Raw genomic sequence first — 144,179 nt, 5'->3', positions numbered from 1 at the left:
AAGACTAAAAGACTTATTAGTTGGAGTTCCTCTGGAGAACCATTGTTGCCATGGTTACAAATTACAGATGGTCATGATAAAAACAGCAACAAAAAGTTTAGATTGAAAATAACTTCTTTCTCCCCGTGTTCGTCAAAAGTTTTACTGACTTTCGCAGACTTTGTGGCCCTATAAGAACTTAACTTGTCTTTCTCCTTTACTCTTGATTACTTATAATTACTCCAGTTAATGGAGGGCCTTTTCACGTGAGCAGAATTTTTTTTTATTGCATTTTCTTTAATTGACTGCTACATTATTTAGGTACCATTTAACTGTGAAATCCAACTGTGGATTGTGATAAGTTGCTTACAAATCAAAAGGGGGATTTTTTTTACGAGACCATATATTATTGTGTATTATTAACTTGTAAATGTATTCACTTTGTGTATGCAGTCCTGCACATTTCTCTGCACATGTGAGTGGCTGTTTATACAATATCACTGAGATGGTACAACTGAGGGAAACAAAAAGGCTGCAAGTGGTTGCATGGTTTAGGAAAATAAACTTATGGATTTGAATTGGTAATAATGCACATATGGTACAAGTTTTGAGTCTGTCAGTGGAAACATTTTCACTGATATACATACCATATAACAGAACTATTTTTATTCTCCAATTTGAATGTTGCGTGATTACATCAAGATGTGCGCATTGGATAGAAATAATCCATTTAATCAGTCCATTGTTCATGTTTTGAACAGTTTGTGTGGACCCCTGTATGAAACTTTTTAAACTACTTTTTTTCACATCCCTTGACATTATATATATTATATTGACATACATTCAGTATACTCTGCATCAGTTTGTTCAAATGCTTCATTGATGCTATATGACATGTAGAGCACTCAAGGCTGAATAAAATATTTGAAGATTTTTCATACTGCTGCATCATTACATCAATCAGAAATATTTTATCTGTCTTTTCTACACAATTTCCTAAAACTCACTATAACATGTTTGGTGCATTATGGCATTTCTGAACTTCACAAGAAAAGGACATCAAAACTCATTTTTTTCAGACTAACTCTAAAATATACCACAGAAAGCAAAAACATTATTTTCATTTGTCATGGTTACGGAGGTGAAGTCCTGTCCTAGTACTACAGACAAAATGGGGATCTTCAAACTAAAAGGAGAAGCTTGTGTCAAGCAGAAAAACTGGAGATGATGTATAAACTCAACCGTGTGTCCTTGTTTCAAACCACTATGATACGATGACCCAAATTAAACCCACAAGCTTTTGCATTTGCACTGTGATTTATTCATTTCGTCAGCAATGTCATGGAGAGGCAATGAATAGGGGAGAATAGTTATCAAGCAAGCGACTGAGAGAAAACTGGTAAGATGTGAGAGGCGTGCTGCTGCTTTCCAACTTTCCTGGAAACTGGGGCATTTTCTTTCTCGTGAGGTACTCAATTTATTTCCTTGCCTTGTGAAAACACAGTAACTTTAAAAGCTCTCAAAGGTGCAGTCTGCTGGAGCGCAGTCCATTATTAGCTGCCCTACACCTTTCCTAAAAGGGATTGAGACAGACATGGGGGTTGAGGGAATTATACATACATGTTTTCACTTTTAGCCTCTAATGTAACTGAAAAGGTGTAATTTTCCTTCCAAAGAAATACATAGTTTATTTTCTTGCTGTATAAAATCCCTCATATTGGACTCCAGAGCTCCAAGGATTGCACTTTGTGTTATCATCATTGTATCACTAGTGCAATATATGAACTATAAACAGTATGTACCCCCTTTTTTTTCTTTTTGTTTCTTGGCACTGCTCTAAACTGATAGACACCATGTGAGAAAACAGGAAGTTAGCCAGCTGAGTGGTTTTTTTCTTTTGTCTGCACTGCACTTTAACCCATAGACGGAAATAGAGCTATGGAAAGTGTGACTTCTGCCACAGAAAAACAAAATGTTCAGAGCAAGTAAAAATAGAAAAAGTAAAAAAAAAAAAAAAACTGAACTGAACTTCTCTATGGGCAACTTTACTTTAACACTAATATATTGTTTGCTTATACCGGCTGGGGGGTTAAAAGAAATAAACTGCTCGTCATCTCTGAGCACAGGGATGAAATTTTGCCCGGTCCTGCTGGAGGAGAGATGAAGCGAAACTGCTGTCTCCCACTATCAGTATGACTCCATGCTGTTGTGCAACAGTCATACTCTCTATTTTCTTGTATTTCTTCTGCCAGCTTGTTGTTTTACACTTTCAACATCCTGCACGCGGGCGACCACAGGAGGCTGACACTGCTGTTTAGCTACTGCTTCGTTTACACTGTAAACCTTAGCTTATGACAGAAAACCCATGAGCAGAGGAAGTAAAACATGCCTTAAAATCATTTTTATTAAAAGTGACACTTTAAGCTTTTTTCTGTGACTATTGAACACAGTGACTGCACTTTGATGACTGAGTAGAAGATTAATATAAAACTGCTGAAAACATGCAAATGCACTGATTATAGAACTTAGATCATAAATGAGAGTGAGGGTCGAAAGAAAAGGTCATGGTTTTCCATAAACAAGGTTATTCAACCATAAACAAATCACTGTATCTGATAGAGTGAAAGATCTTACCTCAGGTGACATGATAGCTCAGGTTGTTTTATGTTTCCCTTTACAAGCAAGCATCAAATCACCTGTTATCTTCCATTATCTGGAGCCTAGACTGTGCCTACAAACAGCTTTATCTATTTCTATTTATTTGTTTTAGTCTACTACAATATTTATCCTTTTTTAAATCTGTTTTCCTAAACTGTCTTAAAGTTGGCCCAAGAAAACTTCCTTTTAAACTAAAAGAGTTGCAGAGCTTCCTGTGCAGCTTTCTGAAACATGTATGTGCTGAAGCCACAGTGACAAAATTGGCATCTTACAACAGCATGGCAATATCCTGTGTAGCAGAGCCACATCAAGTGTGTTGTGTCATGATTCGACCTGCTGGTGTGATTAATAAATTGGTTTCTCTGCTTGATTTGATATAAGTGCTTTGTTTGGGGTAGAAGTGCAGATTTGGACTGATGCAAGTTTGGTTGTTAACTGTGAACAAAGCAGCAAAGCTCTTAGTTGTGGTCATGGTGTATGTTTGCTGTTTGTTTTGTTCTGCTTGACTTGGTGGGCTCCTGGGTATGAGACGGGGGTGGAGAGGACATGGGGTTGGGAGGTCACACTGAAAAGCAACACCCATAAAATGAGTAACAATCCCCTCTTTGATTGGGAGGAAATGCACTGCAATGCAGAAAAAGGAGAGCAAACAAATCTATGATTCTCTCTCGAGGGTCACTTCAGAAATTTCTACAAGTGGAATGTAGAAATTCCACTCAAATGAAAAGCACCCACACACCAAAAAAGAGCAAAAGAACTGAATAAAGTCTTTTCTGATCTTTTCTATGCGTTGTGAACAGAATGAGGACGAATCACTTCTGAACCACGCTTAAGCCCCCAGGTGTTAAATATTGACTTTTTAGCATCAGTTTTCTAAGTGCTTTATGAACAATTATAAAAATTAGGATTTTTGCATAATTATGCAAAGTGATGGCTTAATGCTACAAAGCAGTGAGTTTTAAAAGAAATATTTCGTGCTCTTTTGTCACAAATTGACTGGGGTCCTCGTGAAATAGCTGTGGGACATGTTTTTGTGAAAATAACAGAAAAACAAGACAACAGCTCTCTTTTCCACTTTGAATTTACACCTCTGTTCACATCAACCAGTCATAGCGTGTGGAGTGACCCTCTCTACCAAACCCCACCCCTCCACAGGGTCTTTCTCTTGAGATCAGTAGTTCTAAACCAGTCTTAAAACACATTATTAGTATGATCAAACATAGAGTAAATTGCTTGAGCATCCATATTAGCACAAACATAAAATCCAGCTCAGACCAGCACACACTAAAGGGATTGTTTTGTGACTTCACAGGAGGATTTATTCTCAAATACTTATTTCTTTTATCTGCAGTTTGGCCACAGATAGTTGATACTGATCCCTCTTGTAGGCACAATCTTGTCATATGAACTGGTTCGAGCTGTTAAAATAGGAACCAATGCCAACGTATATATCTATGAGGTTTAGTGAGTCCAATTTGTTCTTTTAACATATAAATCTGTCCTGTTTTTTGACTATTGAACCTTGACGTTGCTTTTATCTAGAATAGATTCTTACCTCTTTACCTCTGTCAGGATCTTATTTGTTTCACAAAAGAAATATAGTCCCCTCTTTGTTTAGGGCATACTGCAGATGTTACCTTATAACATCTGTAACTCCCCTTTTAACGTTTATACAAATATTACCTGTCCCTCTGCTTTACCGTCTTTGTGCCATTAAAATCCTCTCTCATTCCTCTCTTTCAGTCTCGTTATTCCTGTCGCTGTGAGTTTCAAGTGCTTTTCATGTCCTTCCTATATTGCCTTCCTCAGTGAGCTGCTTCTCCACAATCTCCTCAAGGTAGAAAATGTGCACTGATTTGGTCAGTGTTAGAGTTTCCTGCATACCTGCTACTTCTTTCAGTCCAGTTGTTGATATGTGTTGTTACAGAGACATCATGGCTCTAACAACAGCAGATGTAAGATGTCGAAAGATTTTTAGAGAATGTAACAGATGCAATCAACTGTATAACAAGAGGCCTATTGCAAATGCACTTTTTTGAGAAGGTGGCGCAGGAGGGTGGTCAAAATATATGCCATACTTCCCAAAATGATACTCACTTTTCACCTAACGTGCAGATAAGACTTGCTAAAATATGCCTCAGAAGAATTACAGTGCATTTATGTCTCAGAGAGCAGACAAATCTCAACTTGCTGCTCTCTTGCTTTGCAACCATAATAAAATATGACATTTTGTGTCATATTACAACTATTACAAGAAATCCCTTTTGGAAACTATCTCTTTTTCTGTATTAATGTTGTATAGTCTTGGCTGGATGTGCTTGACACACTGAACCCATTATTTTGACCTCACAGGAGGGGGAACATAGAGTGCATGTCGATAATCTCACAGAAGACTGCAGGTGTGTCCAAGCTTTCACGGTTAACCCTGTGACTTGTGAGTGAAGAAGATGTTTCCCTGTATGAACTTTTTAAGCCACAAAACATTGTCACACACAATAGGTTTATACATTGTCTTTTGACTTTGAAAAATGAATAGTTTCATGTCACCTACCCCCAGGAATCTGTTCATCCTTTATTTGCATTTCAGTGGATTTTAAGCTCAAAGCCAGAGTTTGTTCTCTTTAATTTTTGATAATCATTATTATATTTATTATCCATAAATAGAAAGGTAAAAAGAGGAAAACAAACTCTTAGACCCCACCCCTGAGGTGGAGAATTATGCAGTAAACAATGAAGATACAATCACAATGCTTCTCGCTCATTTTCCTTTGGGCAGCAGGCCAGGGCATGCTTGGCCTGCATCCCGCAATGCAAGATGAGTGGGACGACACCAACGCTGATGTGAACTTGCCGCATGTTTTTGTATCATGCAACAACCTCGTATATCAACTGCAAGAACTTTGAGGACTGTTATCTAAAAATCCCACTCAGCTCTAGTTAGCGCCTGTTATGTGTGAGGCATACACATATCATCAGACGCCTTGGGAATGTGAATCAGAGCATTGACTGTCCAAAAGTCTTGAGGATGTTGTTGTTTTTGTTTCTGCTGCTGCTGCTACTGGTGTTAGAGTTAAAAAAGAACGGAGTTTATTCCAAGAAATTCCCAATGCTGACACTTAACTTTTGCCCCCAAAGCATACAGAATAGCACTTGCGAGCAGTAAAGCATGCTCACAAAAGAGCATGTTTCCAGCATGCCTTCTTTTTCTTTTCTTTTTTCACACAGCCTGCTTTTTGAATGAGGTGTAGATGGGAATTTAAGGGCGCCTGTTTACCGAACAGACGTAAAAAAAAAAAAACCCTGTTGGATCTCTTGCATCGCCAGAGCAAAAAAGTTGCAAATACACTTCAAAGACCACATCCAACTGCTAGCTAGAACATTTCTACAAATGCACATGAGGGAATAATTCTCCAGCACAGAAGGGGTTGGTTTTAAACAAGAGAAACTGGTCGACCATGTGATAAATGAAAAAAAGTTCAAATTAATTTAGTGTTTTATCCCACCAGAAGTTGTGTGTAGTTCAGGGACATGTGTCTTTGGTACTTATGACAATGAAATTGACAAAACTTGACCTGTTGGCTGTGGAAGGACATAGGAACGGCCAGTCAGAATGATCTCTCTCTTCCATAAATAACATTGACAAGTTCTGAAGACACGGTATTAAACACTGAAAAGATAAAAGAGATGTTCTATTATTGGCTTGGTTAAAAAGGTCCTTGAAGCACCTTGCATTCAACTGCAAGTTCGACTCCGGTCTTCTTTTACCTTTGTTATCAAAACAAAGTTTTCTTTTGTCACGTGAATGGCCCAAAGCCACCTCGTCAGGTGTTGAAGTTTAAATACCTGGTCATGGTGATGGGTAAAAATTGTCTGGATTGGTGTTAAATACAGTAGTTACATAACCTGCATGTTGTTCGCAAACCTCCTGGTGTGAGGAACTGGTCTCCTTAGGCTAATACAAGTGATACGTAATAGTGGTTCCCAGAAACATAAAATGGCTACATAATTCCCAAGACACTGGGCTGCTTGTTCAACACTCCAGGGGTTACAATTATTATAGAGGCAATCTGCAAAAGAAAAGGATATGTCATTGGTTGTAGCACTTGTACAACAGAGCTAAAACGGCTTTGGTTGTAACAGTACCTACATAATCTGTAATATGAAGATATAAATTCAATCACACTGAGTATTTTGCAGAATTTTGAACATAAGTGGTAGATGTGTAATCATCAGCATCATTCATTGTGGTAGCTGTAATAGTAGTGAATAAGTTGAATGATTTTTATAAGAAGTAACAGAAATATTCGCCGCTTGTTTTAGCATAGCTGTGTCACTCAAAACGAACTGTAGCTCGACTAAAAAGTTGATGACATAAGCCTTCCTACCATGGAACAATAAGTCTGTGGTAGATATGGGTTGGTATAGAAATATATATATATATATATATATATATATATATATATATATATATATATATGTATGCATAGTTTTTAATTCTGTCTTTGTTATTATGCAGAATTGCACATTTTAACTGTGTTGCAAAGCTTTAGCTAGACTTTGAGATACGTCAAAATTACATAACCAGAACAGGCTTGAAATCTGCTCAGATAACATCGCATGTGAATGGTTGTTTTCACAGCATGAGTCTCATGCTATGGACAGGCTAGCTTCACAAGAAGGTAATAAATGGAGTTTCCTCCCTGAAATCCTGTCAGCACCAACTTGAGAGGATGACAACCTCTGATAAGGTTAGACAAACACCATGGCCTATCCACTTCAAGCCACAAATACTGAAACTCACATAAAGGCAACATACACCGTGTCAACTCTTTCCCGAACCACCATATGCAACTGTCTGCAACAGGTCATTTGAACTTCTGCTTTCTAGGAACTGCATACACACTAATATGTATCTGTGTTTAGATCTGCAAGTGCCTTATAAATTGTATATATAATATATCAAACCAGCTGGAAGCTAATACATGGCTGCAAGTAACCACACGGAAAGCAAGTGAGTCGGCTTGTGTGTTTATTGGGGAGAAAAACGATTGTTTGGATCCATGTTTCATGATGAAAACATTTTTTTGTTACTTGAAATTATGCTCATTTCAGTAGGTTTTTATATAAAATGTTAAAGTTTAAAGTTTATACAAATTGAGGTCAAAATAAATGGTTTTGACTTGAAATGTACGATTTCTGATGGTTAACACATTTTAATTCATGGATTCTCATAACACGACACTGAAGCTGGCCTATTCACGTGGTCATCTCACAGATTATATCCATGAAGTTCGACACTGCTACTTTTTCTAAATGTGGACAAATGTTCTTAAAACATGTGAGACTGGGTGGGTACAGTACATCGTTCTTATGGTATTTTAGTTTTCACACAACAGTGGTGGACCAGCCTACGTAGATTTATTTTGGTTAGGAGTTTACTTTTTTCTTCTGTGTACAGTCAGAGCAAATTCATACTCATTTAATTTGTGGTGCTTTAAAAGGCTTTGGCAAGCTGGTGCAAATTATATCCAGTGTACATATTGGTAGCAGCTAGCATGAAAATGTGAAGGAACTTTTGGCAGCGGATAGCTGCCAGTCTCACCTCCTCAGCATGCTGCCACCTCATAAACCATCACACCCTGCTGAGAATGATTCTAATCTTGCAATGAGAAACATATAAAGGGTTAGAGAGAAAGGAGGGGAAAGAGAGAGAGGGGAGAAACTTGCAGAAGCTCAGCCACAAAGCCTGGAGCTGCGACTCAGAGAAAGGACTATCTTCACAGAATCCCTAGAACAAGGAGGGATTTTATCTCTCAGTCCTCTGGGATTGAAAAGGGCAATATGATGGTGGTTCCTAAGAAAGAAAGATGCAGTTTGGGAAATAATCTGAAGGGACGTAACAACAAGCAACAAGCAACAAAAACACAAACACACGCCATTGTGATAACCCTTTGTCCAACCTTTAACACTCCAATTTCCACAACAAAAACATCTACACTGCAACTGTGATGCCGCTGGGTAATATCCAGATATACACAGACCAAGCATCGTTGAAAGAAGTACAGAAGTACAGCCTCCTTTGTGCACTTTTTACCTTGGTCAAAGTCACAGAGAACAAACAGCTATCAAAGGGGAGTGGAGAAGCAAAGGCATAATTCAGGGATTCAACTGGAAAGCTGGAGAGAAAAATCCCTCAAAGGGAACTACTTGTACAGTGTATGCAGGGAACCAGCACTGGATCTGAGTCAGGCTGGGGCTTTTCTCCCTCGACCCCATCATATACATCGGTAGCATCAACAGCTAGTGTCCAAATCCTGAGTGTGACAAATTATATAATACCTTTAAGAATTCAACTGGGACAAAAATGACCTCATCTCAGAGTAAACCTGACCTAAGCATGATTCTTTAAAAACGCTTTTTGTAAAGTTAAGCTGCATCTTTTTTTACCACATCCACTTATGCATTATGTCTGTGTGAGATGCACAAGTCTGAAGGGTCAGCTGGGTCCCTGCGTGCAAACCAACAATAGATACACCTTGATAAATCTCCTGTTAAAAACAATATGAAAAAAAGAAAAAAAGCAGTGAAGACCGAGTCAAAGAAAAACACGGAAGGTTGTTTTGAAGAGAAATTCTGCAAGAAACTGTCCTTTATCCTTTTTTTGTCCTTCCTATTCTGATTTAGCTGATTGGTCGTGCTGTACACAAGGATTTTCTCAAGCTGTGACCAACACATAGATTCCCTTAATTAAGAAAGTAGGGGAGTATAAAGAAATCCGGGCAGCCTGATTTGAAGTGGAAAATGACAACTGAACCTAATTTGTTCTCACCTGAGAATGCAAAAAAAAGCTTGTGCTTTTCACCTAGACATCCAGCCTGCCTTACATCCCCTGCTCATGTCCCCCTGAAAATTAATTGAGTACAAGCGTGTGGGACTTATTGTGTGAAAAGTCAGCTGCCCTAATTATTATTTGGTCTATGCAAACCACATAGACTTGCCAAATTCTTCATAGACAAAGTCCAAAATATTAGACAAGCAGTTGGTACATCAGCAGCAGGTTCAGCATATGTACTGTGTCCACCGAAAACCGGTTTAAACACCATGACACTATTTCAACCCATTAACAGTAAAGACCTGGAGGACATCTTACGTCACCTGAAGTCCTCCTCTTGCTGTTTAGACATCCTACCAACAGGTTTTTTCAAAGGGGTCTCAAAGACTTTGGAGTCAGACCTGTTACTGATTGTGAACTTGTCCTTAACGTCAGGTGTGTTTCCAGAGCCACTAAAAACAGCTGTAATTAAACCTCTGCTGAAAAAGGACAATCTTGACAAGACGCAAATGAACAACTACAGGCCCATCTCAAATCTCCCATTTTTAAGTAAGATCATTGAAAAAGCGGTTTTTCAACAGCTTAATTACTTTTTAACACAAAATAACTGCTATGATACCTTCCAGTCAGGCTTTAGACAGCACCACAGCACGGAGACTGCTCTGACCAAAGTGTTTAATGACATATGTTTGAAAACAGACAGTGGAAAAATGTCAGTCTTAGTTTTACTGGATCTCAGTGCTGCCTTTGATACAGTTGACCACAATATATTACTCAAACGACTGGAGAACTGGGCTGGTCTTTCCGGAACTGTACTAAACTGGTTTAAAACATACTTAGAGAACAGGAAGTACTTTGTGTCAATAGGTAACTTTACATCTGAGCAGACAAGAATCACATGTGGAGTTCCCCAAGGTTCCATCCTGGGACCTCTTCTGTTTAACATCTACATGTTCCCACTGGCACAGATTATAAAAAACAACCAAATAAACTACCATAGCTATGCAGATGACACACAGATGTATATAACAATGTCACCAGGAGACCGAGGGCCTGTACAGGCCCTTGGAAAATGTATTGAGGAGATTAATAACTGGATGTGCCACAACTTCCTCCAGCTAAACAAAAACAAAACTGAGGTAATTGTCTTTGGAGCCAAAGATAAACGATTGAAAGTCACCACAGAGCTTCAATCTATAAATCTAAAAACTACCAACCAGGCCAGAAATCTGGGTGTAGTGATGGACTCAGACCTAAATTTGGACAAACACATTAAGGCAATAACAAAGTCAGCCTACTATCACCTTAAGAATATATCAAAGCTAAAAGATCTGATGTCTCAGCAGGACCTGGAAAAACTAGTCCATGCATTCATCTTTAGTAGGCTTGATTACTGTAACAGCATCTTTACAGGTCTGCCTAAAAAGTCAGTTAGACAACTGCAGCTCATCCAGAACTCAGCTGCTCGAGTCCTCACTAAGACCAAAAAAGTGGAGCACATCAGTCCAGTTCTGAAGTCTTTACACTGGCTGCCTGTCCATCAGAGGATATACTTTAAAGTTCTGATGCTGGTCTATAAAGCTCTGAATGGTCAAGGACCAAAATACATCAGTGACCTCCTGACCCACTATGAACCTTCCAGACCCCTCAGGTCATCTGGATCCGGTTTTTTATCAGTTCCCAGAGTCAGAAGCAGACATGGAGAAGCTGCATTCAGCTTCTATGCTCCACATGTCTGGAACAAACTCCCAGAAAGCCTCAGATCAGCTGAAACACTCAGTGTATTTAAGTCCAGGTTGAAGACACACCTATTTTCAGCTGCATTTGAATAAGCTTGAGTTTCAAAACGGAATCATGTTTTAACTATTGATTTTATCTTTCATATATATAATTTTTTCTGATTTTATCTATTGTTCTTATTTCCTTCTTTTGTTTAAATTTTAAATCATGCTTTTTATTTCTTCTGTTTTAATGTCTCTGTAAAGCACTTTGAATCACCTTGTTGTTGCATTGTGCTATACAAATAAACTTGCCTTGCCTTGCAAAATAAACTGCCACACATCTCAGAGCTAAAAGCAAGGTTTGGGTAACAGCAGCATCACATTATTAGCTGATAACTTTGTCAGCCTGAATGCTTATACTGTTGGAGCTCAGTGGGTAGAGTCCTTGTCCTATAACATATTTGCAGTTCAAGTACCAGCCTCCCTCCCTGTGTTGCAGTGTCCTTGAGCAAGATACTGAATCCCTCTTTTCCCCTAATATGTTCATCAGTGTGTGATAAAAATGCATTGCATGCTGAAAATAGATGATGGCATCAAACAGACAATGACAGAAAAAAATCATTTAAGCCATGTTCATTGTTCCCTCATCCATTCTTTTGCCAGGCCTTTGCGACGTGAATGTAATCTTTTAACCTCGTTAATCTACTCTAATCCTAACAAACAACTGTCCAGTCTTTCCACCTACCCCATGTTTCCCTTTGGCTTTCGCAGTTTTGCATTGATCCAAAACACATTCTTATTCCTGTCTTGTCACATACTGACGCTCAGTCGAGAGTTATTTTCCTTCCTACCTCACAGGGAACTCCTCTCAGCTACAGTATATATCAGGCCTACCTGATATCCTTCTGCAGCCATTACCAATAAACTAGCTGCATCATAGTAAACGGTGACAGGAAAAACTCACTCTACAACAACTACAAGTAGTAACATGGACTCTGTAAGGAGGAGGTGAGGAGAGGGACAGATACCCAACTCCTATTCATGGAACTTGTGTTAAGGTCCAACCTAGTTGGTACTTTTTTTATTTTGTTTTTTGGTCTAAACCTTGACATTCTTCGCTTTCTTACCGTACTACTTTGTATAGCATTAAAAGCATTTGCTTTATGTACAGAAAACATCACATTAGAAGTAAAAATATATACAATAAATACATTTTTCATCAATCAAATGCCAGTATGTGACAAGTTGATGGTGATAATGGGTTCATTAGATATGTAGTAACATTTAAGCTAGCAGCGTAGCCTAGAATTATAGCTGTGGGAATCGTTTTATACGTTATTAACAGTGGACTTAACTTTGAGGCATGAATAAGCTCTTTTTTTTAATTTACAATATCTGTTAAATACCCAAAAACTTGAGACTGCCTTTTATAAACCAGTTTTAGCATCAGAGGTTAACTGATTGTCTTTTGCATTGCTGTAGAGAGAGTCGTTATTTTTTGTTGGAAAAAAGATTTACACACAATTAGGGAACTTGACAAAAAAATATCTAACTTAAAGTTAAAGTGACAGTGTTTCATGTTTGTATAATATCCCTGCTGATTGTATAAAATCACTGCTGTTTTTATACAAATTATGGTAGAATCTATAGCAGTGTGGGTATATGTGAATGTATACGAGGAATCCTCTATCTGCTTCATAACAGCTGCTTTCCCCCTGAGAAATGCCTCCCCTTGCCATCTTGAAGTGAGGGTGACTTTGAGCTGGAGATTTACTATTGCTGCCAGTGGCGATACAGCAGATGACAGGGCACTGTCTTCTCTCCTCATTCATCTGAAAGAAAAATGGACGAGAGCAGTTGGGTGCAGACAGGACATCCATCTCAGCAGTAATTATGCACGAAACGGTTGACATGCCTTGTTGTCATACTCCTTACTGTGTTGAGACCAGGACTGGGAAGATGGACGGAGTTATGATCATCTCTTTTCAAACACAACATGAATGATTCCCTCTTTGCATAACTAATAGACCTTTAGTTCATGAATAGAGGTAGAAAAGTGAAGGGGACTGATATATCTTGGACTGAATTTTCTACAGTCTCGTAGTCATTAAAGAAGTAATTTAATTGTTTCTCTTCAGTATGTAACAATTACAATAGAAATTTGGTAATTTTGCATTTACTTTGTAAATAATTTGGAAAACCAGTTCAAACATATAATTTGTATGTATGCTGTACTGTATGCGAGGGGAAGTTTCATGGACTCCTGGACGAGGAGTTTTTACAGGATCGTTCTGCTTTGTGAGCCCTCCAACTCCACACACACACTGCTGTGTCTGTGCCCCCTTCATTGGTTCAGGCTTACCGGCCATTCATATGTCTCCTGTCATGCTTTAGAGGAATTTTCCATATGTTTGACCTGTGATTTCAGTGTTGTCAGCTTGCAGAAAAATGGTTAGAAAGGTTCTTTCTGCAGAGCTGCTCTGTTTCAGTCAAAGTCAATCTATAGGATGTTTCAGTCCAACAATGTGCAGATGTAGACGAAGGCTCAAGTCACATTGAAAAGGAATTGAAATAAAACAATCCCATGAGGTTAATTTTCTCTTCACCCTGATTCTCAAGCATAATCTTTTGAATGGGAAAATGGGTTAAAATTCTGTCATGTGGTTCTGCTCTAGATCCTGCTGTGGAAAACATGATTAATTTTGTCCAGAAATACTTGTGCATACCTCATTATTCCTTGGCATTGTGGCTAAGCTTATCTATTTTTTTCAAATGTTCTTTCAAACCATTGAAATAGAAACCTTGTGTAAAAAACAAAATACAACAGCTTTTTTCTTTCTTCTGTTTTTTATTAGAGTAGTATTGAAATAGGTAAGTATAAAGTCATAGATATAGCGTGTAACTTTGAGTGAATAATGTACTCTTGGAGCAAATGGGTGGAGGTGGAGAGGTCAAGGCAACCGCAGGCTTTGAAAGCTCTGTATCATCCGTTTGCAGAAAATACATATACAAAGTAGTCATTCCAACCAATCATCTGTGAATTATGTGATAAGTATAGCAAAATGCCACAAACTGAATGCTGTACAAATATTTTCCGGCAAATATGAGCAGATTAGCAATTACTGAGCCAACAATGAACAACACAAGAAAATAGGGATGAATTATGCAAGTAGCAAAGAGGACTACAAATGAAAACAAAAGAATAAGTCTGATGTGTCCACAGCAGGAAAACACAAGAGAAACTGCAGCAAGCTGTGGCCTCCCTGACTGCATGCACAAGGCATGGTCTGACACTTTTTTTTTCATCTTATAAGATTAAATATTCTCTCTCATCTTTGGTGTGGGGCTATAAGCGCTTCAGGTTGGGAGTGGGGAGAACAGGAGGGGGAAAAAAACATGCTTTTTTTCCAATTCTCCCTCTTTAGGAAACTAGATATATTTAGAAATAGGCACATTAAAGAATGAAATCCCCAACACTAAAGACACAAAGGACCAAAATCCACCCACTGATAAATCGCATTATGAGAAACAGTAGGACGAAAAAAAACCAGGGAGGGCTATTCATTCGCAGATGGAACAGTTAGTCGAGTGCTGCTGAAATATTCACCACAAAGTCTCTGCAGATGGTTCAATTATAACTTGTGATTCTTTTTCCCTTCTTACCTAAAAGGACTGCAGACGTTTTAAGATATGTATTTGCCCTGTGCCTATAGAAAATTGAAAAGCATGAAAGGGTCAATAAAAACAATCATCTTGCCTTGATCTTGGTATGAGGATTAAGCAGTTTTGGATTAACTTGCATCTTAGGGTGAAAATTCATATTTAAAGTGGCGTTTTTTTGAGCAAAAAGTCATTAGTATTGTTTGGTCACATAACAGCTGTAAATAGACACCAAAGGCTGTCATCGTTGCTTTTTCATGCATCGTTTTTTAATATAAAATAGGACAAAGATGATTTTTCCATTTTGATTTCATGAAAAGAAAGAGAATTTTTTTTTATTTATTTATTTTTTTTAAATGAAGGCTCCCTGATCAAGAAGAGTTTTGTTAAAGAAAAGCACACATTTATTTTGACTTGCACAGTTGCACCGCTATGGACTCTTATTTGCCTACTATAAAACCTCCTGCATCTAATGTGTTGGGAATGACCTATCGCATTACATAATTCATGCATGGCGCTTGTGAATAATGAATGTTGCTGCTCCAGTTGACGTGATATTAGAGGTGGAGCAGGACTGCTCTGTGTCTAGCTCTGCATCTCCGTAAACTTTTTGCTTCTTTTTTTTTTTCCTCCTGCACGCCCTGCTCAGACACACTTAATCATAAGACATCAGCATGGTAGTATGGTCTTTTTCATTCATCTCTTATTAATTTTTTATGTTTTCTTTCCATGTAAAGATTTTTTTCCCTCTGTACTGAGAGGAAGATGAGATGTACCACGTTAAAACTCAGTCATCTTTTAATCTGTGTTGCCGTTCCCATCTGACCAACTGTCCGTGTTAATGTTTGATCAGCCCTTTTGGGCCCATTCATTACCCTCCTTTGTGCGGATGCCAATGAGGCATCAGGCCATGGGAACCCAGTGTTCCTGAGGTGCCAGCAGCTACTTGCTGCTGGTGACTGTATGAACCTCAGTTTTATTAATAAAAGAAAGCTGATGTGTTTGTGACTGAGAATCTACAAGTGATTAGTGCCTCATTAAAAATTTGCCAAGGCAGGGGTTTGGGAGTCACAGCCACAGTTAGTATCATTAGCAGTGGAGCAATGGATCCCAAACCAGCCTGGGGCTACTCATCAGTACTTGTCACAAAGATAGCTTCATTACTCACTGTCCAGATGACAGGGGCACTTGTAAAGGATATCTCACCCCCTGTGGAGAGCCAAGTGTCCTCGCAAATAGGTTGCTGACCTCCACAGTGTCTCTGGTCCTGAATAGGAGGAATGGGGGGAAGCAGAAGATAAGGACAGGCCGGCAGTGAGGTGAGGGTGCGCACACCGCAGGGCATAGCTGGGACAGGGCCTCTCCTCTCTGGACAATTCTGGGAGCTGACCTGCCCCTGACCCCATTTGTACAATGAATTTAACAGACTGATGACTTCTGCGTGCTCTGATGAAGTGGCAAACTCCCAATAAGAGGAGAGAAAATGAGAGCGTGGTAAAAAAAAAAAAAACCTGGGGCCTCTCTGAAGAAGAATGGGATACCCACCAGTGAAATCTGTTTGGTTGATGATTAGGAGCTGGAAATGGGCAGAATGGAGAGGTTAGAGAGGCAGAAATGAAATCATGTGAAAATAAATTCTGGGCTTGCTTTTGATTCTTTCTCTCGGCTGTGCTTAGAAATGACAGCAGTGCTGTCAGAGTGGAGGTATCTGTCCAACAACAAGTGGACATGTGATGGGTGATCACACTTTGATGTTGAGCTTGTGTCTGGATCTTTAGTGAGATGCAACACAAGTACTTTTTTATTTTTATTTAATACATTTTTACAGGGGAATAACATAGTATAGAATACATGTATATAATCCTGAAGGCAAGGTTTAACGTGATGTAATTAAAGACCAAATATATCATTCATTTGATTAAATCAAACTATTTGTGTTGCCATACAATGTAACCCAGGCCTAATACTAAACACTTATTATAGGTCAAATTACTTTGAGGAAAAGGTAAGTGTAATTAAGGACACAATAAGTTCAATTCTAGAAGTATTCTGAGATAGGTGGTTTGATATTCACAGTGATCATAAAGAGTGAGATGAGCAGACAGCAGACACTGACGTCAGACACAGTCAAAGTGATACAGTATAGACAATTAATACCACATGTTTACTGCATTCTATTAGATAGACATGTCAACACTGCAGATTGCACTCTATTGAACTTAACCAGCTCATTAATCGCCTTCTTTATTTCACCCTTATATGATAAATTTCTCTCCAAAAAAATTAGTTAGTATAGTTAGTTAGCATTTGTATGATTCAAAGAAACTTAAACAGATGAACTGATCTGCAATATTCAGTTTTAATAGTTAACTCCCCAGTAGTCGTATCTTTGTTTGAAACTGAGAGAGATTGTGGTGTTCGGACAGTTGTGACAGATGTGAACACAGAAAGCGATCTCATCCAGCTAGCATCAGCTAATATGATAATGGCTAATACTATGCGTAATGCAATTACTTTTGTAAATATGAATGTAGCCTGAAACATACTGTTCTAAGCCCTATGTATGACATGAATTGCGAATCATGCGACTAACATTGTTGAACATGGATTTGGATAAGCCTTAAAGTTATAAGGTATACTGTAGCCATCTTTAGATATTCAAGTGACTGAACTGGCTTGTCTGGAATGGAGAAGAGATTTTTGCATTTTGGATATAGTCTTGAGATTTTCAGTAAATGTTTACTGCTTGCATCCCTGGATAGAACAACTTGTTTTTTTTTTTTTAGTTAAGGATAGATGTGCATCTATGGGTATCAAAAAAGGATTTAGAAGAAGTGACCTTCCCAAAGAGCACATGTTAAAGACCATGTCCCTTTCTATTAAAATAAATAATGGTTTTCCTCCAAATAGGTGTGTTGCTATTGCATGATTAACACTGGAAAATGTTAATTTTCAACCCGAACCACGGCTCAGCCTCACATCCCCATGTGTTTACACACATCAAGTCGGCACTGCAGAATCAGCTGAGTGACAAGAGCAACGTTGGTCAGAGTGGCAAGTTCAACAAAGCCTGCTTGACACGTGTAAGCACACGCATAGCTGACCTCTTTTGCCTCTGTTACTATCTCTTTTGTTGGCTCAGAGGCACATCAGTGGCAGATTAACTTCAAACCCCAGTTCCGCAATGAAGGCACATCTTTCCTGGCTTCAAAGGACAAACGTGAAAGGAACTTAAGTCAGACTTAAACCCCATTTTCCTCAGTGATAGTGCTGTGTTAAACCAATTCATCCAATTAAACATCCTTCCAACAATGCAGTCAAAATTTAAATTACCCCACAAGGTTTCCTAAAGTCTTTCTGAAAGAAACTTTTTTTTGTGCTACGTAAATTAAATATGAGAAGTGGATAAAAAACAGACAATGAACTGTAAAAGATCTGTAAACTACATATTATCAAAGTCCAAACTAAAAGGTCCAGCCAACAAGGTAGTTATAAATTACATGTTTAAAGATTTTATAACTTCAGATACTCTAAGGGGGCTCCAGGCAGTTCCACTGGCTCGATCCATAAAATTTAAAAGCTAGCTTAACAAAACAGATATGTAGATAAAAGGAAAAAAATCTGTATTAATTCTACTTGAGTCCACCTCTCAAAATGGCTGTGAAGTGGGACCCTTGATAAAATTTTGCATGACAGACACCTGGTGGAGTTTAACTAACAGGGGCAGCTTTCAGAAAGCTACCTGGCATATGGTGCTTGTTAAAAAGTGTATTGCAATTTTCACCGGATACTTTCTTTTGTATCAAAACCACATCTGGTTAAGGAAAATTAAACAAAGGGCCTAATGAGCCAGTTGTCATTGCATAGTGCTGTGCCTTTGAAACAAAATGTTTTAGCCTTAGGAGAATAACTTAAAGTCCTTAAAGACTTTTTTTTAAAAGTCCAGCCTTAAAGTCCTCCTGATTGTTTGCACTTTAACTCCAAACTCTCTGACATTCATGTGCTCTTTTGTGTTTGCCACAAACAGTGAGCACAATTGCATTATTATTTAAGAGGAAATCCGTCATATTAAGCCTTTGCCCTGTCACTTGCACTACAATCTCAGCTGTGTGCTGCCAAGCAAGGATGCCAGGACATAAGATGCATGTTAAAATAAGATTTGCATAAACAGCTGCTCTATTAATTTTTTATTCTCTCCCTTCAGCTGAGAAAATAAAGACGCCTGCTGCTTGCTGTAGGTATATCAAACAGGTGCTATCACTGCGGTAGGGATGTCATTGATGGCATTCTTGTAATGATGACATAATGACCTCATCATGCTTTCAGATGATGATGAAAAGGGATAGGTATTTAGTGGATAAAAGAGAAAAGTGGATGGAGATTCATTCATGGGTCTTTCTAGTATCTAGTATCTTTAGCTAATGGGTTCATGAAATCAGTATTTTTGAAATAGTAAAGGAAACAGCATGTCTGATGCCCACAACACACCTAACCAAGACCTATTTAAAAAGACCTTATATAAACCAGCCCAGTAGTGGTAAAATAAAATAATTCTAAAATATACAACTATAAACATGGTTGTTTGTTTTCAGTTTTTGCATTCCATTGGTATCTTTTTAGAACAAATCCTTGAAATATCTGGAAGTGCTTTGTTCCTTTTGAACTGCAGGGAAACCACCAGAAGCACTCACTCGTTTCTCTTTCATACTTGACAAGCATGTATAATATAGCCACTTGGTATGCTGTTTTTACTCACGTTTTTCTTCTGTTTTTGCAGTTATTATTATTAGATTGCATACAATTTCTCATAAGATGTTAATGTTTTACTTATTTGATAAAAATTCTGAAAATACAAAAGCAAAAGGAACCAGCAGTGACACAGTTACAAGTATTTGACTGAAGGTTCAAAGCAGATATGTGATACCCACACAGCCTATCTTAACGGCTGGGAATAGGCTCATTAGCTTTATATTTGCAAAAATGAAAGAAGATGTAATCATTTTGGCATGTTTATGCTGTTTATGAGACTCCACAATGCAAGAAATTTATTGTTCAGATGTTTATTTTTTAGACCATAGTCATAGTTTGTAGTATTTTGAATGCATTTTTGCATGTTTCTGCACTTCTTCTTTGCTTACATTAGGCTATAGACCTGTGTATACAGTCTGCTGTATATAGTTCTTCACTGTCTAGTTGTACATACAGGATTTCCTATGTTGAAGCAGGCTGCAGATGTGTATTAATCTACTTCTGTATGTTGGACATGTTTGAAACTGTATCTTTTTATATGTACAATACATAGTACAATATACAACCAGCAGCTGTAACATATGGCCTCCACATGCTGGACAAAGAACATCTGACAGTGTCCTGGAGTATCTGCTAGGACATTAGAAGTAGATAGTTTGAGCCCTGTAGGTTGTGGGGTGGGGTATTTGTGGATTGTACTTGCTTCCCACAGATACCATCAGATCCTATCAGGTTGGTATTTGAGGAGTTTGGAAGCCAGACGTATACATCAGACTCTTTTTCGTGTTCTTGCTCTTTGTCATGCCCTTCCTTTGTTTTTGCAGAGCCCACTGCTTTCCTGCAAGGGGAGACTGCTACTGTAGGGAAGTGTTTTTGCAATATAGGAGGATGTGGCTGATCTGCAAAAGGGTTTAAGTGGGTGGTAAGTGTTAAAGTCCATATGAATGCTAGGACACAGCTGCTCCCAGCAGAATAGACCGAACTAAAAATCAAGAGACTAGGTAATAAGACAACTGCCGAAACATTGTGTTCATGTAAAGCACTCTGAATTGACCTAACTTGACAGAATAGTCCAGGGAGCTATTCTACTAAGTGACTTGGTGAATGCTAGCAAGCCCTCTTCTGATTTCTAAAATGTGACATGCCTTTGTTTTGCAATATGTAAATCTGTCACACGTGTGATAACGTGCAAATATGACTGTTACAATGAGAAAATAGTTTGAGTCCAATCCAATGTTGTCCACAAACTCTTCACTTTTTTACTTTGCTTTCAGTCAAGGTTGGTTCATAAGATAAATTGATTCACTTCTGGTCAAGTTGACAGCATAAAAAAAGAAAAAAAAAGAAATGGCAGAAGGTGGGAAATGTAAGTAGTTTACCAAACAGCAGCATGTCAATTTTCTCATCTTTACATTTTTAAAAAGAAGGACCAGAGGGTGTGTTCCATCTACAAGGGGGTCACACTTCTCAGCCTCCCTGGGAAAGTATATCCCAGGGTGCTGAAAGGAAGGGTGCAGCAGAAATTAACCGCAAATCTTGGAGGAGCAATGCAGTTTTCGTCCTGGTTGTGGAACACTGGACCAGCTTTTACCCTCACAAGGATTTTGGAGGGTGCATGGGAGTTTGCCCAATTAGTCTTCATGTGTTTTTGTAGACTTGGAGAAGGCTTATGAGCGCATCCCTTGTGATATCCTGTGGGAGGTGTTAGGTGTTAGTATGGATTATCAGGCCTCTTGTTACCAGTCATTCGATCTTTGTTTGCATTGCCACTGAGAAGCGCATCCAGATAATGAGGTTTGGGATCAAAACATTCATGCATGTATATGTTCAACTAAACTGGGCATAGGCACTACACATATGCTTCAAATTTCCATCTTTTTGTTAAATCAGCAGTGTAAGTGTATATCAGTAGAGCTAAATTCCCAATAAAGCTGCTCTCATTGACGTATTTTTCTGTTTCTTTTGCAAGAAGACTACACACATCAAAAAGTTTGAATGAAAGTCAGTCTATGACTACATGTCAACTGCAGCATCATCTGGCAAAACAGATTCCTCCATGTGCATGCATAGTGACACAAAGATGGAGGTCCAGTTAAAATGGCTCTCTCGAGAAGTAACCGTAGTTTATTTTTATGGTTTTATGGTTTAATATCTTGCCTGCTCCAGTTCAAAGAAGAGCAAGAGAACCTAGATTAGCACAATTTTCTGCAGCATTTAAACTAAGAACGCTCAGCTCCTAGATATCACTTCACAAACAACAGTAAATGTAATGAGGTGAAAAATAAGGTGAATGTGAATTTCTTCCAGTGATATGAATAACTTTGATGAACAGATTTTGTGCAACTACAAGAACAGGTTACATATATCTCAATTATGACAGCAAAACTGCTTCATTTTGGACATGTGCAGGAATGTACCAAGCACCTGTTGTTTTCTTGTGAGACTGATGTGATTGCATGGTTTGACAAAGACAAACAATACAGTCAAAAAGTTAAGTGTACTGATTAAACTTAATGTATCAAATAATTTACCAGCCACCCAGCCATAGCAGTTGGAAATATTTGGCACATTATTAAAAGTCAATGCATTTTTCTACATCAGTCCAGAAAATTGACACACATAGCATGATTTGCCATGTGAATTTTTGCAAGTGTTGCATCAGTGTCATCAACTGGAACCCAATATGAGAAGCCTGACTGACAGTGAGTAGATCAAGCATCTGTGAGCCTTCTTTCATGAATAATTAGCATGCACGTGAGTGTGTCCACATTGGGATGAGAGTATTTAGCCATATCTGTCTGTCTGTGTTTGTGTGTGTGTGTGTGTGTGTGTGTGTGTGTGTGTGTGTGTGTGTGTGTGTGTGTGCGTGTGTGTGTGTGTGTGTGTGTGTGTGTGTGTGTGTGTGTGTGTGTGCGTGTGTGTATGTGTAAGTAGGCAGTTGGATAGATTGTCAGCTTGCATGTGTGACTATGTGTCTTAAGTTTGTGTGTCTGCCCTCTGGGCAGGGGCTTTAGCTGACGGCTTATGTCATAGTGTGCTGCCCCAGTTCACCGGAGGACCCGTTCTCTGTTGACAGCACACCCTCCTCCCCTTTTCATCTTAAATTTCAGAGATGTTTTCAGGCAGCTCAATGACAACACATCTCTATTCCTGCTTTAAAACCCTCCAAGCACAAAGAGAACCTCCTTACAAATTGACATGCGGGACTATCGCTTCACTCATCTTGAAGGAGCCTTTTGTGGTTTCAAAGCTTTTGAAAACTTTTCTTTTATTTTTACATTGTCATTGGTAGAGGAGAGACACTTTCAAAAAGAGAGAGAAAAGTATTAGCTTTTGTAGTTGGCATATTGTTTGGGAGGAATACTTTAACTGTTTGAAAGAGCTGTTTACTTTTACACTATTCTTCTCTTGCATTTGTGCTTATATGTCAGATAAGTTAAAAACTACTCTGCAGTCCATCAGATCAGTTTTATCAGCATTTCATTTTGTTTTCTGTTCAGTTTTTCAACAACCAAAAGCCAAAGTCTACATTATATTTTGTTAAGCTATTTCCTGTGTAGGGGAGGAATGGGAAATCTAGACGCATCCATGCCTCAGAGGTGTGAAGGAGGCCCTGCTTTTCCCTGCAGCAGGGCCTCTTGTTGTGGGATAGAGAATGAAGGTTGGTGACTGTGTTCAGGGGGTTGTGGACAGAGAGGAAGAGGCTTAATCATGTTTGCAACTGGACAGGCTTCCCCTTGAAGTGGGAGACAGTGGTAGGAAGCTTCCAGATTTATGGTGCTTTGTAGCTGTTCGTAGTAGCCGCTTTCGCCGCAGCAGTTGACCGGCAGACAGAAGGGGAGAGTGTGAGAGAAGCTGTAAATCATGGTGAGAGTGTGGCTCAGACACACAAATACACAAACACAGCCAGCACTGTGCTCACAGTTCTCAGGCAGATAATGTGTGAAGGAAGGGCGGCTCTCTGGTAGTCTGCTGACAAGATAAAGCTGTTCTCGGATGAAAGGTTTTGAAATATGTTTGTTTCTTTATTTCTTATTTGACCCATGGAACAATAAAATTCCTCAAATCTGCACTGCATTCAGTAAATTTTAAATGTTATTGGTAGATCATTTATGTGTGTGTGTGTGTGTTGCACAAGAAAAAAGAATAACGCGCAAAATTAGCCACTTTGTGAGAGCCATGGTCCTTGGCCTACAGATACCAGCATGGAAATCCTCCAAACTCAAAGACCTGGCAACTATCCTAGAAGAGGAGTGGTCCAAAATCCAAGTTGGGACATGTTATTTCATATTTATAAGGGCAAGAAAAGGTTTTGCCACAAATACAAATGAAGATAATTAAGAATTTGGGGTTTGGATTTAGTGGTTTAGTGGTTTAAAAACAACAACAAAAAAACCCATAAATATAACATGGGCATGAATCACTTTGACTGGATGTGCATATCTCCTCAGAATGTGTTTTGAAGTCTACACTGCTTTTAAGGTCTGTGGCTGATGACAGACCAGACGTGTTTGCCATCAAACAGCATGCTTTATCAAACAACAGCTATATTCACATTTTATCCTACACCACCATATTTTGTTGGCCATCCTTTAGCTTAGATAACAGGGTGTATTTGCCTTAGATTATGCAATTAATTTCCACCAAGGGCTGCATTACTTCATTGACAAGATCTTGTACTGAGAGAGTGGGGCTGCTGTGCAAAGTCTTCCCCAGCACATCCCAAAGATTCCAGTGGGGTTAAGGTCTGGTCTTTGTGGTGGCCACTCCATGTCTGAAAATTATGTCCTGAACCGCTTTTTCACACTTTGAGCCCAATGAATCCTAGCATAGTTGTCTTGGAATATGTCCCTGCCATCTCAGGGAAGAAAAGAAGTATTTAATGCAAAAATCTGGTCATTCAGTACATAACTGATCTTGTTCTTTTTGGACTGATCTTGTTCTTTTTAATGTTGCTGAACCTAGATCTGACCAGGTGAACAACCCCAGATCACAACTTTTCCCCCAAAGGCTTGTACAGTAGGCAACAGGCCCCGTGGGTGCAGCACTCTATCCACCACTGTTGTTATCCCATCCCTCCGGAACAGGGTAATTCTGACAACATCAGACCACATGACCATTTTCTGTCCTTAATTGAGTCCAACTTCTAAGCTCACTGATAGATTCAAGCCTTTCGTATGATTAGCCTCACTAACAGATGGTTTTCTTGAAGCTAAACAGCTGGTTTGTCCCAATACCTTGAGTTTCCTTCACACAGTGTGGGTGGAAAAATTCTTATCTTCACTGTCAAAAAGTTTTGTGTGTGGTATTGTTGACTGTTTTACTTTTCTGTGATTTTTGTGAAAATATTCAAGGGATTTCTGATCACAATCATTCAAGACTTTTCTTCCTTCCACATTTGCTCCTCAAACAGTGGTTCACCACTATCCACCTCTGTTTTAATGATGCGATGAACAGTTCTCAATCCAAGTTTAGAAGTTTCAGCAATCTCTTTTGTTGCTTTGCTTGCTTGATGCAGAGCAGCAATTCAAACCTCCCTAAACAGAGTAACATATTTTTCATGACCACAGGGTTTGTTTTCCAACATGTTTTTTTAAGGAATGAGAAGCAACTCACATTTTATGTCTATACTCCAAATCTGGTCTTGAAGGCAGTGTCACAAGTATTGCACTGATGCCTAAAAATCCTATAAAAGTGCATGTGATGACACAGTGTGGAGTGAAAGCTCATCTATTTTTCATTTTCTGAAAGACTAATGTTCCTCCAAATTTCATGGCAAAGTATTGTTTCATATTTGCCCAAATAGAGTCGAAAAACAAGTCTGAATACAATTTTTAAAAATAATTCAATAGTAGGTGTCATGTGTTGCAAAATGAGCTTCTATGAGGAGCTTAATTCAGAAAAATAGCATTGTTGTTACCCTCTGCATCCCCTAGGCTTACTGAGACTTGCACACACACTAATGGTAGCCCTGATATCTCCACAGGCCTCCTTTCAAACTGAGGAAAAATCACTTTGATTTTGGCAAATGAAAATTTAGCATCTCTATCACATCCGCATTGTCTGCCTCACAGAGGTTTATTATTAGCTGTGGTCTAGAGCTTGTGTGCGAGCAACTGTCAGCGCTACTCTGTTGGTGAGAAAGCAGGAAGCCACAGAAGAGGTGTCCCGTTACTCCACTCTAATGTTCTTTTTTAGTAAAATGACTCTATGTCTCTTTCAAGCTCCAGACTCTTCAGTTCCTTCTCAGACAGACTGAAAATCACTTAACATGCTTATGTGCAGTCGAGCAACCAACAGTTGTGGAACCACAGCATCCACAACCAAACCCTAGCTGGTATTTCTTCTTCTGAGCTTAAAAGTTTCAGCAGAAGGGGTGGTCTCTTGTCACATTATGACTGCTGTGCCCACATGGACTCTGGCCTGGTTAGACCATCCATCTTCGCGGCGGCTGTGAGGCCCCATTCGATGAGCGTGTGCTGTGCCCTGTGTGTACACAAGATCTCTGGCCTCAGCAGGAAGTGTTTACCCAGCTGAAGTCCAACAGTGTCGCACTCCCTCCCAGCTGTACTGTAACAACTGGAGAGGAAGTCAATAAGGACACATCTAGTGACCAATATGTCAGCTTTCTTTGAGGTTTGTAGTTGTATTAAAACCCTCGTGTCATTTTAGTTTTAAGATCAGCTTTAATTGCAGCTCAACTTACCTTTATGCTATTTTAGTGTCTGGAGATTTCTAGATGAGGAAAGTTTCCAAATATTTGCACTGCAGATAACTTGCCTGCAAACATTCACAGGTGAAGATTGCTACAGCATATAACTGTCATGGAAGATGAAAAACTAAATTATGTAATCATGTATTCCTCCCCTCAATCTTTCAAAGTATGGGACTGAGCAAGACTTGAGTTTTGTTGCAGGATGTGGTTTGATTGCTAGTCACTACGCTGCAAAGCAGGATTAGAAAGCAGGATCAGTGGCAATGCACCATGACAGCCGAGCTTTGCAAGGCAAAATGCAAGATAAAAAAAAATGTTTAAAAAGGAGGCGCCTCTAAAATCTAGTCTGTATGTCAATATCTTGGCTTATGGTTTGCATTACACTTGTGGCATAGTAGTCTTGCAGAGAAAAATGCCACATGGAGCACACAACCAAGAAAAAAGAAGAAGCGGCAGTTCTCCTGAAATTTCATGTTAGACTGAGACTGTTGTGAGACAGGAGTTGTTAGTTTAATAATAAAGTGGTGTTGGGCACCCACATTCTGAACCCTGGAGACAGGCTGGCTAAAATAACTAAAGATTGAATGGATTACAGATAGATGTGGGGTATCCTATAGGTGACACAGTAGGCTTATTTTTGTACTTTTCTATTTACAGAGAGCAATTGTTTTATAGTCCAACACTATTTTTTTAACCAAATCAAAGAAAATGAAATCTAATCAACTTGTCTCACAAAAATGCCTGCAAAAAGGACTGTTTGACAACACCTTCAACCCGTTGCAGAGCAATAATTCACCCTCTCAATCTGTCAGCCCCAGCAGCAGTAGCTCCATCATCATGCAATAACGCTGGACCCAATAGTAAGTAAGAGGCTGATGCTCTTCAGGGAGGGTGATTCACCCTGCTATGATGAAAGCAGCCTCTGCCAAAAGTTGACAAGACTGATCGTTGTGTCTATTTAAATGTAACCAATTTCACTTTAATATGACATTAAAGAATGATGCATGCCTGAGCTGCAGATATTCCCATGGTAGAAGTGTCATCATTCAGGAAGCAGCATTCAAAAACCAACATGGCGCATCAGAGATACAGTTGATGGAATGTACAGTATTGATAACTGCCCTCAGCAGAATGGGCTCCAATCAATTGGGGAAATACTGTAGACCTTTTTTGTTTTGTTTTTTGTGCTTGACCCTGTTTGTGGCTCATCACGTCCATTGGTTTGATTTGATGGGCAGATATAAAAGCTTATATCAACCCCCATGAAATGAACTGTGAAAATAAAGCGGAGGGAACTGTACACGTAGGAAGAAATGTCCTTTATAAGAGTACCACAGGAGCACCAAGCAGGAATTGCTTGTGGAGCCCATGTTTTCTTTGGTTTGATCTGCATATTCACTGTTGCTTTATAGAAAAGAGTAAAAGAGACGATGAAGAAAGATGTTATCTAGTAAACATAGTCGCTCATTTTTTTCATGTTGTGTTTCAGTTAACACATCCATTACTTTCCATTCATGTCAGTTCCTCAGGGTTTGTGGAATCTTTTAGTCTGCAACAGCTCTTACTCCAATTTTCAGACTATTTTCAACAACTGAATCCACATCATTCACATTTGTTACTTTTTAATGTTCTAACCAGCTGCAGCACACTGTAGATACAGTTTGTGCCCAAAGTCAGGTAAACTTGATGTTAAAATGAGCAGGACTTCTTAGTATCACTTGAGATGGTGCCAACAGAGATATGAGTATCATCTCTGAACCCAAGGGAATCATTTTCAGATCCCATATGCTACTGAAATGATCCTTCAAGTAAATACTGTGGACATTAGTCTAATTTCAAAGGCACAAAATAATAACTAACAGCTCAGTAGATAGGTGTAGATTGCACATTGGTGTGATGGTTTGCACTGTCACCTTGAAACAAGAGGATTTGTTGTACAAATCTCAGATTTTGACTTTAATTGTGGATTTTTAGGTGACATGAGATTATCCAAACCTAAAAAACTGTACTCTAGTTAAAAATCTTGCTATTTTACTTCTCCACCACATTCCCCTCCTGCCTTTGCCATTTGACTTTTTTTCTTGAGTCTGTATACTTCCTCAAAGTGAGGCCGTTGCTGTTCCCACAGTGACCTGACATTTTGTGTGTCCACAACAACAAAGTCACTGATTGACTTTCTGCTGGCACTAGTTTTGTGTCCCCAGTATGTAACTTCAACAAACACAGTGTGAGGTTTGTGATGTTGTGCTCATGTTATGCATTTGTGTGGTATCGGGTTGTCACAGAGCGTACAGTATATTCTCGGCAGTGATAATGTAAATATATTGAATTACACGCACGCATGCACAGACCGTGATATGATACTTTTGAATCTGTCCCAAGAGTTTGCCCTTTTTTTTAGGCATGTACTTGCTTCTATTTGTGCTATGGTCCTCCTTCCTGCCTCTATGTTCATCTCCAGCATTCACTGCGTCAGCTCATGTTGATTTCCGCAGGGGAAGTTGCCTCAGTGCTATCCTCAGACAAAGCCCTGACCCCAGGGGTTAAGGAATGTGAACCCAGGGCTGTGACGATTGGGACCTTCCTTCAGGGCAGACAATGCTGGACACCTCCGCAAATGGCCTAATGATCTTAAAATGCTTTCGGGCTCCTCATATCCTAACGTATTCCTCTGTTTTCAATCAACTGGGTCACATTTAAGTGGAATCAGATACAAAGAGGAGCAACGCTACAAAGTCAACTTTGAGTTTGACGTGTTGTGTTACACTGTCTTCTGCTTTTTCCTTTTTTGTTAAGTGGCTTCACGTAGTTAAAAAAAAAATCTAAAATTGATCATGACCTTCTGAAACTGACAGTGAAGCATTTTTCTGTAGTATTTATCATCCGGCATTTTTGTTGACCCAACAATTTATTGAAAAAACTTATCTGTATTTATCTGTACATTCCTCAGAACAGGAAACCATTGTCAATGCCACTGAATTAGGCCATAATAACTGTTACGAATTAGCTTGTTGTGAATAGTCAAAGTACAAAGGAGACCAAAGGGCCCTTGTCTCATTTATCACCCAGTTTAAGAGAGGGAGAAAGAGGAGTAGGAGAGCTGTCAAAGCAACCATAGCAAAACGGAGCCCAGCAGTGGTGGTCTCTCATTCCCCTGAGGCCACAACAGATTGCATAAAGTTGAGAGACACAAACGGTAAGAAAGAAGAGACATAACTGAGCCAATAGATATCGCAATTTAGAGGTAAGTGTAGACTCAAGGCCTCTGAAGGCCGAGGTGCGAGGCATTGATGAGAGCAAAAACAGCCTCGGGAGAACTTATATGGATGGAGGTGAAGGGTCAGACTGCTATTAATCATGGCCCAAGCCGAGGATTAAATAGCCCGATCCAGTGGGAAGATGAGACAACCCGACCAGATCGAGGTGTTTAAAACGTCCCTGTTATGTCTATCTTATATTACAGAGTGAGAGCCAAAGGCTCTCACTCTGTAATATAAAAGTGTCTTTTGAACTAAGCACAAATACAGATATACATATACACTTCCTCCACCCCTCTCTGATAAGCATTTACTTAACCAAATAACCTATTGTACAGCATCCTCATATACTGTAGAGGATAGATGAGGGAAATAATCACACTTAAGGACAATCAGCCATTTTAAGAGCTTGTTTTTCTCTCTTCGCACGTCTGCATGCCGACACAGAATTCACGCACAATTCCCACTCACACACGTGCAAAAACACACCTTCAATCAATGCCCACTCATACTTGGTTTTACTCTTTTTTTTTTCTTTTCCATACAATTGCCTTTGATCTCTCATGTGCCACGCACTGCATTAATTATGTATCACACCTCAGTGCAAACGCGGTGAACGCTTTCGAGTGCTGAATAAAATCAGGCTCATCACAGGGGCCTGGAGGATGGCTGCAGGAGGCAGATTCTCATGCCGCATCGCTGCATTCGATGTGCTCTCCTTCAGTCTGGACCAAAGACATTTGTCACTCTCCTAGGTAGGTGAACACAAGGCAGCTGTGACTGGAATTAGCCATAAACCGTTGTGTCTAAAGCATAAGCAGTAGCAAATCAGGAATGATCTAGATTGCACATTGATTTTATGCAGTGCAAGTTATGTAAATGAGTGTGCTGCTGCTTACTATAAAGCTAGCCCAGAGGGTCTTATGAGAATCTGCTGCAAACTTTTTATCCAACTGCATTAAATTAATTGATTTCTTTTCTGTTAATGCCATGTTAGCAAGTATTAGAATGGATCTCATTGGCTGATGTAGCATGCAGGTGAATAACATTCCCATCTTGACATATTTCTTGGTGATCGACTTTTTTATTGTTGTCGCTTTATGAAGTCTAAACATCCTCCATTTCACTGAGTCACATCTCTACAACTGAAACTGAGCAAACCGGCTCTATAGATTAGAGACGCTTGCAAGAATTTCAAAATACACCAGACAAGAGTGAGATATCGAAAACTAATGACTGCAATCTAACTATTTCGAGGTGCAGGTATTCTGAAATGATTGCAACAGAAATAAACCCCATTAAATGCTGAATCTGTTTTTGTCACAGCTTTAAAATGTACCAAGCTTGGAATCCATTAAAGCATGGCGATGGCATTTTTCTAAAAGGGGATTCTGAAGGAGATGAGGCTCAAGACAATGTCACATTGTAACTGGGCAATGGTAATGCTCAGATTTTATATTTAGAATTGGCTCCAATATCTGAATTTGTTAGGCTTTGAGGGTTCACGTGCTTCTTAAATTATTCTAGAGTACTCTGCAAAAGTCTTGAACCACTACCCATTTCTTTTCATTTTTTTAGGTAAAGAAATACACATTTTTTAAAGTGGTTTTGAGCAACAAATCTCCAAGTTTTCTGAAGGTCTTTCAAAGTTTTTCTTTGAGCATTGGTTGCTTTTTCACTTCTTTCCAGTTCAGTTCTTTCGCCTGATGTGATTTTCAAAGGAATGCGTTTGTTTTATATGTTTGTTCAGCCGCTTAACTGGTCAAAAAGGTGCCTAAAATCAGGAAAAAGGTTCCTAATTCAAAGTATGAGACAGACAACTTGGCAAATAATCTATTTTAAATTGTAGCTTTAGGCACAATTTGACAGACATAAAATAGTATTTTTGCACCAACAAAGTGATTCCCATTTAGCCACAATCTTTGAAACTGGACTAAAGAAGGGGTGACTGTCAAGAAGCCATTCTGACGGAATGGAAACAGGAGGAAAAGCCTGAGCAATGCCAAATGACACAAGAATTAGACTGATTGTCAATGGCAACAGGTCTTATGGATGTATGAATCCTCCAAAGTTCCCAGATCTCAACATTATTGAAGCAGTGTGGGATCATCTTGCCGGAGAGCAGAACAAAGAACTGTCAGCATCCAGAGAAGAGCTTTGGAATGTCCTACAAGAAGCCTGGAGAACATTTCCTGGAGACTACTTAAATGATAAGAAAGCTTGTCAAAGAGGGTTCAGGCTGTGTTGCTGAAAACTTCTGGAGAACTGTCCTTCTTTGTTGTACAAGACATCCCTTGCTTTGCAGTGTTTGTCATTTTATTCAGTACACACAAAACATGAAAAACATTCAGAAAAATCTTAAGGTTCAGTCTCTGAAGTCACCAGACAGTCCTGTAAAAGCTAAATCCAAAGGTCAGATTCATTAGCAGATTGAGATCAGATTCATATAGATTAGATTGCCATTAATCCTCAATCCGGCTGTGCAGCTAAGCGTCTTTCTTTTGTCATGTTCTGTGAGCTTCCAGGGAAATGTGGGCTAACTTCAGCAGCGAGGAAAGGCAGTAGAAAATCTGTCTACTGAGCCAACAGTCCTGGTTTAACACATGTGACCAGGTTAAAATAACAGGAGATAAGCACCCAAAAGAGTAAGTAGCTGCCGCTCAGCTGAAAGGGGTCTGTGTGCCTAAGAAAACCTCCACCTGGTGGAAAACCATGCCCCCCCCAGCAATGATCTGAGGTGTGCTTCATTGCTGTCATTTCTAATATTTGGAGTTGCCAATTGCAAAGTTCAAGCCTCACATTTATCTCTGCCGTGTCGCTGCTGTCTGGGCTACGTTGGTGGGAGTACCCCCTGCACAGGTCCCTTTTGCTGTGCTGTTCCAGTAGTTGGAGTTGTTGTACAACCGAGCACGAGAGGGAGAGGAGAGGAGTGAGAGCGCAGCAGCTGAGTGAGCAAACAGAGGTGGAGACATTAGGTTATCTTCAGATACCATCAGACATCGACCTGTCACTTTTACCGCTCAGAGCCAAGTCTCGTCTTCTTCGAGAAGTCCACAAGCAGCAGCGGCGGCGGCGGCAGCAGCGCCCTGGTCTGGTTTGCTGTGTTCGAGCAGCCGCCTGTGAAGAAACTCCTGAACGCGATCGTCTCAGCTGGCATGAGCTAACCTACGAGTCAGACATGGAAACCAAACCGTTCCTGTCATTGGGTAAGTTTGTTTGTTTAATGACAAAGCCTTGCCGTGTAATGAGCGAGGTGTTTTTGATAGCGCTTCTACCGGTCGGCCAGTGTGAGAGGTGTCCTCGCGCTGCGTTATTTCGTTTGCACCTTTTCTCTTTTGACAGCGCGTGGAGCGAGTTGCCAAATGCACGTTTGGAGCCGTTGACGCGCTGGAGCGGCCGCCAGTCTTAACTTTAACTTTTGCAATGTGTTCCCAAAATCAAATATCTTCGCCACGTTGAATGCCAAATGTTGCCATATGAGCTGGTGACATTTCACTTTTTAACGGAGTTGACATCGCTCGGGGTTTGCTGAGCGCAGACATCGCGCGCGCTGCATTGAAACGTACTCGTTCTAACTTTTCCGTTTTAACTTCTATCATTTACGCCAACCGCTGTTATAGTTGACCTGTTCAGCAAGTACAATGTGGATCAAGATAAAGCTTCGTATCCACGCGCCCGTAGACGAGTGGCACAGAACAAATTTCCACACGGACGCAGAAAACAAAGAAGTTGTAACTCACGCTTCTTTTGTTCAGTTGTGTTATGCCTTGTGAATATTTTCAAATCAAGGCATCTAATTGTAAAACATGGGGGAAACTTTTACGTGACTTAACTTGTGCTACATTCGCTCCTTTAATAAGTGGTTTGCAAATGTTGCATAAAGTGTGTTAATTCAACTTGAGGCAGACCTCAAACCGAGCTGCTTGACTCATGAAGCGAAGTCTGTGCTCGGCTTCAGAAAAGCGACGACCTCCCATCAGTATACAGGTGGTCTCTGTACGTTGCCCAAGAGTTTAGTTTCAGGCTATTTCAATTTTTATTCTACTATTTCGCATGGGAGTTGTCCAGGTAGATTTTTTACTTTGGTATTTTCTTTATTCTAGAGGGAGAGTGGCAGATATTAGTTTTTTATTTTTATTTTTATTTATTTGCTTAATTTATCCAGAAAAAGAGAATTAAAAGAAAATTTCAGGAGCGACATAGCACATCTGAGAAATTATTTCTCTCTCTCTCTCTCTCTCTCCCATGTAAAGTAATTTTGTTTGTGGATGATTGTGGCGTTTAAGGTCCAATCTGTTCTGTTTTTTTTTTTTTTTTTACTTATTGGTCTTTTGAATTTCCAGCTTAAACACACCCAGTTAAAAATAATTAATGCTGAATGCTACTGTCAGTCCCCTTGAGCAGAGACGAGCTGTCGGTGAGCCCCGGTATTGTGTCTGCTGCTCTTTCATGAAGGCTTCATGTTACACTTTGACACATATCATCAGCTGCCTTTATGCACTGAGGAGATTCATGGGAACCTCTAAGACACCGGGCGGCTTTCTTCAGTTACAGGCCCTGCTCACTGGCGCTGGCGCCCACAACAACCCTTCATGTGGCTTCCCAGAAATACGCTAAACCGCCACTGTTGCACACACTGACAGGCTGTTATTACAGGTGCAGTGTATTGTGAGTCCATGCTGAAAATGACTCAACAACGCCTGAACGTGCATCAGAATTTCCCATAACAGCATAAGCAGAGAGAAAGTCTTATCCTACAGCCTTAGTGGTCAGGGTAAGGCTCAACTCTTTTCCGCTGTGTTGGATCGCCTCTTTTTCTTCACGCCACTGCTGTCTCAGCAGCTTTTCCCCCCATCGCCACTTGTTCTCTTTTCTCTGTCTTTAAATCACCATTTGTATTCAAACTTGTGCTTGAGCACCAGTTGTTAATTGGCCCCCCTTCAAGGACGCCACCATCTGCAGAGACCTTGAATTTATCGATTTTCAGCTTACTCAGTGTAATTATCTAATGTCGTTCTGCCTTAGAAATCCTCACATGCATCTGTTTGAAATGACAGTGAGCACATTTTACAATTATAGATTGGCTGTTGGCTGTGATGACGGCACCCCCCCTTCCTTTTGGCACTGTGTGCTTACTACTGTGTGCCAATGCGCTGCCTGAACCCACCATCAACTGCCCCCTTTCATATCTGACATTAAGCAATGAAGACTGGAGGGATGACATTGAAAGGAGAATGTGTCCTTCAGTCGAGTATAATGGGGTTGATCCTGACAGTCTGTCAGTGGTGTAAACAGTGTGAAAGTAAAAGAGAGTTGTCAAACAAATCTGAGCTCAAAAGCTTTTTCTTATTATTTTTTTTAAGTGGTCTGTAGATATTTTTTTTTCTTTTGTTACAAGTGCACATTTTAACAGTGGCTTGTTACTCGTGTCTACTCTTTACCTGTTTTATTGATTATATATTTCTTCTGCAACCGGTTTTTGAGGAGAGTGTTTGCTGTACAATATGTTTCAGACTGTAAAGTCTTGAACCAAACAAAATAACCTTGACTGAAAACTGGCAGAGGCGACCACATAAAATGTAGAGCCGTGATTGTGTGCATCTGATTTTTAGAGGTCTTCCTGTCCGGCTGTTTTGTTCCAAAATGGAGCAAGAGAAACTAAAAACCAACTAAACTAAACAAGTTAATGTTTTAATGAGAAAACTTAAGAACAAACATTAGACTCGTTGCATCTGGACATATCTATATTATTTGAAATGATATATGCTAAGTAATGTAACGTTGGTCAAAATCATGAATATGTTTTTGTGAACAGGTAAGTGAAGATGAACACACCAAAAAATGCATAGATTTAAAGATTAAACACTCTTGTCCAAATCTGAAGCTAGATTAGTGTTCAGTGGGGGGGGGGACTTTGCTTCAGCGACCAGCAGCTTCTGGGCAGTTGCCTAGCACCCTTAATGCCACAAAGCCACAGAAGGATACATGAGGAAAGAGTTTTTAGGTAGGAAAAGTGGCGAACAGTAATGCAAGTCGAGTTGAGATTCAGAGTGCTACAAGAACTTTTCTTTTAAGTGTAAAAGAGCCGCTGGAGGATTGAAGTGCTGTTTCATGGTTGTACTGTGCAGCCACACTTGCGCATATATGACTTCCTTTTGAGTCATCGGAACACAACATTTCCTTCATTCTCATTACATTATAAAATTCTGCATCAATTTAAATGGTAAAAATGTTTTGGCTGCAATGACCAAAAGTATGTTTGAATGAAGAGGGCGAAGGATTTCATTAAAAGCTCTCCTCTTCAGTCGTTCCACTCGGGAACAGGTGAATCATGCTTAGTCTCACGTTGTTGCAAGAATGTATTCATAGAGTACCACAAAATCCACTGGAGACTACCAAAAGAGGTTGAAGATAAAGGTTTTGGCATGACCATTACAGGCCTTTTGACCAAAATACAATTTAAGTAAAAAATACAGCAATCCCCATTGCCCAAATCGTGGCTGCCAGAAGCACATTTTATTTGTTCTTTTTTTTGTTTTTGTTGTTTTCATTGCCTTTGGAACTCAGGTTGTCTTTTACCCGGGTGGCCAATGGCATTAACAGAAAATTTGAACAGGGGTGCCCAGACTTGCATTCGATTTTAACATCCTTTTGTTTTATAAAATTCAATTTATAAAACGTTCAGAAACGTGCCGAATTGCTGACTGAGGCCGGTTTTGTTACCTGCAAAGGAGGTGTGTTAAACCTTTCCTGAGTCTAATGGAAGTCAGTGCTTTTGTGCTTTCCATTTGTGGGAACGTGAGATTCTCCAGTCGCACAAACTCAGACACTCACTTTTAAAATCACTGAAGTTCATGGTCTTTGATGAGAAAGTGAGATTCATGGTGGTGTGTGTGTGTCTGGGGTTGGGTGGGAGGGCCGAGGGCTACATTCCTGTTCTGGCTGTAACTCAGGAACAAAGGTAATACTGGGGAGAGGTTGTGTCTGCTGGGAGGTGTGTATGGTGGTGGGAGTGGGCTGGTGGAATTACGCTGCCAAAAGCATTTGGCCAAGTTTGTCTTTTACGGCCGTCCAGTTTTGTGTTCCTGATGTGATGCTTTTGCTCCCCTTTTGAGAAAAAGGGCCTGCAGCTGTCATTTTTATTGGAGGAGTTTTATAGCGAGACTTAATGGCTTAAAGTGACAGCTCCCTTTTTTTTTTTTTTCCTCTCCTTTTTTTCTCTCTCTCTGTCTCAATCTCACCCATGAGACCTTTAACTGAAGCAAATCAAAGAAAATTTGCTCGCCTTCCATGTGCCCACCCTCCGCTTTCCCACCCCTCACCCATGCCATCATCCGACCCAAACTAAAAGGGAGAAAAATGCAGTTGTGCTCAGTTATGAACATTGAAAAGGAGCAGTGTGGACCAGTGTTTGCTTTCCTCCTGGAATATCTTTGCTGATCAGTGTGAGGCATTAATTATACTTCACGACTTAGAAGAAGCCTCTTTGGCTTCAGATGAAACGGTGCATATTTTAGCCTGTCATAGTCTCTCTTCTCTCCTTGGCAGCCCACACTTGTTTATGTTCTAAACATAGTGTGAATCAGAAAGTGCTTAAAGGTTTTCTGATGCACAAATCCTGGAGTGACTCGTTAATAGTTTGTGCACAAAGCTCGTTCACAGGAGGTCTTTATTGATAACGGCCGTACTGAACTTTGCACTTCAAACCTTGCCCCCCCCTTTTTGCTTGATCATTTCAGGAATTTGCCTTTGGCGTTCAGTCTGTCTATACCATTTGAAGACAGTAGCATTTAGTTATTTTTCTTTCTGCTCTTCATTATTATTTTGTTTTGTTTCTATCACTTGACATGCATTTTTCCTCTTAGATTTCATGGACTTTGAACAGAAGGGACTGATGTGTCTAAGTTTAGTCTAAAGCAGTGAAAAATAGCCTTCACAAGTGCTCAGCTTTAAAGGTGACGTCTCTCTGTGCTACTCGAGAAGCATGGACCTCTCGTGCTTTGCATCCTCAAAGCAAAGCATGCCTGGCTTGTTTTTATCAACACCTGCATTAAGTGATTATTTTAAACATTTACATTCACAGTTTTTGTTGAACAGAAGCTTAGTTTCTGCTGTGAGCACTTTCCCCTCGGTTTTGGAGACTTCTAAGCACCGCTGGTTTAAGGGTTTATTGCAGGTCCTCTGAGTGTCTGAATAGCTTTTTTTGTGGGCTGGCATTATTCAGGATGCGTACAGCCATTCTTTTGAAGTGGAAACACAGCCTCTGTGGGGATTTGACCAGATCACACTCATAATTTGTATTGAGAGGAAGGTCGGTTTGCCCTACACTAGCCTGGCTGAGAAAGTCTACGCACACTGAGAGAGAAAGAAACTAGGAAGGGCACCTGGAGTGTGAATCCTTAGATCGCAGATTAAGAGTCCACACCAGAATTTCATGAGCTCTTGCCCATGTTCCATTTGTGCACCGAGCCTTGTGAAATTCTGCGTTGTAGTTTTTGATCCATCGTGCTGACAGATAAATGTACGAACAGACAAATGGCAGTGAGCACATACAATATAAATAATAAAGACAGAGAAGGAAAGAAAACTTTTTTTTTTTTTTTTGGTGAAATTAAATTGCTGCCAAAATCATGGAGACTAACAACCCTCCTCCCCTTCGCAGCCTTCAAGCTGGCATGTTTTCAAAAAGCAAAATAAGTGTATCCTGGCTTTTTGGCAGTTATGATGTATTTATTAGTTATATTATGAGCAAGCTGGCTTTGACGGGGATTTGCTTGGCAGGGATGCTAAATTACGTGAATCATACATAATATATAATGCCTCTTTATTCAGTATTTCTCCACATTAACTGTAATTATCCCATTTGAAAACTTTTATTGTTTATTTTTGTGCATTGATTTATTTCAGTACAGCTAAAAGGGACAATGTTTGACAGGTAAGATTGGACATGTTGGAATGATATGTGTGCATTTCACACACGTAACAGGATCAAAAGCTAAAATGATATGTTTTGATGTTTCTGTACTCCTCAAAGAAAGGAAACATATCAAATTATGGACTCCAACAGTGAGGTTGGGAGGTTGTGTAAACAGTGGTCTACCTGTCTTTTTCACACACACACGCTCGCACAGTGTGTGTATGTACATGTAAGCAGCTAAATGAGAGCAAGGTAATTAAGACTCTGCTCAATGCTGCTCCGTTGGTCTTTTTTTTTTAGGTCGCAAACAGTTAGAGGAGGGCTCCCAGAGTGCCCCACACCCTCCTATCTGCCCACCAACACCACCACCGCTGTCACGATTGTCTGTCACCTTGCCAGATGCTTGGGGGGGGGGTTGTTGGGCTTTCACGCACTGCTGGGCACAGGGCCACGGAAATCCCACAGCATGCAAAACACCTCTGTTATGTTCCGTGAACGCATGTGTGACTGTGTAGAAATGGCTGTGTGTTTGGGTGTAAGCAGACGGCAGCAGTTCTGAGAGTGTGACAGTCATTTATGCACGCATGCATATCTGACTACTGTGTTAAACTTAAGTGTCTGTTTATATTGAAGGCCTGCTGCTGTAACCCTGTTTTCAACAAAAGTTTTTTTCAGACTCGTATTCAGTTCAGAAAGTCCTTTATTTTCGGCATGTAACAAACCAAATGTTTTCACTTGGTAGAAAACATTTGGTTTTCGTCGGCGAGCAGGCTAGTTTGGATTTAAAACTCCTCCGCTCCAAAGCCATTCTGTTGTAATACGAGCAAAATGTAGCTCGACTTTGTCTTGCTGAAATAAGCAGAGTCCTGTGTAAAAACCACATTGTCTGGATGGCAGCATATCTTGCTCCAGAACCTGGAGCATTCAACATTAATGGTGCTTTAACAGATATTACTCAGGTTTGTCTGTTCCATGCAGTATTTTACGAAAGCAAAGCATTTCCATATTCTTGTGGTAGCACGATCACCTCTCTCTTTCATGATGCCATCTTTATTGTTTCAATACTCAAGCTTGCTGTTGACTTTCAAGTTCACATGTCAGGGTGTTTCCAAATGTTAATCCGTCTAAACATTGTATGAAATTAAACTTCTCAAAGTCCAATTAAAACACCCAGATAACGCACTTCAGGGCAGAATTACGTGCACATGTTTACTGTCAACTTGAGTCACATGGGCCCAGGTGCTCCAAACATCTTCAAAAAAAGTTTTTTTGGTAAAAACGGTAAATGTAAGGATCTATCAATACAGTCAAATTTCTATTAAAGCTGTTCTCATTCACTTTCTTTTTTTTGACAGACAACTAAAACCCGTTCAAGGCTTTTAGTATAGTTTCTTTGAAGGTTTGTCATATGAATGAAAGACAACTTAAAAGTATCTGCCAAGAAAAACAACAAAGAGCAAAACAGCTGTCTGTACCTTCTACTTTGCAGTACCCTGTTCAGGTAAAATGTTTACTGGCAGGGAAACATAACATGATCCCAGTAGGGGAAGACTTGCTCTCAAGTTTGAGACCAATCCCAGTTAAGAGTTGAAATCCTGTTATTTCTTCCTCCTGAGAGAAAAGAGTTATGCTTGCTTTGAACACACAGAGAAGATGTCATACATGGAGAATTCACTTCCATGGGAATGTCCAGTGTATGTCCACATTTTCAGGTAGCAAATTTGTAGACGTTTCACTTAGTGTTAAACCGTCATCAACAAGGGTTTGGGAATAGGTATGGAGTGATTTTCGATCAGATCGTCTATCGGCATTCGAAGGGAGCATCGTGATTTTTTTTTCAAATGGCGATCTTTAAGGCGATCTTGAATTAATTTAATGCCATAAGATGTTATAAGAAAACATCTCTAGAACCTGCGCTTTACTGTGTACTTAACAATGTTTCGAAAGGAGCAACATGTCTGCATTCAGAGCCCTTTGATCTGTGCAACTAAGGAGTGAATATTAAACTCTTAATCACTCTCCTTCGCCAGACATCTTGCAACAGCTGTTTTGCACTGGGCCCATCTTTCACTGCCTTGCTTGTATTTGGTTGATTTTTGCAAAAGCTGCCGATATTGTGGGCTGCCGAGATGCATTTGTCCTTAATCCGGCCACAGCACCTGATCTCGCAGCGGTGGTTGGGGGTATTTTTGTGGCCTCGGAGGGGTGATGAACTCCTATGTACCCAATTAAATTTGTCTGTTTATTCTTTACAGACACACGTTTTTTGCATATTGTGCAAATAGGTTGCATTAGGTCTTTAGGCTCACCGTTGACATCCGGGAAAAACCTGAACTATGCCCAAATAGCCGATTTAGCTTTCCTCTTTGGCACTAAAGTGCTGTCGGCCATGTCAGCGCCAGGCGAGGGATTTTCTTTTTTCTTTTAGCTGACGTAACTGCGCCACCCTGATGATCTGAAAACGGGGTCGATTTCACATCCCTATTTGGGAACGACATTTTTGTTCGTATGTTAGGAATTCTGGGTGCTCTGTTGTTTTACACTCAGCTGTATCAGAACGAAAGGGTCCGTAAACCTGAGAATAACTTTTTATGATGTCCTCGACATTCACAAAAAAAAAAAACGTAATTGCAGTAAATTATTACTCTGCTAATAACTCTTGCACAGTAACCATCTGCTGTATTGTTCTTGTTTCTATAGGGACTGAGCTCAGTATACATTTAAACATGTTTGAGGCCCCATGTTGTCGCTCTCATTGGGTTATACATTTGTGTCAGCTTCCGCCCCGATGCTCAGGATAACAGAATATCAGATTGCAGCGGTAGTCTTACAGGATAGAAGCAGTTTTTCTCTTCTTTTATCTTGCTTACTGCCAGCACGTATCCTTGTTTTTTCCATCTCCCTTTTCTCTTAAAATCTGACCTGCTGGGATTTAGGACAGTCAAAGCTGTCATCCATTGGGAGTAATTCCAGATCCTTTAAGGAAAAACACTCATTACGTCATGCCTTAGACAGATTTCTGCGACTTCAGGATCCTCAAAACAAAACAACTGGGTTCAGTTTCAAGTTTCATCAGGCCCTTTGAACCAGTCTGTGATGGTAAAGGCTGTGAATGCAATTATGATAAACACAAGATCCATTACAGGAACTATGGAACACTCTGGATTACTCGTGCGATGGAGGATAAAGATTGATATTAGCAGACGTAACAGCACCGACACAGGTCAACTCAGACTTAGATGCACAGCCTTCATTTATTTGTGTCTAACAAGTTGTTGCTTTTGCCGTATTTTCACAAATTACCAAGCAGGAGAGACATGAGAGAAAAGGATCGCATGTGAGATAACAGAGTTCCTCTGTGGGTTGTTGCTCCGCCTGTAGTAGTGAAAGAGTGATTAACTGTTTGTTGACACCTACAGGTCTAGCATGTTCATACATCCGCCCAGACTGGCACACCACACGCGCACACACACACACACACACACACACACACACCTGTAAGTTAGTGAACACTCAGACAGGCATATACACATTTACTGGAGTCTGGAGGGTTTTTGTCACCTATGGTTAAACACCTTGCTATGACCGTCTGGTTTCAGGAAATTTCTCAACGCCAGAAAGGTGAAAGGTGTTAAAGAGAGAGAGGAGGGGAGGCTGGGTTATCTGCCTATCTGGAAAAACAACTCAACATCAACACTCTACACTTGAAGTTTGTCATCTGCTCCTGTTGAAGCGCCTTACATTACATTATAAGACCTAAAACACGTGTAATCTCTACTTGTGCCATTTGTAACCAAGGGGCATTTCAGCAGGGTCATATTCCCTCCCTTCCTTTCGATTCATTTAAATTAATTTATTATAATCTATTTTAACTTTTTATTGCCCCACGAGGGAAATGAACGTTTCTGACAAGGCTTGCAGTAAAACAGCAGAGTAGAGCCATTTAATACAAGACAACAAAGCCACATAATATGAAAAGGCCAGAGTAAATTGCACCAATATAAACTCTATGCACTTTCCCTTTTTTTAAACAAATGAATGTTGTGTTTGATACTCTTTTTATATTGACTCTAGGAGTACTTAACATGTAAGTTAGAGTGAGAAAACCTTCATATTGTGCTGCCAGGGATAAAAGTCTTAGCCAGGTAAAATGGATTATATGCAGGGCTCTGTGTTATAGCCCCAAGTTTTTCTGTTGGGGAGATATATATATATATATATGTATGTATTGTTCATGCTATTCAGGAGAAGAAAGTTGAACGACCAGGTTTACTAGACAGACAGAGACAGGCAGGCGTGCAGGTGCTGGTCATGTCTTTGTCATCAGTGTTCTGCATACCAAAGTGCTGACAGCATGTACAAACGGCTCCGACAAGTTCAAGTGTCACATTAGGATGCTTTCTTCTGTTAGCCCTGGACGAGGAAACAGGGAGACGGTCTCTGGTTACAGAGGACAGATCTTCAACCGCTGCTGTAGTTTTTCGAAAAATCAGTTCATCACATTGTTCTCTTTTAAGTTGGTGTCCTCAGATCGACTGCTTCTTGTTATATTCAGATTTTATATGCAGCATTTGCTGTATTTTTTGGCAATCGATATGTTTGACTTCTCATCAGCAGATTTTATTTTTGAGTATCAGAAAGAGTTTGTTGTACCTGAGTATGTATGTGTCCTCCTGTGCAAAGGGCTCTTCAGTAGCTCTTCAGTTTTTCATTGAAATGCAGTCGCTCATTATGTGGTAACTGCAGATTGAATTGCCAACCCACTCCAGCACCTGAGCCGAAATGACTTCCCGTCAGCCCCCAACACACCGATTTTATGACCCAATGTATGTGGAGCCATGTATGGTGGAGCAGTAGAGCATCGCTGTGCTGTCTGGGAGAGTTAAGGTCAGAGGTTGTGACTGGGTCACCCTCTGTGGGAGAAGAGCGGCCTCGGCCTCGATGTTTGTCTGGAGGTGAGGAGAGGGGACGAGGCATGGAAATGGGAGGACAAAAACAAACCGGATCAGTGTGGAGTTGGGGAAAAGGAAGCAGGACAGATGTTGTTTTTATTTAGGTCTTACTTCATTCAGTGCATGGCTTTTTTCTGTTGTTATTAACAGAGTTAATTGGTAATTGATCCAAAGAGTGATAAAACCAGGCATCTAGTCTTCCTTCCTCTGACACACATTTACACTCACACACACATATGGGCTGCAGAAAATGAGAGTGGATGTTTATTACAGGATCCTAATGGATGCTAAAGCGCCCTAGGGCCTAGTTAAGCCTTCACTTTAAAAAGGCCCTATCATGGAACAGTGAGATGGTGCTTGAAGGGGTTGCACATAGAGAAGAAAGGGGAGGAAGGAGAAGTCCATGGAATAGCGAGGAGAAGGAGGGAATAAAGTAAGTGAGCACATCTGGATTGCTTCAGTAGAATATTTGTGCAACATCTGGAAAAATTCCCTGGAATTTAAGGGTCCCCTCCTTTCATTTCAGTTTTTTTTTTTCTCCTTTTCTTTTCTTTGCCGTCCTGTTTTCTGCATCTTCAAAGTCGCTTACCTTGCTGCAGCAGGCACGTAAATACTCCTGAAGAAATGCAGACTTTATAGCGGGCCAAATTGGGCCCATGTGACCGACTCCTCTTTGTGCAGGATCGAGCTAATTAAGTGGCACAGGAATGAGAGGGCGGTCCTCATAAAAAAAAAAACCTGTAAACTTTAACTCTCAGCACAAAGAAAAGCCTCTTTGTTTCTGTTTTCAGCTAAGCTTCCACCTTTTTCACATATAGACAGAAGAAAGCCTCATTAGTTGATGTAAACACAAACATGCCACCTTTGCGTGATTCATAAACATATTTACGTTCTTCATGTGGCGGTTTGAACCAGTCAGACTCCCCGCCGCTGCGTTCACCTACTTTACAGTACATTAGAGATGCACAGCGAGGCTTTTGTCTGTCTCTGCAGCAAGATCACAAGAGGGCTTCTCCTCTCATCACTGATGAAGCAAGCCTGTGTTCATGAGTGATTAAGATTCAGGGGGGATCTGTGTGCCTTCTGTCTTACCTGGGCAACGCTCCTCGTGGATTCCTGACAGGCAGGTAGCTTACAGAGAGCGGGGGGGGGCGCAGAAGTGTACATGCTAATGTGGCAACTGTGCTGATCAAAAGAGATGCAACATAGTCTCCCTCTGATGGGCTCATGATGCTGAGGGCCCCCCCTGAGAGTAATGGAGTGCACCGGCAGGAGCATGGCAGCGATCAGAGGGAGAAAGAAAGGAGTGAGTGAGGGAAAGAATGGGACGAATGAGAGGAAGAGAGAAAGATGGAAGGAGGCTCTACAGATTTGATAAGAACATGAAAGAGCTTTTCAATTATTTGTCAGGTTAAGAGTTACAAAGCATCTTGCAGAGCCTGTTTAATGTGAATCTTGTTTCCTTCATTATCTGGTTATATCTGCATGAGGCATCGGACACGCCGCCGGTCATCTCTGCCTCTGTGAGGATGCTGAGCTGTTTTTTGTTTTTCTCCCATGTTACTCTGCATTTGGCCTACATCTTTCTGCCTGGCTGAGCTGACAAGTTGCTCTCTCCTTTCTAGGAATGCTGATGTCGATGATACAGTTGGCTTCATGTGTTTGTGTGGGATGTTGGACTGTGTAAACCCCAACAGGCGTTTTCCTCCTAAGTAAGAGGATTGACGGTATGCACTGCAATGTCATTTTAAGAAGAAAGAAGGGAAAATCCAATTAAACTCATGAATCCACTAATGTTTCAACTCTAGTGAATACACATCCAGACTAAAGAACGCAGACATTTCTTGATGATATGATCTCATGACATGCATGCAGGACTTTCTCCTGAAGTCGGATTTTGACAGTGTGGGTCATGCTTCTTTTAAAATCTGAATCTGTCAGCACTAGGGTCATGAAATGTACTAAACCTCTACTTCAACCTACATTTGGAAACATTTTTCCCCATGCCTTCAGGTTATTGTGTATGCAGACGTCTCTGTGTGCCCCTGCAGGGTGACCTTGCTTTTGTTCGTCCACTTGCCCATCCTTTGATCCAAATTAACCGTGCTGCTTTGGACCCCACTTTTTGAAAGGGGGCACCTCTGCTCAGCCCTAAACTAATCTGACTGACTGTCTCTCTTGGTCAGTAAACAATATTTGAGACAAGAGGTTTTTTTTTTACCCCAGAAGGCAGATTTATTATTTTTGAAGCAGCCATATGCTTCACTGGCAAATTAGATCTTTCAGCGTCTGCAAGTAGACGTGCAGTAATGTCATCCGTGGCATTTCAGTAGCCCTCGAAAGGTGCCTGGCCTTTTGACCTGAAACTCTATACAGTATCCAAATAAACCTCTCTTATTGCTGTAGCGTTTGTTTTTAATGCGCCCGGGGGCCAGTGTTCTGACCCCAGATATCCATAGTGAGACCTCAAATGAACCTCTTAAGGTTATGCGTGGTTCTTTCATCATGAGTGCCACTGATAAAATCCAACTTGTTTGATAAAAGTGGTCATGAACCTTAAAGACAGGCACTTTGCAGTGCCGTGCAAACACAAGCGCTGTCAAAAATAAAAACATTGCTAAGTTATGATCCATTTCGTAGATATGCTGGGGAAAAAAGATCAGTTCTCCTTCTTTATTAGAGTTACAACTATAGAAACAAGTCAGTTTGGAAAGTAATGCAAGTAGACATGTAGTAAAAAAAAAATTAAAAAATTGCGTTCGAACGCCAGGAGCGTTCCAATTCAAACTTTGTGTTTGAAGTGTCGGCACATTATTTCCGCAGGACGGCCATTTATCCGAAGATGGACTAGATGTGACGTTATACTTGTTTAAAAGTAGAGATGTCGGGTCGAGAGTCAGAATTACACTTATCGTTTAGGATATGTATCACCATTAAATGGTGCACGAATAAAGAATTTGTGTTGTAATGGCTGTGGATGACAAGGACGTTGTGTTTTTTTTAACTAGGTGCATTTTTTATTTAGAATATTAGTGCCAGTTGTTTAACCTTCTGTGCCAATTTGTTTGCTCTACAGAACCATGTGGAATGTGCCATGTAAAAACAGTTTAATCAGGAATGTACCGACTGATCTGCCACTTATCGGAATTGGACAATTTTCAGCCTGATCGGCTCCAATTAGATTGGTTTGTTTTGTTGTTGTTTTTTTTTCTGATCACCAAATCAACCCTCTGGATGGCACTGAGAGATTTTCTTTTATTGTCTGTCCAGGAAATGCATGGATGCATGACTGTTCAATTAAAACAATAATGACAAGAATGTCAATGTTGATGAAAATATCTCTTGGAATGAAAATTAGAATCAGACCTTTAAAAAGAAAAAGGGGGGAAAAAATGGAAATTGTTATCAGCCAGGAAAAATTGAATTGGTTATCAAACTTAAACCCATCATATCAAAGTCTTTATTGAACAAGGGGCATCAATGATGACTGCGAACACGCTGAACACCTGCCCAAAGCTGATTGGTCTAAGCTTTCATGTTTTGACCACAAATGATTTGATGAATTCTCTCATGTTTGTGATCTTGGAAACTGCTCTGTAAATCTGCTTTCTCAGAAGTTAACCTTTCGTCGGTCTGTGGATAACTTAAACAAAACTACTGCTAAGAATTACAAAGTCTAAAAGCAAACAGAGGTGGAGCAGAATTTCAACTTGGGCTTGTAGCATGCTGTGATAGTATCACAAATTTAACAGAGACATTCCTATGACATGGGGTGTTTTGTCAGATAGGGTTACCCAGTTGCATTATTTCCTGAGTGTTGCAGAGGAGCCGCTCTTCACCTCAGCAGCAGCCTGGTTTGTGCGGCCTCTAAAACACAGTGACAGAAGTGCACTTTGCAGAGCCTGTGACCCTGAAAGTCAAAACGATTGGAGAAAAGAGCCACGTGTTGGTCCTGATCATCAGTGGCATTACATCACATTGATTGGCTCAATTCCAGTGGGGAATATCCCGTTAAGAGTTCACTTTTCAAAATAAAGAGTTTAAGGACAGAACTGAGTCGAGTGACCAACTTTATCTCTCAGTCTCACACATATACACGCGTGCACGTGTAAAACTCATCTCTGACCACAGCTGTGAATGAATGATTGGTATTTGCTATCCTGTGCTTCAGGGGATTGACTGAGTTTATGACCAGCTTAGCCTGCGGTCCTGGGCTTGATTGGCAGTTGTAGTTTCCCCTTTGGATGCAGCAGGGTGGACGTGGAGGGGAGGACTGACAGGGCAGCAGTGGCATTTGGCATCCCGTGACCTTGCGTTATAGTGTATGTTTGTCCCACTCTCTCACATTTGATCTTCCACACGGACAAGCTCTGAGTCTCAATAAGAGTGCTTCAGTCAGCCTCACCATCAGTTGGCCTCATGTGAGTTTTTTTCCTTTGAGTGTTTCATCTTCTCTTCTGTGCAGTATTAGCCTTTAATCATTCATGTTGTAGTTTGCACATTTATGGGGCTTCCATGCTTTTTTGCATAGACATAAGCAACAGCACGACGATACTTTCACACACCCAAAGGTCAGGATATCAAGGCACACTTTAGCTGTCACTTTGTAAGGAGCTGGAATTTGTGACATCTTTTTTTAACATTTCACTGTCCTATGCATCTCGCGAGGATAATGGGCAGTGTATGTTACAGCCATTAGCCACAGTCACAGTGGAGCTGTCTTAATGCTGGAACAGTGTCCCGTCCTGTTATGATAATTTTCATGCTATCTCAAGCTCTGGCTTTTGTTTCCCGTCTCAAGGGGAAGAGCTCAAGTCAAGTCCGCCCAGCGCACAGAGCAGCATTGCACTCGCTCTGCTGAGCCATAGACCCCATGGAAGAGAAATCATTTATAAAATGGAATCTACATTTGTTGTGTAAATGACCACATGCTGTAGGATATTTAATCCTGCCTGCAGTCAATCCCAGTCATGTGACTTGACCTAGTTTTCTTTTTTTGTGTTTTTCTTTATTGTTTCCCTCTGCCTGTCTCTTCTTTTTCTCTTTCATAAACTATAATTATTATTACTCTCTTCTTCATTTTGCTTACATCAGTGTTGGCTGATGCCCTGTTTTATGACAATCTGAGGATTTGTCCGGCGTGCTAAATTGTTGTCGTGGTAGAGAACAACTTCGTGCCCAGTTGGACAGCAGAATGTGTGTTATTACTGAACTCTTTAGTCGTCTTATTGTACAAGACATGCTGCTAAATGTTTAACCTTTGGACTGTTATGCTGAATGTGATTTTAGAGAGATGGATTCATGAATCTGGGTGGTCAGAAGTTAATTCTGCAGTAAAAACAATTAACAAAACACATTTCAGGCAAAGATTCCACACATTCATTCCAGTGCTGGTTTAACTTATTCAGACCTGATCTAGTGTTTTAATTCATGTCAACATTTGCTCTTTGGTTATTTGTTTTTATGCTGATTTTAAAAAAAAGTAGCAGCAAAATCAACAGTTTCCAATCAAACCTAAATGTTTATTCTGTCTCATTTCATGCTTCTAGTTTCTTTAGAGGCTGACAAATAACAGTGGACAGTTTTAAGGATGTAGAAGGACTTAAGGATTAAGTTGTAACGTCTCTGTCTCGAATCTTTGTGATTTCAAATTATACGACTGTGATTTATTAGACTTTAGTGGATAAAACATAACCCAAGTGAAGTGCTTTCTCATTTCCTTGCAACACTTGGATCATAGTCGGATTTGACTCAATATGCTGTCTCTTCTTGAAAAACATTTAGGCCTAATTCTGACATCAATTTTGACCAAATTCACCAAACAATTTGATTCCTGGCAGGTTCAGCAGTTTATTGTGGCCTGCTGTCAGATGGAAAGGCAAATAGACTAATTGCCCTCAGTTTTTGGGTCTGTGTTTTTTGATTTGAAAAATAACAGGTTTAGATTTTAGGATGAGATGGATATCCGATTAGATGAATGAATAGCGTCTTATCTAGGTGAGGGTTCCTGTTGCAGCCAACTTGGCACACCTACAACTGGAACGCTCTGCTCGCCTCTTGGAATGGATGGCATGCATCCATTCCTGAAGAGCGCAGAAGATCACTCAGGCTATGGAATAAAACTGTAACTCAACAAGCCCAAGCCCTAACACATTTCTGTTCTCTCACTCCAAATGCCAGTTCAGTTTAGGATTGTATCAATACAAATAGTTTTTTTAGTGTTGCCTCTCAAAGAATTAAATTTTAGGAAAGTTGTGCCAAGGTTTCCAAGCTAAAATTATTTTTCAAGTTTGGTCAGTTTAAAGGTATTTACAAGCCTACCCCCTTCATTTCCAATGAAAAATCATAAAGATAAACAGCTGACGAATGTGCTGAGTGCTAATTTGCTACTTCCGATCTTGCTTTAGATAATGGGCAAGCTGGCAGCTCAGCATCGCATTAATAACCACAGCAAACTGACATTGTGGTATTAACTGATAAATCTAAGTCACAACATAAACTGCATCCTTTATGATAACAATATGAACTTTTTACTTACAGGTCTAGAACAAGAGTTACAAGTTCTGTACTGGATTTCAGACCTTTCCTTCCCCTAAACTTTCTCCATTGAAGAACACCAATATTTAGCATTACTCCTATTATTTCATTAATTTCATGTCTTTGCTGTTGAATGCAGTGTTTTTGTGGGAGTGGATGGATGGGAAAGGTAATATTTTCTTGCCAGGAGCTTTTGTGGTAATTGCTGTTTTTTTAAACTGTTATTTTTCTCTCTGTTCTGTTAGCCGGCAGTTCGTTTTTTTTTTTCTATTTTCAGTACCCGCTACTGCTTTCTCTTCTTCTCTGTTGGCGCCAATGTGACTCATCTCTCATCTTTTGGCACAAAGTGCTGTTATAGGAAAGCTGTATATCTTAGCTGCATAGTACTTTAAATGGTCTGCTAGGTTTGGCTCATGGACGTGTTTTACAGTTTTAACATGACATGTATATGAAGCCAAAAAGCTATTTGAGATCCTTATCCACAGCTTTCCTGGAGCTTCTCCAGAAGATTACTCTTCAGACCTTTACTGTTTCAATAGATCATCACTAACATCTCCAAGAACACGTACAGGAATCTATACAAAAATCTGGTATTCATGTTCACTTTTTTATCATTTACATATTTAATTATATTTAATAATTAAGAAAGCTCTAAGATAAATAAAGATAAATGTCATGCTTTTAACTCCTGTATATAATGTGCATTGTGAGTTCAACAGGTGTCCCCAGTGTATATCTGCTGGTGCTCTGGATCAAATCAAACAGTGATCAGTGCACTTTATCATTGTAAGGACTATAGCTTAGAAAAGATGCTTGCTTTTTACATCTGTTTTTTCAAAGTCCTTATTATGTACTTTGAAAGCTGTCCATGAAATGTATACATTTATAAACTCCTATACTAACCACGTCTTTGCTCTTTAAGCACTGTTAAGTTCAGCTTGGCTCTTTGTGAAGTGGTGATAGTGAATCAGAGGTTTGCACTTCACAACCAGTTTACGGTGGATTTGAAATCCTTCACCCCCCCACCCCTTTTTTTTTTTTTGAGTTCCTCTACTCCCTAATGGAGCTTTACAGTCAATGCTCTGGAATCAGCATTACTGGTTTTAAAATCCCCCATTCATATTTAATGTCTCTGATGCAAAAAGGCATTTTAGTGCACTTAATCCTGTTTTTTTAAAGCCATCCTGTAAGTGGTCTGTCTTATTGTGCTTTATAATGAATTTTGTTGTTTTCCAAAGTTGTTTAGGTTTTGTTCAGTGCACACCCATGCAGTGCACATGCGGCTGCAGATGTTTTCGTTTCTGGTTTTGCATTCTGTCCCACAACTTCCGATGATATGTGTGCCTCAATGAATCTGAATCAGTGTAAGTTGTCTTGAAGTTGTGTTAGTATTTGCTGGTTTATGTGTGTTACATGAATGATGATGGAAAGATAAGATGATAAATACTGGAATTTTCATTAGAAGACTTGAATAAAGGCATTGGCATAGAAAATTAGAACGATTTTCTATTGAATGGGATTGTCATTACTGTTGCCTTTCTCTGGAAATAGCAGGAGAGAAGAGCGTGCTGATCAGCTTTGAGCAGAGGCAGCACGAATCAGAACCGTAGCTTTTTGCTGTGTCATTGGTGGTTGCACGTAGATATCACTGTGCATCAATCTTACAGATCTGCAGATTTTTGTTCACTCTAACTTTAGTCTTTTCCGCAGCAGAGCAGAGCCAAAGGACCAACAACGGCACCAATCCAACCAGGACTCGCCTACGTCTCACGTTGTTTTACATATTTCTGAGACTTCCCACAAGTGGCAGCAGAACTTGTGAAGCACCAATGAAGAGAGGTTGCAGAGCTATTTCTAATCCCTTATTTTGGAGTATGGCTGACATGGACACACTTGAGATAGTAGGCACGGGTTGGCCCAGAATAAAGACAGCAAGAACGCCAGAATGTGCAACCAGGTCGCCACTTTATTTCTGTCAGTTTGAGAGAATATTAATTTGATTAAATGTAAAGCTCCACGTTCGCACTTTTGACGACAAAATAATTAGACTTGCTTCTCAAGTCTCTTGCATTTCTTCTTTGAATCACATCGCACTTTCTTGTGTTTGTTTTCTGAGTAAATAAAGAACAACAGACAGATTTCTATTGTAAGTGAATGGAAATGGAGTGGAGTACTAATTTTCCTTTTTGTGTCATTCAGCAAAATAATTCCAGTGTTTGAATTAGTTTGTATGACTTGATGAGGAACACCAAGAGATGTAACTGCAGCACACGTGAACTTTGGAATGTTTGAACCTTAAACCTTTTCTCCAGAAAAAAAAAAACTTCTTCTATGAGAGGAAATCCATAAAGAGAAAAAACTCTCACAAAATGAGATACACGATTTTTCACTCAATGGTCTTGAGGTTTCACTTTAGCGTGCTTTAGCCTTGACTGTTGAATTTGAGTCGTAGAACGGTACAGAGCTTCTTTTTTTTTTCTTTTTTTTTTGACCTCGGTTGTTTGTACTTTTCATGTTTACATCCTCAGTATTTGGATGGAAGATGTAGAAGGCTGAGGTGGGAGGGGGAGGTTATTAGAAGACTGTAGAGATGGAAGTGTGGGCGTGTGGAGTCAATTTAGCAGGCTAATGGGAGGCGTGCTCCAGGATTCAGGCAGGCAGTGAGTGGGATACAGGTCGCTACACTGCGCCGAACCTCGCTTTCTGCTTTAGAGCATCTCTGGACTGCTGGTTATACATTAGATTTTTCTTCACAGAATATTTATCTCCATACTGTGAAGCCAAGTTTTATTTTAACATTTGTTGCCCGAGGTAGTTGTCTTTGATTGCTCCAAAACGTCAACTAAAATCAAGGAGAATTGTGGCCATGAACGAGGGCTGGAGCTGTATCCAATTTCAACCATTAATCAAAGTTAAAAATAGCAGTTCTGACTTTAGATAGTAGCAGTGCAGGCCAGGGTGAATCCTGCAAAAATATTAGATGAATCTCCACCCACGATCCATTAGAGGAAGCCCATAAACTAAGTTTTATCTCTCCTTTTCTGCTCGTAATATTTCAAAGCTGAGATGGGGCGAGTGTGTGCTTTGCCAAGGGCTGCCGGTGTGGGCAGATAGTCTGTCATGTGAACAGCTACTGTACAGATCAGCAGAGGGATAGTTGATTTTTGAATGCTGTCTTGTGTCCCTTCCTGGGTGAAAGGAGCCTCTTTTGCCCTCGTGGCTTTTTTGAGTCCAATCACACAAATTTGATTAGAGTCATTTGCCTGAGGAGCTGCAGTGGCTGCTGGGCTGCAGTGAGGCCCTTGTTTCCCTATTTGCCCTGGAGAAAGGTTCTGGCGTGCACAAGTAGTCTTTGAACCAGCCCCTTTCTTTTCTTCCTCTCTAACCTCGTTTACCACACTCTTTTAGTTCATCTGCCTCCCCCATGTCTGTCTGTTGCTGCTCACCAATGGCCCGCCTTTAGCTTCATCGCATCACAGCAAGTGAGACAAATGACGGTTATAAATAATCAGGAAGTGGAGCTTTGATGTCATCTCCGCTTAACACCGTAGCCATGTAATGTTTTATGCTAGGAGAATGTAGTTCATCTTTTTTGGGGAGGTTGAAGCTGGGTGTAATGGAGGCCAAAACACATCCCTTCAACAAACATACTTTCAGCAAGTTTGTTAGTGTGTTTAGTGTCGATTAAATTAAGACTCACTCCATTAGTGGTTTTAGCAGTTTGGAAATGGCTGTCATAGCTAGAAGCATCTATGGTTTGTAGATAGACATGTGCCGTTCAATAGTTGCAGTTCTGAAGTTTGTTTTACAAAGGTCATCTTTGCCACCTCTTCTGTAGGTGCTTTGTTGTTTTGAATGCCCTACCAGGGCAGCTGGCAGTTTCCTAATGCTGAGGCTATGTGAAAGTGCAGACACAATTTCTTCTTTTGAAAGAACCATTTCAGAAAGGTGCTCTTGTTCATTTCAAAAGTCCCTCAGTTTAGGCCTCACAAAGCACAGCTTAATAAGTCATTCAATAAAGCTGTCCAGTTAACTTCTTTTATTGCCAGTCCAGACCTCAGCAGCAGCTGGTTAAGCGACATCTCAAGAAGCAGATGCAAGTTGCAGATTTTAGTCACTTTTGTTGTCTTTTTAAGCAAGGATGAGTTATAGCGACATTCACATTGTCATTTTCAGCAGGAACGTTTTGCTGCTGCGATTGCCATGGTTAGTGTTGTTGTGGCTGAACCTGAAAATGTTGTCCTCCTGCCAAGGTCTTCATTGGGTGCCTTTTCCTGTGGATTCTATCTAACCGTCTGTTCCAACTAAAAGAAGCCCTCAGGTTGCTGATGTTGCCCTCATGATCGAAGGCAGAGCAAATTGTGAGTCTAAAAAATCAGCAGCCCGGGAGGTTTGTAATTTAGCATTCACTTTCGCTATTTGCAAGCCTCTATGATAGGGACATTGTGTTGTAGAATTACACCAAATCAAAAGGCCGCTTTTACCTGGGGGACACACCTCATATGTTACACCTCTCCCCCATTGACCTGTACTGTATGTGGATTGGCTACTAAGGGAGATTCAACCCAGTGGTGGTGGTAAAAACTGAAAGAAGATGTGTGTTATCAATGCAGATGGGCAGCGAGCCATAAAACATGTAAAATATGTCAAAGCTGTTTTTCTAACAAGCATAATAGTATGATCAGCATATCGGTATTGCCTCCAGTGGTTCTAGAGGTTTGCTTTGTTGTCGAGACTGATCTGCTCAGGCTTTGCTCTGATAGGGATAAATAAGAGCTTGGAGGCATGTTAGAATATGGCTCCTTTTTTTCTCTTCAAAATGGATATTATCCAGAGGCAAGCGAGACAGAGTGCTGATGGAGCAGATATGTGCAACAGCACGCTGAATGTTTTCTGTCCTGACGATCGGGATCAGGGAGAGATGCAGCGCTTCAAGTGTTTGATTAGCAGCTGATGGGTCCTGAGGTGCTTTTTGACTCCTCACAGTAATAACAGCAAAATAATAAGAGTAGCATCAGCAGCACATGGGCTACATCAGAGTTATAATTGTGTGTTTTGTGTGGACACCTCTGGGAAATGTCAGATACACAATACACTTTAATTGAGTGGCATACTCAATGGCTGTCATTTATCTTTCAAGGAAACGCAAAGACAGTGTGATGTATGATGCTGACTGGAGCTGCACTGGTTATAGTAATATTTGAATGACAATAATTTTTGGAATTGATAAGTTCTTTAAGGCCAAGGAAAAGCGTTTCACTTGCATGTGTTCTTTGTCCAAACATCCTCAACCTCAATGAGGTTAAAACTGAAAAGCCACAGTGGATACCGCAAAGCAGCAAATGGGAGGATTTTATTTTGCCCAGCAAAGAAAGTCTAGCACTGTATGATAGATACAGTATCTCAGGGACACGTTCACAAACACTAGATGAATACAACTGCGTCTTCAAGGTTGCTGTGGAGGACAGGCAGTGGGGGTGGGGGGTTCTTTTAAACAGGTTTTCATTTCCTCACGTGGACCTCTGAGGCCTACTTCAGTATATGACTGAAGGTGAATGGCATTCATGATGGTAACCGTAGCGATTGATGGCCACTACTGGTTCCACCCTCCCTGCACTCTACCAGGACCTTACCCCATAGAGTCCCAAGAGGGAAGAGGGTTTTTTTTGTTTTCTTTTTATTGCACCTGGGAGATTCATTAAAGGCCCAATGAACTTTGACTTTGGGCTTGGTCTCCGTAGCAACATTGAACATGAACAATTGTCAGGAGAACTCGGCCTTAAACGCTCATAAATGATTGAATATATTTGATTCAAATGACTCATGTTTGTGGGATCTTGTAAAGCCTTGAAGCACATTCGCTGATGGATCTGACAAATGAGAAACGTCTTTTCATAAAAACGCCTCAGCTCTGTTCTTATCAGGGAGTTTTGCAACAATGGCAAATTTACACAACTATGTTTCATTAGAACCCTGTCATCAACCCTTTCTTTTAATAGGCCTTCCATCAATAAAAGCCCTTCTTTCATTAACAGAATATCTCAAAAGCTTGCTTTCATTTGCACAAGGCTGTAAATGCTATATGTGATTTCATTAGCAGCTTAACTTAAATGAGGAAACCCCCAGCATGTTTACATTGCTCTGATCCCCAGTGATCGATGCTAAGGATAATGGGGCTTGGCTGTTTGTGGGAGGAAGGTTTGAGGCCCCCCTCAAAAGATTGGCTCATGCACTTATTAAAGTCATTGGCGTCCTTTTTGCTTAGGAGGGAAGAGCGAGATCAAACATTTCTGCAATCAAGGTCCCGCTCAAGTATACGAGCCAAGACGTTATGATGTAGTGTGTTAGAGAAGATTTAATGACGAGACATGTACCAACCTCAACACTCATGACAGCATATCCTGAACCTGCAAATACACGTCCACACTTTTTCCTCATTTACTTCAAGGCCTTTTGAAAAGTAAAACCCCTCTGATTCAGTATCAAGCCAGAAGGATAAGATGGATACACGCTTCTCCAGTCTGTGGTTTTTCCTATATTTTTACAGCTGTCACATAGATGGATGCTTCATGATCTTTGTAAATATATTTCTTGGAACTGGTTGGTATTACTCCAGTAATGAATCTTTAGCAAATGACAAAAGTTTCATATAATGAAGGGAAATATGTTTACTTTAGAAATAGCAAAGAATAAAGTTTTTTTGAGATGCTGCGATCATGTTCAGGTTCAAACTAATTTGTCCCATTTTCTTGTGCCCCCTTCAAGCTTTAGGTGAAATTCCAACCCTGTACTTTAGCATTACTCTGTCCCGTGGGAACATTATTCCAGTGGATGGTTTGCAGTGTAGGGCTTTTTTTGTGGGGGGAGCTGCTGTCTCCTTAATTTACTCCTGATTTTGGAAAAGTGCAACTTGACTAGGAGGCCGGGCTCATATGTTAATGCCTTAATGTTCAGTGACATCGCTCAGAGCTCATACCATGTGTCATTGTTTGCCCTTCAACCCCTTTGTACAACCAGGAATGTACTGTGTTTCTTGGAGAATTGATTAATTCAGCAAAGATGGGGAAAAGGTGGTTGAGAGTAGTGAGCTTTGTTTTTTTTCTCTCTCTCTTGACTGCATCCATGAACAGAATTTCTTCAACACTAAGACACATAAGAGGGAGGAGTACTCTCCTGGCGTACAGCTGATCGAAAGATGGAATACTCGACTGATTTTGATGTTCCTTTAAGAGGCCATTTTGTCTCACTAACTTTAAAAAAGAGGCACTAATTAGACTTCATTTTGTAAAGTACAATTGACTAATCATGATCTGTAATTGAAAGAGCTTGTTGATGACACGAAAGCCTCCCTTTGGAATAGTTTCTTGATTTTATTTAATTTTTTTCCATTTGCTTTGTTAAATATTACTCAATATTCTGTATCTGGGTTGTTCTAATTGCATGCTGGCACAGTAATAAACAGTTCTGGTTGTTGTATTGAGGTGATGATAAGAAGACTGCCAGAAATCCACCAAATGATATTGAAATTGCCTCAGCTGATTAATACCATCGTTTAGTGTTAAAACATTTCACATCATTGTATTTCAGAGCAAACTATTCCCACTGGATTGACAACACATTCACGGTTTATTCAGAACTTCCGTCTAGTCTTTGTGTTTAAGCTCTTATGCAGAATTATCAATATCAATTGTTGTTACATTTTATTCAAGGGCTTCCAACATGCCATTACTTTTAATGACACCCATAAAAACTGTGTTTGTGAGGCGTCACTGCTATTTTGAGCAATTTTCCAACATCTGATAACAACAATGACATTATTGTGCTCGTAAACAATAAGATAAATGATCTTCTTGTTTAACGAGACAGCCAAAATGCCCTCTTTATCTGTTTTATTTAATTTGCTGTGCTCAGGATGGTCTCAGTCTGTCCGTGTTTGCTCGAGCTCTACTATACCAGTCCCTGCTCTGTACTAATTAAAGCTTTGAAGAAAGCATCAAACGTAAAAGCTGCCCCTCGTTGCACGTCTACATAACTGCACACGTGCATGCACACACCCGCACTTGCGCACCCAGAAAAGCAGGAAAATATCAGCATCCCAGACAGCTTATCATGGGGAACTAATTCAATATCCCTTTGCCTATTTTAAATGTCATTCTCTGAGCTCATCTGGAGTGACATGTTTTTCATGGTGGAAATAAAGGAGCTTTATTGGGCTCAGAACAGAGTGACGCGGGGGGGGTTGCTGGAAATTCAAAGATCCCCTGAAGAAGTGAATAAAGTTAGGATTTGCTGAGGTCTCCCAATGACAACGAGGGCCGTGCAAGCCACCCAGTCGAAGAAGATGGAGCGTCTCTTTCTCTGACTGAGAAGAGAAAAGTGCACACATGCGTTTCCACTTTGGCGAGAAGCTACACCGTCAGCCATGAAGTTAAATGCCACTCATATGCCACAAGAAGTTTGTGTAAGGATCCGTCAAGAATTTAATAATGTCTTCAGCACTGGGGTTGAACGCACTCCGTATGAGATGTTTTAATTTTATTTCTTTTGGTTCTAACTTTTTGATACATTTGCCTATCCAGTACTGTAAAATATTTTTAAAAAACCTACTGAGGAACCTTACTTTTTTGGTCACCAGGGTTTGTTTGTTTCTCTTTCTCTTTGCCGGATGATGTCAGTGAGTGGTGAGTCTTGGCTTGAGGGGTTACAGCCTCCACAGTTGCCTCATTGTGTTAAATAATGACATCCCTATTGAAAGTGACCCCTGTGACCCCAGAGACAGACAGTAAGACGGCGTCGTCCAGCCCCTCGAGGCACCCCAGCCTACTCTGGCATTTTACCCAACACACTGCTGTTAACATCACGGCGGTGCCCAACTGCCTTTTGACATCCACCCGGCAAGCGTTACCCAATATTCTGTAGGTTCTGTCCCCGGTCTAGAGGCTGCGACCTGGAAATAGATACACAGCTGACCTGAGCAGTGACGAGGTTAGAGTGAGGTCTATCTGATTGGCTCAACAGAAAAACATGAAAGGCTGGCTTTGTCTAATGATGGCACAGTGCTTGTGGGAATTTCTTAAACTCTTCTCCACCCTGTGGGTTTCATACGGGTGGACACGGCCTCCTGTTCATCGTCCACCGCCCAAAACGCATGATTTATCTCTGTGTTATTCTTTCTCCTGTTTCTGTCTTTAATTGGAAAGACTGTCTTTAATCTCTTCATCTCTTTTGTTACAGGGTTCTTGAAGCCCCAGTGCTCACTGGCTCCTCCCATGCAGCGAGGTCGCTCAGCTGAGGCATGTTCGTGTTTCAGCGGTGTGTGCCCCCTCCATCAGCGTCGCCTATCCTCAGGTAACCGTGTAAACAAACCTGTTGCTACTTCAGGGTAAAATATCTCTCAGGTTAATGTGCCATTTTAATGACAGTAACGTGGGGGATAGACTCATGAATGAGCCAGCTGCTGGTTTGCAACAGGATGTTCTTTTTTTGTTGTTTTCTCTTATTTTTAAAATAACGTGGTCATGAGATGCTTGTTATATTCACCCCATGACCCGATGCACCTAATGAGATTGTCTAATCATGAAAAATGGCACTGCCTCACTTTTATGACATGAAAGGTAGATCAAAATTACATTTTTTTCAGAGGCCAGTGAAGTATTTACTTGAATGAATCACTGGTTCTTTGGGGTTTGTTTGTTTCTAACAAATTAAACAACACAAACTTTATTTAAAAGCAGTTCATAACAAGACATGTTTGAGCAGTGCTTCGTCTAACTGCTGTTATCATGGGTTGGTAACTGCTGCTTGTTGCTGCACAAGCACTCATGCACACACCAGTTCCTCCGGTCAGAGGTGTGGCGGTGGGGCCTTTTTTGAGGCAGTGTTCAGTCTGGTTTTTATGATTAATGGTGTCTTTGCATGTGGAGCCCCTCTGATGGACAAGTTAACAGAGGTGTTTTCAGATCGGCCCCTTCCTCCCCGCAACTTGGCCCGCCCTCACAGGCAGGCAGAGTCTTACATCAGTGGGTATTCTGAGCTGAACTGTCTGGCGGGAGGCTAATGAATAGGGGTCTAAGCTGTGCAGAACATGTGGTTAATGTCGATACATTTATCATTCCATCCCTGAGGCTCGCTGCTTCTGCAGCGTCACTGCTGTGACCGGCTGCGCTGCCCATCATGTGAGGAGAGCATGACTTGTGTGGCAGGATGAAGTCACTTAAATGTATAAAAATTTCCAAAAGAGCTTCTAATTGATTTCAGTTTTTGTCCACAAACAAGAACCTCTTCGTATGTCGAATAATTACAAAAGATGTCTTTAAGCGAAACTTTAAAAATAAATCTTCTTAAACTCGTTTGTTTATTTTTTTAGTTATTTATTGGAGAACGCAAGCATTCCCTAATAGAAACCATATGCTTCTCATCCTCCATCTGGTTTTGAATCAGCTCAGTTTGGTCTTTGTTCCATTTTGCAATTCACTACAAGTGTATGAGGCTCCCCCTTTGTTTGCTCAACATAATTTTTTTTCTATTTTAAGTGCTCTTAGTGGCATCGATGGAATTCTTTGTTGAAGTGGTTCATTGGTTTGAAAAACTTTAAAAGTAAACGATTAAATATTCAGCTAATACAGTCTATGTGCGCAAGAATTTTTTTACTCCCTGTTTTTAAGGGCAAATTAGAAAAGAACACTTTACATTCAAAGCTCAGATTCTTGTTCCTCTTTGAGCAAAGAAGCACAATTCCTATTTAGGAGTGCCAACACAACCAAAAGTAAGCAGTTCAAGGCTCTGGGTCATCTGTTTTAAATAACAATATAATTGGATCGATTTAAGTTTGAAAAGCCCTTATCCAGCCATAAAAAACAGTTCCCTTTTTTTCTTGTTTTTTTTATTAAAGAAAAGAGATACGATCTAACATACTAACACGATGAAAATGATCAAATCCAAATGCTTTGACTTGTTGTAGTTTTCAGTGGAGCAAAAGTTTTCAGAGAGACAGTCGTAAAAGCTTGAAAAATATTCTTGAATGGATATTTTCCTTGTGTAGCACCTTTGACATCTGATGCTTAAACACTGTAAAGTGGGTTTGAAAGATGGTTGCGTTGTGGACTTCAGCATTGGACACAGAACCTGTGGCTTCCCATCAGCATCAGTCAGTCCCTTGAAATTTTTTTAAGTTTAAGCAAGACAAAATTCAAATATATTCTTACCCCCACTGGAGGAAGAGGAGTTTTCTTTATTGACTCAGTGAAGGCAAAGTGAAACCCCTTCTCCTGCTCAGGCAGATACTTTTACACGGACAAGTTTCAGCATGAGGAGGTGAACAGCCAACCTCGCCCCCATCCTTGTGTGTTTTACAGAGTTATTTTGATTGATTGCAACATATTTTACTGTCACAGCTTGTGGTGAGGGTGGATGTGTTTCCAGAACAGTCGGGACCATCTGGATTCAAAGTGTAGTATTGAAGGTTTTTCCTTCTTTGTGTTGTGGCTATTTTAGGAGTTGTAGCACTCTAGGTTCCAAGTCACATTTGATTATTTTGTCTGTCTCACACTCGGGGGCAAATAGAGAGAAAAAAGGATCAGTGACAAAGTTTATTGTTACTGTCTTTTCTTGTCACTTGAGTACAAGGGATGTTCAAGTAATTCAGTGGTGTGTTCAGCAGCCAAGAGCACAGTGACCATAGCTGCACAGGGTGGACAGCCACGCCAGAGTCTACATTTTATAGACCCTGTAATAATCATGGGTCTAATTATGGAATGTGTTTCTATAAATCCACCAATGTCCCTAGATTGTGTGATTGTCCTCCAATCCCAGCGTTCCCAGCTGCCCGACTACAGCCACAATGACAAGCTGCTTTGGGAGGCACGAGGCGTGTAGCGGTGACCAAGCATGGAGGTTTCTGGGAAGGCTGGCAAGCCTCACCCAGGGGGAGCTGTATTCAGCTGCGATCTGCTGAACTCCAGGCAGCACACTGATGTGGCCAGGCTCCGGTTTCAGTGGTTTTACATTGTTTGGGCTTTTCAAAAACAAACTCTTACTGGAAAGGGACCGTGAGAAACGTGCTGTTCCTAGTTTTTCCACAGGATCATTTCAAAAAAGCAATCATTCAGAGTCATGATGGGAAATATGTTTTTTCCTTTTTTTTTCTTCTTCATCTTCTTTGGAATTGCGGTGGATGAGGTGAGCGTGAGGGAAAACGTAAAAGAGAGACGGCATTGAAAACAGGGCTTTCTGAAAAGACCCTCACAATGCAGGCCTTGTGCTGTGATTTGGTCTGTCCTCACCGAGCTGAGCGGAGGAATGGAAAAGATTATCCGCAGGAATGTCTGGGGTGCCCTCAAACGGAGCGGGCCGCGTGACTGGCCAATAGGAGCGAGGCTTGCAGAGCGGCGGGCTAATTTTTTCCTGATGAACTCAACCGCCTGCTCCACAATGCAGTCTGATTGCCAGGGCTGAACTCACATATGGTCTGTGTTTGGAAGGTCCAAATGACAGGACCAATTCTGCCTGGAGAGAAAAGGGGGTGGGGGTGTTGGACGTATATGTTTAGTGTTAGTGTTAGTGACTCCCCCTCTTTTCATTATATAGCTTTGGATGTGCTTGACTAATGCACCTGAAATTGAAACTGACTATCCATCTCTCTGATGAGATTAACGCCTTAGGTGTACTACGCTTCATAGCCCCACTTCATTACAATGCCTCAGAATTATCTCACTGTATTAAAGACCCTGCAAGTTACTCTGCAGCTCGTTTACTGTTTGTGCTGGGAGAGAAGTTCTGTAGCCCTTCCATGTAGAATGGAGCTCCAGCTCCATGGTGTGTGTTTATGCACCCATTGTTTTTCAATGTTGCTTTCGAGCATCACCACTGCAGTAATAAGCCATGTGGTGGGACTCCGGAGAGGCGCAGCATGTGTTTGTAGACCTTGTGGTCACACAGCAGGGTTTAAAACCAACAGTCAGGGTAGAGAGTGTGAGGGAGGCTAAAGCGAGTGGTTCTGGAAGAGAGTGGTAGGTAATGGAGGGGGCGGACGTCGGGTTAAAGTGGGCCCTAGCTCCTCATATTTCCCATCGCGGGGTCCTGCAGAGGTGAGGAGGGTCACTGAGAGGGGGCTCGTTATTCTCAGTGTGCTCCCTGCTTCCTGCACTCTAATTGGCTGGCCGGAGTCCACGCTCTCCCAGGCTGTTTCCTGCTAGGTTAGGGGCCAGAGAGGCTGGAGGACACCATGCTGCTGTTTATGGGCACTGGAGTCTTTATCGGTACACACAAGCAATGTTTAATATACAGCAACAACAATACATCTCAAGCAGCAAAGAGATAATCTAAGCTTTTTTTTTCTTTCTTTAAACGGTATGTGATTTACTTAAGGCTGCAGGACTGGAGTTTGTAATAACTGAGATAAGACCTGTCAAACTGTTATGTTAATTAGCTGCTTGAATTTATTTTAAACTTATCACTGAACATGAGATATGTTCCAAGATGCGTTGCCCCCTTGTGGTGTTCATTAGGGAATATGAACTCCCTGAAAATTGAAAAATAGAAACTTGGTGGAAAGACGAGATGCAATATTACAGCCCTGATCCCTTACACGTAAACATGCAAACTACGATAACGCTCTAAAATCTGAACTAATCGCTATTACCTCTTATTCAGTTAAGTTATTTGGTTATTTGATATAAAGCCTCACCCAAACTGAAAATTATTTCTTTGGATTTGATTTGTTTTTGTAAAAGTCTTGAAGCAATTTTTCTTTGAAATGGCATTTCTATTAAATCAGTTGGAGAGCCAATGAGCTATTGCACAGCCCTTATCGTGATTAAAGATGGTCAGATATAAAACTTGATATTGATATTGATAAGCCACGTTTGAGTTTCTTTTAGTGTAGTCACAGCACAACTTTTATTTATGTGTTGATTTTGAAAACAAAAACTGCACGTGTCCAGATATTTTTGTATATATTCTCTTTGTGTTGCCCTCTCATAATCTCTCACTGAGTCTGTCAATCAGACAGAGCATGCATGAATACCTCAGTGAGTCATCCATCATGTCCAGTGGGATTTCCTCCAAGTTACATGGCCATTGATGGCCAGCTGCCACAGCAGCAGCAGCATGGATGCATCTGCAGAGGTGGTATAGATTGATGGCAGCCATTCACGGCTGGTCACTAGAAATCAAAGCGACTAAGCCTTTGATAACTCTCTGAGCCGTTAATCTCCCAACAGCACTGTCAGAATGAAATGCTATCTCATTGTTGCAGCTCAAAGCCAGTGGAGAGTAAGGAGAGCAGGCAACCAGGGACATGGAGGACACAGGAAGTGGTCACATCCCTGCCATCGCACAGTGATTGTCAGCCTCATGGGTGGCAGAAATAAAGCATTGGGGGAGTTTGAGTAAATTCTCAGAGGCTGTTAATGAGTTTAAAACCAAGTCATATTTGTGCAAAGGAGGCAACATTTAAATGTGAATTATCAGGAGTACAGCATAATTTAATGTGTAATGATTTTTCTTTTGTTCATTTTTCGAAGACTCGTTTTTTATTTAAATGCATTTTCTGTTATATTTTTAGCTATGTTTAGCCCGTGCTATGCAGTTTACATTATGATGAGTTGAAATTCCACTGTGCCACCAAATTCAGTGCTCCTCTGAGTTTATCCTGACCCCTTGAGTCAGATTAACTGTACATTGTGTGAGGCTTTGCTTCTTCAAATGGGACAGGGTTAAAAAAAAAGAAAAGAAATCCTGCATTTTTTATTAACATCAATTAAACATGAATAAGCAATTCTTCAGGTCCCATGTTGCCTAACACAGAACAGTATGTTAATCACAGTGAAGAGTGTTGGGTTCCTCTGGAATATATGGGCAAATTAACCAAAGGCATGAATATAAATGAGGATGTACATCCTAACCCAGATATCTTCACTGCTGATTCTGTCTCTCCTATGGCCCACTGATTAAAAATACCAGAATCAGCCTGCAGCGTCACTGCAGTTTTTCTGGCTCCGTAAGCCAGACCTCAAGCACCATGTTTACATCAGTGACGCTGAATAAGTGTTGAGGGACATTGGCCTCATCTAACCACAGATAAACATTGGAGCATCAAGATATGAAAGAACTGCATGTGTGTCGGCTTTGCAGAGGAGCAGTAAGGGTTCTTCACGACACGCTGCACTCTGTGCAAACAAACAGCAGAATTGTGTTCTTTATGTGCAGATAAATATGCTGCAGGCTGGGATGAATCATACAGATGCAATGGACAAGCCATATGTTTTATTAAAGAAAACCATTATCAGCAACGAGTATGCGAAATAAGACATGGTTTTGAGAAGTGCCATCCATCATGGCGCCTGTTTTGTTTTTCCTCTGTTTGCTTAGATGATGGAAAATCTGCAAAGTTTGCATTGAGCATCTGGATTTGCTAATAGCAGCGGGGCCAGATATTTTGATAAGGCCAGACCAAAGGAAGAGGCCAATTTCTGAGATTTATTTCTCCCATCAGTCTTATTTTCTCTCTGAACCATGCGCTTCCTGTTGTTATGCTTTGCTTACAATATCCGTTGTTGCTTTGGTTACTATGAAGAGCAACAGCGAAAGAATGTAAGAACATTTTTCTGGGCTATCATTTATTTGGACGTCACTTTGTAATTTGCACATTTGGTATCAGGAATTAAACCCTCTTTTTTTCATTGTTATGATACATATCTCTCTGCGCTGTAATGAGATCCAGCACTTTCGCTAATCCTTTCTTGTTTCTTCCCGTTTGTTAAGACGGTGTTAGGAAGTTCAAATATTCTTTAAGAGCAGGCTTGGCGCTAGATGCTGTCAGCAGCAGCTCCAGTTCCTCGTCTCCTCGTGGTCAGTAGCTTCCATCCTCGTCAATTGGAATTTGAAGGGCAAAGGCATTTGCACATCATTGGACTCTGTGCATCCCACTCCTACCCCTCAAGGAGGAGAAGCAGGGTTGAGAGAGAAACACTGACAGACAGAGATGTTGGGGCAGAGAGGAGGATATGACTGTTGGTATTTTGATGCTAAAGTGATTTGACATGCTTGGCATTATAGCTGGCTTGGTGGTAGGGGGAGGGAGGGTGAAGCAGTGCAACCGAGCGCTTGATCTGAATGTCACCAATGCCGATCTCATGAAGTGGAAGGTCGGAATGTTGCACCTGCCACCCCATCCCTCCCAGACTCCACCCTTGCGCTTCCGCAAAGGGCAAAGTGGGAACTTAGGGGAGCAGGTTAGAGAACGAAGGGTCAAAGATGTATGTGTGTATGAGTGTGGTGGGTGGAGGCATGGGGGCGGAGTCCTGACCTTCCAATGTCACGTCTCAGCTGCACAGCAACAGGCCCACCCGAGTGTGCTAATGCAGGCCGGTACATGTGGGGATGTGAGAGGTGGAAGTGGGGGAGAAGTGTTTGCAACTCCCACGTGGCGCTCCTTGAGGTGCGTGGAGAAAGTGAGGGTGGGAGTGATGGTAATGCAGAGGCTAATGGAAATGTCTTGTTGGGACTATGTTGGTTTGAGAAGCTGGCTGCCCTCGAGGAGCGTGGACCGTGACCACTGTTGCAACACTAAAGCTTTAGCTGCTGTTTTACCAAACAAGCAGAACAACAACTTGGATGCAGGAGGTTTCAAAGCCTAAAAAGTGAGGACTGTGTTGATTGCCATTTCTTGAAGGACGTATGAACTGTCTTACAAGTTACTGTGTCACCACCGTAAGAGTGAGGTGGTGACACAGTAAGTGAGGTTTTATAAAGTACAGTTGGTAGATGTTTACCAAGTAGTTGCCAGTGAATGATAAAAAATACAAATGAACATAAAATGTACTGATTTTAAAAGGAAACTCTCCTTCTATTTAACTAAACATATGGCTAATTAGCATGAGCAGTGGCTTCTTATCACATAGGCTTCCATGTATTTACACAACAACGTGTAACTAACTCAACATTAGCTTCCCTGTAGTAGGCTTCAGTGAGCTCTCATTTTTTTGCTTTGCCTTAACTGTCAGGTAATCCTCCTCCTGGTGAGGGTTGGTCGTCTTGTCTGCCAGCCAAACCTTAATCTTTAAACGTAATATGAAACAGCCTCACACTGATGAATTTGCCTAATCTCGGGATAGTCTGACAGCTCAACAAGTCACTTGCTGTGACAGGAACTGCAATAAATTGGAGTTATTCTTTAACCCATTCATACTCTGGCCCACCCTCCATGCACTCTGGGTACAGGGAGACCTGGGGGCGTTTATGAGGGAGCTGTTGCAGAAAGTTGACCTTTTGCGTCTGCCCATGCAGCTGGCTCTGTCAGTGCGACTGTGTGATGGAGTGGGGACTGTGGAAAACAGCGCACCAACCGCCACAGGGGCTTCATGTCCACAAGTCCATTACAGGCAGTGACATTGAGCTAATTGACTAACATGGTTGCACAGTACAGGCGTGGCATGACTTTGAAATGAGGAGGGGGTAGTAATATCAGGAGCGGGTGGCAGAGACTATAATAGATTGCAGAGTCAAAGTTGAAACATTGACATATTCGTGGTTGTTATTTGTCAGATGGTCTGTGTGGTTCAGTTAACCAAACCTTTAGGAATCAGACTGGCAAGATTTCCAGCTTCATAAACCTTTCTGGCAGCTAAAGGGGCATGATGATGATGATGATTATGTAAAATAAAAAGGTAAGAACAACTTAGTTAACTTATACTGAACTACCAGGAGTTGTCATAGTTGTTTTACCTGGAAAAATAATCATTTAATTCTCTTTAATCATTTAATTCTTCAAAAATGGGAAATATCCACGTTTCATCCTCTATAAGGTGATTACTTATTTATGGTAATATTGTGAAATTAGATGTTTTTTGGGGGGCGGGGGGTGGCTGGTGGCAGCAATGAGACAAAGTGTAATGAGATCACTTGGAGCACCGGTAGTGACATTTTTCTTCATTTTCTGACACCTTTTATGGGCCATGGGAGTGTCTTAATCTCACCTGCATGGCTCATTCCCCCCTGAGGCTGCACAGAGCTCGCTCAATAGGGACTTAATAATTTACGAGACAGTTTTGCACCAAAACATTGTGAAATCGTTTAGGACCTGGAACATTTAGTTCCTGTCTGTTAATGCTTGTCATGTTGCTATCTCCTCTGTGGCATCAGGACAAGAGCTTAATGGCAGAAAGAAAAGCCTCGGCAGGCGTAATGCAGGATAAGTCTGTGTCTTTGTGCTCAAATGTGCATGTAGGCCGGCATCTGCGTATGTAGTGCATGTACTTTATTTAAAAGGCTGTGTACCAGCTGTGGCAGATAGAATGTTATGCCAACCAGGCAAGTGCATGGAAGAAGAGGCACCCCCAGCATTACCACAACATCCAAAAGGACTTGTTTGGCTTCTTCTCTGTAACTTGTTTTCCTCCTTCTTATGTGAAGCAGTTATCGGGATGTGATTGAACATCTATGTCAAAGACAAAATGAGCCGCAGCAGTATTTATGTTTATTTAACACTCTCTCTGCCATCTGTTCCATGTATTGTGATACAAAGATAGGCCACGCGTGTATGAGCCTGATGATTACACAACAGCCGGGCTAGTTTTACGGTGGCGGCGTCTCAACCACCACCAGCCCACCGCCACTTCCATTATTCAGACTTTGCTGGGTGGCATGGCGGCTGGATTGAAACAAGACAAGCAGACAAACAGTATCAAGTGTCGCATGCACACGCAACAAAGAGAGACCCACACAAACTCTCCATGCAGGTGTACATTTTGTTGTCGATGTGCTTACAGATGCACATGCAACGCTTGAAGAGATGAGAGAACGGTATGTTCTGATGCTTAATGATATGCTTAATCATACAAGAGCTTTTTATGTTTTTTTCCGCTTCCATCTGCAAGCAAAGGTTGTGTGGGCTTAACAGGGGTTAAAGAAGAATTTAAAGCTTATGGTAAAAACAAACAAGTCTATTACCACTGATAGTTGGCTGGGTGTTATGTGGTAATTAAGTGTTTGTTGATTTTTTTGCCTCTGACTACCTGTCCACATAATTATCATTTGTGAGCTCAACACATTTACTGTGTGGGAGGGGGAAAAAACTGGTGCCTAAGCACAGCAACACAGTCCGTTACATAACGATCGTAACCCCATTCTCTGTGCAGCACACTAAAAACAGCATTGACACCACTAATTTATGGCACTTTGTTATCCAACTCCATGAGTCATTGTGTCTTAAGGTGTTGATACTGTCTGAAGGAGAGATGAGACGTTGACTTAGGCCTGATTTGATTGTTGGGAAAATACCCGATTGATCTTTCAGATTGTCACTTAATATGTAACCGTGCTATCGGCAAGTTGTGTTTGAGCCGAACAAAGCATAGATACACATTCTTAAAATCTTATACAACATGTGGTCACGATGCAAATACTCAAATCTAGAAAACTTACACACCTTTGTAAATGCAGCTTTCGCATAAGGTAGAATAGCTCTCAAAGATAAGATCAAAGTATTTTTTTTTATCAGGGGAACATCTAAAATGGATATCTGATTGTAAAAGGTCTATGCTGTCAAATGTAATAAGTTATGTAAAAAAATCAAATAAAATCACTGCACTCTGAAAACTATCACAGAGCTCGAGGCTGAGGACAGAGTTGTAGGTTTTCACAGAAGTCTTTTCGATAAGTTTCTATCAAATGTCCTTTTTGATATCCAGTTTCATATTGTGTAAAAGACAGATCAAAAGAAAACTTCAGATCAAATCAGGGAAATCTTGAATATGCCAAAAACTTTATCATACAATCGGATTATTCTCACTGTGCAAGTGGGCTTCCTTTGCTGACAAAAAGCCCACGCATCCATGTAGTTAAACCTGCCTTTTTTAATTTGAAATTATAACTCTTGTGCCCAAATCGAGATACCGGTCATCACTCCTTGTAATGCAGATTGATTTGCAACATGAGAAGTCGCCCGGCTGACAACTGGCCCCAACGGCCATAAAAGAAATGAGAGAGAAGTGTGTGTATTTTACTTCCCAAAATGGAATTTTTCTGATGTAACCATCTGTTTTGCTCCGGCTATCTGCCTGGATGAGGTCCTCGCGAAAAAGTAAGATACTTAAGATACTTCAAACTTTTTTTCTGACGATAACACAAGGATTGTGGATCAGAATCTTTCTCCTGTCAGCTATCAAACATCCAGAAACAGAATGTGACAGAAGACTTCAGCATGAGCCACATATCAAGACGAGCACACCCACAACATGTCCACACGACTGTCTGTCTACGGAGTTGTTTTTTAAGGATTTGTGACTGATCAGACTGACGTGAAGGCAGGGTCGGAAACATCGAGGTGGGCCAAGAAATAAACTGAACGTCCAGTGGATTGCAGCTCTGAATGACACTCAAAATGGCAGGGTAGTGCTCGCAGACTGTGCCATATCAAATATTGAGGCATGCCAGGAAAGTTTCCAATGCAATGAGGCCGTGCATTATCTAAAAAAACTGGCAGAACAAATCTTACTGAATAAATGGGGAAAACCCATTTCCAACCCAGACAAAACAGCAGTTGTTGGAAGATGCTCGTGGTGCAGCAGATGAGGCTTCTCTTAATTTCAGAAATTTGTCGAAGTATTCTTGAAAAATGCAATAAGCTGCAGCTTCAAGAGAATAAAATATTTACATGTAAAAGGTAGTAAACAACATGTTTGATCGAAATACTTCTGGATGGCTCCTTTCCTACTTTGCACTATACATCAAACTGCACTTACAGTCTGAATGATGCAGGCAGCTTCTTCTTGTCATTGCTGTCAGAAGAGGAGCATGTTGGGAATCTAAGCCCAGTAATAGTGACTAATGGGAAACCATTTTTTATGTTATGCAAGTGTTTTGGTATGTAATTAAAATGGTTAAAGTGCTCATGGGATGTTTTTCCATGTTTTCTCTGGCTTATCTACATTGGTAAAACGATGTAGTATGAACCTAAATGTCAACCAAAGCTGAAAAAGAAAAAAGAGGTCTGCATATGTTTTAGTATTTTTATGCAGATGGAAGTCTGCTTATCCAGTAGTCTTGAACTCTAGCTCCAAAGACCTTTTCCTTTAAAACCTGTCCACAATCACAAAACAGTTCACTCATTATCCATCGCCACTGTTTAACATCAGAGCGAGTGATCCATCACAGCTCCTCAGAACACCGAATTTAGTTTTTGAGATATCTGATTGGTTGAGAGGGGAAGTTGACCCATTTCAGGTTTTTTAAAGACCGAACTATGATCGATGGATGCAGTTAGTTTTTCTCGCTCAGCAACACTTTTGAGGAATTGTTTGGATTTGTTTGCTACACTTAATGGGCAACAGTTTTATGAACACAGCCCATATGGCACTGGCTGTGCCTAAGATTAAAGATAAATGTTGAGGCTGTTCCAGCACTAAAAGGAAACGAGTCTGAAGCTCAAGCAGTGAGTGGCACTGTTCAAATGTCTGTGTTGTGTTGGCAGTGGGCATACAAATGCATGTTAGTACAAACATCATGGCTACGATTAGTGAAGAAGCAGCTATGGGCAGTACTAACAGTGATTTGTGTTGATATGTAATTAATCATTTGTTCTCGGGGCAACCAAAACTATTGCCTAATTACTCTTGTGTTTGCATTTACCATCCCACACACACTTCTTTTAGGTGCAAAGAACAGCAATTAGCAACTTAACCTTCGGTAACAATAGAATAGTAACAATGTGTAAGCAACGTTACCTTTTCTTGCTCTTCACTTCCCACATCTGGACCTATTAACACGAGAGTAGATAGGAAAACGTATATAGTACAAGAAGCTGAAATACTGCGTAATCTGTGATGTTGCATAGTTGCAGGATATTTACCAAACAGAGGTGTCCAGCTGTAATCTTTGTTGTGGCGTTTTTTCCTGCTGCTCATTGTCATATTCTGGATTCGATTCGAGCTTGAACATGTACAGCTGGATTTTAAGTGTTGTCATGCTCGAAAATTAAGTGTGTTTGTCAAAGTTTCTCCATTGTTTACAAGTTGCAGTTTTCCGAAAGATGCAACCCCCGAGTAGTGCATGTTCAGGAGTCAGAAACATCCTCTCCCCAGCCCCCTCGGAAAGCATTCACAAATTCAACCAATCACAAGACACTTCCCCCAAATCTTCTGGTTCTCAGTAAGAGGCTTCAACCAAGAGAAAGCTCTCTCTTGTCCTAACATAATTGCAAACTATTTTGAGTTATGACGGGTGCAGAGCTAATCCAGTAGGGCCCAAGATTAAGAATTAAATGACTAGAAATGACCATGCCACGTCCACTCTAAGCGTTTGATTTCATGCTTTACATGCAATCACAATCTATTCATCAGTTTACTTATTTATTATTTTTTTCTTTCAGTTTGGTCATGTCTGAAGTAAACCAGCTTTTTTTGGCATATATATAGTATAAATGTATCTCAAAGTCCTGAATTAAACATGTAATTCTAAACAAGAGGATTGTTTACTTACATGTTTTCACTCCCTCAGTGCTATAAACTGGTCAGACAAAGGTTACCTTCCTGTTTGTGTGCAGCCGGGAAGTTGAAGGGAAGGCAAGCCTAAAAAATGGGAACATGGACACCTCCAATCACACATGACAAGGAACGTATCCGCTGAAAACACTCAGGGAGTGTTTTATGTGCCCCCTTTTTTATACCCTAAGTAGCACATTTTATACTGCTTTCATTGTAGTCTCTAAGAGGGATACCCAGTGTGATAGAGCGGTTGCTATTCCCTCCTGTTTTCCTTCATTACGCTGTGATGAGCAGAGCATGTTCGAAGTGTAACTGAGGCTGAACTGATAATGAGTCAAATTACCAACCTGACCACTTGTCTTTTCTATTTCCTATTTTGTATCCATTACAGTGTTGCCTAATCTATACAGAAATCTTTCAAACAAGGTTTTTCAAACAAGAGCCCCTTCTTTTTTCCTCTTTCTGTTTTTCTCCACATGGTTAGTCCTAAATCATGTGGCAGTGGACGAACTTCTTGGCTTGGCTAAGCCAACAAATGCGTTCTGTGTTGTAGATCCTTTTGCCTGCCATGTACACACACTCGCAGCTCTCCCCTTGGCCCGAATGAGACATCAACCTTTCACACACAAGGCGGGTCTCCCTCTTCATCATGCGTTATTGTGTGAATAGCGAGCCAGACGTTTCTGGAAGGTTTCATTGACTGTAGCGGAGACACACACTCAGGCCTTAGAGAGTGAGGATGATGAGGCAAAAAAGGCATGTTATCCTCTGAGGTTCACGTCCATTTAGTTTAATCGCCCCTGGCGGAGGGCTTATTTATGTGTGAGGCAGCGTAGCGCAGCCACTGTGTCATGAGTTAACTGCAGCATTGATCTCCTGACCAGCCGCTCACCCCGACCACCTCAGGGGTTCAAAGGTTCTCTCCAAAGCTTCTTTCTGATTTGCACTCCAACATCGGAGTGGAAAGGTGTAAACTGGCCCTCTGTTGGCAGAGAAAGGGGAGTGCAAATCTGTGACGATTGTTGCAGCATTGAGTCCAGCCTTTCCTTTCCAGTTGTTCCAATTCACTGACCTCATCTGGGATTTGGCATGTTCTCTTGTTAGAACATGTTTGGGTTTTTAGGGAGCAGAACTTAGAGGCATCATCTGGATATTGGATATGAAGCTACTTTCAAGTCTAAGAATGTCATCAGTGAGTTTTACTCTCCATTATAAACACAACCTGAAGTCTAAAGTGACTTATTTATGCTTAGTCTTGTGCTCTTCATGTGAGAAAATTGTGTGGGTGTTTATTGGACGTGGATGTCAGTACATCTCTGAGCACCCTAGACTTCCCCACAGCTTAGCTCCAATGTAGAGACATGCTGCTTTCTATGTACAATATAGAAATGCTGTAATCTCTGCATCATGTGATGCTTCTTTCACAATGCTGTTGGCCCTCTGCGTTTGACCGGGTAACCCCTGGAGTCTGTCCCGTTCACCTGCTGCTGCTAATCTCATCCGCTGTAAAGCACTTTTGTGGCTGACTTACTACGACCATAAGGGTGACTTCGGATCTTGTTTGCTATGTTGCTGTCAAACAGTAGAGTTGTAGAAGGAACTGACGTCCTGCCCATGGTGAAGTTGTTGTAGATCCCCCCCACCCCCATATTTTTCCACCATCCTCCAGCATTCCCTTCCCCTCCTCCTCTTTTTTTTCTCCCAGCACTATCCCTGAGGTATGGCGGGAATGGAAAGACTGAGTAGAGTGAAAAAAAAAGAAATAGAAAGAGAGAGCTGAGATATTCTACGGGGGATTGTGGGAACCCACCGATAAAGGCTTGCATCTTAATCCATCCTAAGGCTTGTCTTGCGGTGTACTATGAGCTTTTATGTGATCATTAAGATTGTGTGCTCGTATGCACATCCAAACGCACACTTTAGGTGTATTTGTGTGTATGTGGCTTTGGCTATTTGATATGTTAATATTGTCTTTTTGTGCATTCACTGATGGAGTCGCCCAGTTCTTTTGATTATTTCAATTCAAGGCTCCTTAAGATCTTCACATATCTTCTGTAGAAACACAACACACCTGTTCACTTTTACGATGAGCAGCACTCCTCCACACAGAGAGTACATAATGACTTGTTTTATTGCTTATAAGCATATTAAAATCACTAATTAATGTGCCACAATTCTCCCTCTAATGCTGTGCACAAGGCTGGGATTTCTCCCTCTCGCTCGCTGAGGTTATGCCTTCAGCTCCCTTGCTGCTCCGAAAGCGTTAGTGGAATTTGGCTGATGTGCACTAAGGGGAGGAGAGGAAGGAGGCGCTCATCTCGTTTCAGTGCTTTATGAGGCTGATGTGTATGTCTGTAATTGCGGTTATGGGTGATTAAACTCTCGATGCCCCTCAGGATCCACAGCCAGCTATCAGTCAGCGTCAGGCCGAGCCGAGTCGTGCAGCGCAGCGCAGCACGCTGGCTGGCTGGTTCGTCTGAGTGTCAGTCAGATGGTGCCTCATGCCACTTCACGCCATACTCCGCACTGAATATGCAGCCCATTATTTTTTTATCGTCAGAGTCAAATTGTGGTTTTGTATGTTAATTGATAGATGGCAAAATGAGGTGCCATGGTCTTGAAGGGGTTCAATTGTAACACTGCTAAAGTTAATTTATTTATTCTCAATTGTGTAGCAACACTGAAAGTTTGCTGGCTCCAACTTCTTCTTAGATCTGATGATTTGATTCTTCTGTTGCAAGGTGACTTCTTTGTGGTTTTGAACTTTTTAGCAAATAACTTGGCTTCTGATGAATGTTCACTGTTTTAATATTATATATATTATTATCACCCTCTTACAGAATTTAAAATTACTTTCTTTATCTCTTTTCCTATACTATCCTCTTTGGCTTTATGTTTGAGATGGTGGTAAGGAGGAGGAAAGTGATGTTTCAGTCTAAATATGGATGTTGAGTGTGGGTGGTATCTTTGTGTTTATGTGTTCATGCTTCTGCACAACATGTTATCTATCTTGCATGAAGTTGCTTCTTTACAGTCTATTTTCATGTACAGTTCAATGTCATTTTTGAGTTTTAAAGAAAGGGAGGCCCTTAGGCTGAAGCTTACCGGTCTAATTGGGATGTTAATCATGTCTCACTGTGTAGGGATCTGTGTTTGTATATCTGCGTGTGTGTTTATGAAAAATCTACGACTTATCTCTTGGGCAACAGATGACCGTTGGAGTCTTGTTCTCCTCACTGTCCTGCTCTGACACTCCCATGGCTGGAGGACAGTCTTTCTCAGCTAAAGGAAGATGGGAAGTCAGACTTCTGCACTCTACCTATCACATGGATTTGTGTCCAGATAAAACACTGAAGCAAGTGTGTGGTAATGAGGAACTGTATCTGTGTACGGGAGTTATCTGTCAGTGGCCTCCTCCCATGAGTCTGCTGACTTAGCGGAGCCCTTCTCCTCTGGGGAAGTCGGATGTTTTCTCTTGTCTGTCCCCTCCTCCACGCAGCACCCTTGGAGGCGTCAAGAATAAGAAGAGGAATCCACATCCTCCTCACCCCCAGGACCCTTGTTAGTCATGGCAGAGTGACCTCGCAGGGGAGGATTCGGGGTCAAGAGGGCAGGAAAAATAACTTTTGTCAACCACAGAAAGACAGAATAGAGGGGGAAGAAAGGGTGTGGATTATAGGAGAGAGGAAGAAAAAAATTAGATTAAAGTGCCTCCTGTTGCAGCGCATCTCAAGCTTTTTCCTCGACTTGACTGAGACGGATTGTCCGGGTCAGCTCAGGCCAGCTTGACTCTGTAAAGGGCTTAGTCTGCGGAGGCTTGGGGTTTGATTAATGTGTGATGCATGAGCCTTCAGCAGCATGCATATACTTTCTTATACAGCCACCCCAGCAGATTTTGTGCTTGATTATGTTGCAGGAATTATTATTATTTTTTAATTCTCAATTATAACCCCCTGATAACTAAGAGCAGTTAGTGTACTAACAACTGGACATACATTAGTTTAAGAACCAAAATGTTGCCTTCTTGGTGTTTTTGAGTATTTTAATCCACTTCCTCTTTTCAGCAAGCGAATGGAAAAAAAATCCCCCTTAACTTGGTGGAAAAACCCGGGCTGAAGTTCCTTTTGAAAGTCTTGCTGGACAGCATGTGTTTTTTGGAAAGCCGCCAGTGAAAACGCGAAAGAGGGGAAGTCAGCAGACTGGCTGTCTTCTGTTCACTGTTGTTCAGATTGACTCTGTCAGGCTGGCCTTTGAGGCCTGTGATCCAGGTGGTCTGTTCTCTACCGCGCCTCCTCGCCCTCCCCCCATTTTCACCTCAGCCACCCCATGCCCACAAACATGCCTGGCATTAGTGGCTTCCTCCCAGAGCGGTGGTGTCTTTCCTCCACCAGTCGTGAAGCTCCACAGCCATGGGCACATCGGTGTGAGCCAATGAGCGACACCTGTGTCTCTCAACCGTGTCTGTCCATGCCAATCTTAACAGCAACTTTATTTGGCCTCTGTCGTGAAGCCAAGCCCAACACGTGAATGACGGGCATCCAGTCCACGAGAGGTGCAGGCAAAGAAAAAGAAAGAGCATAAACATATCCAGAATATAACTTGCCCAGCACATGTGTCACAAAAATGTGTTGCATCATTGCATCATTGGAAAAAAGTCTCTTGCAGCAAAACAGCCTTTGATGGGACTGAGGGATCATTGTCCTGCGGTCAGACTTGGGACGACTGAGTCATCTTTCTGCCTACTAAAACTGTCAAATCTTTCCTGTTTGTATGTGCAGCTGAGAATAGGATCACATGTTCTCATATTTAGATACATTACCTTCTAATGTGTGGAAGCTTTTCTTGTTCGAAACGCTTCAGAGGTGTCACAATGATTTGATTAATCCAGAAGTCTGTTAGATTTCTTTGCATTTGCAATAGAACAGACAAACGGACTCAGTAAAAAACTCTTCCAAATGGGTGTACTTGGTGCTTGGCCATAGACGTTAATGGATACCAGACTCACAGGATTTTTTTCTTATGCATCTTGTTGAGCACAATCACGTTATTTAGTCTTTTTTTTGTGAATATCATCATTTTATGTTCAATTTAGGTGTGTCGTGATTAAGATTACTGGGTCACTACTCGATAGCTGCTAAAACTAAGTTTAAAGGGAAAGGAAAGATGAATTGGGTTTTTGTAGATCATCTCACACTCTGATGATAGAAAAAGAGGCACAGAGGGATCGGTACCTCCAGTGGACTTGCTGGTGTCACCAAACCGACTTCCTGATCAGTGGTCTGCCATTGTGAATTCAACTAACGTTTTGTTGTATTAGTATAGATTCTTTTAAAAGTTGAATTTCTTCCTTCCCTAAGTATCATTGCTTTCAACGACCCTTGATTTACCAAACTCCTTTTTTTAAAATTTCAGCGTCTGAACGAGCGTAATGCAACCTTTTCAGGCGGACAATGGATGAACTGTGGTCGAATTTTCTAAAGGCAGGATTTATTTTTTATCCCCTACAGTTCATTAGCACTGACTTTTTAAACTTTGACATTTCGACTTAGTAAAGGCTACTTAAGAATTGTTAGCTTGTGGGATGCGGTCAGGCCGTTCACAAATTCTTTTTGACAGTTGGGGATAAGAGGTTGGAACAGGGGCTAACTCCTCACTTAAACCTCCAGCTGCTGAAGTTGATAACATCACATAAGCCTCTCAGAGACATGCACTGCTTTCTATTAATCTCACCATATCAGAACATGCCGGCTTAATGTTTGGATGAGGTCTGTGGTCATTTTTCGGTAAAAGTTTGTCTACGTGACATATTCAGTATGGCATGTCTTTTTACTGCATAAATGGATAGGTACACACAAGAATCGGACATACCGCAGCTGCATGATTCGTTTTGAAAGCCAGCACCAGGCAGTTTTTAGCTCATTTTTAGTTTGTTCATTAAAAAAGCTTGAAAGAAATATAGATTATTTTAAGATTTGGTTGAAATTTACAACACTTAAAATCCAGCGTGTAAAGTGACCTTGTAAAAATGGCACCTAATTAAACAGCTGTTATCACATATGATCCACAGTGTAGCAGTTTTACTACTACTTTACTGAAACAAACCAACTGGGCTCTATAAAAGTATCCAGAGGATACAGAAGATTCAGTTTCAGTCAGTGGTTCTGTTTAAGTCTCGCACCTGGAGGTGGATCAGACTTCGTGGTCTTTGTGTTGTTTGCGCTGTCAGCCACGTTTCCCGACAGAAGCAATTGGCTTCATAATAAAAGAGAACATAAACCTGTGTGACAGCACAAACAGAGGAAGAAAAAGGGAGGGGAGGGAGGCAGCGAGGCTTGGAAGCTGCAGGTATCTGTAGAGTAGAAAGAGAGCTGGCAGCATTCTCGCCAGCGTGTCTTCCCAGGACATGAAAGACTCGCTGCTCCGAACTGGGATTATCCTCCACCTCTTGGGAGTCCTTCTGATGAGTAGAGAAGGCAGAGGGAAAGATGTGGAATGAAATTGAAGGAAACGGGAACAGAGGAGAGGAATGATGAGGAAAGAATTAGATGTGAGAGCACGAGTACCAGGGAGAGATGAAGACATGTACAGGCTCTCATCCACATGGATGTCAGCTCCACTTAAGATTTTGCTGATGCACACACTACCTCGGTTGACCACCGTTGTGCTTTTTCTTTTTTTTTTCTTTTTTTTTTACCCCTCTGACCCCCTGAAGAATGGGCCCTGCTCGAATTACACCAGAGAGCAGTGCCTTTATTTCACATACTGTAACTTCTTCCTAAAAACCATCATAGCAGCCTCAGACGTTTCAAACAGATTGCATCTTTTCTCCTTTAAAAAGAAACTCCTGCACGAGATGCAAACACTGTAAAAGAGATCGGCACTGCAGACATCCCTATCTTAAAGATAAATCTCAAAGAAATTCCTTTAGCAAATTTCCAGAACTGTCAGCTGTTTTATTTGTGAGCAGTGTTTCTGAAGAGCTCCTTTGGAGCGTGTCAGCTGAATGATGTATGGGGCTGAAATGATGCATTCTGCTCACGGTTGTTGTTAGAGTTGTCCATTACACTGTTTTGTTAATAATGGGCCAAAAGATCATTAATTTTGTGTGTACTGGACATACTGTCTGTGTCCAGCAGAGCAAGAGGAGGGGAGTATGGAGGCGTGGGGGTGGTAAGGTCGGGCCTCATCAGTCGATGCAGCCATATTTCCATGATTTTGTTTACTTATCTTGGATGCTTCGTGCCTCCGCCTCCACTCTGCAGGTTTTTTTTTTTATTTGTTTGCTCGTTGATACACTGATCCAAAGTACACTCCTCAGTGACAATCGCACAAAGAACACACGCATTGCCCCACACTCCTCAGAACGTACAACCACAGCTCTTATTAAAGCGTGTGCATTCCCACCCGGCTTCTCGAGGCCTCTTCCTGCAGCACGTACACACATAGTTTCCCATCACCGCCACCCCCCTCCCTCATCTCATCCCCTCCGACTGGCCCCCAGGGTCTCAAGCTTTCTGTGAGATTTTCTCGCACTTTCTCTTCCTCTGCTTCCCCTATTCGAATCTCCTACCCAAGAATCTCTCCATCTTCACTTTTATGTGTTTATCTATTGATCAATCTATCTCTAACCGTCCTCCCCTTTCCCTTTTATCTCAGGGTTGTTCCCCAAAGGGAGAAGTACATTGGGCGGTCCAGGATACTGAACCTTTACCATTTGGATTTCATTACAGACAGACAAGAACCTCACAGCTTACAACAAAAGAATGATAATCACATAGAAAAGAAAAACGAAAGAAAGAAGATGGGAGGGTATCTCAAAGGCTTGTAATATGCTCAATAAATTCACTGTTGTTTTGTTTCAAAACTTAAATGTGAGCCGTCTTCTTGTGTCTTAAACTGACACAAATTGAGAAGGATTAGATATCCTAAATCACATGTAAATACGGACAGTTTTTTCTAAGAGGACTGGAGCCATTTTTTATGGTGTGGATGCTTCTTCTGTGAATCCCTGAGAGGGGGGGCCACGGTGGACAGGAGGCACTGTGTCAGCTAACATCTGCCTTAGGCCCCATCCAGGTGTTGCGCAGGATCAAACGCACATAGTAGGCACTTTTGTGATATGTGTCAGTGATTCCTTTGTTCAAATTGAAGTCATCAATCAACCGCTGCCTCCAAACAAGTCATCGAGTGACAAATTCCTCATCGAAATGTCACCAAAGGGTTGTGTGAGTTTGTTTTTCCATCGTAGGAACTGACAGAATTAATCTGCACAGACCAATGGTTACTTAGTCATAACACGACACACCTTGTGCGGTCTTCTCTCATCGCTTTTTCACATTTATCTTTCTTGCTAACGGTGATTGTAATGAACACCCTTTTCAAGGCAACACGATGCTTTACGTGACAAATAAAATATTTTGTTTAATATACATTCAGTATTTCTGTACTCCTGTTTTTCCAGCTCTGAACCTTGTAGAAAATGGTCTGACCATATCACCGTGTCAAACTTCTAACTGGCAGTGTTAAAGCGTAACAGTGATTCAAAGTAGTTATCTGATTCCTTGTACCTGCTGTTGTAAAATTACACTCCATGTTATGTTTGTCTGGGAGGTTATTATCTGTTGGTGTCTAGGCTCAGCCATGTACCTTCGAGTGTGTTTTGGCAGTGAGCGAGGCAGATAAGGGGCTGTGTTGTGATTTTTATCTCTGGGCTCTACCAGAGAGGAAGTTTGATGAATCAGAGCTTCCTTGCTTCTTTTGCGTTTCTACAGTTTCATGAATTCAAAAAGCAGTATAGGGCATAACAGCTCAGATGGCCTTAAGAAGGATGACTGTTCTTTTTAATCTGAAGCTACGATGCAATAAAGAAGTATTTACTCAATGGCAGGGGTTTCATAAGGATAACGTTTTTGTAAAATCACGCCAAAGCCTCTAAGGTTGCTCAGAAAGCCTGTAAATCTTTCCCATCCTGGAGTTTACTAGCTTACTGTTCTCTTTCTACTTGCTCATCTGCTATTTTTCTGCAGAGGAAATCAATTTCCAAATAGAGCAGAGGAGCATGAGTTGTAATCTTGTCTTCCCGACGTCCTGCTCCACAGGCTGCAAGGGTAATTATCGCTCCACGCCATGTCTTTGATCAACTGGTATTGTCAGTTGCTGCTCATGACATAAGCCGCTCTCCAAAGCACAGCCGGTGTGACACTCTGACCGTGCTGACTGTCATTCAGCTGTGCGCTACATCTCCTTCTTTGCAGCCTCGTAGTTGTGGTTCTCTTAGTCTCTCTCCATTTGGCTATTTCAGATGCATTAGTTCATGTAACACCTCCCTTCCTGTTGAGGGAAAGATGCAGGTCTTTGCTGTGCAAATGAACGAGGTGCTGATACGTGTAGCGGGGCTCATCTCGGAGGCCATTTGAGGTTGGATTGGTTTGATGGCATTTTATCAAATTAGAATTAACTCAAGTGGTCTAACGTACTCTAAGCTGTAAAGTAAGTTAATAAGAACCTAATACTTAATTGAATTAAAATTAACCCTAATGCTGTTAAAATTAAAGTTTAGCTCAACTATTCTTCACCAAATTCCACTCCATAGCCATTAATTGGGAGTGTCTTTCTATGACCCTTCTGCGGTTTTGCAGCTGGGACTATTCTGAATTATTGGTTCAATCAATAAGTAAAATTATCTTTCTAATGATCAAAACTTTTCTATAATTCATCTATGAGGATATGATTTTGCTCTTAAGCATTGAGTAGCAGTAGCGCTGGATTTCCACAGGCTGCAGGTGTGAAGTAAAAGAGAATTTTTTCTTGAAGATTGAGGGCATAGAAGTAGCATGGAACATATTTTATACCGAAGTATTTTCAGGCTGAAGCATTTGCTGAGCCTCGTCTTGGGCCAGTCGGAATTGTGGCTTTGAGCTCCCAGGGAGAGATGGTATATCACCTCTGAGCTAAAGAGAACAATTAGGCCATATCAACAGATCAGAGTGTTGGCAGTAGGTTCACAGTTAGCAATAGCGCCAGTAATCTGTGGCTTAGCTGGCACTTAGCCACAGCAAGCCACAGCTCCATGGCCTGTTCAGACACTTAAGAGTCACAGAGGGCACCAGAATGCCTCAGGAGTTGGAGCTTTCATCCACATACTATCAGGGAAATTAAATGGAGAGAAAATAAAGCCTATGAGAGACAGAAAAAAAATCAGACGGGGTGGGAGGGAAAGAATTAAGTCTTTAATGAGGGCAGTTGTTTCAGCAGGCAAAAAGAATCTGGTTATATCAACACATTGTATCAAATGATGGCTGTTAGCAGCCCACCTACTGTGAAATTAGAGGTGGCCTGTTTTGGTTCTTTTCGGCCTTGTATCCAACTTTAAGGTTCATTGTCTACAGTATGTTGCTCCTACATTCTCTATTTTAGTCTACAGGTTGGTTCATGAAAGTCAGCAGATAGGGGCATGAACAAACGGCATAAGGAGGCTTTGGGTACTTTTGATTAGAGCTGTCACAAAGATATGCATGATCATATCTCCCCCCTAATAAGAATCGCTGCTATGGGTGAAGCCTTTGTCACTACGGGGCTTTGTGCAACCTTTTCTTATCCAGACTTGCTGTAATGAGGCTTTAATAGTAATGAGCAGAATTGTTTTCTTCTGCTGTGTACAGTGTTGTGCTGTTAATTTTTTCATTGATGCAACTAAATAAATTGCACTAAATAATGAGTCTTTGTGATAAGATTCTAGTAACAGAGTGCTTTAAAAATACTGTTTATTAAGTGAACAAGCTGCCAGAAAATGTCCAAAGAAAAACTTTACCATCAGGAGGTCTGGAAAACTATTGCTCAAGGCCACTCTCAAAGATTATAATTGAGTCTGTCTCCTTGGAAGCAAAACATAAAGAAATGTGAGAGGCTCAGTATTTTTGCACAGTATTTTATCCTTCATTTTACCCTTGTGCTGTTCATAGTGATAAAAGGCTTCATTAGTCCGACTATGTGAATTTATACTTTTATTAAGGGTTTCTGCTTCTTCAGTGTTTAATTTGTCCTTGGATTTTTCTGAGCAGTGTTTTGCATGAAAATCTATTTTCATCTGTCGTTTTTGCATTTTCTGTGTTGTTTCCATCGATGTATAAATTATATACTGTCACAAAGTAAGATGTAGGAGGAGAAATCCTCCAAGTTGTCAGTCTGCAGCCACTCCGATATCAGCTCACCGCTCTCAAATTTTCTTAAACCTAAAAACGACGTGTACACTCTGTTCATTAAAACATCTTTCTGGAAGTGTAAGCTGTAAGAATATCCATGTCTTCCGTTATTAATTGACTCTGTCTCACTGTATTTCTCCCATTCACTGAAATTTTAGAAGCACATCATGAAAGCGAAAAGCACAGAGTGACTGAAAATACTTTGATCAGCTGTTGCAGAGTCATAGCAAAGGAAGAGAGGCATGTCTGCTATTTTAATTGTTATCACAGGAGGTTCTGAAAGTGTAAAAGTTACAGATGAAAATATGCTCTAAAACTCCCAAAAACAATATATATTTCAGGTGTAATTCTACACCCATATATAGAGGTATCAAAATCACAAATGAATTGCTTGCCAGTGTGGTGAGCTTTAACATTCACCGGCCATGGCTCCTCAAATGCAGACTTCTCTCTTTTTATATCACTGCATATTGAAAATCTGTGAATTTCGACTCGGCGGGGGGGGGGGGATTAGTCACTCCCAGTCTACATTTCTGACATTTTATAAGTTAAGTGATTTTTGAAAACAAACAGTTTTTGTTCTTTTTCCTAAAGGTGAACCTCATAAGTCACTCAGGCCAAAGCTGGACATATTTTACATCAGCTCATTGTCGGGTCACCAGCCAATTATAAACCCTTTCCCTGAACCACCTCCACCCATCAACAGAGTAAACACATCAGACTCAGATATTTACTCTCTGAAGGGACAGGATTAGTCTGTTTATATAGTAGAAAACAGTAGATAGACGTTTCCCTATTAATGAGCACACACACGCGAGCAACATGTTGACATTGCAGATAGTGTCATGTTGAAAACTAATGGCTGAGGAATAATGGTCTAATTGTTGAAACGCACACAAGCACACATGGCGAGCTTGAGGGAAGATTGAAATATCAGCCAGCTGTCGTCATGGTGAAACAGACATCAGAGGTAAAAACTCTGAAAATGAAGCTGTTACACCAACTCTTGTGTTATTTTGGGCTTATTTTTTACACAACACACTGAATCTCTTGGGGTATTTTGCTAAATCCCCCCCCTCTCCTTCCTCTGAAAATATCCGGAGAAATGGTAATGACTAGCGTTTCATCCTGGCTGCGCTGTGCCGCTCTCTGCACTTCAAAAAGTGACTCACCTGCCTCTCCTACAGTGTCCCTGTGAATGATGAAAATAAAATAGTTCTTTAAAAAAAAAACAGCTTGTTCGCCACAAATCAACAGAAGGGAGAAAAGAAATATTTTTAAAAGTGGGGCTGTGTTATCGTCGACAGGCTGCAGTTTAATCAGGCTTTCGTTCTGAGGATCCACACCATGCCCACTTGCTGCAGTGTAGGTGCAAGTGACTCATGGCGGCTTCATTTAAGCCAAAATCAATCCATGAAATTATTGTTTTTTTTTCTTTTGGTCTCCTTGCTGATTTCTCACAATCATCCTCTGGCCAAGCTCATGCCGGCAAGATGGCATTGCAAACACATTGTCTGTGCAAGGACCTATATAGAGCCCATCTGGATATTTGTTTTTGTGTGGTGTGTGTGTGTGTGTGTGTGTGGCTTCAGTGAAAACCTAACAAAGTCTCAGAGGAATGTGGGATTGAGCAGAAGCTATAGGGGTATTAACCTAGATCTGTACACATCCTTTTGTGAGCTCAAACTCGCACAAAACACCGAGCTTTTATGATTTCTGCCCATTGACAGTCAATTCCACTGATCACGATTGAAGAGATTTAATGACAAAATGGCAGCTGGACATAAAGTGTGTGATTTGCTGAGATTTATGAGCTCAATCTCATTCTCTTTTTTGCTGCATCCGACATCCTCGTACTCTGTTAAATCTCCACGGTTCTGCTGGTAAATAATAGAGGAGGTGGAGTTTGCAGTGGAGTGAGAAATGAGCATCTGTCTGCCTGCGTATGGGCTCACGGTGGTGATTAGAAAGGAGAAGACGAAGCAGAGTGGTGGTTAGTAGTCAGGAGGTGAAGGAGCTGCTGAGAGGGCAAACTTGCAAAGCTGCAGACCCCACTTGTGAGACAACGGGGTAAAGACAGGAAAAGAGACTCTTGTCACTTGTTTCATCTGGTGGAGTTTCCATTTACAATGCTTTATCCCTTGCTGGTGACAGAGCTAAGACCAGCTCACGTGCTGGTTTGGAAATAAAACCATTGGTGTTAGTTCTGCAGCCAGCTGAGTACTTTGTTGTCTTTATGGGTATTTATGTGGGAGCAGCGGTTCTCTAATCTTTTTTTTAAATTATTTTGTAAGTTCCTTGTGTGCGTCAGGAGTTCTATCGAGCTAAATTGATCCAGAATTTTGTGGGATGTTTGATTTGGGTTTGATTTATGTGGTGCAAAAGTGTCAAAATCCATGTCTCATATGTGCACACTGCTTATAATGCACACTCTGAGAAGATCACACAGACCATGCAGATTGTCACACAGCTCTCTTTGGCATCCATCTGCAAAATCAGTGAGCTTGTTTCCAAGTAACGGACCACTTTTTTTTTTTTTTTAAATGTATCTGCTACCACGATATCAATGGTACGCATAAGAACTGGCCAAGGGGTGGAGGAAAAACACAGAAGCCAGGAGGACTCTTCACCTGGGGTAGGGTTTATGTACAATGTTGCCGTGAACAAAAGCCAAGCCATTCAGATTAGCTGCAGATATTGTTTAAAAAAAAAGAAAAGAAAAGAAACTTGAAAAAATGGCGAAAGAACATAAGGGCATTTAAAAGCAACAGAAGAAACCTGGGGCTAGGCCCTTGGCTATAGGGAAACTCGCTTGCTGCTTTTTCCGTGAAGTAAAACTCTGAACTCACTCAGGAGCCACTTTTCTAGATAAATATATACCAGAAGCCCCTTCTACAAAAACCAACCATAAACATCAAGTATCAAACAATGCTAGGAGTGTTTATATTGCCCAAACCACACAACAAATGTAATGATTTAAATTTCTCTGACATTTTGCTCAAAGCGTGGACACAAAACACTCATGGAAAACCATTCCAATCTCCCCACCACTTCCTAACCAAAGGCTACACTCTAACCCTTCTATAAGTTGCACTGGAGCTTAACAGATCCAGTTTACCACTCTGGGCCTTCAACCTGTTGTCTTCAAGGAGTGGGACTCATTCACATATATAGGTAACAAAGCTGAGACAAAGGTTAATATGAATGGATTATTTAATTTGAATGTGAATGTGCACTATTTTATTTCTTAAGCATGTAAATGATTGATATGTATGATAAAGAACATGCAATAATCAATTAAAGCTGGCTAATTTAGCATTGCTCCAACATTATCACTGCCAAAGCTAATGTGTCTTCCTCATAAATCATGTACATTACTCAACCGACACAAAAGGTAGGCCTGGTGAAATGAAATAATAGTGTTTGAGGCACTTGTGTATTATGACTGAGATGTGACCTACACACTCTGAAGGGCTTACGCTACACTTAAAGTGGACTGTTGCCTCACTCTCTTCATTAAAACATTTTCAGCCTGCAACCTGTCCCATCTTTCCGTGATACAATCAAGCCTCTGCAAACATTCCTTTCGCATTCATTCTAAACAAACCTGAACTAAGCTTTGTACAAATTGGATTTATTTTTTGCCCCCCCACCAAAAAAAATGTGTTGCCATTAATCACAGCCGTAGCAGCTCCCCTGTTTGAGAAATGTAAACAAGTTGTTTCCAGCATGTGAAAAAACACCATGTGCTGTTCTTTTTATGTTGACAATTCTCTTTTATCTTGCCTTTTTTACTCTCATCTGCATCATCCATTTATCACATTCTAAACACACACAAGCCTGTGAGAGCCAGAGCTCTCATTGGCAGATTTCCTCTGTGTAATCACATCCAACAGCAGTACAAAAGAGCAAGAAAGGCAAGAGGGAGGGAGGCATTGTTTGGAAACTGGAGATGCTTGAATGGAGTACAGAAGTGAGAAGTGGAGAACTCTGGCTGCGCCCGCCAGTAGGGTGGGACCTAATTTGCTTATTTGTCGCTGCCACTTGTGTTTTTGTGTGCCCGTCGATGCAGACCAGTTGACAGGAAGTGACTGCATATAACAATCCTCCAAAGAGGTTTTTCAGCCCCCATTTAACCCTGAGTCAGCCTTTTTCTGTGCTGACACTCGGGGGATCTGGACAGCTGCCACTCATTTCTTGGATGCTTGAATGATTTTATTTCACCCTCCTCCTCTGGCCTGCCCTCGCTCACTGATACGCTTCACGCAGTCTCTTATCTCATCTTGCAAGCTTGTTTATTTTATGCTTCTTGCAAGGCTGTGCAACTGCTGCCAGACCTTGTCATGTTTCTCAGGACTGTTGATGCACTTTCCAGTTCAACAGGTTGAGATGGAAAATGACTTTAGGAAGAAATGCAAGAAGGATCTCTTCTTTTCTTTTCTCTGTACTATCCTAATAAGTGCTCTGCATTTTCACGTCTTTCTCCCTGTGTCTGTTCTCCTCCTCTCTTTTTTACTCCAAGGAGGATGAGGACAGTCTTTTTCATCCAGCTGTAATCTGATACAGGCTACCCATCTTGCACAAAAATAAACAGACACAGAAATACATGCAAGCTTTCGGCGAGAAAGCTTTATGTCCTGAGGGCTTGGCCCAAACAAGACCTTCCACGTACACGAAGACCACATGGTGACAAGAACATCTTGGAGAGGAAAAGTCCTGCTCTTGTTCTTTCACTTCCTCATAACAACTGAAGAGGGGGAATGACATATGGAGGAAAGATACAGAGACATGAGCAGGCTGTTCTACCTCCCAGCTGCTCTCTGTCAGTCCCCCTCCAGGTGGGGCCTTGCTGTCAGCTAAGCTCCCCCCTGCTGAGACCCACAGTGACAGATTGGCAACCCTAATACCACAGCTCACTTTATCTGCCTGAATTAAATCCCAGTTGGAGAAGGGTTATGGGAATTGCTGGCTCAGGAAAATTTTAATTTTTTTTTCTAGGAATAACATGTGTGGGCACATTTTAGGGAAGAAAGAAATGTAATCGGAGGGATAGAAGCTTGGGGGGTATCAGTTTGAGGATTAAACACTGAACTAATACATCAAGTTGCAGAGCTGTTGTTAGCCATTTATTAGAAGAATGTTTGTTTGCCTTCCAAAAAGGATGGAATGGGTGTGTGTGGTTGCAGGAAGTGCTTGTAAAGCAAGCAGGATGTGCAGGAAGTGTTTGGCTTGGCTCGGCTCAGCTGGCAGATTGGTTGGTGCTCTGAGGATTGCTGGTGGAGAGACAATGATGGGAAGAATCTCCTTATTTTGTCGGGTATTCACTAAGTCTTTTATAGCAGAAACATTCCACAAAGCACACACACATGGATTAAAAAAAAATGTAAAAACAGCTGTACTGCAGGAATATTGGTGCGAACCAAACTTGTTACTCAGCTGTCAACTGAACGAGTCATCCTTCAGTTTTATTCTGCTGAGAGGAAAAAGAAAACTTGATCGCTTATGAAACTTGGGAGTGTGATAGATGCCCCACACTCCCACTTATTACATAACAAGTGTCAATATTGCCACTGCAAAGATCAGTGAGAGAAAAGTGTCGGTGTCAAACTCGAGCAGGACATAAGAGGAGGGTATTTTTGGACAGTTCACTAATCAGGACTTTAAACTTTCTCCTGTGAATGAATTATGTGAATGCTCATAAAACAAAAATAACTTAAAGAGTTTCTTTACACACTGACTACCCCAACATCTCAAGTTGCATTTGAGTGGTTTATAGGTCTTAATGGCCTGCATCGCCCTTTGGTAGAGATTCATACATTTAAAAACTCTATAAGAATGGGTAAGGGTTAGGGAAGTGCAGAAAAGAAAGGAGGGATGCCAAGTTATGAATGCGAAGTAAAATAGAGTGAATAGAAGTGCTGAAAGATGTAACAGGAGGGAGGGAGTAGTTATCAGTACACATGGAACCCTGTTGCCAAAGTCTCTGTATGTCAGTACATCTTTTCCCCTCTTTCTCATATCTTCTGTGTTGACAGCTGATGGGAAGATGGCCCGCTAAGACAAGTAAAGACAGGGTCTTGAGTCTAGGAGGGAGAATACAGACAGAAAAAGCAGATGAGCTCTTGCACATGACCTTAGCCTTATCACTGTCTACAACTACAGTCTCACTGCAGCTTTCTCCTCAGCCGTGGTGCAAGGTCATGTTTTTCATTCTCCCGGGCCTACTACCCGACTCATCAACCACATGCATTATATAGTAGATATATTGTACATGCTGACCTCCTAGATTCCTGTGGGAAGCACTTTTGAAGTTTGAGGGACAGATGCAGAGAGAGTAGCAGAGCGACTATGTCGATATCCTCAGCCACCACTTGGCTGCTGTGTTGGGTTTTGCTTTTTTAAAATTTTTTTTACTATGAGCTGTTCTTGATTTAATCGTCTCGAGTGCTTTTGCTGAATTTTCCATTTTTCCTGGACGGTGCTCAGATTCAACACCTGCACTCACACTTCACCAGATGTGCTAGACTCTCTGTGCCAGCAGCTGTGATAAAAAAAAAACTTTGATTAGCTTAAGTGTGAAAAAGTCCTTTTGAAAATAAATGCGTTGTAAATAAAGTGGTTTTCAAAGTTTTGTTTGACATGGCAAAGTCATGCTGCTTCAGGTTTCGACTGTCTCATTTTTAAATTATTATTCTCACGACTACATTTGCTTAGACACGAACGACTTCCAAGATAAAAGAATTTGATTTCCAATCTTCCTCTTTTTTATTTTTTCTCACAGATTCATCGGGACATGTGACCTCCTCACCACTCGGCTCGCCCACATCCCATCGAGGAATGCACCCGTCTCTGCTCAGCCCAACCTCCATGGGGCCCTCCGGTTCTCTCCACTCTCCTATCAGCACCCTGAATTCACCAATGAATGGCCTGGCATCACCCTTCTCCGTTATTAGCTCCCCCATGGGGCCCCACTCGATGAACTCTCCTGGCATGGGCTATGGCCCCAGCGTCAGCCCCCAGGTGAGGCCTGTAACAGATTCATGCACACGCCGTTGCATGCACACGTCGTTAAAGATATGCATTGTGCAGACGCTTTAAGTTTAAGGTTTGTCCATGCAGGCTTATTTGCCATTATGGCTCAGAATTACTAAACAGGGAAAAAATGGAATGTGGTCTATCAGAAACGGCGCAAAGTTGTGTGGTCTTTCCTCCTCAGTTTAGATACAAATACATTTACTATTGTCTTTTATGGTTAATGGATAGCACGCAAGTGGGGAAGAGTCATTAAAGCGCACACATGGCCAGAATAAAGGAAAGCTTCCAGACTTGCCTAATAGCCAGCTATTACTGGAGCCTTCTGTCCAACCCTGGGAGCATTATTTTTGCAGAAAATGATGGTATGTGAATATGAACCCATTGGTCTGTCACAGTTTCCTCACTGGTTCGGTGACCTTACATTCCCCTGTGCTCAGAGTCAGTTGCAGTAAAAATATGGATGACATTCCAGGTAAATACATTAAAATGTGTCCATTAAAATAAAAACAAATTAGTTTAAATTAATTGACAAATATATTACAAAGAGCTGCAAAAGTTGGTTATGGCATGACTTTCTCTCGTTAGAGGTTCTAGGTTGTCTTATAGCTCCTCCAGTACCCCATTCATTTAAGAATAATGTTGCTTTGCAGTCGTGCAGCAACAATCACTGTCATGTTAGGTATACTTATTTTCTTTAGCTTAATAATGCTGCAATTGGCAGTGAACTGTGGGTACAATGTTTGGTAGATCACTCTGCTAGATTCAGTTAAATACCCACTTCCTACCTTTGTGCTTTGAAAGGGGAAACTCTCATGAATACATATGCAATCGGGCCAGACACAAAGGTGAAATGCCTTTCAGGGGCTAAATTACCTCCATTACTGGATGTAAAGTACAAACAGTAGCAAATGAAATCCAAGACAGAGTCTGTGTTAGAACAAAACCAAAGTAAATTTGGGTAAATGTGGATGCAGCAAAGAAGATGCACATTTCTGATCCATCCCGCAGTAACTTGTAAACACGCAGCTCTGTTGGCATGTCGAGGGGGTTGTCACTGGTAAGGGTTCTATCACTAATGTTTCATTCAATCTATTTGAACAGCCGTTAGTTTGACCTCTTCATTCACTTTGTTTGGGCAGGAGTAAACACAGTTATGCGCTCTGATGAGGACTAATTTAGTCTCAGTCCAGTGCCAAATGAGATCTGCAGCAAGTTTGTTTTTGGTGGGAATATGATTTGAAAAAAAAAAAACAGACATTCTGGCCCTTATTCTTTTCCATCAGGGTATATGATTTGACCAAACTCTGAGGTGTACTCTGCATGGTTTAGCTAAACAAAAGGTCTTCAGCTTCCAGTATTGATGGTAATACTTTCTGCTCAGTGGTCTGAAGGCAGTTTCTCTACAAAGTGTCAATAATTTTAATACTCTCAGTATGGTTCATTGAAGACCATTCAGCATTCTGGCAATGTAGTTGGCTGATGTAATGCCCAGATAATTATCCCTTCTTTCTCCTAGCCTGGACAAATCTGACCAAAAAGAGGAATAAATGTTCTTAATGTGGTTTATAAGGAGGCATGGCAGTTTATTTAAGTTATTTTCAATACAAAGAAACTGAGCCATGAAGTTTCCAGAATTGATTTAGATGTGAGAATGCCTTAAGGCACACAATGAGGTCCGTGGATGATTTTTTTTTGTATGTTATAGATGGTCATATGTCTTTAAGCCAAATATTAGATGCATTTTGAATTAATTATCCAGCACCAAGTATGTTTGGACAATGAACACTATCACTTATTGTGGAAAAATGCCAGAGAATTACTTAAACAAATAATGATAGAAAGTTTGGCTATGGTCGTTTGCGTCATGGTTCTGGTCTAACCAAATTTGTCATCCATGTTTATGAAAAAAGTATTAGTTTTATAATATAACTCTCAGCATGGCATCAAATGAGCATTTCCCTGAATTATTCCTTCAAATAAATTAACAAATGTATAAAGAGTTTTAGATGTTGTAGAATTGGGCGAGAAAGCTCTTCGTTCAGCTTTCGGTTTCATGGGGTCGTTCTTTGTCTTCACTCTCAAATCACAGGAAAATGCAGCTGAAAATGCAGCTGCCCTACAAACCAACCACACAACCAATTTTGTATCATGTCTTACAAACCACACTCAAATGTCTCAGAAGTGCAAATTACAGTCACTTAGACTTGCACACTTGCACGTTATACACATAGGATTTTCCTAAGCCAGGCTGCAGCAGACGGAGGCCCTGCTTTGACCTCATGGCACAGTCAATCAAGCCCTATTCAACAAGGATTCCACAGTGCTTCAGCTCTGTCACTCATTCGTCCATAGCTGAAGCATGCTCGTCACGCTTAACCGCCATATCTTACTTTCTTCTTTATCCATTCGTTCTTCTTTTTTCCCTGGCTGTCCTCTTTCCTCCAGCTTCCCTTTCTTGTTATTATGCTTTGTCTTTGTCGCATACTCTCCATTCTCTCAATTTTCTCCTTCATTTCTTGTGTTCCTTCAATAAGCCTTGGTTTATGTGGTATCAAAATCTCTCTCTCACACACACACACAATTAAGACATCAAAGCCTGCAGTGGCCCAATTTCTGTCTGGAGCCGTATCTGAAATTAAAATAGTTTCCCTCTGCAAAATGCGTTTGCTGACCCTTTTTCAGTGTTTATTGATAAGTGTGTTTAACTACGTTGGCAATGCAATTCTGTTTGGGGATGGGCTCCCCTTGTTGATGTTAAGCTTATCTGCACCTTCTTAACAAAAGTGTCCCATATGTAATGGAGTTATAAAATGGATTAGGAGTACTTTGATAAAGTGGCCAGAATTTTTCTTTGCTCGAAAGCGCTCATCCTTCTCCCCACCCTTCTCCTTTGAATTTTTCACCACTTTTTAATTCAGACACTTTAATCTGTCCTGCTCTTCATTTCCCACAGTGACATACTCTGTATGCAGGTTGGATGTTGAGGGAGGTGGATAAACATGCACATTTAGCTTATAATACCATATATATAGAACCCCATTATATACATCTATATATAATGGGGTTAATTATCATGTGAATGCTTAGGGTAATTTCATATCTTCATGGAGGAGCTGTCTCCAGAGCTCTCAGCCCCCCTTCTATCAAAGATGGGTATTTTATCCAACTCAGAGTGAAAGATGTGTAGTTCTCAAAAAAACTGGTAGGCTTTGGAGATGACTTTATACTTTGGTCCAGTACAGATTTACTCAGAGTTAGCACAAGATGGGAGGGGCTGATAACAGCCGATTTCATTACAAAGAAGACTAAGCTTGAACGTGATAAACGGCACAGAGACACATGTGGGGAGAAGAGGGGAGAAGCACAAACAACAGCTCCACTTGACAGTCTGTATTATTTCATACTTTATTTCATTTCATCACAAAGAAGATCATTTTCAATTTTGACTTCTGTCTCTCACAACACAGCAAAGCTAAAGGACCAACAACAACACCAACACAACCAAGAGGAAACAATACCTTGAGACCCTGAGTCCCAAAGCGGCAGCAAAGCTCTGAAACATGTAGACATGCGTTTATAAGTCACCGGTGCAGATTTCTTGAAGCATGTTCAGGTTTTTAGGGGTTACTAGCTTCAAACAAAACCTCCTGTTCCTATATGGGACAAAGAGTCCCATGAGTTTAAAGTTGGCTACATTAGAACTTATTTGAAAAAAGCTGTTTCCACTGCGTTTTAAGAATGATAAATAATTTTTCAATAATGTCATTATCACCAAATTGATACACTGAGGTTGCTTTTCACCTCATTTTTATAAATCTTCATGAAAAAAAATCCTATCAGTGGCTTTATTAATGATTCCAATATGAAGAGATATGATCTGACATGAGCGTGGCTGCAAGTGTGGCTACTGTGGTTGGTCTTGGAGGTTAGGGTTAAGTCATATGTTGCAGTTCCGTCCTCCCATGTCAAAGTCCTGTTATTTGTCGCAGTTTCAGTTTCAGTTTTGTAGTCATTACTCCCCTTTTAAAATAGACACTCCTTATGTTGGTGTCAGTTACAACTAGCTTTCAATTAATTGGTCTAGTTCTGATGATTCCTGAATCTGATTGTTAGAAATACAATATTTTAATGTTAGACATTTCAGCACAGTCGCTAAAAAAAATCCTTTTAGTGGAGCTTTAGGATTGGTTTGGGTCAGAGTAGGAAAAAGATCACTGCCGTCTGTAAAGCTTTTCATCCATTTCAAAATGCCAGTGTGCTAAGTTCTTGCAAATGGGCAGGGCCCTTTACCCCTTAGAGTTAACCTCTCTTAGCCTGACTCCATGATGACTTTGCGCCTCATTGCTTTTTTCCTCACAAACGGAATAACAGTTACAAATATGGATCAATGTTATTTCATTTGAAAACTTTTAGTAAAATTTTTACTGCTTATTTAGCTTTTTCGTAACTTACTTACTGAACAATTTATTTTAAATGATATGAAACACTTTTATGTAGCTTTGCACAAAATTATCATGTGAAGGCTGTCATTTATAATTCAAGTGTATTTGTTGTATTTATTTGTTGACTACCTCTCTTAAGGAGCTATATTTTACTTCATAACAGTTTGTAGAAATGGCTGCGCTAGTGCCCTTATATAATTTATTAAAGATTAATAAACTGCTAATAAATTCTTTATTGACAGGCTAAGTTTTGCTGTTGTAACCAAGGAAATATGGTGGGGGAAAAAGAAAAATCGGCACTCAAAGTAAAGCCTAAAATTATGGTTCTTCCAAAGTTCAAGTATAACAGTAGATACATTTGTTGAAATATTCAAGCAGTATTCGACCTTGTGTCGTGCAGGTGCTCCTTTGAGCGGTTAACTCTGATTATTTACATAATTGAAAGTATGGAGGCTTTCAACTGTTGCTCGGCGAGGGTGGAGAACAGTAGTTTGATTTGCAAGTACGACTCAAAGGTTAAAGATGGTTGCACTGCCCTGTGGTCTTGAGGCGAGGCACTTCTGATGAGACGTGATTTGAGTCAGAAGGCGTATGCCACTTACCCTTAACACTCAACTAGCTGGCTTTTCTCAGGAGCACTTAACTGGAACGAGGTCACAGCTCAGCTCAGCCTCCTCTGTATTTAACCAGCCAGAGCTCAGAGGAAGACACTGCCGGTGCTAACCACTCACATACACACACACACACACACATTAAAACAGCATATACAATCATTTTCATTTTAAAGGCACATATTGCTCTATTACGTCCCTTAAAAACCTCTTGTTTAGCATAATTTAAAGTCCAAAGTTACTTTTCTAAGCATGAAAACGTAAAAAAAAATAAATCTCAATAAATCCCTCTGGTTCTGATTCAGCACTTTAATATTTTCAAAAAGGAATGGTAATAATAAAAATCAGCAAAGTGCAACCATCCTCCACATCAAACACATAAAAGACCGTGTGATGAAAGAGGAAGATACGATGACCAAAAGTCCCATTCTTACAGGAATCTTCCAGCCTTCAACAGCAAAACCACATGTAAAGAGAGAGACAGCCCTATATCATCAGCCAATTCTTACATCTCAAACCACAGCACTTCCCCCTCAGCTTTGTTCAAAGCATCCAGACACATTGACACAGTGTAGCTGTGCTATTATAGTTTGTGAGAAACTACAACCCGGTTTCTTGTGCCTCTTTGGTGCATTCTGGTCATTTGCTTGGTTTGGTGCAAGAGATCAGAAAAGCATCTGCATTTTTTATGTGTTTGAATACAAGCACACCAGCAGCAAACATTTAGCAAGAGTTTGACTGCGACTCGAAATGCATACCTTGTCTTTTGTCCTGTTGACTTTTGTTTGTGGAGGTATATATATATCTATATATATATATATATGTATATGTATGTTTTACTTATTTTATTTAACCTTTATTTAACCAATAAAAACTTGAGATTTAAAAATCTCTTTTCCAAGAGTGTCTTTGCCAAGATCGGCACCGAATAAACAACAATACAATAATAAAAAAAATATGTGTATATATACACATATATATGTATATATATATATATATATACGTTTATATAATTACCCAGGTTTAACACACCAAAACCTCGTGAAATTTAACATCACAGTCATGAAAGGCTAAATGGAGACAGAATTGGTCAACACAACACTTGCAACCCGACGTATCTGCTTCCAATATAATTGACACTTGTTTGAATTCATTTAATTAGATCAGTTCCTTAAATTTAAGGTGATTTTTGCCATTTCTGAATATGAAAGCGATTGCAGCAACTCTGCTGGTATGTGGTCAGAGGCGTTGCCAGGCCACAACAGTGCTTATTACGATCAGACCCATCAGGGGTTTTGTCTGTGGGATTCAACTCGCTAACAATACAGAGCATCCCTCAATCACAGACACCACAAATCTTCAGGCAGCTGGAAGGGATTATGTGCAAGGGTTGGAACACATTTCACACTTCCAGTTACAATAGAGAGAGTTGTCTGGCTGTTGTCTTTTGCAGGGAAGAAAAGGGGTTCTTTATCATCAGACCACTGCGGGGTCCAACTTTCCATTTTATGGCTTAGCCTGTACCCCTCTGGCTCCTGCTTCATCTCTCCCTCTGAAACCTCCCTGAGGATCCTAAACCAACAACAGGCCTCCAGTGTCTCTGAGTGCGCCTTAAAAATACATATAAAGCTGCACTGTTTTCAGCGTCGAACACAGGAAGAAAAGAAACCATCAATGTGAAAAAGGTGTAAATGTTTTACAAGAAATGGAACACGCGCTTAAGAAGTTATAAATGAGCAGCGGTGGTGATGTCATGTTCCAGTTCTGAGTACGTCGTGTTCAGGCGAGGAGTCGCTAGGAAACCAAAACACAACATGCACCAGAGAAAGAGAGGGAGAGTGGTGGACCTGCGCCCCTTCCTGTATAGGAGTAATAAAGGTTCATTCGGCTTCTCAGGCCTTTGATGGACCTCGCTGTACCCACTCTGCATGATGTCATGGTTGCATGGCCACACAAAGGAACTGTGTGTAGGCTCTCAGGGGAACCATTAAGGCTCTCTAATGTCAATCAACCCTAACATGTATTGAGGAAAAGTATTTTTTTTTTTTATATCTGCGCTGTCTCCAGGTAGCAATTAAAAAACTGATTCAGAGGTCCTTTTTTTCTCTTGCAGTTAGCACATGGACGTGTAGCTAATGTGCAGATTTAATTTAGTTGTGCCTAGAGCACAGTTCTTAAGTTGTCAGTTTCTTGTTGAGAAAATGTTGCTACTCTTGGAGAGGGGCCTCTATGTCAAGTTTTGCAAGTGAATTATACTGCATCTGTTCCATATTAAAACTGTTCCAGCAATTTTGGAGCCAAATTTGCATTCTTTCCTGAAACTTTTATACTGAAACATATGCAGGAAGTGTTTCTGAAAAGAGGTAAAAGCCATGAAAGCAGAGCGAGCAGAATCACCAAGTTAAAACATACGTTTCTTATCAGAAGAAAAATTTGGAGCAACATCTTTTTCCCCTCATTGCTTTAACCTCACCCTCCTTTATTTGTTCAAACATCCTTCAGACCATTATTTGAGAGCTGATATTACAGTTTGTCATGTAATAACACTGCAGTCTGTTTGTGTGTTCCAACTTGTGTGGGGCCACAAATGGGTAAAGCCATTTAGGAGGTGGCAGCTATAGGGGATAGAAAGGGTAACATTAGGTTTATGTTTCACAGAGTAGCCTACTAACGTAGACTCTAGGCATTGTGGGTTAAATATCCCTGGGGCGTATTTATTTTAGAGCTTGAAATAATCCCCTGAAGGTTTTAATTTCATCTGTTGGTGTGATCTTACAGCAATCCAAGACTTTCTGTGGACAGGCGTGTATACTGTGACACGCCTGTGAAGTTTAATGACACTTACTGTCGAACTGATTCTACTTTTTCCCTCCCACCCACATGTAAAGCTTGTGTGTGAACAGGATGTAGGAACGTGCTATATTTACCCCAAACATGTTCTAGTTCTTTGTTGTTACTATACATATCTGGATATGGATGGAACCTGTTGATACGGTTCTCTTATGATGCAATGTGTGATGCTTTAAAGCAAAAGAAAGTCAGACAAAAGCCTAAAGATGAGACAAAGGCAGCTGGGATGTACAGAAACACAGTTTACACCACAGCTGTCAGATGTCTGTGTTCGCCAATTAATTTTTTTATATTTGGCTTGCACATGGTTCTCTAAGTACCTCTGACTTTAAAAGATATATGTAACATATATGATATAAAAAACGTAAAGGGGGGAAAATGTCATACAACATAAGAGTCATCAGTGTCTGTGTGTGGCTCAGATGGCAGCTTTCAGCTATTTGTTAGATAACGAAAGACAAAATATCAAGAGAATCTCCTTAAGAAAGATTCTGTCTTGTGTCCGTTTTTCATTTAAAACAACCAAGTTGCCTAAACCGCCATGGTTGAACAGTTAGACGACACCAGACTGTTGTTTTCCCAAAAAGAGATCATCCAAACAGCCAACCGGTGTTGATCATCTAATCGATTACTCACTAGGTGGGAAACATTCTGTTTACTCTTTAGTTTCTCGTTAGAGTTGAGCCCTGTGATTTTGTGAAGTACACGTTCTCAAGATAAAAGTGTGGAAGTAATCAGTCAAAGCACTGCTAAACTCAGTGGTGGTTTGACACAAAAATTCCTTTTGAAAAACTGCTGGATTATGTGCTCTTTGACAAACAAAACCAAGCTCTGTTCATCTTCATGTACAGTCATGTGAACAACAAAGAGAGTACACCCCCATTGCAATTGGAAGGTTGAACATATCGGGGCATGATGAAGAACCAGTCTTTGAAGCACGGTAAATACAACCTCCAGATAAACAACAATACACGACACATTACACCGTGTCATTATTCCTTTTATAAAGAAAATAATAAGCCACAGCGCAGACACGGTGTATTTAAAACCAAACGGAAAATAAATCAATAAATTAAGAAAATCAGAAAATCCTTTGCAGAACCATCTCTGGCAGCAGTAACTTGAAGTTTTCTGTGTGATATTATCAGTTTCTCACACCTTTGGGGGAACGTTGGCCCACTCTTCTTGCTCTGTTCTCAAAGCTTCTTAAAATGTTGGTACTGGGACAATTGGCAACTGTCTTGAATGTTTTCCACTGATGAGCCATCTTTCAGCAACAACAGCTTCTCTAAGATCATTGCTGATGTCTTTCCTCCCTGGTGCACTTACTTTTTTTTTTTACCATGACTGTATTCAAGAAAGCGAAATCTTTTTTTTTTAAGCAAACTTAAACTTTTTAAAGCAAGTTTAACTCACTGGACATTTGTAATAGCTTGGAACACATCTACCACAGAGTAACAGGCATATACAACACATGAGCATGTGTGGCTTATGATGCAGTGCCACAGACTGACTTTGTTTTGAACTTATGAACTGTCTTCCCCTGTACACCATGCCAGATGGACACAAAATGTTGGCAAACGAGGAGAAACCTGCATTTGGGAAAACACTTTGGGATTTGTTTGCATCCTGGTCATGCACATGATTGGACAGATAAGTTATGTGCTACATGAGTTAATATAGCACTCATTGCTCTATGATTCCTAAATGGTAAGACCGCGTTACATCTTCTGTTACTCATTACAAGTATTTGGAGTGCAAGTGCAAAACTTTCTCATTCCATGGTAGCTGTGTGTGATTATACAAAGTAGAAGCAGGATAATTCCATTCTGAGTCATTTACTTGTCAAATTGGTATTGTACATCATTCTAGAAAAGTAGGGATTCATTCTGGCAGCCACTGATCATTTGTTGCTAAAATAGGGATTTGGTGTCGCATATAAACACTAAATATGTCTGTTTGTTTTTTTCCATATAAATACCAGTTAACATCTATGCATACAGATATAAGGACAGCAGAAACATTTTATTACAGTCCAGACAATAGGACTTATTGGAAGAGTTGCAGTGTCGATGCCCACAGGAGCAGAGCTGCTTCCTGTAAAAACATCCCATATGTTCATCCACGTTCACTCAAAGCCAAAAGGACACGGACACACATGTGCATGCAGTGTTTGCTGCCAGTTCGTCTCCAATGCACACACAAATTCCCACGCAGGCGTGTACGCTCATTATAAATACACAAATGCATGCATGCCAAGGACCCAAGTACTACATGCTCTCCCACGAATGCTGAAAACACTTAAGACCAACACATGCCCAGACACTGCCAGGCTGAGGTGAGACAACAGCTGAGAGGCTCTCTGCGTATTCCCACTCCATCACAGCAAGGCTCACAGCTATCATGCCGCTTAATATTCTCTTTTTGCGTAACAGAAGTTTCTGTCAAAACACACACACACTCACAGTGCCAGCAGTGCTTGCAGTGATTCATTTTATCTGTTGTGGCACAGCATGAGGTGAGTGTTGTAAACCTCCAAGCTGTCTAATAATGCCTACATGTGCTATGTTCCATCCACCGAGAGGGAGAGCAGAGACAGTGTTTTATTAGAGCTGAGCTGCAATAAAAATCATGAAGCTCTTTTACACTAAGCTATACTTTGGAGGGATTTTTATGTTGCCAACTAAGTTAATGGTTGATAAATGATTATATGTTCCTTTTTGTAAGCCATCAAAGTACATGAACCGAGGTCGAGGTGTGAACGCGGTTCTAAATGAGGGATCCCTGTTATTAAGGTCCCATTTCGTTATCTGGAAACACTTCATAAGTAGAACATTAGTGGCTTTAAATTACAGTATTAACTGACTGTTGTAATCTTAATGGTTTTATCAATATCTTTGTTTGTTTTTAAAGTAAAGTATTAATCTTGGTGCATAAAACATATTTTTGAGTTTCAAATGCAAATAATTCAACAGTCAAGTCTACCAGCACATGCCCTATGTAATGGATAAAACCCACCGTTCCTTCCTCCACCCTGATCCTGAGAGCGATAATTTATTGTTCCGCAACGGTCCTATTCACAGAAGGCCTTGACGTTCATCTACAAATAACTGCAGGATCAATCATTATACACATTTCATACATGCTCACACCCTGGCATCTGTTAATTTGTGCTTTTTTTGCAAGCTGTGTGCGCGTTCAAACAGGTGTCTTTCAAACATATATTTGACTTCGTCCCCTGGGGTGTCTCACTGTGAATGCACCCTGAAGGCCACAGAAGAGCCGGGTCCATTAACAGGTCTCCCTGCAGGAAACCCGATCCGCTATCTCTGTCAGTGCGTGTCCAGATAAGACTCTTATACACAAACACGCCACAGTGATGAGAAGAAAGTCCTCTCTCATTCCTCTCTTACTTTGCAGACCCACCAGATAAGTTGGCTGTTAGAAGGAAGTGAGTGTCACAAAGTGTCAGAGGTGAAAGGGGACTCAGGGTTATCATTGGGTTACATCATGACCTGATTCCTGTCCTCACCTCTGACAAGGCTGCCGGTCAGGCTTCTTCGTCTTTCAACAGGAGACCTGCATCCTCTCCGCTCACTTCCTTGTGCTTTACAGTTTGTTATTGGACATTCTTAGTTCCATGCCTTGAAGCAAAAGTACATTAAAGTTACAAAAATGAATCACTCTCAAGCTAAGCAGCTTGCAGCCAGCGATACAGTGGTGGAGAATAGGATCTGTAACAGTGGATTGTAAAGTGGAGCTTTCTGGTCCTGGCGAAGTCATGCTGCTGTATAATGAAAAACCTTCTGATGGAATTCTATAAAAGCATTTTGAAAGATAACTTCTTCACAAGTGAAGGTGCCCTTGAAGTGGAAAACAACTGAGGTTCCACATGAGGGTTGTGCATTGAGGAGTGCTGTGTGAGGATTTGATGTCTCCTTTTGAAGTGTCTTTGTGAGCAAACTCAGCTCTGACTTTCTGAATCAAGCTAAGCCCATCTTAGGAAGAGGCCTCTGTCTCAGCTCCTTTCCTTTTCTTCTCTACACTCGAGGGACGACTCCTGACTTTGTGTCACCATCATGTGTGTTGTCATTGCATACTAATAATTCACAGGACCTGCTTTAGTGCCAAGATAATTTTTTCTGTTAGATTCAGTTAGGCATTTAATAAAGCACAACCTCTGCCTAAATTATGAAAACTATGTTTGAGAAAATGTTAATTCATCACCTTTAGTCTAATGTCTGAATATTCCAGCAGCCTGCTGAAGCCAGCAGGTGGCACAGAACGTATCATCGCATATATCACTTTGGTGCGGAATCTGACACCCGCAAGCAGATCGAACCCCACTGCACTGGATGTACCAATCCAACGTCCTCTGTAGCGCATTACGTAACACCTGCAGCACATGAAGCGCTCTTCAGCTGGGGCATTCTGGCCTTTTGAGTTGAACATTGTTCCGCAGGAAATCTTAGGTCCTACATTTTAGTCCTTGATATTAAATGTCCTTTATTTGTCTCTCTCCCTTGGTCTGTAAAAGTTTGAACCAGGCCTTCTTCTCCTTGGGCAGGATGCAACGACAGGACTGTCACAAAGCGTTTCCCAAGGCGACACGGCTGTACACACAGCTGGCATAGCTCCTTGTGAACAGTCACATGTGTGTGTTGTAGGGGCGGGTGCATGTATTCTATTTCCAGTGCTAGTCCCAAGCTACTTTAATCCCCTCGCCTTTCCATTGCCATGGGTACAAGCAAAAGAAAGACCCCCCCAGCCTGACTACCCCAGCGCAGGGAGAAATGTTGCTGCGATTGAGTTGCAGGTTCTCTGAATATAGACTTTGAGAGGCAGAATCTTTTTTGTCAAGCAGACAGAGGGTTTGATAGTGACAATCCCTCTGTCTGCCGAGGCTGTGCATGTGCTGCGCTACTGGGGAAAAGACTAGAGTCAGGCGTTTAAGTGAGGTAAGACCTCATAGTGTGCGTGTGTGGACGTGGATGAACATGCAGAGATGTGTGAAGTGCTATTAGAATAGAAGAAGAATAGCAAAATACTTCATTCATCCCCCAGTGGGAGAAATTAAAAAAATAATTCAAAATTATTTGTCCATTTCTGTCCTATAAACTTTTAGAAATGGTCTTGTTGGGTTTAAGAGGGCCTTTTTGGCACAGGAGTGAAATATACATATACGTATGCCAATCGATTCCAAAATGCTTTCTTCTCCCCTGATTTGTACCTACATGTTTTTTTTCAGAGCTTTCAGCTTTGTGTGTGTGCAGTGCATGTGTACATGTGTCAACATGTCATAGAGAGCAGGCCAGGAGTGGGCGCCACAGTGTGACCTGAACATTTTCTTGCGGTGGAGGACATCAACCTTTTCAAGTCACCAAACCCACCAGCGGATGCATCACTCAAATACTATAATTTATTCAAACCCACATACACTTTCATTCTGAAACCGGAGTCATGATCTTGTGACTCTCTGCATGTCATGCTGAATTCTGTGGAAGAGTGTATGAAATGATGCAGAAGACTTGTTGAATTTTCTATTTGATCTGATGCTTAAGCACCAGGGTTAGGAAATATTTCTCTCAATGGATGCTTGCTTTATGGTAGCTCCAAGCTAAAATACAGAAGAACTGCTGACATTTTTCCAACTGAGGCCGTTAAAGAGGAATCAAGTTCTGGAGTGTAACACTTTTAAGAGATGAAATAAAATGCCTTAGAGCCACAAAAGCTTGTGCACACTTTTGTGTGTGCACATAAACGCCTGTTTCTATTAACTTCTGTCACATCAGCTTCACCTTTGCGATACACAGCCAGAACAATAGTATTACATCCTCTGTGGCTCTGAGGCGGCTTTGTTACGTATAGCTGCAGGGTCTAATGGAACGTGTTGTGTTGCATTAGGGTTGTTGGAGTTTGAACCATAACTAAAAATCAGGATATCTAAGTCCACAAAACTAAACAAATGTGCAGTTCTCAAAATAATTTTTATTTTTACATCATTAGCGATACAAGTTATTTAATAGTTTAATAATTTTGTCAAAAGGAGGCCAGATATGAGTGGAATTTCCCTTTTTAAATTAAAGAGAAGGGTGTTTTTTCTCCCCCTTAATGTATAAATTATGTCTTTGAGCTTATCTGCTCTTGTTGAATTATTTACTACTTAGTTGTTGTATGTTGTCTGTGGTGCAGCTTCTTTTCAAACCATCTTTTGGAATATTTGTCATTACACATGAGAAAAAAAATCCAACAATCATGTCTGAATAGCAAAACATTTTATTATCTAGAAATTGTAAATATTTGCAGCTCAAGCCCTGATTAATGAATGTGCTTCAAGTTGAGTTTTAGAACTACCTGCCAACATCCATGTGTGCTCAGTGGCTGTTTGAGTTATAAGCTGTAAGTGAGAAACTGGTCTTATCATTTTCTTCCATTCGGTAGCTAATGTTTGCTGTCAGGTGACTGTAAACGCAGCAAAGCACATCTTTTATGATGACAAAACCAATTATCTTGAAGAAGTCTGCCATCTCCGGTCCAACAGTCAACCCTCTATAGCAGCTTATTCCACTTTTTCTTCCCATCTGCGTGATACCTTTTTGCTTTTAGGCTAGTCAAGCCAACTACTGCATTTACTTACTAGTACTAATGGTTAGCTTGCCTTTGTTCCATTTAGGTTTTTAGAACAATTTATATCCGACTTTATCTCCTCAGGAGGCATGTTGGTAGATATAATAATTAGCCTCCTTTTGCTTTTCTTTTTTTAGCAGAAGGCAAATAAAGGTCAGTTCGGAATTAATTTGATCAAAGCTCTTTTTCACGGGGGGGGGGGCGCACAACTGATCTTAGCAGCAGTTGTACTGCTGCTAAAACAAATGCTGTCTCTTTATTCTGCCGTATTGTTAAATTTTGCAGTGGAGTCATGCTAGAACTTAACATTTTGGTGCAAACAGGGCTTGTTGAGAGCATTAATAAAAGAGTTTCTGGGGTTGAGTGGTTCAGGACTCTGCTGTGCCAGATTTAGACCTTAAACAGAGGTGGGCAGGAGGGAAAAGAGAGACTGGGAAAGCAATGACAGTACAAAAAGAGGTGCTGTAAGGCTTGCAGATCATCACCATCATGTATCAGCAGACATGATATCCTTTTTCAGTTTATGCATCAGAGTGTCCATGTTTATGTTGGTAAAGTCCTGTCTTCTTAGCAAATGTGGCTGTCAGCTCTTAATGTCATCAGGTTCCAGCTCGGGACTTGTGCGGTGAAGTGTGTTATACTGCCAGTTTTGAGTTCAGGGGTCTGCATTGTGACCTGTCGGCGTGTGTGTTTGTGTGTGTTGATGTTCCAGCTGAACTCTCCGATGAACTCTGTCAGCAGCACGGAGGACATTAAGCCCCCACTGGGCCTCAACGGCGTGATGAAGGTGCCAGCCCAGCCCTCAGGCACAGCTTTGTCGCTCACTAAACACATCTGTGCCATCTGTGGTGACCGCTCCTCAGGTGAGTGACATCAGGTGGGAACAGCTGCCTGGAAAAAGGGAGCCTTGCACAGGCAAAAACACTGAATATAAAAAGTGATGTCAGACTTTGTCCTTGTTGTGTGTTAAATCGTGTAACCAGAGAGTGCAGTGAAGAACTGTGAGGGAGTCATTGATCTAGAAAGACACTGGTAATAATCTTTCAACAGCTGCAATGACACATGCTCCATTATAATTAAATTCTAAAAAAAGAAGAGTTAACCAGCATTCAGCTCAATCCTGCGCTGTAACCGCACCAAGAAACCTCCAAAGAAGATCCAAAATTGAACTTTTGGTAGGAAACAACCCCAGTGACTACTTTGGCAGAACTACACACTACAGCTTCTTGCAGTGGGAGACCTTCCTGGAAGAACAACAGCCAGTGGAATTTTCACAAATCTTGGCAAAATGGCAGGGAGGCCAGAAAAAAAAAGCTTAGTAGGATGAGCAGTCAAAGGCTGCAGCATAAGAGCACATGAAAGAAGCAGAAATCATGAAGCAAAAGATCATATGGTGAGATGAAACCAAACCTCAAATCAGCTTCTAGTGGAATAGAACAGTCCTGTGTCTGAGGGAAGCCATGCGCGGCAGCCCATCACTCATGTCATGGTGTCACTACTGTGAAGCAGTCGGCAAAGTCAAGGTTGAAGGCAAATGTAGACAGATACTGTCAACTTACCTTAAGGTAGTGATATCCTTTAGTGTTGGAGGGTTGTTCCTAAAGCACAGTCTCATTATCACTGTGATGATAAAAAGTCGCCCTCTGTCATTGATACAATTCTGCACATGAGGACAAAATGAAAAATCATCTTGACCTTACAAGGTCTAAACACTAAGTAAATGAAACCTTAAATGAACAAGAACACATGACATCATTTCATTGTTTATTAATGTCTAAAAACAGTCATTTTCACAGTCTGGGCTGGAGCTTCCAGGTGAGTGTTAACACAATGCTAAGAAGGAACAGGCATCAGCAATGATCTGAGAGAAGAAGCAGTTGTTGCCGCCTGTCAATCTGGGAAGGTTTAAAAGCTGTTTCGTAACTATTTTTTGACTCCACCATTCTACAGTGAGAAAAGTTATTCACGTGTAGAAAACATTCAGGACTTTCAAGTTGTCAGTCTTCACAGGAGACAAAGTCAGGTTCACCCCAAGGTCAGACAATGCGCAATGCTCAGAGAAACTGCAGTAACAATCCAAGAGCTACATCTCAGACTCTACAGGCCTCAGTTAGCATGTTAAATGTTAAAGTTCACAACAATATAAAAGGAAAGAGGGAGGGTTGCAGGAGAAAGCCTCTTCTCTCTAAAAGGAACATGGCAGCACAGCTTAGGTTTGTAAAGTTGCATCTGAATGAACGACAAGACTTTTGGAACAATGTCCTCGGGACAGACAAGATCAACATGGCGTATTCCGGAGTCAAATGGGAGCTCATTTGTCTCACAGCTAAAAGTTAGCTGAAATTGGGTGCTGTGGCAGGACGATGACCCGAAGCTCACCTGCAAATCTCCAACAGAATAACTGACAAAAAAAAAGAATCAAGGTGTTGCAATGATCCAGTGCAAGTCCAGACCTCAGTCTGAGTTAAATGCTGTGGTGGGACCTTCAGAGAGCTTTACAGAGACAAAGGCTGACAATTTTCAATGAACTAAAATAGAATAGAAACACCATAACGAAGAGCAGATCAAAAACAATCTGCAACAGTGTGATAGTATGACAACATTATACAGTAAGTGCCTCTTTAGATTACTGTTGTTGAAGGTGGTTCTACAAGCTATTGAATCAATTATAGTTTCACTTATAATGTAATACATTGTGTTCTGATGTTGTATTCATCTTATTTAAGGCTTGGTATGGACCAAATTATTGTTTGTTTTTTTGGATCTCAACACATAAAACTGTGGAAATGAAAGAGGGCGTACTTTCTTTCATACAAGACTGCATTCAAAGGCGTAATTAAATTTTAAGAGATCTATCTGGAGGAATTCAACTCAAATTTAGTTTTCTTAAATCAAATGAGACTTTATGAGATGTACACAATCAAAAAGAAAAGAATATATTGTTTTTTTTAAAACCCACATCAAAACACGCTCATGTAGCTCACGAAGATCTAAAACTGCAAACCAGAAGAATCAGTTTTGATTCCTTTTTGCCTTTTCAGAAAATATTTGCTCGTTTCAAGGTTCTCGTCATCATGCGCTTCCCTTTGGTCAAGAACTAGAACAACAGCTCTAACCACGAGCATTTAACCGACAGTTAACTGTTCGAACAGGAAGTGACTCACACTGAAGACTTCTTTGCAGAGTCATCTTTTTTTTTTTCCAAACGGCAAACAAATAAGCCTGTGTTTAAATATTTTTCTGGGGTTAACCATGAAAACTTTTGAGCCTTAGGGCAAAGGTGGATATCTAATTCATTGGACATTTATACTGTCAGCCTGCGTCATCGGTGTTGCATGCACCCTTGGGGGAATATCCAAACAGTGTTTAATAGCAAGTCATGCCTCATTTAGGTGCACTCACAGGCCTTATTTATCTTCTCTGGTGGTCTGACCAGAAGAGAGCGAACAAAGACACAGTTTGAGCAACACTGGAGAATGCAAATGGGCTTCATCTGTCATAAACAACCAAAGGAGAGCCGTTAGGAACAAGGGACAGACATGAGAACGGGGTTCCCCTACAGCTTGCCTTTAGTAGGCTCCTCTATTCTTTTCTTTCACCACAGCAATGTAAACCCCAAACACAGTTTTTCACTTTCACAGGCCTCTGATCATAATTGCTCCTTTGTTCCCTCAAAGGCTGGTTCCTTCATGCATTTGTGTGACTGAACATTTGGACTATCAATGTAACTGTGATCTCACTGTGAATACCTGTTAATTAAATTGCTTTGCATTCCATGATTATGTTGGTGAGCTTGTGGTCACAGGGTGGCACACACATGTCAGCCTCATGCGGGCAATGTGACCCAGAAAGTGTCCTATTCTATCACTAGATAAACTGCTTCTGTTTTCCTCTTTCCCCAGGTAAACACTATGGGGTGTACAGCTGTGAGGGCTGCAAAGGTTTCTTCAAAAGGACTGTACGCAAGGACCTGACCTATACCTGTCGTGACAACAAGGACTGCGTTATTGATAAGCGCCAGAGGAACCGCTGTCAGTACTGCCGCTACCAGAAGTGTTTAGCCATGGGCATGAAGAGAGAAGGTACAGCACATACCGTTGAGGATAAAGTCCCACTTACCCATACCCTCAAATCTGGACTAACCCACTGACATACACAGTTTATACCAATATAAAGCCTCTCTTTATGGTAATCGGTTCCAGTGCAATGCAGTCAACAAATTAATGTGATGTACATATTTAGGATTCTGTTCACCAGGCAAGCACAGAAAAATGAGACTGCAGATTGTCTTGAATTTGCAGTGTGCTCCCAACTTTTGTGTGTTCTCAAACTGCTGTATAATAAGACACTCTTTGCACACGTCAGTATACCTACTGTGTGTATTAATAGGAACATTAACAAAATGTATGAGCCACGCACACATATACTTTCACGTCTGTAATCATTGCAAACTGCAGTGAACAGTGAGCTAGAATTCTCATGGTTTGACATGAACCAGGCAGGTGTCCGGCCAGATGCATGTCACATGACATAAGGCATTGAGGTTGAAAAAAAATTGATTAAATTTAAGAGAGGCACCTGCAAGTCTGAGGGAAAGTGTTCTGCATTTTCTGAGATATGTAATGCTTTCAGCTGTTGCACTGTCGCAGATTCGGCCCTGGTGTGTGTGGAAACTGAGGGCCTGAGAGAACGGCTAACTGTGAAGCTTTGCAGTGGTGGTGTGTGCAGCGGCCCCCTAAATGCAGTGTCCAAACTTTGAATTTCTATGTAACAGGTTACTTATTTGCTGTGTCTCTATATAAAGGTCTCGTGAAAGCTGACTTTGAAATTAGAACAAAAAATAAATAAAAACCGGGGGGAAAAGCAAATTTCCACTAGCCGTTGAGAATTGAATAAACTAGCTGGTGTGGTGTCATCAGATGCTACTGCTGGTATAGACAATGTCTTGTGCATCGTTTAGGAAAATAAAGGACATAACCTCTGTGATATGGACTCTGCTTTTGAAAGCTCATGCTCAGTGTTTTGGGCGACACAGTCTAGCTTCTTTATAATAGGCTGTCACAAGTTAATCTCTATGATTACGGCAAAAGCTATGCTTTTCTGTTGAGTTGAGATTTGTGAGTCACAAAATAGCTCCGCTTAAAATAGACAATTAGGAATACCCTGCTTTATACCCTATTTCATGCTGTATTACATAAGACTTGAAACTAGTGATTGACATTAACTCGGTAGGATAATCTCCACTGAGGTGTACAAGTGAGAATATGGTTGTTTTCTCAGATTTCCTTACAATCATGTTTTCACGGCAGGAAAATTCCACAGCTAGCCGTTTTAAAGAAAGCAGATCTAAGGCACTTTTGGATTGGCCTAATTTTTTTCAAACCTGGAGACAAAGTCCTAAGCTGAAACACTGTTGGTCTGTTTTACACTATCTGGGAAATCCTCCATAGAAACTATTTGGAAAAGGGTTTTCAAACAACACTTTTGAGATTTGATCCAGCATCTTTCTGTCAAAACACAGCTTCTGTCACATAGGATGCAGGGGAGGGGAGCGCACACATGCAAGTCACATGTAAGTTCAGTCCCAGGATCCGGGATGGAGCTAGTTTTTTCCGGCTGCAGATTTGGATACAGTATGTATCTGTTGTTGTGGCATAACTTTTACAGAGGAGGAGGAGACGAGCAGCAGCTAAGATGGTGTGTCTATATCATGTTGTCAGGGCAAGTTCAGACTCATTCAGGAGCTACACTCACACAGTGACCACTTCCAGGTCTAATTGAGACTGAGTATGAGTAGGGAGAGGGTCGTACTGAGACTCAACTTCAGGAAGCTGATCAATCCTGTGGAACGGCTGGCAGTTTGTCTGAGATGGGTGATTTCCTGAGACCTTCCAGACTGACTATGCCAGATTGACATATCGTCATGCACCCAAATTAAGCTTGTTTAAACTTCAGAGCAGAGCGCACAGATGCATGAAATGAAATGGCGCTCCAAAACTGATGTCACAATAACTGGCGCCACGGGGACATGCACTTCCAGATTTTTGTGCACTGTTGTGTGCTGCAGGACAGTTGGAAAACAAGCAGAGTTGCTGAGAGGAGTGTGTGAGCAGGTCCATCTACTGCCGCTCGTCAAGCAGCCAAATGAATGGATTTGGCGCTGTGTTGACGTCGCAGTTCGCTCGTGCGGGCATAACAACAGCTTTAGGGCTTTTCTTTCAGTTGGACATGTAATTATTTTTCCGTGTCAGGAAAGGTTTGCCGTGTTTCCTCTGTAGAAGCAGAAGTAGATTATGGTTCATGTGATCAGTCATGTAAGTTGAATGTTTATTAAAAAAAGGCTAAAAGCCATTGTGAGTGAGCTTGTTTGCGCAATTGTTTTCATACGCTGCGAGTTACTGAATGGCCAAAATTGAATCAAAATGCTTGTCAGTTTATAGCTAAATTGGATCACGTCTTGGAATTGCACAGCATAGTGAAGATTTGTGCCACATTCCTCAGGCTTCTGATTGTATGTACATACTTACCCTGCTATTTGAGAAATAAAATAGTCAGGGATTTAATCGGCCACATGATGAGGACACAATACAGCATGTTAATCAGACCCAGGTCATTGGTCATTATTGCCAGAAGCGCCATCATTTTGGTGTTTATGTAAATAGCATCAGACAGTCATGGTTAAATGGGCAGCGTCATCATTCTGAACAAATTCCAATGTAAGGAGTCTTCTCTGTACATCATCTGCTCTTGTTGTGCTCATCAGTTATTTATTCTTTTGGTTGACTCCTCAGTTCAGAGTCCCATTTTATTTGAACCCCTTGTTTTGTGGCGTTTGCGTCTTTTATTTTTGAAGATAAATCAGCTCAATGCATCTTTTGTTTGCTGTTCTCTCTGCCAGCCACTGTGTTTCCAGTGCTCAATTTCCCAGTTTCTTTGTGCTTCTTCCGGAAGGCAAGCACAGCACACCTGGAAACACCTGGCAGCCTCCTAAGCTTTGGCTAAGTGAGACCTTGGTCATACTGAAAGACCACTTGTTGCTATGGTGACATTTTCCCAACAAAAGTGACTGGCTGGAGTGCTGCTACTACTGGAAAAAGGCTTTAATCACTCAGTGATGTTGTGTCATTGTCCATCTCTGATATTAAAGCTGAATCCTAAGTAGACAGTGAGTTGCTAAATATCATTTGTGATTCATTGTGGAGCCATAAAGTAAAACACCTTCAGAGCGTGACTGCAGTGTGCTTAAGAACAGGAAGAGTTTTGTTATGTGAAGGGAAGAAAAACAGGCAGTGAGGTGAGAATTTTAACACTCCGTGTAGGTGTTAAGAAATGTAAGTGCTCTCAGCAGTGCGCTTAAGCACTCTTTCACACATTGAACATATCAATCAATGCTTTTCTCCATTATGGCATGGCATTTTTTGAATTTAGCGTCTGTAGATAATGTGTAACATACAGTACAGCGATGAAAGCAAAATATATATATACAAAATGCAGGCACATGTTGTGTTGGATGTAACGTCATTGTTAAACATGAGGTCAGGACACTTTTTTTTCTTTTCTTTTTTTAAAGTCTGATCTGTCTGAACCAAATTTTACTTGACCTTTTCTTGCCCCCCCCCCCTCCTTTCTTTTTTATTTATGTCATTGTTGGGCTCTTTACTCCTTTCAAGGATATTATCATTTACTGCCTCTTGCCTCACTCGCCGTGCCGCCTAAGCCTCCCCTGCACCCCGAGGGCTGTGGTTAGAGAACAAGGCAGCAGTAGTCCAAAAGGCTGAGCGAATTCACAGAAAAACAGGATTAAATGAATTTATGCTCTCCCAGTCAGGACAGGAGAGAAGGAGGTGGGAGGGGGGATAAAGCTAACATGATTTCAGCCCTCCTCACCTCTCCGTGACTCCAACACAAGTATTCTACCCTTGGGCTGACCTCCACTGCCAGACAGCAGTTCCTCTAAAGTGGGGCCCCTTTCTCCTTCTCCTCTAACAACCTCTGCTTCCCTTTTCCTCACAACATGACCAAGGCCTCTCCAATTGAGGACATGAAATAGAAACCAGAGGAGGGAAAACTTGAGAAGACAGGTCATCCTGCTCACCCTTTATATGTGATATGTCTGGGTGTGTGTGTGTGTGGGTGGGTGTGTGTGTGTGTGTGTGTGCGTGTGTAAGTGTCATAGGTATAGACTGGTATAGATGCACTAAATAAATTTGAATTTCAAGTTCTTTATCATATGACACATTATTTTATTAATTCATGTTTGGAAGAAAAAGCCACAATACGGGCTTCTTTTTTTTAATATTATTATTATTCTGTGGTATTTTGAGTGAATTAAATTATAGCCTTTTGCAACGACAAAACAGACGAATGTAACTTTCTCACTTGAGGGTGAATATGTGGTTTCTCTTGCCTCGGCTGTGAGTCTCTGTGTCTGCACAGCACACAAACCATTTCCTGTCTCTACCTGCCAAGCCAATCAGAGGGCAGAACCAACTGTTTAAATCTGTTTTTAAACACAACACTCACTGACCAGTGCTGATGCTTTTCTGTTGAAATGTTCTGACCTTCATTCATGGCTTAATGGACTGAGCAAAAAGTACATAATTCATTATGTGTCTATGAATGATCTTGATATGATTTTTTTTGTCATTGAACACAACACGAAAAACACATTTCCTTGATAGGGAAAGAGGAAATCCCTGCTGATTTTATTTTTTTTAAGCATTGTGCAGTTCAAGGGTCTGTTTGTATCACATCAATATTGCTGAAACTGTTATTCATGATTGGACTTTCTCAGATAGGTCGCACGTCATTCACCAGTTTAGTGAGGCAGTTACCGACACTAAAACACACAATACTGTGTTCACTCTACCACTGATACGAAAAGCGTGGACAAAAATCACCAAGTTGAGGGTTTTGCATTTAATCGTCAAGGTTTGTAGCTGCTCAGGAGTCCGACTCTTTGATGTAACCTGCGTGCTCTTGAACACATGCTGACGCTGTCAAACAGCAGTAGTGACCGGAACCAGTTTTGTTACATACAGCCGTTCAGGAGGAGCGCCAGCGAGCCAAGGAGAAAAACGAAAACGAGGTGGAATCGACCAGCTGCGCAAACGAGGACATGCCCGTGGAGAAGATCCTGGAAGCCGAGCAGGCGGTGGAACCCAAAACCGAGACCTACATTGAGAGCAACCTCGGTGTACCATCCAACTCGGTGAGTTTTTTGGGTTTTTTTTCGATACATTTGTTGGTAAGCACTCCATACTCGTCATCACTGTACTCCACCAACAGACAAAATGGTTACTGTTCTTAATGTTTTGCTTATTTATTCATCTTAGATGATTGCATCTGATATTTTGCAATGAAAGTCCTGTATGAGCTGCCTGGAGCATAGTTCTTAATCAGAAACTTCACATCTAAATTGGTGTTAGAAGGGATATTCAATTGCAAACAGCCATCCGTGCATTAACACCTGTGGTTTGTGTAGTTTCTTAAATTGGCAACACTTTGAAATTTGATGACTGCTTGTACAAGCATAATAAAAGCACTGAGGTGTGTGTTCGGGTCAAAGACGTCAGAAACTAATATCAGAATTGATCTGTTTTTCTGTGTATGGAAACATTTGGAGATGTCAGTTAGATTATGATCTGTACATATATACAAAATGCTAATTGACACTGTCGTGGTATTAGGCTATATCGGATGAAATGCATTGTTTTCATCCCAGAGTTCTGCGAGTACACCTTAAAGAAGACAAACGGAAATGTTTTTCATATTTCTGGCTTGTGATTTATTATTATTTATTATTAGGTTCTTCTGTACAAAATCTCCCTGGAGCTGTTGTCCACGAGTCGTTTTAATGTTAAGGGTGTTCTTGTGTTTTCTGCCCTCTGTCCAGAAACCAAAATTTTTTTTTTTTTTTTCAGTTTTCTCGCCTTATAAAGCATGTTTTTGTTTTTTAAGTTAGGTCTAAAGTGCTTGTTGCCTGCTGTTGGATGTTGCTGAATGTAAGATATTCTGTCCTTTTTCTGGGGGGACCTTTGGGAAGTGACTGTTTGTTGTCTGGAGTGCTGGTATAGCTGTTCACCTCCTTTAGTCAGCTGTGAGTCTCCTTCTCTACTCTCTGTATCAGCTGAGCTGTCTTTGACACAGAGGAGACTAAGAGTGATGAATAATGGAACAGACAGACTGTTCCTGAAAGCACCCCACAAAGCCACAGCTTTCTCTGGAATTCTGCAGCAACACGGGAAACAGAGGAGCTGTGCAGAGAGGGGGGCTTTCTTCAGGGATTCATCTGCTGCTGTGGAGGGAAATGTTCTGTGAAGTAAAGGTAGATAATGTGAGGACTGTTATGAGAGTAAGTGGGAGCTGTTGTAAGGGCGGGGGGGGGGGGCAGTTGGAAATGTAGGAGATGAGCGTTGACATTAGATATGAAGGAGGATAAGAAGGGATAACTGAAAGGTCTACAAAGTGTTTTATTTCGACCAGCTCTTATTGGCATGATTGGATGTTTTTCGAGATGGTTTGAAAAGAAATCTGATGCATGATCCAACATGCAGCTTCTGGAAACTAACTGAGGTGGAACTTGCAATTTTGGCACAGTATCGACATTCGACTGTTCCAACCACAAGGACTCCCCTTCTCTTTGAATACCCTCCCTATGCCTCCATTGAGAGGCGCTGCCCCGTGCTATAATTAATCACAGGGTCCAGGTCATGAGTGTACACCATGAATAGGCTCCTGCCACTGTCTAATGACTGGGGTCTAGCCAAGCTGAATAAAAGTGTGTTTATCTCATGGTGACCTAGAACAGGAGTTAAACAGGCGTTAGTAATATCCCTTCAGTCAGAGAGGAGAGGTTTTCTCTTCAGGGGGAGGGGTAGGGGAGAGGATGCTATCATTCACCAATCCTCAGGGTTTCTTTACTTCTCTGCTCTATTTTTGGTGTTATTTCTGCCGCTCTGCCGCCTGTGCATTAATTTACTCCAAAGCTAATCAAAAGCTTCCTATGTGTCCCTTTACTTTGGGCAGGAAACACTGCTGTTGTTTTGATGGTAATTAGCTGATGAGTCATCCCATCTTTGAGGACAGTGCTCAGTCTTCAATCTAAATTAAAAAAAGTGGGACACTTGAGTAATTCATTTTCATACTGATCTGTGTGAGTACCCAGTTTTCCCTCTGTTGTCATGCTCGTAAAGTCTGGTTCAAGCAGAATAATGAAAAATTGAGAGGCAAATCTTTTGAGTCCCCTTCTCATGTGATGAAAATTTCATAGGACAGTATGCAAGCCTGGCATTTCTCTAAGTAGCTGGGTGACGGTGATGCAGAGCGTCTGTGCCATGAATGTATTGAATTTCCTGGAATGAAGACATTTAAGTTAGTGGCAAACAAACTTTCAATTTTTCTCTTATTCTCGGGCCCCAAAAGAAACTTCCTCCTGCTTAGCTACATTTTCCTTCAGTATTCACGGCGGAGTCGTCCATTGTGGCCCGATAACATCCCAAACGCAGCTCAGTGACTTGAACAGTAAGCGCAGTAATGTGATGCTGGAGAATTGTCCCAGGAAAGTGTAAGCTCTTTTTCCCTGTCATCTCCAGTAGAAGCAAAGAATCCAGGTCAGTGTAAACACGGCGAAGATAGCCATGCAACATTCATGAGGCTTACCATGTTTAACCAGAACCCAGGGACTCGTACTCGTGTGAGGAGGAGGTGGCTTGACTTTGGTGCACGTTGGACTCCCCTTCTTGTTTTGATTTGTTTTTGCCCAGCGTGCCCATTGGAGTGAATTAGCAGAACCTGTTCGTGTTTTTCTGAGAGGAAAAACAGCACAGAAAAAAAAGTAGCTCCCACGGAGATCAGATGCTGAAATATTCATAAGATGCCTGTTGTTCTGCTGCCCCTGAAGGAAAAAAGAAAAGACGAATTTCGGTTTTCCAAAAACATCTTTGTGTCTGGTGTAAATGGTATATATATTTCAGCTGCACATCTGTGATACTCTGCAGTCACTGTGAGTTTCACACCATAGGGAAGGAACATGGAGGAGAGGACAGGATGGCTTTTGTCCTGCGTACAATAAACAGACCATTTGAGCATAGATCCGTTTTCTTCTTCATCTTGAATTAATCTTCTCCAGAGACCTGGGAAATTTAGCTTTTGGGATTTGGACTAAGAAGTCAGCAGAAGTTGCAGAATTTTTCTTTTTTTGTCAGAGTTCGAGTGCACACAGGGATAGTTAGTATGAGAGTGTTTATTTGATTTGATATCATGCAGAAACTTGTGTGCACAAAGTCCTTGTTTACACACATGCTTATGAAGCATATGCACTCCTGGGGTGGTGGTGGATTCTTCTCTGAGATTGACAGTATTGTTTGGGATGCCCCCACCCCCACAACCCCATCAATGGAGTTCAGATTTAGTAGGTATTCATATGGTATGCATGGGTTGTAGTAGTATTTAACAACTACACTCTTTATGTAGTAAGAATGATGTCTCTGACTCAAAAGCACCACTTCAGGAGAAGCAGTTTGTTTGAGCAAACAAATCCAACTCTTCTTGTTCTACACTTGACAAAGCTGCATTACACACATATTATTGGTTTGATTATCATTATTCAGCCAGGAACAGTCTCCCAGGTTGAAAAGAAAAAAATGAATTATTTGTGAGGAGAAAAAAGACCAACCTGCCCGACACTTAAATCTGTAGCTCTCCTCCCATTGTGAACTTTCATCCTTGTTTATAATCTGACCAATAATTCTGGTGCTGTTGGCTCATGCTGCTGTAGAGTCTGTTCACGTCTGGTTTGCAGTTACCATACTGTCATTACTTTTTTTTCTGAGAAGCCTACAGCTTTGGCCACCAGAACTTTAATTTATGTCCTTTAAGTAAGTTACAAAACATCTGTTTTATGTGATTGCAATATTTAAAAAAAAAAAAAACTTGAAAAGATTAAAAGTGAATCAGTTTTTTTGTTTTGCTTTGTTTTTGTGGGGTTTTATTGTGATTTTTCTCTTTCAGCCATTTAGAGAGGGGAAGGCAAGGTTATTGCACGTATCACCGCAGCTGAGATACCGATAATGCTATTTAGGACATAAAGAGACCAAAGGGCTTTTTAAAAGCATTTTCAACTGTCTCAGCGCTGCATTATTCCTTTGTCATCTTTTTGGGCTGCTTTTATATTCATGTCCCCTCAATGCTTACATAGGACTAATGAAGTCAAATCAATAAATCATTGGAGCTTTTTCCCTGCTTCATACAGACCTTTTTATTTCTCAGTGGAACTTGTTCCTATTCTGAGCACTAAAAGGACTATCTACAATGAGGTCTGTTAGCCAGCCCAGCCCCGGCACAGCTTGTTTTACCATTCAACAAACTCTTGTGGTTTTCTCCATTGAAAAATGTTGATGCCAATGAGTCTTTTGAGAACTAGAAACAATGTGGAAGTCTCAAGATAGGCACAGCACTCAGAATTTACATTTGTTCTTTTATGAAGAATGAAACAGGAGCCACATGACTTGAGGAATCTTTATAACAGGCAATACTGTGAGTAAACACTACTTTACAAAAGCCCCTCCTGCTCTGCTAATAAAGTCCCCTTTTCAGCTCCTCAGCACTTGTTCTGTAGTAACATGTCAGTGGAGCCTCTTGGGGGCCTCTTGAACTCCACTAGCTGTCCAAGAGTTTTTCGGCTAAAAGATCCCCAAAGAAAGAATCTGCTCAGAAAAAGTTGTTGTTTTTTTTACTGGCAGCTCACTGCAGGTATTTCCTCCACAAGCTGGGACAGAATCACTGTTTGTTTTTCCTTCCTACTCGCCTTCCTCTTTGGAGGATATCGATCACAGCACAGCACTCGTGTTGGTGTCGATGTGTGGGTGAGAACACGGTGATTCATCGGTATCCCAAGATCAGGCTATCAGCCAAAACATACACACAGGTCAAAACAAAAATATCACACCGATTCATTTACCTGTTTTTGTGTCTGTTGCCCTGCAGCCCAATGACCCAGTGACAAACATCTGTCAAGCGGCTGACAAGCAGCTATTTACCTTGGTGGAGTGGGCCAAGAGGATCCCCCACTTCTCTGAGCTGCCGCTGGACGACCAGGTCATCTTGCTACGAGCAGGTCTGTCAGCACAGCTTCTGCACGTTCACAACCTCATGGAATTCTTAGAAAGCAGATTTAAGCGTTGTGTTTGAATGAATCATCATTTCGTTCACTGTTTATGTAATGCAGAAGTTTTGAGCAACCCCTCATTTCTTTAAATTTTGCTTACAAGGAGCCAGACTTTCTTCCTTTGATGTGCTCTTGAGCGATGGATTTCCAGGCTTTCTGAAGATCTTCCAAAGTGTTTCTTATAACATTTGCTGCTTTTTCACACTTCTGTCTGTTCCTTGTACTTGTCAGAGGAATGTTTTGTTTGTTTGTTTGTTTGATTATTTATGTGTTTATTTATTCATTCAGTCATACATACAAGTCAAGTCAAACAAAAAAAACTGTGAAAAAAGAACCAATCTTAAAGTGTATCTTTAGGCACTCTGTTACTGTCAGGCGCTTTCAACGATAATACAGTTGGACAGGTAAAAGATAGCATTTTTGCACAAGGTGATCCCCAAAGACCTTATTGCCTGAAGTCCCTTCATAAGCTGTCGAAGGTAAGCCAAGAGACACAGGAACTGGACAGAAAATCAGTGGCAACAGAATCCTCCCCAGAGCCCGGACTTCAACATTATTGAAGCAGTGTGGGATCATCTTGACAGAGAACGGAACAAAAGGCAGCCCACATCCAAAGAAGAGCTTTGGGATGTCCTTCAATAAGCCTGGAGAACAATTCCTGAAGACTCCTTAAAGAAATGACAGAAAGCTGGTTTAAGAAGTTCCAGAATGTGTTGAAGAATAGAAGTGGTCATACCTAACATTGATTTTCCTAACTGATGATTAGAATTGTACAAACTCTGTTTTTTGCATTTACATAGATTTTTGCAGGTTTCAATAAATTGCTGCTCCTGTTTCCTGATTTCCCATGAATATATAAAAAAGTGTGCACAGAACTTGCACAGTGCTGTAGATACAGCACAAAAAGCATATAATAAAGAAGGGAAAAACAGAGTTTGAATAAGACACTGTACACATCAGCAGTGATTCAGGAAAATGTTTGATTCCAGTGAGGGTTATTCAAAGAAAAACGGAAGATTTGACGGTTCAACGGGCTGCAGATGAGACAAACAAACATATTTTAGCATTTAAGAGAAATTACATCAACACAATGGACTGAAAAATGCCAGAACTAACTCCCAATCTTTATCTATGTAGAGAGCTCTTAGCTAAACAGAACATGAGGAGGTTAATGCTGTGTATGATTATGAATGACTCTCTTGGTTATGTGACTGAGAGAAGAGACAGACCCACAATCACTGTATGCATCTGCTGTATGTGAAAAAGCAAGCCAACTGCTAAGCATCACAGAGGCAGCGACATGGAACAGAGTGAATCATCTGTCACTTCTGCTACATTCACTAACGTCACATGCAGGGAGGTCTTTTGGGTTCTCCCACCACATTGCCCTGGTTCCCTGCCTGTCACTCCAAATTACACCATTATATTCTCTATCCACCTCCAGGAAAAGAAGCACCACACACCCTTCTCTAATACTGAAAAGAAAGAAAAGAATCCTCTATCATTCCTTGTCTTTTGCATATACAATGATGGAAAGACTTCAGCAAAGTAGACAGACACATTATTCTGCAGAGCTCGTCTCCTCTTAGCTCTCAGGTTTGCTATAAATAACCGCTTTAGTTCTGCTGTATCAAAGATAAAAGCATCTCAGCTCCTCTCATAGCCAACTCAACTGTGGGGAGAAGAGGTGAGTGTTGCCAGGCAGAACAGTTAAAGGAGCCCTGTCGCTCACACGGCGGCGCCTTGTGTCCTGTTTGCTCTCTGTGTCAGGCCCCCTGCTTTGGCATATCAAGCCTCTTGTCTTTATTGTAATGGCAGGCACAGTTCATCCCTTTTACACGGTTGTCTCTTTAGAAAGCACGATTCAAATGTCTTAGTAATAACCTGATGCTTGTGCTTGAGAAGGCTGCAGGCTTTTATGGTGCAGCATAATTGATTCGTTGGAATTCCATCTTTGCTGTCAGTTTAGTTTCGCTTGAATGCTATGTGAACTTGTTATTTTATCTTTTTTCTGGGATTTAGTTATCCTTTTTTCATACTTCTCCTCAATCCCTCTCCTTATCTCTGCCGCAGGTTGGAATGAACTCCTCATTGCATCGTTTTCGCACCGTTCGATCGCGGTAAAAGACGGGATTCTGTTGGCGACGGGGCTGCACGTCCACCGCAACAGCGCCCATAGCGCTGGAGTTGGAGCCATCTTTGACAGGTCATTATGGCCATATTACTAAACTTTATTGCACCTGGTATTGTTTGGATTCATTTAACAGCAGCAACCACTTTTAGTACGATTTCAGCTGCCATTTTGTTCTTAAAGGCGTTTGCAAAGATGGGTCAAGTTGTAATGAAGTCCTGTTCTTTTAATTGACTTATTTGTACTTTTTACTTCATAATAAGACTTTGATTAAAGAAATCTTTAAACTATATTATGATTTGTGCAAATGCCCTTTCTATGGAGCGAAAAAGATATCTAGTACAAATAAAGCATAGTTAGAACAGGTTTAGATAAGTATATTTTACATAAGTTTTAACTTTTTTTGACAGTATGTGACTTTTATGTTTCTTTCAGTGTATTACTCAGTGACTGGAAATCACAAGGATGCTTCACTGAGAGCTAAGCAGCGCAGGAATTATTGATTAGCTCTGGTATATTAAATATGTACACCTGGATCATGGGTATGGAAGAAACTCTGAGCTGCTCAGAAAATGTAAAAAAAAATCCATGCGAAGTTCAGCCTAAGTGAAGTCAGTGAGTGTGCAGGAACCACCCTGGTGACTGTTATTGATGTTCCAGGCAGCAAGCTGACAGACTGACTGAAATATCACTTGAGTGTTTTGTGTGTATTCAGCAGCATCACAACCTGAGCAGAACTAAGAGAAGCTATTTGGAAAGTTGGATTTACAGCTGGATTTATACTGTGCCGCCTGAGCCAAGTGCGTTTTCAGACTTATCTTAGAAGATGAAGATAAGTAGGCTATTAACGTCCCATTTATCATGACACAAGCCATTGTGCTCTAATGCATCTCTCTTCTTTCTGTGCCCTACTGAATAAATCAAATATCATTGAAAAGGGGAACCTATGTAGACCTTTATCAGGTCTTACAGTTGATTGTGTATTTGAGAGTAAAACCAAGCAATGAGGATAGAACATTTAAGCAGCATTATAAGTGTCCAAAAGCACAATTCATCTGTCATCTTCAGATGAAAGAAGAGTAATCAAGGACAAAAACTCTTCACCGATCAAGAAGACAAGAATCTAACATCCTCTAATGAATAAGATCCAGAGTGTCTTTGTGGTGACGACAAAATCTTGTGGAAGCATAACCATCGGCGCAGCATTCCAACCATTAGGCCTTTGTGGTAGAGAGGCTGGATTGAAATGGAGAAGGAATTTTCCAATAGTGTGTGTCTGTGTGAAAGGAACCTGGCAGTATTAGTTCCTTCAGTGAAAAACAGTGATGGCAGCATCATACTGTGCGGACGCTTTTCTGTGACAGATCCTCAGTGAGGACCTTTTCCACAACGATCAAGACCTCAGGCTGGGGCAAAGGTTTTTATTTCAAGACGAGACAATAGGATGAAGTATCAAGAAGACACAAGGTTTAGATTGTTAAGACGTTTACAAGAAACCACAAAAATCTTTTCTTGTCTCGCTGGTTTAGTGTGTGGAATGATGAGGGGAGAAAAACTGAATTTGTGTTAAAAGGTCTGAAACAAACAAAAAAAAATGTCGAACGGTCTGAAAACTTTCCACCAAGAAGTTCAGATTTGTATTGATCCATGCAATCCATCAGGAGCTCCGTTGTTCAAGTTTTATTCTGAAAATGAAAATTTCCCTTGTACTCGTATATGTGCTTGGACAGAGAAATGGCAGTTGCTGTGATCTGCAGCCTTCATGCTCATTCATCGACATTCACAGCCACAGGACGTATTCCATGTCTGCATTAACTGTGGCAAGCATTAAGATACAGAGAACTGATTATGTATCCTTATCTACTCTCCGCTCTCTCTTGCCCATACAAATGAAGAGGCTGATTAACTTACACACTTCACTCCTTTCTTTCTTTTTTTCTTTCTTTTTTGTAGCTCTGTTGTTTCTCCTCAGAGCAAATTGAATTAGAATGAGCTAAGAGCCACAATTGACTTTACTATCCGAATGCGAGGGCCAGAGAGAAACATAGTGGCGGGGGTAACCAGCGCCGGGGAGAGGGTGTGACCGAGTCAAAGAAGGGTGAGGAGTTCGAGCGACTCCACGCTGCGGCACACCCACCAGTGATGTCACACACAGACAGTGGGAGCGCTGGTGTTGGATTACAGCTTGTGTTTACTCTGTGGCTTTCCTTTTATGAAAACCACATACTAAATATAATTACTTTGCAGGGTTGTAAACTTTTCCACTGATCTGTGCCTATGTGGGCTCACTGTAGGCTCGTGTGCATTTGTTTTTTAAATAGATGTAAGCTGGAATAGCGGTCTAAAAAAACATATTTTGAACGCACCAGTCTCGATAGTTCACATGAGGAGCAGTGACTCATTTGCAAAAATGTACCAATTAGATTCAAGTGGTTTCCTGTGATCTTAACTTTTCTGGCTCTTGTTTGCTTGTCTGACATAACACAGTAGCCAAGAAATAAACTACGCCTGAGTCCTGAATTTTAATGAGCCATAGATCTGACTTTTTTTTTTACCCCGTTGCACAGAGTGCTCACAGAGCTGGTGTCAAAGATGAGGGACATGCAGATGGATAAGACAGAACTGGGGTGCCTTCGAGCCATCGTCCTTTTCAACCCAGGTAACCATCCACACGTGTGAGCTTTTCAGGGTCCACAGCAGGTAAACCAACCTGTAAACGGAACCTCAGGTGGAGCTGCATGATTTCAGAAAGGATAACAGCAGGGCACAGAAGCTGTGTATTCATTCACATGTGTGGAAAAGATCAGTAAGAAGGGAATAGTGTTCTTTTTCTAAAAAAGCACAGTGATTCTCTCCGACTGTTGGGTGGAGTGTCACTTTGCTGTGTGTCTCAGCTTGACCTCATTCATGTGATGCCAGAATTGGGATCTCTCTCCACTTCTGTCATTTGTAAAAGCAGAACAATTCTGTTTTCTTTTTCCCTAAAAAGCTCTTTAGTTTAGACGTGTCTTAAAGAGGCATGTGTTACCACGCTTTTCTTTATGTAAACCTTATCAAACCAAACAGCATCTGTTTACTCTAGCTGCCCATGACTGTGACCCACGTTTTAATGACTTGATGTGGGCGCCTCCTGCCTCCCGTCCGTCTGAGGGCCGCTGTGGATCTGCTCATGCCAGACACACTGCTCCTCTGTGTACCACATTTTGTTCAGGCCGCATCCGGGCCCGCTGGCCTCGGTTCTCTTTTCCAGCTGATTCCTTGTTAATTAGCGGTTTGCAAGACTGGTCTGACTGAGGGAGCAAAGGGTTGGGGTGTGGAGGAGGGGCTAGCGAGGCTAAAAGGGCCCTCAGTCCTTCCTTTCCCACACTGCGCGGTCTCGTTCGGCCATTAGCAACAAATGTTCATTCACTGTTGGTCGATCGCGCTGCGCTTTGTTCTCCAGAAATGTTCATCAGTGATGTGTTTATGTTGTGAATCAAAGACGTGAATCCCTAATGGAAGCTGAAATGAGCGCAGCTTGGAAATTACAGCCTTGATTGGACTAACCCAGAAAGTGGTGACCCATGTTCATACTGAGCCTGCAGGGTTAAAACTCAATGTGTAACTTACAACCTGCTTCTAGACATGGCATAAAATGTAAATAAACAGAAAGCTATTATTTGCTGAGCAGGTAAACCCCCTTGATTGAACTGATATAAGAGTACAGACAGCAGAGAAATGCTGAAAATGTAAACATTTTTATTTCGACCGTTGTTGTAATTCTTTGTGTTCCATCATAATCTGATGAATGGTGCCCTTTAGCAAGTGAATCACTGTCCAGAAGTTAAGATTTTAAGAGCTCTGAGTGTAAGAGAAAGAGGAAAAAAATTCAGTCTGAGCTGTGTTACGGTTGTTTCTTTTTGTGTGTCTCCGGAGACTCTAAGGGTCTGTCCAACCCAGGTGAAGTCGAAGCCCTGAGAGAGAAAGTCTACGCGTCTTTAGAGGCCTACTGCAAACAGAAGTACCCCGAGCAGCCGGGCAGGTAGGATTCAAATCGCCAAGCATTTGCTCATTTCAGATGCATTATTTGTGTGATTCAGTCATGTGTATTGATGACTGTAACATGCCGTTCCTTCGGCCTTGTGTCTACACAGGTTCGCCAAGCTGTTGCTGCGGTTACCAGCGCTGCGCTCCATCGGGCTCAAGTGTCTGGAGCACTTGTTCTTCTTCAAGCTGATCGGCGACACACCCATCGACACCTTCCTAATGGAAATGCTAGAAGCCCCACATCAAATGACATAATAGGAGTGAGCCCTCCTCACCCCACCGCTTCTTCGTACGCTCCTCAAGCGCATCGCCTCGCAGCCCTGGATCGGGAGCAGGGTTTTTTGTTTTTTTTTAAAAGTCCATCTCCAGCAAAGGACACGTCCCATGAAGACTTTGGATGGAGAATCTCTACTTTCCTCCCTCTGTCCTTCCCTCCGTCCGCTCTTTCCCCAACTCCCTTGGATGTGTTTCAGAACAAGGAATCCATCACGCTTATGGGTCTGTTTTATACCTTGTAAAAATATATAAATAAGAAATATATGAAAAATCACACAACATCAACATGAGTAACAACGGTGGAGTGAAATGAGGACGGACGAAGGACAAAAGAAACCTAATGAGCCATGGTTTTCATCTTCTCCCTCCGCCCTGACATGAACAAGCAGAGACGATCAGGTTTCAAAACACTCACAGTAAAGCTTGCAGGTATATTCACCAAAACGGCAATGATGTCACCTTTGGACACTCAGCGTTTGTGATTGGGACAATCGTAGACTCTTGGAAACCTTGGGGCCCATCTTCGGACTGGACCATTTTTGGGGGGTGGGGGGGTTTATCCACCGGCCTAAAGAAACTCGTCTGTTCGGTCGGACTTGACTGAACACGTCAGGCCTTGCACTAGCAGTTTTTTTCAAGAGTGAGCTTGTCGGCGCAGAACTCAGAGGTGGCTTAAGAAGATTGCAAATGCTCACAAACCTCAGGTCTCCTCCCAGTTCCGACGAACCCAACCATGTCTTACTGCGATAGCACTGTGCAACTTCAGGGAGGATGTCTTAGTAGTCGACTAATCAGCCCTTGAGTCCTCAAAGAGTTGGAAGAGCTGGTTATGTACAATCAACACAGCTTTCTGTACTCACAGGTTGTGGTAAATGACCAACCTATTAGCTTCATGCTACGTGAGCATCACTGGACGCTCTAAAAGGCCTCCAGGAGGTGCAGGAACAGTTTTTGCTAAGCTGTTTCATTTCTGCGCAGCCCCGCGGGTGATTCTAACACACTCGGGTGACTCGAAAGTGAGCGTAAGGTCACGCCGGTTAGGAAGCAGTGTCGTCCCTTTTCTCCGCCCTCACTGCTTGTCATTTTCTGTGAATTTCAGCACACCCGATAACGCCTCCACTGCTCATCGCAGCGGGTATCAGCTTTTTTTAAGAAGAAAAAAAACACCTCATATTTACATGTACAGAAAGTTACAGCCGTACACAGTATTGACGTTTGTTTTTTTAGTTTTCTCTTTAAGAGGAGAATGCACAATTACCTCTGTCGCCATCGCTCAGACCTTTAGCTCTTTACATTCGTTTAGGCTTCATCCATATACAGCGTGTGGGAGACGCGCATGTCGTTGCAGCGAAGCCGTTCTCTGTTTATTTGTTTGTTTCTTGGCACTTAACCTCATGACAATGGAGTCGGGCTTCGAAGCGGACAGAGCTGATGTAAATGTAATCGACCTCTGAGGTGGAATTTGGCCCTGGCCCAGTTAGGAACGCCTCAGTCCTTTTCCTCTTCAGAGGGTGACACACTCACACAAGCAGACACACACTCTGTGCACTTCTCTGGACAACCAAGTGTCATTTAAGTTGAACTGAAATGTTGAATATCTCGATGTCATGTATAGATGTGCTTTATGCCCATATTCTTTTCTTTTCTGTTCTTTTTTTTGTCTTTGTGGTTGTTTTTTTCCACCTCTGCTTTTCTCCAAATGCTGCAGCTTTTGCAAAACTATGCATCGAGTACATTTCCAAAGATTGTCCACAGAGCGGTTTAAACAGGCCTAATGTGTGTGTAGCGGATGTTTGTGAGGTGGGCGTCCACATTTTTAGATATCTGATAGTCATTCTGTTCTGGTTTACAAACCCTGGACTAAAATAATTGCTGGTGTCTTAGAGCAAAGTGGGTTGTTGGGTTTTGTTCTCTTTTTTTTCTCCCCCCTTACAATAATTTCACCGCACTTTCACAAGCACCTTTCTCAAGACACTCTCTGGACGACAACAAGAAAAAAACAAACCCGAGCACTGTGTTTTCATCTCTCTTTGATAAACTGAGTTTTTTAATGCAGCATGAGTGAGTGAGTGGAGTCTTGAGTGTGCCGATCCAATCCAGATTTTTCAGTTCAAGTATGATTAATGAATATAAATATGACCTTGAGGGCAGAAAAATGCATTCTAAACTATTTTCTGTCTTTTTATATGACGCATTGACTCTGTATCTTTAAAACCTAATGAAATTTGATTTCGAAAAAACATGCACACTTGTAACTTTTAGACTGAAAATCGATTACATTCCATCTCAAAATTGGCTTTCACACTCACAGTTTTCAAGTGATTAAATTTTTTTTAAACGAAATGACTCCGCTGCATTTCACAGCCAGACCCGTGTTACCTGTTTGGCTTCACTGCTCTAATCTAATAAAGTCAATAATCAGACACACGTGTAAATAGCATCTTTAGAAAAAACATTTTTTTAAATGAACCCATGAGCAGATAGCTGTCGCCTACTGACTGCTGTTTGAGCTCTTTTTTATTAATGCTTTCATGACATTTTTCACCAAAACAACTGATTGACAGTCTGAAAAGCTCTTTATTTTAACTCATGGCACCATCAAGACTCCACAGAGCACTGGCTTTGATGCAGCGGCTAAAAGATCGTGTTAATCATTCGTTTTGTGGCCACCTACTTCAAGGAGGCATCTGCGTGGAGGGAATTTAACAATGTTCCACCTCATGAAACGAACCTGCGGTGATCTCCTCTGTGTTTATGAGCCAGCTCTGAAATGTCAGATGGGATTCACACCTCACGCAGGACGGTTTCACTTTGGGCGGGAGCGAAAGTTGTAGAGGGAAAGTGAGGGAGGTGGTGGCGATTTAAGTGCTGCTGGCTCCCTCTGGTGGAAGAGTAGCAGCGCTGCAACACTACTTGAATCTTTCTACTATGTAATCAGACAAATGGATGGCACTTTGTGACACCGCCACCATTGCTTTAGAGCAGACCAAAACAGAGAAAAGTAGCAATAATTTCACTATAATCTGCTGTTACCCGACATGTTCAGTGAGTCTGTATTCTTACCTATCCAGGTGATAGTATTAACTGCCAGCTTGAGCTCAGTTTACAGTATTTATATTTTTGGGGGGTGGACATACTTAATTGTCTGTTAAAACAGAAAAGTAGAAGCAGAGGATTACTTTTTTTTCTGATTCTAATCAAGAAAAATTTATTTCAAACAATCAAACACTCACGTTACCCTGACATTTAAGTGTTTCTCCTCCTGTTTTTGTTTCTCAAGCCATATTAAGTGTATAAAGCGCAAGCTCACTCTGACGGGCTTGGAACTTCTCGATGAGATAAAGGAATGATGTAGAATGATCGCCTACATGAATGCTTTATAACATAAAGCTATATTTTGTTAATATGTATATGTGTATATATTTATAAATATATATCAGCAGATCTATTCCTTGAGTATTTCCAAATTTGAAAAGAGGGAGAAAAGTCTTTCAGACCAAACCTTAATGGTGTGGTGGGGGGTTGTTTTGCATTTCAATCTCTGAAAGGAATCCTGATCAACCAGCAGAAGTGCAGCAGCTCTGAACTCTGAAGAAGCAGCTTCTCGGCTGTTAATGTGACTTTTAAAAAAATCTAGCAGAAAACAGAAACAGGCGAAGACTTCAAACCCTCCGAAATGTACGTGTTGCCTAGCGAATTCCATGTTGAAAAAGTGTGACCAGGAAAAGCCGAGCACGTGACACAATCACTGCTTTCTTTGTTTGCATTGACAGTACAATGTTCTAGTTTAAAAGAAGAGACTGAAGAGGAAAAGAAAAAAGAAAAAAACACTTGGAAAAAGATCTATTTTTGTACAAAGGTAATTTTGTCCCTTGCTAATGTACTCTGTTCTTTCCCTTCTCTTCTGTGGGCTGTTATATTCGTCGTGGAAAAGCTTACTCAATTTCAGACTGAAAATGTATAGTGGGAGGAATAGTCGGCTTTGGCACTTTGGTAACTGTGTCTTTACTTTGCCTTTATTTTTTTTTTTAAATCCCGTTGTTGCAAGACGGGAGTGTTTCTGTTCATTTTATATATATATATATATATATATATAATTTGTCTGTTTTTAACAAGGTGGAAATTTGTCATCTGTTCTTTGTGAATTGTTCCAATGTTCTACCTTTATGGACAGAAAAGAGGGGGAAAAAAAGGTTATTAAAAAACAAATTTACAAGTGACTGACGCCAGATTCTGTGTGATGCTTTCAGAGGTTCAAAATCACAACACGACTCCGCGTGAAACATACAAAAAGTGTTGGTTTTTTTATTAGGTTGTAGGTTGTTACTGTCAGATGCAAATATTCCACAAAACCCAGGTGAACTACAGAGAACAGATGCCGTGGTGTGCTTCGTGTGCACGACTATGAGCTAATCAAGCATTTTTTTTTTTTAAATGAAAGAAAAAAAAAAAGCAAAAGCAACACGTCAGTGTAACATGTACAGATACTAAAACAACTGCATTTGGTCGCTGTAACACAAAGTAACACACTAAAAGAATTCCTCTTATACAAGATCAGTTTGTCCAGTTGGGATTATTTCCTTTTTAAAGAAAAGTTTCTATCATTATTTGTTTGTAACTAATAACTCATCTGTGACGTGTATAAACTTTTTTTTTTTTTTAACTGCACCATAATAAGCAGTCAAATCCTGGTTTGCTGCCCCTTGCAATGGCACAACGATCTGATATTTAGACAGAAGGAAAACAAATGAAAAGCAAGATGGGTACCACTTAAATAAATAAAATAATCCTTTGGTGCCTAAATCTAAAGCCTGATAGAAATGTTACCTTTTTTTTTTTCAAGTTTAAATGCAGTTACAGAAAAGTCAAAAGAAATCATCCGAAGGCCCAGTAACCATAACATTTATTGTACAGATGTTATGAAACAGAAAGGCAAATGATGCAGTGTCAAAAATACTGAAGCACCAGAACGTTGCTTTCAAACAAAAGTCACTTGTTTCCTTTATAAGACCGAGGGGCTCTGGCACATGACGTCAGATGTGTTGAGGGGATAAGAGTCTGCTGCGGAGCTGATGAGTCGGGCCGGGCTCTCCTTGTTGAATTTCATTAGCTAACGGCTCTCAGCATCCACGAGGCGGGGATAGGAAAAAAAAAAAAAAAGGTCCTCTTGTTTTACACCAAAACGTACAAAAAAATGAAAATTTAATAATAAAAGTTGAATGGCTCCACAGTATCCAAAAAGGGCTTAGCAGTCGCTTTTCCATAGCTTGATGGTTTTGTCGTTTTCTAAAGCCGCAGATGCGATGATGTTCTCTGTCGGGTGGCAGGCGGTTGAAATGACGACGTCTGAAAAGAAATAATTTTTTTTTTTTTTTAAAACACGTTCACGTCTGGCTGCTCCATCTATACGATGCTACATTTGATTTCAGATCTTTAAAAGTCGGCCGTACCCGTGTGGCCCTGGAGTTTCTGCACAATCTCCTTCGTCTGCAGGTTCCAGATGTAAACCATGTTGTCCTCTGAGCCCGACACGATCCACTGCAAGAGAGAGCAGCCGCTTGGCTTCAGCTCACAGTGACATTCAGCCGCACACACAAGTGATTCTAAACACAGGCTACACGTTTGCTGCGTCAAAGAACCAACGAGGGCTCCTACCTTCCCCCCGGTGACGGAGAAATTGGCGAATATGCAGTACTTCTCGTTTTTGTGGCCCGTGTAAGTTTTCAAGCACTGAAAAGTTGGGAGACATTTGAGAGTTGAGTCAGTCAGAAATGTTCTCAGCTGCAAATGCAGTAATACTTGTATTTCTATCTTGTACAGTTTCAAAACCCCAAAGGAAACTACAAGGAAAGCAGCCAAACGAAGACCTGGGCTCCCTGAATGCCAAGCGATCAGAAACACCCTCTTCAGAGGTGTGTTTGGGATCATTACGCCTAAAAGAAACACCAGACGCTGCACTCAAGAGAGTAGGTGGTATGAATGGAGAGGTGTGAAAAGGATAGAAAGCATTACAGAAAAACCAAAAGCTAAGACAACAGAGGAAGGCTATTAGTTGTGCTGATTAATAAACCCACACATGCACACAAAGCTCCGAAACTTTTAACTTCATAAAAAAAAAAAGTCCACTTCTACTCACTAAACCGTGCACAAAATTCCTGAAAGGAAATGACACTGGACACTTTTTTCTAAAATCGTCCAATAACATTACAGACGAATGAGTGCCGTGAAAATGAATTTATAGTGTCCTCCTTGTATAGTTTGGGGATTTTCACACATGTTGCATCAGTCGGAGGAGCTTACCTTTCCTTTGCTGTAGTCCCACAGCTTCAGTGTGCTGAAAATCCACAAGAACAGAGCAAACATCTGTTAAACAACTCAAACCAAGACGTCAAACTGCAGAGGACAGCTCATCTTGGTGTTATGCTGCCCTCTGCAGGTGAAAAATCACATCACATCACAACACTCACTTATCCAGTGTGGCAGCCAGGATGTACTTCCCATTGGGGGAAAACTTCACAAACGACACTGGAGGGTTGTCATCGTCTACCAAACACACAGACAAAATCAGCACACAGGTGGGGGGTAAATAATGACTTATTTGGACAGATTAAGAGGTGAAGAAACACACGCCAAACGGCCTTACCGATGAGGGTTTTCAAACACTGCCCTGAGGCCGTGTCCCAGATTCGACTGCGAAGCAACAGAATAGGTATTTAATTGGCACCCGTTAAGCAGCACACTGAATAAACAGACATAGGATGAATAGAAACGAATGCCATTCACATCATTTGCAGGGCGATTTAAAAACATTGTCTCCCCCCCAGAATGTGGAGCCAGTTCTCGTTAAACCAGAACTAGGAGGGCTTTCTATCGAACATATAATTAATGTGACGCAGAACAGACTCACCAGAGGCCATCGTAGCTACTGGACACGATCAGGGAGCCGTCTCTGTTGAAATGAACCTGCGAGCACAGACAGGCTGCTGTTGCCATGGCGCTGCTAAAAATCTAGAAGCTTTGTGGTGATGGCAAAGAAAAATGACTCACGGCAGAGACGGGGTCAGAGTGAGCCGGCAATGTTTTCAAACATTTTCCAGTCTTCACGTCCCATATCCTTACGCTCTCATCAAACTAGAAGGAGAAAAAAAAAAAAAAAGAGGATGGAAACAAATGTTTTGCTCAAACCCACACGGAGTCATGCTTCTAATCCTCAAAGGTCCAACATCTGCGCAACATTTATGGCTTCCTTTGTTGCCAAAAAAAAGCCCCGTACTCACCGATCCAGACACGATGAGATTTGACTGGGGGTTGAAGTTGCAGCAGAAGACATAGTTGCTGTGACCTTTCAGAGTTTTTAAGCACTTTCCCTGGATTCAAGAGAATCTGAGTGAAATGTCACATTTCAACTGCGGCTCCGATCGTGATCGGACTTTCAACATCCACACAATCCAGATATAAAGTCGTTTGAGCCCTCTTACCGAGCTGACGTCCCAGATCTTCAGGGTCTTGTCATCCGACGCGGACACCAGGAGGTTGGAGTCGGAGGACCAGGCCACATCAGATATGCCCTGCAGATTTGGAGGAAATTATCAAATGCCGCCTTTTTTTTTCTCCAAAGACCGGTGTGTGTCTCAGCTTTTAAAGACGGCGGTCTTTCACTCACAAGTTTGTGTCCAGATATGGTTTTCTCGAACTTGCCGTCGTACGCTCCCCAGATTTTGATGAGTTTATCGGCAGCTGCAACACAAGAAATACATTCAGTGTTGCTAATGAAAGGACCAGAGACGTTCAGACAGCGAAGTCAAGTTCTGCACGTCACCGGGTTGACTTATTCCAACCACGTTTATACGGCTGAATCGTGCCGAATTTGATTCATGAGCCGCTCCAAACCTCCTCCGTATGTTTTTCCTCATGTCATTTGAGGTTTTAGCAGGTCGATCTTAGCGTCACCTGTCAAAAGAAATCCGTAGCTGCTCTGCACTTATGATGTTTTGGCTTGTCTGGTCTTTCTCTTCTCGAGTGTACGACTGCTTCACACTTTGTGGTCCACACCCTGTGAAGTCTTCCCTCTATATTCGATCCGGATAATGATACGCCCGTCGCTTAACTAGATGGGGTTTAACTCATCGTGGAAAGGATTTCATGAACATCCAGCGCTTTTGTGTGTGTTCTTTATGTTTCCCCCAAAGTGCTATGTAGCTGTTGGCTACTTTCTGTAAAGCATTACATTTACCTCCTTTAAAGATGAAAATGCACAGAAGGAATCAGCTCAACAGAATAAAGCAGTGAGGACCAAAAACAGTGCACTCTTGAAAAGAGAAAAGTTGTGGTGATTAGTTGACAAAAATAAATCCGATGACTATTTTGGTTAACCCGACTGTTAATAAAAATTAAATGTTAAAAAAAAAAAAAAAGTTTCAGCTTCTTAACTGATGTGCTCAGGGGAAAAAAGCTAAACATTTAAAACACACAGCAGACGTTGCTTTCAAGTGTGTTTTTAAACACTTTGTAAACAGTTTGCCAAGAAAATGATTTACATATGAACAAAAGGTGGGAGCCAACAGTTCAATCAAAGTCATTTAAAGGCGACATGAGCTTGGATTTAAATAAATGAAAACAAACTCACATGAGCTGGCCAGCCATTCTCCACTCGGGCTGAACTTCACCGAGGACACGGCTTTAGTGTGTCCAGCTAACGTGAATTTCAAGCTGTAGTTTGGTTTGGCTGGCGCCGACTGTAAATACAAACAACACGTCACAGGATGTGCGGAACGTGGACAAACACTTGTTGATGTGTCTCTGATTTTCAGGACACTGTTTACAGCTCAGGTGTGAAATGCCTCTCCTTGTGCCAAAGTTAGAATAAATAAGAATGCATGTGTGTTTGTATACTGACAAAATAAATAAATAAAAAAACGTATGCAGACACAGTGTGAAGTTACATGAATCCTAATGATATTCCAGTTATCCACACCTTGCTTTGGCTGGCAGATGCTGATGGTACAACTGGAGGTTTGGTGTCAGTCTCTGGTTTCTTGTCTTCTGTTGCCATGGTGAGGAAATTACCATCTATTGCACGTTATCCTGAGACACACACACACACACACACACACAAAAAGATTTGTATGATAATAAGTTCATACACTCTGAACCAAAAAAGACTTCGTAATATAGGGTTAAGAGTTAAAAGATCTACAGCAAGTCTAAGCAGAGGTAGCCACTTACAAACTTAATATCAGTGCAATCAAAACACACATTTGTATGTGCGTATGATTGATTAAAAAAACCTACGCTGAACCAATAGGTGCGCTAACAGCTGTGAGGTGTAGCCACTCATAAAAACTATGGCATTTATTTACAATATGGGTCTGAATTTGTAGCAGTTTAAGGGCTGTGTAGTTTTCGGTGTGTGTCGTGTTTAACTTCATTTGTACGGAACAGCTATTTTCTGTCGCTAAGTGGTTAAATGCTCGTGTGGCTACTATGTCGTTTAGCTTCGAGTTTAGCTAGCTGAGCTAGCTTCAGCTGACCAACGGTAAATTGTTCCAATTATGTGAAACGACTAGATAGAAATATTTCGTACGGTCAGCTACGACTATACTGCATTCCTTTCGCATGCATTAACGTTAACTTGTTTGTTTTCTTAAATCAACTAACTGCGGAAAAGCAACATCTAACAAAAGACGACACGGAATACCTTCGCTGAAACTTAACTTTAGCAAACGCAGTGATCGCTCCGTAACGACAGCTGCATACACATTTAAAGATTCGGAGTTGGATATCCGAGACAAAACGTGCGCCTTGATGGTAAATCCTCTGGTTTTATGATGGAGAGGGGGGCTAAAGGTAGCTTGTTCATGCAGGTTAATGATGATGTTGACAAGCTGCCACGAATGGGCCCTCCATTCAAACAATGACGATTCAGGCAAACGCCGATACTCACAGGAATTTATGCAGATTCACGGCCAGATTATTACTCTTCGAAGCGACTGGGAAGAAGAGCTGAGCGTGTATAAACAAAGGCAGTCCCGGGGAGCAATTAATTCAACTGGTTTGCTATAGCAGGTTTGCTTACGGGGAAAGCCAATGGTGAGAAGCGGGGAATGTGGTGTGCTGAGGCTATGCGCATGCGCGTAACACTTAGAAGTAACGGAAACTAGTGAGGGTCAATTATCGAAGGGAAAGCAAAAAAAAAAACAAAAACGGATCATTATTATTAATAATAATAATTAGCATTATTAATGTTGTCATTGTTTTCCATATTTGTGTAATATACATATATATACATATTACACAAATATACATCAAATATGTTACATGTAAATATACATGTAATACATTATGTATATATGCATATTTCACAAATATTGAAAAGAAAGCCAATAACAATCACTACATTTGTCGTAGTATTTTGCAATAATTTTGTTTATCACACCAATTTGTTATATTACAAAATACGGAATAGTTTGTCCCAATCAGATTCATCACTTGTAGCACAATATTGTCGTTTCAAATTTACGCTGAATAATGTGCAACGCAACAAATACTTTTCTCAACCCCAGGCAGCTATTTCTTTGTCCATGAGTTAAAAGAAAATAAATACGTATTATATTTCCAAACGTTTATTTTTAGTGTAGGCATGCTAGCTCAGGTGGCGGTAATGCAAGAATACCTTGCTCTCGAATCCTCATTAAACCACGAAGAAGAAAAAGCCACTGACGACAGAGTTCGAGGTCCCTCCCTCGAGCCATGCCCATTGCAGGTTAGTGAATAACACTTTAGTAGGTTTTAACAGATTGTGTGAGTTAGCGCGAGTTGGTTATTGATTTTATTTTGGCTTCGGTGCAAGGTGTGAACCCTTCTCAAGTGGGCAGCGTCTGAACTCTCGTTCCAACACGCTCGCATAAGAAAACGAGTTGGTAAAAAGTTTAGTGCTTGGCTGTTCTTTTTTTTTTGTTTTGTACTCGTTATCCTGGTCCTTGCTGGGGAACAAACACACGGGTGTTTTTGCTCCGTTATCTTAAAATGCAGCTAGCTCCAAGGCAACTCCAGGTCGACTTTTGGTAGAAAGACTGCCAAAAGTTAGCAGAAGGTTGACTGCATTAAAACAAAAGACACCCGCAACGAAAGTCCCAAGTTTTCCGTGTGATTTTGAGTCTTGCCATGATAAATTCCGCAGCGTATTTGCAATGACAGCCTTTGTCTGGCAGATTGTGTCACCATATACAAGTACTCAAACCAGCTAGCCAAGTTAAGCTAACGATCTGAATGTTTTTCAGTACTTCATTAACTGGCCTTGTGACATACTACTGTAGTTTGGTAATGTAAAACTTTGCTAAACTGTCCTTTGCTCCCGGTCCAGTATTTTAGCGTCATATTAGTCATTATGGGAAACTGTCGCGCGACACCGACATGTATTAGCAGGAGACAAGTTAGTCATTGGTTTGAAGTTAGGCTGTGCCTATGCTTCACAGTTTCACTGCACATTCTTCTCGACCGAAGATTTAGTTTATCCTGTGTTGTGTAACGTGGGGTGGGTGTATTAAAGCTTTTTAAACATTTCAGTCACCAATAAAATCCTCCTCCTGTTTGTCTGAAAACTAAACGCACCCGAATTGATAATCTAGTATTGTTTCGTCGTAGCTGACAAAAAAAGAAGCTTTTTGTCACGTCCCGGACTTTTCTTTTGGTCTTTTGGTCCTGGAATTGCCACCAAACAGGCTGCTGGCATTGGAAGTTTTTCAAAGTCGTGTGCGTACCCCACCCCTTTAGGACGCTTCTGTTTCTGGGGGTACCTGTAGCTATGGTGAAATCATCACCTGGTGAAAAATTGGCACGGCAAACTTTAAAAAAAAAAAACGTTTCGAAACAGCGCATCGTAAGCAAATTAATCTAAAACCAGTTTTTGTCTTATTGCAATTGCATCAAATATTGCTTAGAATTTATTATTATTATTAAGTGTTATTTTTTTTTAAAAGAATACTTAAATATGGCCTCACTATGACAGCCACTGGTTTGCCAGTATAGGACCAACATCTCATCTGTGTCTGTGTCTATGTCATTTTCATAGTGTTATCTAATCTGACAGGCCACATACTCAACAAATCACTTCTGACCTCAGTCAGAAGCAGGTAGCAGCAGTAGATCAACGGCTCCTGTGGGCTGTTGGTAAATAAAACAATGCATGGATTTAAATCCTCCTCACAAGCTTAATAAAACAATTTTAAAAAAAAGTACTACATGTCCAACAGAATGATGGATAATGTGTATGGAATTGTGGTTAAAGTGTATTCCGATGTAAGTAAAGTCTTTTGTTTTTTAATCCCGCACATTTCAAGTGTTCGCATCCAGTAGGCAGTCTTGTCAATATACCTGTCATGTTTGGACCGTTAACTGCACTGTCATAACTGTTCAACTTTTCATTTACATCAGCAGGTTTGAGTTGTGTGGAATGAAAGTATGTATGACGTGGACTGGAGTTCCCTCAGTCTTTGCTGAGCTGACGGGAAACACTACATCATTTCCACAAGACGGCAGAAACCAGCAGACGGTTTGTAACCATCATGTCGGCAGCAGCCACAGAGCCGGACCCCCCACAGCTTGTGAACCCTCCACCTCCAGAGGTGACCAGTCCAAGCAAGCCGGGCCGGAGGACCAACCAGCTGCAGTACATGCAGAAAGTAGTGATCAAAACCCTGTGGCGGCACCAGTTCGCTTGGCCTTTTTACCAGCCTGTCGATGCGGTCACTCTTGGACTACCTGTGAGTAGTTTCCACTTGTTGAGTGATCAGTCGATTGCCAGACCAATAAATTATCTACAATCACTGAGATAACGGGTGAACTGTTCGTCATAGTTTAAGCCAAAAAATATTGGGACATTGCTAAATATTCACAATCAAAGCCGCTGAAATGAAAGGATTTCTGCCTCGGAGCTGTTGGCGATCAATATGATAATCTAGCTTTCAGTTAAACACAACAGGGAAGCGGTTATCTGTTGCATCTGTGAATGCTTTGTCCTTTTTTTTCCTCCCTTGAGACGTATTTATCTATTCGGTTGCAGTTGTGACACATCTCCATATTAAAGGCAGCTGTACACACATCACCTAACATTAGATTTAGTCTCCAACAATATAATGATTTCTTTTGTGCATATAAATGAATTTCCCTCTGACTGCGGATGCTTTAGTGAGATGATTTTTTTTTCTAACACACCTATCTTTGTTCTGTAACGATCTTTGCCACCTTCAGTAAAAGCATATGTGAAGTTTATTTTCATTGGAGTAAAACTGCTTGTAAAGGCTTAAATTTTCCCCCTGCTTTTGTCGTTCTTCCATTGTACTAATGTTGTCTTAAGATTTGCTTTCGATTTCTCCTCGCCTCCCATTTCTTGCGCACACCCCTACATAAACACAGTGGGTACAGAGGTGCTGGAAAACGGTGACACGTTCCATCAAGATGTTATCCAACAGTGACAGCTTAGCTTATTCTGGCGTCTGTTCAAATGACTTTGTTTTTTGCAATTTTAAGAGCACATTGCATTATTAGAAGATTATTAGACTTTGCTTTAAATGGTTCTAAAGTTGTTTATACAGATTATAACTGTTTACATGCACTCACCCAGAGAGTTTTAAATGTTGAATTTTAATGTGCTAGGAAACTCATTTTCAGTGACCCTTCTGGAGGGCAGAGGCATGATGAATTGGAAACTGTAATGAATAATTAACTTCTCCCTATCTGTCAGACTTGGGGCGGAGCTTCCTAACGATGTATGGTGGAGGGGAAACAAAAGAGGAAATTCATCTGACACTGACTCTTCTTCTTGATCAGGATTATCATAAGATAATTACATCCCCTATGGACATGGGTACCATCAAGAAACGGCTAGAGAACAACTACTACTGGAGTGCGAGTGAGTGCATGCAGGACTTCAACACCATGTTTACCAACTGCTACATATATAACAAGGTGAGGAGCTCTGCGACTCTGAAGTGCATGATGTTTGCTACCTTCACAAATACTAAATCCTAACAGGTTCCGCTTCATCCTCTGTAGCCGACAGACGACATCGTGCTGATGGCGCTCGCCTTGGAGAAGATTTTCTTGCAGAAAGTCGCCCAAATGCCTCAGAAGGAAGTGGAGATTCTTCCAAACGCTGCCAGAGGAAAAGGGAAAAAAAGTAGCGCTCCAGGTACTGCACTTATGTCTGTAAACAGCTACTGCAACACAACTTCAGGCAAAGGGCACATACTTGTTTTAGTTTGACACGTTCTCGTCAATGTTTTTGACTGCTTTAGTAGAAAACAGGGTGAGGCATGAAAGCGCTGGCCGAGCGGTCGCACCTTCTAAGAGCGGCTTTGAAGAGAAAGACTTTCCAGTTCAAGAAGCTGAGCAGGACGGCCTGAGCGAACAGCTGAAGTACTGCGGTGAGATCCTGAAGGAGATGCTGTGCAAGAAACACTCGGCCTACGCCTGGCCGTTCTACAAGCCCGTAGACGCTGAAGCTCTGGGGCTACACGATTACCATGACATCATCAAATACCCCATGGATCTCAGCACTGTTAAAGTAAACTTACCCATCGGTGCCTGTAAACTATTGCCGCAAAGATCTTCACGTCCGTGGTTCAACTCGTTTTTTTTATGTTTTGCAGCAAAAGTTGGATGGAGGAGAATACCAAGAGGTGCAGCAGTTTGCTGCGGATGTGCGGCTGATTTTTTCCAACTGTTACAAATACAACCCCTCGCATCATAGTGTTGTCAGTATGGCCCGAAAACTTCAGGTGTGTTGTGAATTTTTCTTTTTAATAATTAAAATATTAAAACTGACTCTTGCGCTCAGCTTTCTGTTTCCCCTCTGCTCTGTCGTTGTGCGACTGGTTCCTTCAGGGAGTGTTTGAGCAGAAGTTTGCAAAGATGCCCGAAGAGCGTGTGGAGCTGACTGCACCAACTGGTCCCAGATCTGCTACAAGTGCAGCTTTCTGTGGGCTTAATGGCAACACTTCCTCCAGTTTGGACAAATCCGAGTCGGCGGAGGGACGTGCCACCCGGCTTGCTGAGGTGCAAGATCAGGTGAGTTCCTGCACACATCTCTACATGGCAAAGTATTACGTTACAGAAAAGTAACGTGTACATGCTTACATGTTGGCTTCACCTCACAATACTGTTAGTCTGCACTACCTGGAAAAAACAGAAATCTGTTGAATACAATGAAAATATCACCTTTATCTGTGCAAGCCTCAGCACACGAGAGATGAGAGAATTTGCTTGAGTCATTTTGTTTCCCAGCTGCTTCAAGTAAGTGGCAAAAACCAGGGTTTTTACAGAGGACAAATTATACACAGGCTACGTTTGTTTTAAAAGAGTTTGTGTGCGATGAGATCTGAGGAGCAGCTTCACATTTATTCTGCAGTACAATAACAAGAAAACTTATTTGCATTGCTCTTCGGCTCCCTGTTATACCACAGAGAGAATAAAAGATAAAACAAGAGCAAAGGATACGGCTGACTAACAAAATCATAAGCTGATTTCAAGCATTAAGTAAATCACTTAAGATATCTTTTCTCTGAGCTTTACGTTCCCTGCCACCTGCTGGGTCACTCAGCAGCTACCCTGCAGCATCATTTTCTGTTTTTGCTTCCAGGTGCGTCTATTTCTCTTGACACTTTATTTGATTTATTGATACCTCACCACAATAACCCATCTCTGCTGGCTTTCGACCCAGCTTAAAAGCGTGCACGAACAGCTCGCTGCCCTGTCTGAAGCCCCTGTGAATAAACCAAAGATGAGAAAAGAGAAGGACAAGCGAGAGCACAGCAGGCAAAGTAAAGGAACTACAAGTTCCAAATGTCTTTCAAACTCCAGCTCCAGGTATGGTGTTTTACTTACCTTTAACCCCTCCCCCAAACACACGCACACACAAACAGACATAGATCCCTTTACTGCTCTGCCTTTACAGGCCACCATGGAAAGGTAGCAATGACTGGGATTCGGACAACGACTCTCTGCCGATGACGTATGAGGAAAAGCACCAGCTGAGCCTGGACATTAACCGGTTACCCGGCACGAAGCTGGGCCGCGTGGTGCACATCATTCAGGCACGAGAGCCCAACGTGTGCAGCGGCAACCCGGATGAGATCGAGATCGACTTTGAGATCCTTAAGCCGTCGACTCTGCGTGAGCTGGAGCAATATGTCAAGTCGTGCCTGTATAAGAGGTTTAAGAAATTTCAAAGTGAGTACAAAAACCTCTCTTGCCGCCTTCACGTGAAGCTTTTGGCACCGAGCTGCAGATATTTAAAAGAATTTCAGTCCCAGTAGCCTTCATAGCATTTAATTGGTGATGGTGATTGGTTCCTTTTGCTTCCCTTTGTGCAGAGAAGAGCAGTCAGACTGCATCTGATCAGGTGAGCAGCAGCAGCAGCAGTTCTTCAGATTTAGCCACCAGCAGCTCCACGAACTCCAGCTCAGAAGACGGTGACTCCTGATCACTGAACTGTTATATTTATTTCTTGTTTTTTTTTTACCAAAATGTGTATCTTCAAAGATTTTAAACATGATTATTTTTCTATCTGTTAAAGTTTTATGTTCAGTACGTTGAAAATTAAACTTAACCATTTTTGTACTCCTGTCTTGTGTGTATTCTTTGTTATCACAATAAATCGATCTCCAGTGTTTCTTATCAGATGCTTTGAATCCATGACAGAGCTGGAGGATACTCTGCTGGATAATACACTGAGTTGTTAGTCATTTAATTTTTTTCCTATTTTAATCACAGTACGTGTGAAGAAATCCAAATGTTGTCTATGTAAGTTGTGTCATTTGGCATTAGCATTCTGTAGCAGTGAAAAGACCTCTGTATCAACATGATATCTGTAGACTGATGACAGGAGCACAATGATTTCTTTACACGGTGAGCCATTAAGGATTTGCTCTACTGTAAAGAGCTCCACAGAGAAACAAAGTAGTACTGACTTAAACATTAACTCTGCTTCCTGCAGGCTGGCCAACTGTTCTGCAGAAACTGGCGTGAGCCCAACGCTGCCCAACAGCTGGCGCTTTCACCAGCCAGCCGCTCCACTGAACCACTGTGCTGCTGTCAGCACTCGCACACTCAAAGCGTTGCGTCTGTGCTGTCGGAGCAATGATAGAAGAAAAGTGGAGTAGTGAAGCACTGACTCGGGCATGGTGACAACGATCCAAACTGAGCGCTGTTCAGGAATCTGCCAGGAGATGGCCACCAAGGTCCATGTTCAGCTTTATTCATGTGGTTTTAAATTCTACTCTCTGCACACTGCAATCATGCTGCTTAGAAATGGAAAAGGAAAACTAACATACAACTTCTAATGTTGCAACTGAGCTTGATACCTCTTTATCTGACAGGATGTGTTCTGATTTTGCCAAGTCCGTGTCACTTCTTGGACGGAGAGCAACCCAAACCGCACAATCGTCATTTACCTTTTTTCTGCGTGCCAAGGCAGCTTGCTGTCCTTGCACTTTGCACGCTGCGGATGATGCGCTCTTTGTGACTCCGCTTTCCCATCGTGCCACACGGAACATGCCATCCTGCGGTCCTAAGCAGCCGTGGGTCATGATTGATCAGTGCTACAACATCAGTGGCAGCTTGTCATTTCTGCCTCTTCTCGCCACCACCCAGTGTGTGAATCTTAATGCAAAAAGAACGCACACGCAACTCTGCAAACACATCATCCGCAAGGCTGTTTGCTGTGATTTATGGCTGCCAGCTCCTCTCCCCTCCCTACCACACACACTTTGTAAAAGACCAATAGGAAATAAACAAAAACTCAATGCAGTTTCATGTCAATGCCACTTTGAGACAAGACATACGAGGCGAACTGCACATGCATGCATCTCTGTTAGGTGATCGATTCGTGCTTATGTAGCATGCATCAAGACCCGTGGTTGCAAATAAGCTGATGCTGTTCTCTGTGAGTGAGAGCCTTTTCTTTTTAATATGCTCAATTTGTAATAGGTGTTATGGTGCTTAATCTATTTCAAATTCATTCTTCATGGAAGGAGAGGTTTTGCTGAGCAGGATCCTTTGCAGCATGGCGTCACATTTGCACAGTAAAATCACTTCTGTGAGCTGACCGATACTGTAAGCTCTCACTGTCTTTAACTGTGACTGTCTCCAGACCAGCGAAGGTGTACCAGTGGTAAATGACTGATTTGTTCTGCCACTGTGGCGCTTAACCAGGCAGCCTTCCGGTCCCAGATGTCCTTGCTTTCTGTACGCTGTGTTTTTTCCTGAATGTTATCTTTTTTTCAGGAAAGTCCATAACAAGACGTGCCGGCTGCATTCTGTTGAAATCTCTTGGCTCGCCATTATTGGTCTTGAAAAC

The 144,179-nt window shown here is 41.1% G+C and overlaps 3 protein-coding genes across 7 annotated transcripts; 2 read left to right on the top strand and 1 right to left on the bottom strand.

The window, feature by feature from the left end:
* The first annotated feature begins 32,371 nt into the window (after positions 1 to 32,371).
* Positions 32,372 to 130,044, top strand: rxraa (retinoid X receptor, alpha a). Of its 4 annotated transcripts, none has more exons than XM_072371669.1 (11): positions 32,372 to 32,777; positions 59,212 to 59,325; positions 90,441 to 90,679; positions 105,937 to 106,087; positions 109,127 to 109,306; positions 114,266 to 114,435; positions 119,211 to 119,340; positions 121,465 to 121,597; positions 124,090 to 124,181; positions 125,438 to 125,543; positions 125,656 to 130,044. In XM_072371669.1, the coding sequence occupies exons 1-11, from the start codon at positions 32,750 to 32,752 to the stop codon at positions 125,801 to 125,803; spliced, it is 1,491 nt and encodes a 496-aa protein (XP_072227770.1). In that variant the 5' UTR covers positions 32,372 to 32,749; the 3' UTR covers positions 125,804 to 130,044. The 4 variants fall into 4 exon arrangements, with proteins under 4 accessions (XP_072227770.1, XP_072227768.1, XP_072227769.1 ...); XM_072371667.1 differs by having other exon boundaries at positions 114,251 to 114,435; XM_072371668.1 differs by having other exon boundaries at positions 90,441 to 90,688.
* Positions 130,045 to 130,710: 666 nt separating this feature from the next.
* wdr5 (WD repeat domain 5) lies at positions 130,711 to 135,949 on the bottom strand. Its single transcript, XM_072371671.1, has 14 exons — positions 135,768 to 135,949; positions 134,799 to 134,908; positions 134,451 to 134,559; positions 133,488 to 133,561; positions 133,303 to 133,392; positions 133,102 to 133,191; positions 132,872 to 132,955; positions 132,732 to 132,787; positions 132,468 to 132,514; positions 132,292 to 132,367; positions 132,125 to 132,158; positions 131,480 to 131,554; positions 131,275 to 131,362; positions 130,711 to 131,170 (listed from the first exon to the last, which is right to left on the bottom strand). Exons 2-14 carry the CDS (start codon positions 134,874 to 134,876, stop codon positions 131,070 to 131,072), a joined length of 1,002 nt encoding a protein of 333 aa, XP_072227772.1. The 5' UTR covers positions 134,877 to 134,908; positions 135,768 to 135,949; the 3' UTR covers positions 130,711 to 131,069.
* A 612-nt stretch (positions 135,950 to 136,561) lies between these two features.
* LOC140276996 (bromodomain-containing protein 3-like) lies at positions 136,562 to 142,441 on the top strand. 2 transcript variants are annotated; one of them, XM_072371865.1, is made up of 9 exons: positions 136,562 to 138,585; positions 139,652 to 139,789; positions 139,877 to 140,012; positions 140,122 to 140,387; positions 140,473 to 140,601; positions 140,708 to 140,890; positions 141,543 to 141,688; positions 141,777 to 142,051; positions 142,195 to 142,441. In XM_072371865.1, exons 1-9 carry the CDS (start codon positions 138,388 to 138,390, stop codon positions 142,302 to 142,304), a joined length of 1,581 nt encoding a protein of 526 aa, XP_072227966.1. In that variant the 5' UTR covers positions 136,562 to 138,387; the 3' UTR covers positions 142,305 to 142,441. The 2 variants fall into 2 exon arrangements, with proteins under 2 accessions (XP_072227966.1, XP_072227965.1); XM_072371864.1 differs by having other exon boundaries at positions 140,119 to 140,387.
* Positions 142,442 to 144,179: the final 1,738 nt, after the last annotated feature.

The sequence above is a fragment of the Leuresthes tenuis genome, unplaced genomic scaffold, assembly GCF_036924035.1.
Source record: "Leuresthes tenuis unplaced genomic scaffold, fLeuTen1.0.hap1 SCAF_19, whole genome shotgun sequence".
Lineage (NCBI taxonomy): Eukaryota > Metazoa > Chordata > Actinopteri > Atheriniformes > Atherinopsidae > Leuresthes > Leuresthes tenuis.
Note: the sequence above shows the minus strand (reverse complement) of the source record. Positions and strands in the feature narration are given on the sequence as shown.

Coding starts and splice junctions, on each gene's coding strand:
- rxraa (XM_072371666.1), top strand. CDS start 32,750: ATGGAAACCAAACCGTTCCTGTCATTGG. Junction 90,689..105,936: donor TCAGCCCCCAGGTGAGGCCT/GTAACAGATTCA, acceptor TTGATGTTCCAG/CTGAACTCTCCGATGAACTC. Junction 114,436..119,210: donor TCGGTGTACCATCCAACTCG/GTGAGTTTTTTG, acceptor GTTGCCCTGCAG/CCCAATGACCCAGTGACAAA.
- wdr5 (XM_072371671.1), bottom strand. CDS start 134,876: ATGGCAACAGAAGACAAGAAACCAGAGACTGACACCAAACCTCCAGTT. Junction 133,562..134,450: donor AGAATGGCTGGCCAGCTCAT/GTGAGTTTGTTT, acceptor CTTGTGTTGCAG/CTGCCGATAAACTCATCAAA. Junction 131,555..132,124: donor GGGACTACAGCAAAGGAAAG/GTAAGCTCCTCC, acceptor CCAACTTTTCAG/TGCTTGAAAACTTACACGGG.
- LOC140276996 (XM_072371864.1), top strand. CDS start 138,388: ATGTCGGCAGCAGCCACAGAGCCGGACCCCCCACAGCTTGTGAACCCT. Junction 140,388..140,472: donor TGGATCTCAGCACTGTTAAA/GTAAACTTACCC, acceptor TATGTTTTGCAG/CAAAAGTTGGATGGAGGAGA. Junction 140,891..141,542: donor TTGCTGAGGTGCAAGATCAG/GTGAGTTCCTGC, acceptor CTTTCGACCCAG/CTTAAAAGCGTGCACGAACA.